The following is a 141,137-nucleotide window of genomic DNA, read 5'->3' on the forward strand; positions in this document are numbered from 1 at the left end:
GGCGATCGGCCCTGGAAGGCAGCACGCTGAGGCGAATGCTGGCGTCGCCCTCACTAACTGTGTTACCAGGGAGTTCTTGAACCTTCCGGGCCTGGGATCCTTCCCCTGCGAGGGGAGAGGAGGAACATCGCTGCACAGGCTGCTGTGGGGACTGTACGGGGGAAAACACGTGGGTGTTGCGCACGGGGACGGGTGCGTGCAAGCGACGACACAGGTGACTACTGCGTCCTTCTTTACGGGAGACGCCAAGAATGAGAGGGATGTTGCTTATGCATGGTGTCTTTTTTCTTTCTTTCTTTCTTTTTTTTAAATATATTTTATTGATTTTTTACAGAGAGGAAGGGAGAGGGATAGAGAGCTAGAAACATCGATGAGAGAGAAACATCGACCAGCTGCCTCCTGCACACCTCCTACCAGGGATGTGCCTGCAGCCAATGTACATGCTCTTGACCGGAATCGAACCTGGGACCTTGCAGTCCGCAGACCGACGCTCTATCCACTGAGCCACACCGGTTTCGGCTGCATGGTGTCTTTGATGCAGGCACTGCTCCCGTGGTGGGCGTGCTGGGGGGAGTACTGAGGCAGACCTGTTCATGGAGCCAGGGGCTCAGGCCATGCAGGCTTTGCTGCCCCCGCGTGGGCTCTACCCGTGTCTCGGGCCCTTCCGGGCAGCCGTCTCTGGCTCTCGTCTTTGCTTGAGTTTAGACTTGCAGGAGCCCGTGACTCCGTCTTCGCTGGCTCTGCCCACTTCCTCTCACACAGGCATTTCTCTCCAGGCGCACTGGCTTGTTCGATCCTGTCTGCTTCTTGGAGGAACTCACCGGAGATCCTGTCTGGTTCCCTCTGGTCCTCACGCCGATCCATCCAGGCTGCACGGCGCTGTTCCTGCCCCAGGTGGGCAACCATGACCCCCTGTTCTCCCTCAGGGTCTCGCCATTCTCCCAATGGCTCCTCTTTCTTCCTTCACGTATTAAATATATTTTATTGATTTCAGAGAGGAAGGGAAGGGGAGAGAGAGAGAAACATCAGTGATGAGAGAGAATCACGGATCGGCTGCCTCCTGCATGCCCCACACTGGGGATGGAGCCCACAACCCAGGCCTGTGTCCTGACCAGGAATCAAACCCTGACCTCCTGGCTCAGAGGTCGACGCTCAACCCCTGAGCCACACGGGCCGGGATCATGTAGCTTCCTGGAACTTAAATACTCATTCATTGTGACACTGGACAACGACATCACGTATTCGACCCTCAACTTCCTTATCACGAAACAGGACGGACGTGCACGCAGTTCTCCCCACTTTTCTAAAGTTCGTGTGAGGACACTTCACTTTTTAAAAAAATACTTTTTCTTGATTTCAGAGTGGAAGGAAAAGAGAGAGAGAAGCATCAATGATGAGAGAATCACGGATCGGCTGCCTCCTGCACGCCCCCCACTGGGAATGGAGCCTGCAGCCCAGGCATGTGCCCTGACGGGAATCGAACCCTGACCTCCTGGTTCATAGGTCGATGCTCAACCTCTGAGCCCCTCCAGCCGGCGAGGACACCGCACTTTTACGAAAGACCCACATTAGGATCTGCTTTCGCTACCAAACGAAGTCGGGGGCTTTGCTTTTTGGTTGTTGTTGCCGTTAATACTCACCGGAAGATATGTTCTTCCATTGATCTTTTTAGAGAGAGTGGAAGGGGGAAGGGGTGGGGGGAGGGGAAAGAGAGAAAGAGAGAGAGAGAGAGAGAGAGAGAGAGAGAGAGAGAGAGAGATGGATGTGAGAGAGGAACATCAATCCACTGCCTCCTACGTGCTCCCTGACTGGAGTGGGATCGAACCCACAACCTGGATAGGTAGAAAAAAATAAGAATTTATTTGTGCAGCATTACACTGAATGAGTATTTACATTCAGCTGGGGCTGAATCGGCCACGTTTTGACATGCGGGGTTATGTTCCCACCAGCGGAGCCCCACGGGCCAGGGCGAGACGATTTCTATTTTAACAGAGAAGCTGAGAGCAGGCAAAACCTCTGACCCCAGACATTGGTCTCCAGGTTTCAGGCGCCAAACAGAGAGCAATGGAGGCAACGCCTGACCTGCTGGGCGTGGCAGCCCCGTGTTCAGGTGGGTTTTCGTCACTTAAGTGACAGCAGCGCCTGTGCCCCCTTCTCCGCCCGCCCGGCCCCTCCTGCTGCTTGCCAGGTCCCCCCGTGTTCCGGGGACGCCGGGGCGCACAGTGAGTCGGAGACACGCCCCAGTGTCCTTCCTGGTTTATCCGAAGGGACGTAAGTGCTTTTTCCAACTGTATTTCTTCTGGAATCTTCTGGGAATCTTTTTTTTTTTTTTTTTTCCCAAGCCAGGTGGCCATTTTCTAGTGTTCTAATCATCTTAAATCGATGCCTTTAGAATCTGGAGCTGAATATTAATTCTAAAGCCTCTTTTTACTTCGGTAAAATCTGCAAATTTTTAGTATAAGAACACATTTCCTTTCACCAAAGAGAATCCCCCCTCTCCTCATTCCGATGGCTTCCCTGCTTAGACGCAGATTCCCCACTGTGGCCGCTTACAGCAGGTCTGCCTCTGTCGGTTCAGGCAATCTGTTAATTACGTGCAGGTTTTTACTATTCAGCTAGAAAATGCACAATAAAGGAGGGAGAACTTAAACGGCCAGAATAATTCCACGCTCCCCAATGTTTTTGCGGTGCTCACACCCATGAAGTTGTTTTGAGAGCTTTAAGCTTCCTCTCTCCCGTCTGGCAACGGTCCCATGTTTCAAAAGAACCGTTTCCTGGAATTTTATTGGAGTATTTTTAATGGGCTTATCTGCATCCCTGTTTTCTTATTTGTGACCTAGTTATGTCGAAGAGGAGATGGCAGCTCTCCATCATTTCATAAGAAGACCTGGTGTTTGGCCTCACACGCCCTCCGCAGGGTTATCCGCCGCCAGTCCTTTGCCAGCTGCAGGTCACATGTCGAGGTCGCGAATCTTCACAACAACCTGTTTGCTCCCACAGAACCGGCAGCCGATTCGGGGTCCCCAGCGCCCTGAGCTCGAGGAGGGGTGTCGGCTAAGGCGGCCCGTGGCTTCTGTACTCGAGACTCCGCGTCAGACGCGGAACCGGAGAGGTTTCTCTGTCTCTGGTACGAAAGGAGCTGAGCCCACAACCGGGGCTGCTCAGTCGCTCCAGGAGCCCCAGGAGCTGAGCGTCTTTGGGGCCCAGTCCTGCCCCGCTCCTGGGGGCGGCAGAGGGCACAGCCGAGCTGCTGGTTTGGTCTCTTGTTGTCGGGAGAGGAAGAGCTGCCTGCAAGTTCCATCGAGGGCGCATGGATCACATCTGGGGACCAGAGCGAGGGAAGGGGTCTGGGCGGTGTTTAGTGAGGAAGGAAGAGGGGGTGGGCACTGGGCAGCCAACCGCAGAGTCCCCCAACGAGGCCTCAGAGGAAGGGACGTGCCGGGAAGAAGGCGTCCCTGCTCTCACGGACTCGGCACCACTCGGACCTGCCACCGCGGGCTCCTCCTTGTCAAACCCGCCAGGACTCAGAGCTTGCAGGTCACACGTGGTGACCCGGCGGCCACAGGTGCACACAGCCCCGGAGCTGCGGAGGCAGGAGAGGGGAGGGAATGTGTCAGTTAACCAGGAGAATACTGCGGGCAGGCGTGCCAGACGCTGATGCTCCCCCCGCTCCCCCAAGGCCCTCTCACCGCCGCTGCAGACAGCGCACACCAGAGCCACGCAAAGGGAGATGGGAGGGAATGTGTCAGTTAACCAGGAGAATACTGCGGGCAGGCGTGCCAGACGCTGATGCTCCCCCCCCCCCCCCAAGGCCCTCTCACCGCCGCTGCAGACAGCGCACACCAGAGCCACGCAAAGGGAGGTGAAGGCGGCCCTCAGGGTGAATGTGGAGGAGCCAGCCCCCCGGGCCCTGCTCCCCTCCGCATCCTGCGTCCCCAGGTGCACGCCCTCACCCGGGGCGGCGCCTGGGTGCCGCCTGGTCGCTGCCTCGGGATCTCCTTCTGGGCTTCAGCTTTGAGAGGCCTCTTTCTGACAGTCCCAGGCTCCCCTCACGTCTGGTGACAGTTCACTTGGCCTGGTGCATCCGTCAGGGGCCGGGCAGGAAACAGGCACCAAACTCGAGGGTCAGGGCTCTCACCTGGGCTGGCCACGGTGAGGAGCCCCCCCCTGCCCCCCCGGAATGCTGTTGCTTTGGTTAAAGTCTCGGAGAAGGGGACCTGACAGGAGCTGGGCACTCGGTCCAGGGGGAATACAGCCACAGTCCACCTCTGGCCGGGTCGGGGACGGCGGTGGCCCTCTGACAGCTCCCTTGTTCAAATACAGCCGCCCCCGCCCGCCTGGAGGCCTGCTCCCCGCACTGCGCAGGGTGGAGGGCTGGCCAGGGGCTGTGGCTGCCCAGGGACGCTCCTCCCCTCTGGCAGTCTGTGCATCTCTCCTCCTCAGCTTTCACAGCTCAGGGGCCAGTCCTTGCACCCCGTTTCCAAAGCACTTCCTGTGTGTGGTGCCCAGGCCGGGGGCCGGCTGGTGCTGGGTCCAGGCCGCTGGGCACTTCCTCCTCTCCCTGGGCCCACCCAGCCCCACCCACCAGTTAGCTGTCACTCACGCAGCAGGTTCCCTTTGAACCCGGCTGCTGGGAACCTGCAGCTCCTCTTGGTGGAGGATCCGTGTTTGGTGACATGTCCCTTCAGCTTCTTCCTGGCTCCACTGCATTTCCTCTTATTCCTTCTTTTAATTTATGAACACGTTTCTCATATCGGAGCACGAGGACCCCTAGATCAGGTCTCCCACCCTTGGCACTATTGACACTCTGGGCCCAAGGGTCTCTGCTGTGAGTGGGGAATTAGTGTCTTTATCCACAGGTTGTATCTGTGGGGACGTCCTGTGCATCGTAGGGTGTTCAGCAGCGTCTCTGGCCTCTACCCACTGCATACCAGTCCCCCCCCCCCCACCCACATATCAATGCCAATGTCTCCTGGGGGCAGCCTCCGCTGAGAACCTTGCTACAGGCAAGGAGGTGAGAGGTGCCGGAGGGGGAGGAAATCTGAGCCCCAATATGGCACCTCTATGCATTGTGCCACCGCACTGGAAAATGGATTTGGAGAATGCTTTCTTCAAAATATATTTTTATCGATTTCAGAGAGGAAGGGAGAGGAAGAGAGAGAAACATCAACGATGAGAGGGTCACTGATCCGCTGCCTCCTGCACGCCCCACACTGGGGATCAAGCCCACAACCCAGGCATGTGCCCTGACCGGGAACTGAATCGTGACCTCCTGGTTCACAGGTTGACACTCAACCACTGGGCCACGCTGGCTGGCTGGGCGAGAATGCTTTTATTAAAGGAAGATGTGATTTGTAGAGTTTGGCCCTCGCAAGCGTTTTAAAGATGGAGAGCTGCAGGCACAGTCCTGGATGGGAGCCTCAAGGGCGCGCAGCAGAGCGTCAGGCGGGGTTTCCGTGCTTCGCCGTCGTGACTGTGGCTGAAGACGCCCATGTTTCTGACTCGGCGCCAAGCACAACGTCACCGGCTGGACAGTGAGCACGGGCACCGACCCGCCAGGAATCTCCCGCGGCGTCAGGACACCTCCAGGGGGCTCTGTGCACCTGTCCGTGTTCTGGCCCAACCCCCCCACCCCTTTCTTCCTCCCCCACCAGGTGCCGAGCACTCAGGCTGCACCCCAGATCCTCCGGTCTCACTTCCTACCGCCAAGCACTCATTACGAGGTCTGCGTATGCACAGAGCGTATGTGTCCGTATAGCGATAGGAAGTCCAATTTCCAGCACTGGCTTCTGGGAGAATAACCATTCCTCCACTTCAGCGTGTAAGTAAGTACATACCGCAGGAGGGAAGCTGAACTGAGGGCCGTCTCAAGGGTCGTCTCTGATCAAGGAGGTGGACACAGGTTTAAAGGGAAAGTCTCTTGGACGTGTTTTCTGTTTTATTTGTCTGACCTTTCCTCTAAGCCCTGATCCTTGTGGTTCTTCTTACAAATTTAACTGCATTTTCAAGCTCGATCCCATCATCAGATATTTTCTTTAACCAAAACACCCCAAACTTAGTGGCTTAAAACAATAATCATTTTATTATTATTATTATTTAATCCTCACCTGAGGATATTTTTAGAGAGAGTGGAAGAAGGGAGGAGAGACAGAGAAACATTGATGTGAGACACATTGATTGGGCAACCGAGGAACATGCCCTTGACCGGAATCGAACCCGGGACCCTTCAGCCTGCAGGCCAATGCTCTAGCCACTGAGCCATACCGGTGAGGGCCACAATCATTTTATTATCTCACTAGGAGCCCAGCACGCGATTCGAAATCGCACAGCGCCGCCCACCCTCAAGTCACCAGTCTGGCCCTGCCTCCCTCTCCGGCCCATGAAGCAGCCGTGGCCGCTGCTGATCAGGCCGTCCCCCAGAACAGGCACACGGAGGCCCCTGCCACCCCGCCCCTGACGCTTCCCATGCAACCTTCTCCTGTCCGGGCAACCTGTTGCAGCGTCCTGGTTAATTAGCATATTTCTCTATTTTATATAGACTAGTGGCCCGATGCACGAATGAAGATTCGTGCAAGAATGGGCCTTCGTTCCCCTGGCTGCCGGCACCGCCTCTGCTCTGGCCGGAGCAGCCTTTCCGCCTTCCCACGCTGCCCAGAGGCCCGCAGCGGCTGGGGTGGTGCTGAACGCCTGGGTCCTGCCCTGTCCCTGGCTGCTTGGCACCTGCATATGCAAATCAACCCGCCATCTTTGTTGGGTTAATTTGCATACTCACTCCTGATTGGCTGGTGGGTGTTAGGTAGATAGATGATTCTGTGAGTTGACGGGCTGGGCTGGAGGCTCTTCTGGCTGGGGCTGGAGTCAGGTGAGCTGGCTGGACCATGACAGGAAGGGGGTCACACACACCTGATGCTGCCGTAGGCGGGCTGCTGAGCGAGAGGCTGCTGAGCGAGAGGCCACAGTGCTCCTCGCTGGCTTCTCACAGCTGGGGGTGGGAGGTGGCTGTTGGAGAGGGGGAGCAGAGAGATGTTTGGGGGAAGTAGTAGAAGACGCCAGTTTTCCTTGAGACCTGCCCCAGCATCCCTCATGGGTGTTCCGTGGTCCACGCAGTTACAGGGCCTGCCCCATCCAACGGCCTGGAAATCAAACCTATAGGCCGCCAGGCTTCAACGGATTTTTGAAATGTTCCCCGCCTTGGGTCCCCTCTCCCCCTGAACTCCCAAGCTGAAGGCAAAATCCCTTTCAAAAGGCCTGCAGGCCGCGGGGTGGTGACGTCGGGTGGTGACGTCAGGTGGTGACGCGGGGTCGCACAGGCTTTGCCGCTTTGCACGCGCATCACCTCGTAGAGAGGCCACTTTACCTCGGGAGCCACTGGGCGCCTCTGCAGCTCAACTTTAAAACTGACGGGGCGACAGGACAGTGAAGACCTGGGGGTAGGGGTGGGGGCAGGGGGGAATGGGAGATATCTGTAATACTATCAATAAAAAATACATCCTAATATATAAAAACCCAAGGTCCATAACGGCCAAAACGACCGAAGGCTCGACCAAACACTGGAAGTCAGTCCTGCAGTCAGTGGTGAGTTGCCGTGGTGACCCAACATTGACTGCCACCGGTGCGGGCCAAGTGACCCAGCACTGACTGCCGAGGGGGCTGGGGATCAGGCCCAGAGAGAGGCCCAGAGAGAGAGGCAGGGTCTGATCCACAGCCCCATGGCAGCTGTTGATCAGCCATTGTCTCTCTCATTCTCTCCAGGCTTCGCCATCAGTCCCGCCTCTGTTTCTCTCTGGGCCTCCGTGGGGGCTGCTGATCAGCCCCGCCTCTCTGATCAGTTCCGAGATAGGCCGGGAGATGCTGATTGGCATGGAAACCAAACAGTCAGAACCAAATCCAGGTGAACTATGAGCAGCCAATGGCTGCCTAGGAAGCAGAGTTTTTGACGCTGACTGGCATAGAAACTGACCAATCAGAACCAAATTGGTTGGCAGGGGAGGGCATGTGGGGGGCGAGATAAGCAGGTGAGGGCAGTTAAGGGTGAGATAAGCCCAGCAGGGGAGGGCAGTAAGGGGCAATTAAGCAGGCAGAGGCTGTTAGGGGCGATCAGGCCGGCAGGGGAGAGCAATTAGGGGCGAGACCAGGCCGGCAGGAGAGAGCAGTTAGAGACTATCAGGCAGGCAGGCAGAGGCAGTTAGGGGTGATCAGGCCGGCAGGCAGGCAGGTGAGTGGTTAGGAACCAGTGGTCCCAGATTGTGTGAGGGATGTCCGACTGCTGGTTTACTTTTCTTGTTTAAAAATAAAAAAATAAAACTGAGGCTGGATAAAGACCAGCATAAGCAGCAGAGGACAAAAGCCTGAGCAGAGCTAGGCGGACCGCGGGCCCTGGGGATTCCTGGCAGCCGCAGCGCCAAGGGCACACCTGGGTCTCGGTGAGACGGAGGGGCTGCTGGGTGCTGCCTGGGTCCGGGGTGCTGCCTGGGCCGTGGGTGCTGCCTGGGCCCGGGGTGCTGCCTGGGCCCTGGGTGCTGCCTGGGTCCGGGGTGCTGCCTGGGCCGTGGGTGCTGTCTGGGTCCGGGGTGCTGCCTGGGCCGTGGGTGCTGCCTGGGCCGTGGGTGCTGCCTGGGCCGTGGGTGCTGCCTGGGCCCGGGGTGCTGCCTGGGCCCTGGGTGCTGCCTGGGCCCTGGGTGCTGTCTGGGCCCTGGGTGCTGTCTGGGTCCGGGGTGCACGAGGCGCTCTCCCGCCCGCCCGAGCTGCAGTTCCCAGCTTCCCCGGGCGCTGCCCACCTGCTGACCGGGGGCTGCGCGCTGCCCGGGCTCCCGCCAGCGACCCAAGAGGCTGGGGACCACGGTCCCCGCCCGTCCCGCCGCTCTGACCGCGGGAGTCCGGGCTCTCGGGGGGAGAGTGGCAGGGAAGAGGGGGCTTGGCCCATTTGGGGAAGCCGGGCAGCACCAGCGCCGAGGGCCCGACAGCCTCCTCCTCTCCGCCCCCAACAGCTGGCTGAGCGCACCCCGTCGCCGCCTCCCGAGCCCTGCCCTCCCCGTGCCCGCGCGCTCCCTCCGCGACCCCAGCGCGGGCTTCAGGCAGCGCGGACACAGCACCGGGAGCACCTTCGGCCGCGCGGGGACGCGGGACTCCCGGGCTGCGGGGCGGGGCCTCGCGAGGCGGGCCTGGGGGCGGGGCCTCCAGCGAGGGCGGTGCGAAACATCGCGAGGCGGGCATGGGGGCGGGGCTTAGGCGCCCCTGGAAGGGCGGGCCGGGGTCTCGCGAGGAGGGCCAAGGGGGCGGGACCTCGAGAGGGGGCGTGGCCTCGGCGCCCGGGGGCGGCGGCGGCGGCTGCTGAGGAGAAAGAAGGGGAGCGAGCGGCTGGCCGCGGGGAGGCGGTGAGTCACCTGACCGCTGCCCGCCCGCCGTCCGTCCGTCCGGCTCGCTTGCTGCCGTCCGTCGGGCCGCGCCGCGTCTCGGCTCCGGTGAGTGGCTCGGTCGCCCCACGCCCTTCCCCGGAGGGTTCCGGCGTCCGCGGTGCGGGCTGCGGGCCTGTGCGGGAGGCTGCCCGCGGGGCGGGGGCGGGGGCGGAGGCGGCCGGGGTTCCTGGAAGTGGCCGCGTCCGCCGGAAGGAGGACCCGCCGGCCTCTGCGGACCGGCCGTGCCGTCCTTCATCGGGCGGGTGGCGGGTACGTGCCGGGCCGCGGTCCGGGGGCCTCTGCCCAGCCCGCCCGCCGGTCCCTGGTCCCGCCCCAGCCTGCCCGGCTCCGCGCGGTCCTCCTGCCCCTCCGGCACCGCCGCCCCCGGGGGTACGCTCGGGTCTCCGGGAGGGCTCGGCCGGACGGCCCGGCGGCGGGGCGGGGGGTGGGGGCGCGGGCCGATGGACTGCGGTGACGGGGACGAGCGCGGGGAAGGGCCAGGCTGCGTTAGGGACGCCGACCCGGCAGAGGGGCCGGTGCCGGGCTGACCCCGGCGGTGCCTTCCGTCCGGGCTCTCGGGCGGAGCGAGCGCCGGGGCGCTTCGCCGGGCCGGGCGGGCCGTTTCCTCCGGGTGCGGGGCCGGGCGGGCGGGCGGCGCGGTGCTGGGACTGGAGCCTGAGCGGGGACCGCGGGGACAGCCCCGAGGAGGGCGCCCGGCGTGGGGCACCCACGGCCGTGTCCGGGGTTTACCGGGGTTCGGCGGTCGGCTGGACCAGGTGGGACGGGTCCTTAGAAAGTTGGGCTGCTGAGTCATGTGTCCCAGCCCGGGAGGTAATTGGGAACAGCTGGTGTGGGTGCTCGTCACGTGCCTCCACTCGCGAGGGGGTGCCCGCTGCCGGGGACCGGGCCGGGGTGTCCGGTGCGTCCGGTGCCGGTGAGCGGGGGAAGCGCGGGCTCAGCTCGGGAGCGGCCCGGCGGCCCCGGCGGGTGCAGCCCGAGCAGCCTCCTGCCCAGGCGGAGGGAGTGCCCTGCGGAGGGGCGAATGGACAGCAGGGGTAACCCAGTAGCTGTTGCAAAATATTTTCTCCTCGCATGCACTTAGCTTTTTGTTTCCCTTTTGTGGTTTTGTTGTTGTGAGGCTTATGCATTTCAAAAAGCGAACTTAATTTGTTCTTCTTAGAGGTTTGTGTATGAGAGCCAGGACTTCCTCCTGGTGTGCGTGGCCCGGCGGGGCTTGCTGCCTGGTGGGTCCGCTTGGGCCGGGCCTGGGCAGGGCTGTCCAGGAAAGCAGGCCTTTACCTGTCTCCTTCTCCGGTGTGACGTGTGTCTCCGCGAATCAGACCCCCCTGGGTGCTTTTCAGGTGACCCAGGCTTACGGCCCCCATTGCTGACCAAGTGTAGGAACTGGAAACCTGGAGGGGGATCTGCTCGGTACCTGTGGTCCAAAGATGACTCAGCCTTTGGTTTGTTTACAACATTTGTATTTGAGACAACAACAACCACCCTTTAATTTTGTTGTTCTAAGTTTGGGACTAGAGGAGATTAGAAATCATGATCTTTTATTTTTGGTTTCTGAGGTGAGGTGCAGAATGATTCATTTGGAAGAAAATAGGAAAACTTTGACATTGAAATTTTACTTTTCTGTAAGATAAGAAAGACATTAACTTCAAGACACAGATGAACAGAAGGACATGCATATGGTGTGGGTGCAGGGCCCACTTTTTCTTTGGGGACCTAAAGGGTTTATTAACCACTGCCAAAACATTCACCAACTGGAGTACTTTTTTAAAAAACACCACACACCTGATTTCCTGATTCTTTCAAAATGTTCTTAATATTCATTTAATTTTTATTTAAAATGCAGTTCTATTCTTTTTATATTTTAAAGATTAGAAGCTTGAGTGTAAATTTCTTACTACATTGTTGACGTCGGGGAAAGGAAATAAAAAAAGACAGATTTGCCCATTACATTTGATACCATGTGGTTTGAATTTGGAGACAAGCCAGGGGGTTGGTTTAGTGTATGTGACCTGAAGTGTGGAAACATGTGAAAGGATCCAGTGGGAACACCTGAAGATAATCTGTGCATTGGAGTGCGATTTAGATAAAATTAAAAAAAATTACTCTGTACCTGTGACTCCTTGTAAATCTGCATTTTGGGGCCATGTGTACACTCCTTGTAACAGTGATTGAGAAGACCACATATTTAGCAGGTCACTTGGCAAGTGGCATTTCCCTCTTTAGGAAAATGTGCTTGACTCAGAAAATCTACCTGATAGGCATGCTGGGATGAAGAGTATTTACCATTTGACTGACACCTGTTAAAGGGAGAATTGCTTCAGCTCTCAAACTTGCATTTCCTGAGGGTTCTACTAAATGGAGGGTGTATGTTATGTGGTGGAATTGATGATTTATGAAATTATTTTGATTAAAAACATGCCAAATAAGGTAATCTGCTGGGGCCCAAGATACGATAATTTGAGCATGATTTGCCAGATCCATGACCTTTGGAGAGTAAATATTTCAGGATTGCAGATAAAATATAGACTTTCACCAGCATGAAACCTGGGCTGGGGCCTGCTCAGTGCTTGGCATTAACCGAGCTGGCCGGGCTCCCTGTACCTGGGCAGACATGCAGGCAGCACAGGGGTTAAAAGTGGGTCTGGAGCCTTGGGAAGTTACTGCATTTAGTTGTGCCTCCATTTCTCATCTGTCAAATGGGGATGATGGTAATAGAATCCACATCACAGATAGTTTGCAAATTAAATGCGCTAACGTGTTAAGTGGTTGAATATCCATACATGTTAGGTGTTGTTATCTGTCTTCAAAATCAGGGAAGTGCCTGGTTGCACAGCCAGGCTTGGCAGCCTCCTTGTGCCGAGTTGCAGCTGCAGATTAGGAGGGAGGTGGAGGCGAGCACGTGTGTGAGCCACAGGTCTCTGCTGCTGGAGAACCAGCTGCTGGGAACGTGCTGATAGTCAGACCCCACTTCCCAGGGCCAGGAGTCCAGCAGCCGCGGGAAGTGCTCGAGGCAGCCCTTGCCAGCGACTTGGAATTGGCTGTGGAAGAAATAGAGGCACTTCCATCTGCACGTGGTCTCTTCTCCACGTGGAGGCTAAGACATTGTGGTTGGCAGGTTCAGGAGCCTGTCCACTCCCTCCCGCTCAGTCACGTAGGACAGAACTCATTTCTTTTTGTGTTTTTTTTTTTTTTTTACAGAGAGGAAGGGAGAGGGATAGAGAGTTAGAAACATCGATGAGAGAGAAACATCAATCAGCTGCCTCCTGCACACCCCCTACTGGGGATGTGCCCGCAACCAAGGTACATGCCCTTGACCGGAACCAAACCTGGGACCCTTCAGTCCGCAGGCCGACACTCTATCCACTGAGCCAAACCGGCTAGGACAGAACTCATTTCTTGATTCTTTTTCCTGGGCAGTTGGTTGGGAACATTTGGAATGTAAATTTACCTGCCCGTTACTTCTAAGTATTACATTTTCTTCAATGACATGCCTGTGCTAATATAGAAAAATTACCCACGATACACAGTGGTCGTTTTAGATGGGGCTTCTCGCACCTGTTAGTAATCGGAAAGGTTGGGAAGATGTTTTCTGGTTCATCTGTGGAGCGTTGGGGTGCCTTGGCCGAGTTTGTTCAGCAAACTTGGTTGCTGTGCTGGTTGTACAGTATGGATTCATTTTAGTTCTGTGGTTTTGAAACTTGGGCATTTAAAAAAGTGAGACCATTATGTATTGTATCTGTTAAGCTGTGTTAAATGGTTACCAAGTTGAAACTCTTGATCATTTAGAATTCTGCTTTCATTATTGTTGTAAATATTGAGGAAACAACTGGACTTAAATCATTCTTTTAGTTCATCTCCTGAGATAGAAAGAAAATTTGCTTTGTGGCTTTTTTTTTTCTTTACCTATAATTGACCTGGAATTGAATTGAACCAAATATCATTTGGATTGTCTAGGTGTTAAACCTCTGATGCATGTAATAGTTTTCCTTTAATATCATCATTCCTCTAGAACTGGCCCTGGTTGTTTTTTTGTTTAAACTATTTATTTTTTATTTTTTAATCTTTATTGTTCAGATTATTACAATTGTTCCTCTTTTTCCCCCCATAGCTCCCCTCCACCAGGTTCCCGCCCTACCCTCTGCCCTTACCTGCCCCCCCCCCACTGTTCTCATCCATAGGTGTACGATTTTTGTCCAGTCTCTTCCCGCACCCCCCACACCCTTTTCCCACCGGCCCTTGTTTTGTACAAAATCAGGGATAGTTTGGAGAACATGAATCCTATATAATATAAGGGTAATATGCACATTGACCGAACAGTGGGATGACCGGTCACTATGAGGTGCACTGATCACCAGGGGGCAGGCACTCAACGCAGGTGGTCAGAAGCAGGGCTTACGGCTGAGGAGGCAGTGGCGGTGGCGGGAGCCTCTCCCGCCTCTGCGGTAGTGCTAAGGATGTCCTACTGCCGGCTTAGGCAGGGAGCGGACCTAAGCTGTGAGTCAGACATTCCGAGGGCTCACCCCCACCCCCCAGTGCACAAATGTGCACCAGGCCTCTAGTAGGATAATAAAGTTGCCCCTAAGCAAACAAAAGGAGCAAAGAACTCGTGTTGCCAGTACCTTGCTGTTACTGACTGGGGAGGATGGCAGTGGACTGCGGCAGAGCTGGTGGGCTGCTGGCTCCTCTCAGGACTGGTGGTTTACAAAGGGTTACCTGACGCAGCTGAAGCTGTGCAAATCATGTTCCCTTGAAGCAAAGCTTTAAATCATTTTCTTGATTTCCTTGAAAACTCATTATTCAAGAGAATATTTTTGTAATAAAATTATTCCCAGCTTCTATCTGGTAAAGTTATTTTCACTTTTTTGTTTGTCATTTCTCAGATTGGATCAGTTATAGTGGACAGTTTTACTTCCCTATCCCCATTAAAGTGGAATTACTCTGAAAAGTGTTTCATATGGGGGTAATTTTCTCAATATCCACCTCCAAGGTTATAGACGGACTAGTTTAGTAAGGGAAACGCCCTGCTCCCCTCTCCTCCTTTCTCTCATGGGTTTCTTCTTTTTACTGACTTGTCCTCATCATCTTGGATTCCCAGCGTAGATGTTTGGACTTAAGGAGGTGAACTTACGAAGTGGGGAGACCCCTCGTATCCTCATATCCTTATGCCGCATTCCTCCTCTGAAGTGTGTGTGCCACCTGCTTTGAGAGCCAGAAAAAGTAGCGAAGGGATTCTCTGAATCATCCATCTCCATCGGAGAATTTGTTAGAAAGTGTGTAGCTTTAAACGACTTATCACTCTTTTAGTACATTTATTAGGTTGTACCTTTTGGTTGTCCTTCTGTAGTAAGTCTTTTTTGGTAAGATCGTAATTTCATTGGTGTGTATTTTGCACTTTAAGTATTATTTAAAAATGCCAAGAGCCTATCGAATCTTGGCCCAGGACACTTCATTCTCAGGATACCTAACGTCTCCTTATTTACTCTGTGTTTCTGAGACGTATTCCAAGAATGGCTCAGGGCTCCCCTCAAGACAGAATTTTTCACTTAAATTAGAAAGAGAAGTAAGAAAAAAAAGCCATTGGCCCTTTTAATCACCTTTTCCCAATTAGTAAAGACTTGAAGTAGAAACGCGTTTTTCCCAGATGACAGGGTTGCAAACCTTCATTCCCGTCTGTGACCCAGAGAACCCAAAGTCAATGCCAGTTAGGGATGAGGCTGTAGTTACTGTCATTCTGTCTACTTACCTGGCTCTTGGTGGGAAAGGACTGTCACAGATACTACTGAAACTCCAGATACATTTCTTTTTGTTTCAAAAGGAGTTTGGCCTCTGAGGGCATGCCATTGGCCTAGCTGCTTGTCTGTTCTGACCTCAGGAGCCTGGACCACTTCCTCTGTGGGCCAGGCTGGGGGGCTGCTCCCCGAGGCAGGAGCAGACACCAGCCCCTCCCTGCTGTTGCCCCACAGACCTCAGTGTGGAAGGCCCTCCCCCCGGCTGAGAGGACTTGGAGCAGCCCCCTAGTCCTGGAAAGTAAAGAAGAATCGTCTTTAAGGTGAAGGCACTTCCGTCTCTTCCGTGCCACTGCCCCCCAGCCTCACACACAGGCGCGTCCAGCTGTGGTGTGTGTAGATGGTGGGGTTGCCAACTTCATTTCAATGTTGGTGGTGTGCTTACATGCTTGCTGTCCGGCTTACATTTGTTTATGGATTGCCAGTATCTGCTTTATGAAGCACATGTGCCAGGAACTTGGGCAGATGCTGGCAACACTGGACTCTCCGGAAGTCCTAGTCTAGTAGACAAGAAGCGATCGTAGCGTGTTACTTGCGCAGTGGCAGCCTGTGAAGTGTGCCCTGGAACCTTAGGAGGTGAGAAGCCTAGGGTTTGGGAGACCAGGAAAGCAATAGGAATGTCAGTGATGAATGAAGCGAGAAAACAGCTTGTTTTGACAACTCTTTTGAGAAGCTTAGCAATGAAGAAGAATAGAGAGATGGATGTTAGTGGGGGGAGGTTGGGTAAGAACGGTTGTGTCGGTGTTTGTAGTATTTAAAAATAAGGTCAGTGGGAAAAGGTTGAAGATGTCTCTTTATCCGTGAGAAACCTTTCCCAGAAGCCTCATAGTAGATGCATCCCGGCCCCTCCTCTTGGAGGTTCCTGGGCCAACACTGCCCGTCAGCCAGGAGCTGAGTCCCCGGGGCCAGGCAACACTGGGATTGCCTGGAGTGGATCGCGATTCATTTGAGCTGGGACGAGTTTTCCCCAGAAACACATGCCTCAGTGGAGAGTGGTTTGTGAGCAGTCAGGGTGGGGTTAGGATGTGGGTGAGCGGTGCTGGGCGGTGGGTTTTCCCTGCCTGCTGCTGGCCCACCCCTGCCCACACACACTGCCCCGTGCAGAGAAGGTGTGCTTGCCTTTAGATTAGGAACTTTAGGTGACTTCCCCCTTCTACCGTTCCACATTTTCTACAACGACCAAGTATTGCTGTTACAATCACATCAATCAAATACATGTTTTATTTAAAAACTAGAGGCCCAGTGCATGAAATTCATGCACAGTAGGGTCCCTAGCAGCTTCTGGCTGCTGGCCGGGGCCTCCCTTCGTTCTGCGCCACCCCCTGGTGGTCAGCGCACGTCATAGCGAGCGATTGAACTCCCTGTTGGTCGAACTCCTGAGGGGACACTTTGCATATTAGGCTTTTATATGTATAGATTATTTAAAAATTAAAAATGCTCTTTCTACCCAAGCAAGTATATTACATATGGAAAGAATATACTTCTTTCAGTACTCAAAGCAGTCCTAAAGTTCTTTGCCTTCTCTGAATGCTTTCAGGGTAAGGAGAATAGATGCTATCTTGCCACCTCTCATTGTGTATATACCAGGTGAACCTCACTCTCTTAACCTGCGGGCATGCCCACCTGCGATGGCTGTGGCTGTCACCTGAATAGAGTGCTGGGTTCATTGACTGGATGGGGAGAATTTTGTGGAACTCAAGTCTTAGAAAAGACTTGTAATATGGCCAAAATATTTTTTTGTCTCAAGTAAAAAAACAGTATTTACCTATTCAGTTTCTCAAATAATGTCTGAACCGAGGAATATTTCACCTTTTACTTTTAACAGGCCTCGCATTATTATTTGATTAAATCTTGGGATGGTTATATTTTGGAAAGTAGCCATCGAGAGCTTAGGTGGAAAGTCTATGTTTTGGAGATGGCAGTTTGACTCCCAAGTTACTAGATGTACTGGTTAATAATGCAGATTTTGTAATCAAAGAAAACATGGTAATTTCAAGAGGAACATCAAAAGTGCTTTATTCAAAGTAATGTCCATCACTAGCTACACATTTCCCCATCTTTCAGGTAATTTGTGGATACCGTCCCAATAGAACTTCTCTTGTTTTGAGGCAAACCATTAAGAGACCCATTTTTCCACTTCGTACGTTTTAAAGTACTGCTCAGAAAGTGCGTGTGCCATGGATCAGAACAAGTGGTAATCTGAAGGAGCAAGGTCTGGTGAATACAGTGGGTGGGTTAATACTTCCCAGGCAAGATCTTTTAACGTGACTTTAACTGGTTTTGAAGTGTGTGATGGTGTGTCATCATGAAGCAAAATTACTTTGCTGTGTCTTCTGGCACATTCTGGTCGTTTCACGATCAAAGTGTGGTTCAAATTGATTATTTGTTGTCGGTAGCGATCAGTATTAATGGTTTCACCTGGTTTTAGACGTTGTTAATACACCACACCTTCCTGATCCCACCAAACGCAGAGCATTGTCTTCTTTCTGAAGCGATTTGGCCTTGCAGTCAATGTTGATGGTTGACCTGGATCAACCCATGATTTTGTGCATTTGGGATTCTCAAAATAAATCTACTTTTCATCGCCAGTCACAATTCGATGCAAAAAAGACTTTCTTTCATGCTGTTGAAGCAACATTTTATTGATGACTTTTCGGTTTTCCATTTGTTTTTCATTCAGTTGATGTGGCCCCCATTTTCCTTCCTTTAAAATCTTTCCCATTGCTTGTAAACGATTGGAAATTGTTTGCTGAGCAACGTTTAATCTTTCTGCAAGTTGTTTTTGAGTTTGACATGCATCTGCATCCAAAAATGCTTGTAATTGTTTGTCTTCAAACTTTTTCGGTTGACCTGGACGTTCTTTGTCTTTCACATCGAAGTCATCACTTTTGAAGTGTTTAAACCAGCGTTCACAAGTATCCTGAGATGGCGCATGTTCACCATAAGCTTCCCGAAGTATACGATAACTTTTTCTTCAAAATAAAGTAATGAGTTAAAACTTCCCGCAAATGCTCTTTTTTTTTTTGGCACGAAATTCGACATTTTTAAGCGTAAAAATATCTGTGATGTTAACACCTTCAGCAAATTTGACCTATGAAGTTTTGAAGCTTTTTGACAATACAACAAAATAGCACACATATCAAATCGCATCTATATCAACATATGTGTAACTCCCCATCTCTTGAAAAAAATCCGCATTATTAACTGGTACACCTGGTACCATAAATAAGGAACTGGACTTCAGCATTTTAGGTTTAGCTGTGGATATTAAGATACTGTAGGTCTGTGTACTGTCAGGGACTCGTGGATTAGGGGTGTTTTTTTTTTGGATTAGGTTTTTTAAAACAATATTTCTACCTAAATAAAAAAGTTTCAATTCTGTGATTCATGCAGTATTCTAATTGCTCACTGTAACTGCTGCCTTACTTAATTAAAATGTTACTTAATTGTTTTATTCTTTTTTTTTTTGTTTGTGTTTTTTTGAGTGGCTTAAACAGTAGCAATTTATTGTCTGCATAAATTCTGGAGGCCAGAGGTACCAAATCAAGGTCTTGGGAGGATTTGTTCCTTCGGAGGGCTGTGGGGGTGACTCTGTTCCACTCCTCTTCTCTAGCTTTATGTGAACTTTTTTTACTCTTAATCCTTTTTTTGTGACTCAAATTTATTATGAGTTGGAGCGAGGTGGTGTGTAAGGAATGGTTGGGCATTTGAAGGGCGCTTTTCAGATACTTAGCATATTTGTCAGCTCTTAGGGCTGACTCCATTCTGTTCTAGGGCTTCCGCTTCCTGAGTCTGGGCAATCAGAAATAAATAATTTGGATTATGGTTATAATCTTTACAGTTTGAAAACAAAAGGATATATGAAGCATCTTTAATATTTTAATTTAAATGTAGGGCATGGACATTAATGCTCTGGATTGAAAGTAACTTTTAGCGAAATATCTAGCATACTTCCCTCGAATTTTCCCTATGTAGTTGGGTATAACTATAGAATTTGATATAAGTTCAGCATAGTTCAGTCTCAGGTTCCTCTTAGCACTATGTGAGATTGTTTATGTAACCCAAGAAGTGTTAATAACAAATTAGTTAACCAGATATTGAGTAATAAGGGGAAATTTGGCATTTCTTAAATGCCCTTTTAATCTGCTTAACACAAATGAGGATACTTGTGGCATTTCCATCTATTCCTTGTTCTTCCACCTCTCTTTACTTTTATCTCCCCCGCCCCAACAACAACAGCAACCACACACACACACACACACACGTACATAGATTATGGAACATACTTGCAATGTAATATTTGGACCGGGGCAGAAGACCTTTTCACCATTGAAGTTACTGACCCTTCAAGGGCTTCAGTTTCTTCATCTGTAGCAAGTGGGGGAGTGGGTCAGACCAGTTGAATGTGCTCTTTTAACCAGGAAATATTGGCCTTGTGAAATTAGCAATCATCTTGAGCAGAATTGTGTAGTTCTAAAATTTTCTTTTCACCTTGTTGAGATCTTTAAATTTTTATTTTAAAACTAGAGGCCCGGTGCATGAAATTCGTGCACTTGGGGGGGGTTGTCCCTCAACCCAGCCTGCGCCCTCTCGCAGTACGGGAGTCCTTGGGGGATCTCTGACTGACTGGCAGTCGGACATCCTTAGTGCTGCCGTGGAGGCAGGAGAGGCTCCCGCCACCTTCGCTGCGCTCACCAGCCGTGAGCCCAGCTTCTGGCTGAGTGGCGCTCCCCCTGTGGGAGTGCACTGACCACCAGGGGACAACTCCTGCATTGAGCGTCTGCCTCTGGTGGTCAGTGTGCCTCATAGCAACCGGTTGTTCTGCCGTTTGGTCAATTTGCATATTAGTCTTTTATTATATAGGAAGTTTAGGAAGCCCTGCATTTTGTAACTTAATTCTTGTGTTTGTAGAGCCTTTTAAAATGCAATTTTTTTTTAAATAAAAATTTTATTAGTTTTAGAGACAGGAAGGGAGAGGGGAAAGGGGGGGGGAGGGAGAGAAACATTGATGTGAGAGAGGATCATCAACGATTGCTACTCTTTCACATGCACCCTGACCAGGGATCAAACCTGCCACCTTTTGGTGCATGGGATGACACTCAACCAACTGAGCCACACCAGCCAGGGCATAAAATGAAGTTTTATTTTGGTCACTTGCTTAATAATGGCAGTAATTGTGATAAAACGTTGATTCTGTGCCAAGCTTGGTGTTATTAAATGTGCCAAACCATCCAATCCTTAGAGTAAGTAGTGGTGCTTTTCTTAGGGGACCTGAGGGAGGAGTCCGTGTTTGACAGAAGATCACAGTTGGAAATACCGGCAAAGCCTTAGTTGTAGTCACGTACTCCTGCTCGTTCCCACACTGTCCTGCTGATAGTATTAAAAGGACCTAAACTTGGTTTTCTCTTGCATTTCATAATGCTGTGTATGTGTCCAGCACTTTATTGTCCTCAAAGGGCTTTGTGAGATGAGGGGGGAGCTGCCTGCAGATTGATGTGCACACTTGCCCTTGTTCCTAGGGCTGCACCTGACTCGATGTCTTTCCCCTTTTCTTTAACAGGGTTCTCCTCTTCCAGGTCAGATCACCGTCCTGTTTTAGCTTGCTATACAATTTAATTTTCTTTTGTGATTACTATGAAGGTATCAGTGGAGGCTACTGTATTTTAGAGGCACCCATGAATTTTCTACATAGTGACAAGCCACTATTCACTGATAATGGGAGGGAATAGTAATTGACTTGAGAACGTTCAGGACAATAAAAATAAATGTGAACTGCATTTTTAATGAAGGCACCTTTTTTGTTTATAGTTACTGCTTATTTTTAACATTTTTCTGATTACAAAGTAATGGGTGTTTATGGTTAAGCATTTAAATGCAGAAATAAATAAAAATTACCTAGGTGGAACCATTGTTACTGTTTTGATGTGTATCCTGACTAAAGGTGGAGGAACCAAGGTTTGTGGATATGTTAACTCTGAGGTGCCTTTGAGACACACAAGTCGTAATGGGAGTGCAGCTGGTCACGTGGAGTCCTGGCTGGACCACGTGTAGATGAGAGGGGACTGCAGTCCAGGAGTGAGCATGTTCCTGTGGCTCTGGGTGAGTTCACCCAGGGAGTGTGTGCAGAGGGGAGGAGAGCCTGGCAGGTGGCTCGCTTGGTTGGAGCGTGGTCCTGTGCACCGAGAGGTGGCGGGTTCGATTCCCCGTCAGGGCACATGCCTAGGTTGTAGGTTGTAGGTTTAGTTCTGGTCGGGGTGTGTGCAGGAGGCAACCAATTGATGTTTCTCTTTCACATGATGTTTCTCTGTCTCACTCTCTCTTCCTTAAATCAATAAACATATCCTTCAGGTGAGGATTTAAAAAAAGAGGGAGAAATGTAAGGATTAAGCCCTGGGCTCTCCAGCATTTAGAGGTTTGGAAGAGGAGGAGGATCCCCAAAGAAAGTTGGCAGGTGGTGCCCGTACGATACGTGTTGGCACTGGGGTACCTGGAAGCCGAGTGAGGGAAGGATGCAGGGAGGGGATGGCTCATCTGGACTCTGAAGGCTGTGAGAGAAACGGGGGGTTTGCCATTGGCGGAGGGGAGGCCATCGAGCCTCAGAGTGGTGTTCCTGGCGTGGAGGGAAAAGCCTGACGTGGGCTCATGACGCCAGGAAGACGGAAGTGGGGTGCTGTGAATATAAACGGCTCTTTTTGGGAGTTCGCCGAAGGGGACAGAGATTTTATTGTAGGTAGCAGGGTCTCGGAAAGGCCAAGACATTTTATTTTAAGAGAAGAGTCATTTCAAAAAGAAAAAGAAGAGTCATTGCAGTATGTTTTGTATGATAATGGGAATGCTGTTTGTTCATTTTCTTCTCATCTTGTCTTGGTGAGACTGTGCTGAAGTTTGTCCATTTGACTGGTCTTCTCAGAGAATTAGCTCGTGGTTTAATGAACAGTTCTACCAAAAGCAGACCCACAATTGCACTGTGTGAGGGGCTCTGTTGGTGAGCGCAGAGGTTCCCTCAGGTTCGGGAAGGTGGCCCCGAGCATCACAGCTCCTCCCTCCCAGGACACCCCACATGCTGTCAACATAAATATTGAATCCAAACAGGAGCGCTTACTCTGTTTTTCCTCCTCCTCCATCTCTTAGTGTCTATGTCAGATCTAAGATTTTAGGTAAAGGTTGTTTTTTTTTTCACTTATCAAATTCCTTTTCAGTTTGTAGAATCTTTAAAAAGTTGCATTAAGACTCGAACCAAGTTATCAACAATTTGGACTTAACCCAGATTTACTTTTTTGGTTTGCTGTCTATTTAAACATCTTTTTTAGTTTTTATCCTAAAACAGCCTCATCTGTTGCACCCCATCCCACCTCTAATTCTGCTTCATGGTTAATATTCATGTTTGTTTATTTTTGCTATTTACTTCTTTTGGTGCTTACTTACCTCTATGTCTCTAAGATGTTCATACTTCATTTATTTATGAACTTAAGACATTATCTGTTGGTTTCCTGTTATCCTGAATGGTGATTTTTGTTTGCTTCTACCATCCCTCCACCTGTATTTATAATTATTTTATTCCTGTTCTTGGTCACCTCTATAAATCAAAATTAATATATATCTTTTTTACTTTGGTCTCATTAATCTAAGTAAGTACCTTCTTGACTTTAGATATTGTAAGTCGTTAGACGTACCTCCTTTCCTTTCAGTTCTCTCTGGTTCCATCTCCCGACCTGTCAGGGTTACCGTTCCGTAGCGGTCATTAAGTCCTGTCTTACTGTCTGTTTTGAAAACCAGTTAGTGTTCATGTTTTGTCTGTGCTGCTGGGCAGGGAGGCTGAGCAGCATGTGTTCCCTCTCCCACAGCCTCACTGTCTCCTGTGCCACTCAAAGCCAGGTTAATATTTAAAAAGGCAACTTTATGTTTACAGAGTAGAAAACCAGAAAGTGAAGTTAAACAAGTCCGTTTATAGTAACTACACAAAAGATATTCTTTACTAGAGACGTTGGAATAATGCTGAGGGAAGTTAAAGAGACCTCAGTATATGGGAGGTAAACATGTTTGTGCATCAGAAAACCCATTTGTTAGGTGTTGGTTCTCCCTAAATGGGTGTATAGATTCATTGCAACCCTAATAAAATTCACCGGCTCTTACCGCTCAGTAGAAAGAAGAAAATAGCCCAGTTAAAAATAGACAGGAGACTTGAACAGACGTTTCACAAAAGAAGACACACAGCTGGCCAATAAACACACATAGATATGATGTTCAACATCACTAGCCATCAGGACCTGCAAACTAAACCACAGGGGGAGAGTGCTGTGCGCTGTTAGGGCAGCTGAGGCAAAAATGCCGGCAATGCCGGGGCAGGTGAAAGTGAGGAGCAGCCGGAACCTTCAGACACTGCTGGCAGCAATGTCAAAGGACACCATTGCTTTGGAAAACGGGTTAGCCATTTCTAAGAAGTTAAACACACATCTACTGTAGCACTCCGCTCTCTTCTCCTAGATATTTATTTGCACAAGAGAATGAAATGTATGTCCATTCAGATGGTCACTGAAGCTTTATCACAAAAATCCCAAACTGGAAACAGTGCAATTGTCCATGTTTATTACAGTTGTCCATCAATAGTGAATGGATAAACAAATGGTGGAATATCCATGTAATGGAATATTATTTAGCAATAAAAACCAACCAACTACTGATGTACACAGTATGATTGTCATAAGCTGAGTGAAAGAAACCTGAAACCAGAGAACACAGTGTGTGATTTCATTTATATCAAGATCAGAGAAAATGCATAAAGAAATTGTTGGTACCCAGAGCCAGGGAAGCAGGAAGGAGAGAGCTCCAGGGGCCTGTGGAATGTTGAGGAGTGATGGGTGTTCCTAGTCTTGATCGTGGTGGTCGTTTTGTACACATATACCAGTGTCAAAACTCACTGAACTGTACACTTTAAATAGTGCCGTTTGTTCTACGTAATCATAACTCAAAGTTGAGAAATAAAATACTGACCCTGAAACATCAATCAGAAAGAATATATGCACCCCTCTGTTCATAGCAGCGTTATTGACGGTAGCTAAGATCTGGGAAACAGCCCAAGTGCCCATCAGTAGCAGTGGATAAAAAAACTGGTGCATTTACACCGTGGAATACTATGCAGCTGTAAAAAAGAAGGATCTCTCACCCTTTGAGACAGCGTGGAGGGACCTAGAGAGCATTATGCTAAGTGAAATAAGTCAGTCAGAGAAAGACAAGTATCACATGATCTCATTTATACGTGGAATCTAATGAACAAAATGAACTGATGAGCAAAATAGATCCAGAGACACTGAAGCATAGACAGACTGAAGATCCTCATAGGGAAGGGGTGTGTGTGGGGGGCGGGGAGTGGGAAGATTAACCAAAGACCTTGTACGCATATGTGCTTACCCCATGGATACAGACAATAGTGGGGTGAAGGCTCTGGGAGGGGATGGGAGTGGGGAGGATGGGGCCAATAGGGGGAAAAAGGAGACATCTGTAATACTTTCAACAATAAAGATAGATTTAAAAAATAAAATAGTGACCAATACAAATATATATTCAGTAAATTTGCTTTATTGGTCTGGGCCAAGTGCACTTGCTACTTCTCATTTTCTTACCATAGTCATGTTCCATGGAGGTTTAATAATCTCTTTAGGGTCAAGTGGCTGCTAACTGTGTTCACTAATAAAAGACCTCGTTATTACGTTCTCTGTGGTAAGAAAGTGGAGTCAGTTATTCCTGTTTTGGTTCTGGAACTTGGCTTTCCTGTGTTCCTTCTCTTCTTTCCTCCCTTCCAGCTATTTTACACTTACTACCCAGAATCCTCAAAGCTGGGCTTGTTGACTTGGGAAGTAAAAAACCTACCTTTTGTTCCTGACCTCTCAGTAGGTGAGCCTGCAACAACTCCCCCAGACTCTAACCATTCAGACTGCTCCCTTCTAAATGTAACTGTAGCCTTACATTTTAGATACGGAATTGTTCCAATAAATATAGCAGAAGATCCATGATTACATAGTTTCTAATATTAGGAAGAGTAAATGGGAAAAAATCTAACTTTTCCTGTATGGAACCTCTCATAATGTTGTAATTATCATGAGCTTCAAAAACTGCATTATTCTCCGCTCCTCCATTAAAGAAATGTTGTGGCATCTCAGTGACATGGTTTTAACATGGATTGCCAGCCCACTTTCCCATATGTCACTGTACAGTTCTTCGTCGTTGTGCTGCTGGACGCCTTTCTGCTACTCAGCCTTGTTCAGACTTTGTTTTACATCTTCTTTTAGCCTTTTTTGATATATTCATCCATGCATCTTACCCAGTCATACTTAAGATTTTTCCATAAGACAGAGAGAAACAGATTTAGAAAATAAGATGATCAGATGTGATGTTTAAGCAAGTGTGATATTTAAGATCTGCCAAAGGTGAAAGAAAATAGCAAATCTTGGTCACAGAGTCCTTCTTCCTGGCTCGCTGGCAGGTGAGTCAGGTCTCAGAGCGTCGGGAAGAACGCCGACTTGAGTGATGTCTCTGACTTAAATTCCCCGGATGTTTGGATGTTAAGGCTCTTTCAGAATTGGGAATGGTGACAAGAAAAGCCATGTTTTAAAGAAATGCTTTCCTGTGCACGTCTCCATTTAAACTGCTTTTCTTATAAAGGCCCCTGGAGGAAAGACCAAGGGGCTGACACGGGGCTTTGCCGCCCACTGGACAACAGAGGAGAAGGTGCCCCTGGTGTCCAGAGCTGCTCCCTCCTGGGCACCTGGGTGCATCGTAACCGACTCGACCGAATTGGTGTAGGTCGGCAAACCGGCTCGCGAGCCACATGCGGCTCTTTGGCCCCTTGAGTGTTCTAACGCCACTTCTTCCAAATAGACTCGCCCAGGCCGAAAACCGACTTCTGCGTATGGGCCTTGAAGTTTCCATCGCACTGTACGTGCATGCCCGCATGTGGTATTTTGTGAAAGAGCCACACTCAAGGGGCCAAAGAGCCGCATGTGGCTCGTGAGCCGCGGTTTGCCGACCACTGGTGTAGGGGATGTCGAGGTGTCGGAGGGAGCCAGGAGGGAGGCGTGGTGAGGGGACTGAGCCATAGAGACCCTGCCTTGCGGCTGAGCTGAGGGAGGCAGAGCGATGGGCGGGCGCTGGAGGGGGAGGCAGGCAGAACAGTGAGGACGAAAGAAGGACCTCAGCCAGGCTGCCATGGAGGCACTGTGTCCGTGTACAGGCCAGGAGAGTGGCCTGTTGCACTGTTCCTGATATCTAGGGTCACTGGTCACTTATGGGCCCCCCTTCTTCCCCCAACCCTTGGTGAACAGGACTGTTTTGGAAATCATAGTTCTCTTTAGCTGAATATTACGGTTAAGTGAGACTTGACCAGGGAGTAGTTTCTGTCTGAAGACTTACTGCAAGTAAATATCTTCGGAAATGTTCCCCTTCCCGTGTCTCTGGATTATAACGATCACTGTTGTCTCCTTCACCCGGGCATCCTGTCCAGTCCGAGCATCTCTAGGTTATGTTCTGAATGTGGGCACTGTCTCTCGTTTTCACGGCACCTGCCCTGCTGTGTGGCAGGATAGACACCCGTAGGAATAATAGTTGTCATCGTTCAGTGAAGATAGAGGATGTTTGGATGGTTGTCTTTTTCTATTAAATGAGTCTTTGGTGTCAGGTAACTTTCTGTGCCTCCCACGTTGAGAACCTAAAAGGACCGCGCCGCCCCGTGAGACGTGAGGTGGGTGATGCGCCCGCTCTTTGCTGCCCGTGGACGTGACCCTCACACAGTGTCTGCTGAGTGTCTGCTTCAAAGCAGGCAGGCCTGGCTCCATGATCCGCCAGTTACCCAAGGTGTTTAAAAGCTTTTAAAAGTAAGTTATCCATAAAGTTACTTGTATTAAAATGTGATAAAGCCACAGCACCATTTTTCATTTTCTTCATGATTTTGAAAGAAAAACATCAAGTGATCACTGTTTTAAAACTCACATGTGTGTGTGGAGCAGAGAGCAGAAGTTATTTCCAAATGGAGGTACAGGAAGCGTGAAATGTCTGCTCATCCTTTGTCAGCATTACCGGGTGAGTCAGCAATTTGCTAAGGTCAGCAAACCTTTATTTTGAACTTTAACCATAGCGTATATAGGAAAAAATCATGTGTAACATAGGAATCTAAATTTGGTATTAATACATTAACAGAATTTTAGTTTTGGCAGGTTCCTTGGGGGTGTTATATCTTTTTAGGTTTGAGAAATATTAGGTGACTCTATGATATCCGAGGGATGTGTGCCATTCTTACCCGATTTAGTCATTGCTTAGTTACACTGCTGGGTGAAAATGGGTTACTGACCACGTAGAAGGTGTTCAGGATGAGGGAAGTTGATCTTCTGAACTTCCTGTTGTGCCCATGCAGCGAGGCCGGGCTGAGGAGCCTCCTTCCTACAGGCCAGTGAGGTGGCTGTGCTCAGAGTTGCCCAGCCTTGCTCTGCTTTGGCTGTTGTCTTGCAGGTGCATTTCCAGCTCCCAGAGCGATGAGCGAGGGCTCTCCCACTCCTCCTGGCTCTGGACAAGCCATCAAGGGTGTTCCTCTGAGTCCTGTCTCAGGGCGTATGTATGGCAATAGGCTGTGCTGTGTTTGGGAGAAGAAGTTGATGATCGAAGTTTTGGGTTTGTATTAAAAATATCAAGTCATTCATTCAGAAGCAAGTACCTGCATTGGACCAGATCCTGTGTTATATGCTTGAGGGCAGAAAACAAGTGTGGCCAGGTTTTGACATTTCAGCTGAGACCTAAACGGTGAGGAGGTGGCCAGTGAAGAGCAGAGGTCCAGGGAGCAGGTGCAGCAGCGGCTGCGGTAGGGAGGAGTTTGTGCCTGTGGGCAGGACGAACGGTGAGGCTGGGGAAGAGCGGGAGAGGGAGACAGGCTCGAGAAGACGCTGGGTTAATAGGTAGGAAGTCTGACCACGCAGGTCCAAGCTGAGGCTTTAAAGTTGGTCATCAGACACTTGGAGGGCACCAAGGGATTTTCAGCAAGGGAGGAGGACATTGCTGTGGGAGAAGAAACGAGAGGATCCGGAGGGCTTGAGGGGAGTGAAGCTGCTGCTGTTGTCTTGAAGAGCAGCTAATATTTGTTTGCTGTGGGCTAGGCAGTGTGCCAAACCCTTTTACTCTCGTCTCAGGGAAACCTCGTGATAGCCCCGTGGATGCTGCTGTTATCTGTGCCTCACAGGGGAGAAAGCAAGACCCGCGAGGGTCAGCAGCTGGCCCAGGCCATGTGTCAGGCAGTGGCCGAGCTGGGACTTGAGCCCAGACAGCGTGGGGCTCCAGACCCCGTGCTGTGAGCCGCTGGGCATGTGCTTTCAGGGCAAGAGGTGATGGTCTGCCAGTGGTTCTTGACTCTGAGTGGGTCACACTGGAAATTTTTATACAACAGAAGTTAGAGTACTTGGGACTAATAAAGGTAAAGTACTTGTATGTGAAACTTTGGTTCACTTCTAGTTTTGTACAGCTGTGCGTGCGCACGTGCGAGCTTGTAAGCCATTGCGGAAAGCAAGCAGATTGGTGTAGCCGAGAGCCGGCGAGTGGTGGCAGTGCTCATGGAGGGGAGTGGGTCTCAGGGTGAGGCTGATGTGCAGTCTCGGTGTGAGATTGCGTGCAGGGCCCCGTGTGGGGAGGTGCCAGGACGTGCCCTGCTCTCTGGTGGGAGAAGATGGGTCCAGGTGTGCGTGTGCGCAGTGCAGGCCTCCTGGGCTGTTTGCCCGCCTGGTTCTTGAGCTGCTCTCAGTGGTAGCTGATGGGCGGGGTTGGCATGTCACCCACATCTGCATCTTACAGCAGATCTGTGAGCTGGCTCTGTCTTGTGAGGTGAGCTGTCACCCCAAACTGCCTAAGCAGGGGGGTTGAGCCACCCAGTGGCAGTAGGCCTTGCAAGTAGTGTTGGGGTGAGGGTCTGGGAATGGTGGGCTGCAGTCAGTCCCCTTGGGATCCAAGGGCCCCAGGGTTCCAGGGGTGAAGGCCCAACAGAAAAGTAAGGCTACGATAGCTTTAGGAGGTTGCAAGGCAGACGCCAGCAAAGAGCACCGGCTGGGACCGGTGCGGGGACGCAGTGGCTGGAGGGTCAGCTGTCCAGTCCTGCTTGGCTGGGAGGTGGCCGTCTGGAGAAGGTGGAGGCACTGTCTGTGGAGCCACACATGCATGGGCGTGATGTCCTTGACCGACGGTTCTGCCCTGCTCTTCCCAACACGGATTCCTTGTTGGCAACTGAAGTATGAAGACCAGTTGCCGAAGGGAATTGACTGTTTGCTATGGGCACACCCCAAAGTCGAGGTAGTTCTGGGGGTAATTCTGGAGTTGCTCTGATTTCGTGTGGTGTGCTGAGTCAGTCAGCGACCTCGGGATCCCTCACGTCGGGTGGAGCTTGAGCACAGTCTGAGATGTTGTTTTCATGGGCTGCTGCCGAGGAACTCACATTTCAGCCACATGGAGCACTTTGAAGCAAGCGTAGAAGTAGGATAGAGTCTGAGGTGCATCCGTGTCTGAGTCTTGGCGGTGCAATGCCCTGGTCTGCTTGGTCTGTCTGAACGCTGCGGTCCTTGTCTCTCCTCATCTGTGTGGAGGAGAGTGAAGCTGAGGCAGGAACATTTCCTCAGTGGCTCAGCATTTGGGGACCTTCAGGCTTTAGGCAGTGAGTCAAGTGTCAGGGGGACAAGGGCCCAGGTCACAGGAGTGGTTCCTGAGGAGCTTCTCAGCCGCCGTCACGTGATCATACGCCGTGGGAGGTGCACACACCATGGGGGTGCACAAACGGGGGTGCTCACCACGGCATTGGGGTCTGGAAGGAAACACGAGAGCGAGTCACCTGCTTTCAGCTCGGTGTGCTTGGAAACGTACGTGAGGACGGCAGTACATGTCTGAGACACAGATACACATGGGCTGGCTTCCTTTCTTTGCAGGTGGTTGTATGTGATAAAAATGTATGGAGGCTGCTCTGTGTCTGCTCTGGAAAATGTATGGAGGCTGCTATGTGTTAGTTTAGATCTTAAAAACGCACATTGTTGATAACTTGTCTTAACGTTTTGAGAGAACCAGGAGCCTCTGTGCATGTGACCTGTGTTCCAGCGAGGAGGGAGCTGTGCTTGCGGCCTGCGCTAAGTCGTGTGGCGCAAGACTTGTTCTCAAAGAGGTCGTTTCCTCCTCCTGTTGGAGGAACTTGACCTTTTGTGGGACGTGTCCCATGTTAGGAAGCACCACGCCCTCCTGCCAGCTGTCAGGTTGGGGATGGGGCCTGGAGAGTGTGGGGCACATGTTCCCTCGCACTGGTCAGTCCTGTCCCAGTCGTACCCCTGGGGACCCACATGCCTAGTCACGTCTTAGAGCAACAGGAATGGGTGCCCCCCGCAAATGTCCTGGCCCTTCTGGTCTTCGTCGTGGTTTCTCAGTATGAAAGCCTCACTGTCAGAGCCCCCTGGAGCCCTTCCTCCCCACCCTGAGAACCTTGTCCTGAAGTTGGTTAGAGAAGTGCTCCCAGCCCTGCTTTCAGCGAGGGGATGGGTAAGGCTTCTAGGGCCACCGAGGCCTTTGTGTTCCTTTTGTTCAGGTGACACCTTGCCCGTCCGTGTCTTTCAGCTTGGACACGGGAGAATGCTTTCACGGCACGTCCCAGCCCCACTCGCAACTCAGGATGTCTCGGGGGGAGAGCGCGGTGTTTGCCTACGAGTCCTCGGTGCACAGCGCCAACGTCCTGCTCAGCCTCGACGACCAGCGCAGGAAGGATGAGCTGTGCGACGTCACCGTCCTCGTGGGGGGGCGGCCGTTCCGCGCCCACCGCGCCGTGCTGGCCGCCTGCAGCGCTTACTTCCACGCGAGGGTCCTGGGCCAGGCCGACCCGGAGCTCAGCATTTCTCTCCCAGAAGAGGTGAGCGGGTCCACCCTGGGGAGCCACCCCTTCAGTCTCTTAGGGTTCACGAGGTTAAAGCCAGAACATCTGTCTCCAGGACCAGGCACGGTTCCTGGGTTCTGCCACAGTACATTTCTTTAACTCTTTCACAGAATTATGACATTTTACATGTAAAGTTATTAATTTTGGATGTTAGTTAAAATATTTATTGAGCAGATGAATAATGTACGTTATTTATTTTTTAAATATATTTTATTGATTTTTTTTTACAGAGAGGAAGGGAGAGGGATAGAGAGTTAGAAACATCGTTGAGAGAGAAACATCCATCAGCTGCCTCCTGCACACTCACCACTGGGGATGTGCCCGCAACCTAGGTACATGCCCTTGACTGGAATCGAACCCGAGACCCTTCAGTGCACAGGCCGATGCTCTATCCACTGAGCCAAACCGGTTAGGGCTGTTATTTTTAATTTTAACTTTTAAAATATATTTGTATTGATTTCAGAGAGAGGCAGAGTTAGGGAGAGAAAGAGAAACACCAGCGAAGAGAGAGAATCATTGGTCGGCTGCCTCATGCACGCCCCCTACTGGGGATCGAGCCCACAACCCCAGGCATGTGCCCTGACCTCCTTTGCCCAGTTTCCTCCAATGAACATTTTGCAAAATTATTGTAGAATATCACCACCAGGATATTGACATGAATACAACCCATCATCTTACTGAGTTTTTGGTTTTACTTGCACTAAGTGTGTGTGTGGGGGGGCGGGGGAGGGGGGAAGTTCTGTGCAGTTCCATGTGTCCACCACAGTCAGATACTGAGTGGTTCCCACACCCAAGGAACCATTTGTAATTGCACCTCCATCCCTAACCCCTGGCAACCACTAATCTGCCCTCCTTTCTAAAGTTTTGTCGTTTCAGAAAGGTCATATAATTGGAATAACACAGAATGTGACCTTTTAGAATTGGCTTTTTCCCGCGTAATTTCCTCGAGATTCATCCAGGTTGCATGTATCAATAAATCTTTTTGATTGCCGAGTAGTATTCCACAGTATGGATGTACCAGTCTTTATTTCACTGTTCACCTATTAAAGGAAATTAGGCTCATTCCAGTTTTTGGCTAGTACAAATAACGTTGCTGTGGGCATTTGTGTCCAGGTCATTTCTCGGGGACAGAGGGCAGGATCCAGTTGCCAGGCTGAATGGGGGATGTGTTCTAGCTTTCCGGGAAGCCCTGGGCTGCTTTACCGAGCGGCTACGCGTTCCCATTCCTGGCCAGTGTGAGTGCCCTGCTCCTCCGTGTGTCAGCCGGGAGAGCTGCTTTTGTTTCCAATCCTTTGGAAGCCAGTGCAGCGCTCACAGCTCAGAATGTTTGTAAGACCTCAGTGTTGAAGAATCCGTTCTGTATTTTAACCCAGAACGAGGCTTTCCCTGCACTTCACCCTGTCAGTTCCGTGTAGAGGCATGTTTAGTGCAGATGTGCACGTTTCTGCTTAAAGCTTGTGTAGCTGGGAGCCCGTGGAGCTTTGCATGATTTTTAGAACTTCACTTTGTTCACTTTTAAGATCTGAATCTTTAAAAATTGTATTACAAGTTTTTGGAATGAGATAAAGGTAATAGTTACCGTTTATTGTGCATTTCCCTGGATCAGAACTCCTGGAAGTCCTTCAGCTGCCTTGTTCCTCACCGGTAAACGGCTCCCTCCGTGGCTGACAGCAGCTGGAGTTGTTCGCACATGACTGCCTGTGTGCTGGCGTGGACACCGTGGTTGACCGCATGTGTCAGGCTCCTCCTGCTGTAGTTATATTTATTGCAGCCCATTTGGAAAAAGTGTGGTGCTGTTTCTCTTTCTTCCCCCTGAGAGTGCATGGTAGTGCATGTGTAAGATAGAGTGGACTCTGAGCAGGGTGTGGTCCCTGTGATAGGTGTGTGTGATAGCGTGACCCCTCAGCTTTGTGCTCCCTGGGAATCGTTGTCTCGCCCAGTTACAGCACCTGCTTTATCGTTGTCACAGGTAAGGTACTCACCTCTAGTCCCGTCTGCTTTTGTATAATCAACCAGACAGCTGTCGAGTAATGCATTTGTTTCCATTTTGTACGTTAACAGGTGACAGTTAAAGGGTTCGAGCCTTTACTTCAGTTTGCCTACACTGCTAAGCTGTTCCTGAGTCAGGACAACGTGGACGAAGTGTGCAGGTGTGTGGAGTTTTTAGGCGTCCACGACATTGAGGAGTCCTGCTTTCAGTTCCTCAGATTTAAGTCCTCGGACTCCACTGCCAACCAGCAAGAATGCCCGAGAAAAACCTGCTTCCCCTCCCACTGTCAGAAAACAGGCCTCAAGTTTCCGCTTTTGGACCAGAGGGATTTAGAAGTTAATGAGGTGGAGGAATTTTTGGAAAATAAAAATGTTCAGACTCCTCAGTGTAAACTCCGTGGATATCAAGGAAATGCAAAACTGTCACCTCCCCTACAAGACAGTGCCAGTCAGACATGGGAGTCCATGTGCTTAGACAAGGGCGCTGCTCTGGCTCTGCCATCTCTGTGCCCCAAATACAGAAAATTTCAGAAAGCGTTTGGGACGGACAGAGTCCGCGCTGTGGAGTCGGGGTTCAAAGATGGTCACACTTCTGTTCCGCCCAGTGAGACGCCTGAAAGCGAGTGTCCGGGAGGAGCCCAGGACTGCGCAGACTTGCAGGTGGTTTTAAAATGTGAAGAAAGGAACACAGCAGCGGAGCCTGAAGACACCACGGAGGAGCCTGCCTCTCAGTGCCCGTTGGAGCAGACGGGGGCGCCGTTCCTCCACTCTCCCGCGGACCCGCCGGGCCTCTACTCGCTGTCCCTCCTGCACACCTACGACCAGTATGGTGACTTGAACTTGGCTGGTATGCAACCCACAGTGTTAACAGAAAAGCCGTTGTCAGGCCCAGATGTCGGAGAAGAGAAGACCTTGGCTGGAAGTGAGGATTTACTTTTGAAACCGGACTCCAGCCCCCGGGGAGAGGGCGGCCCCCCTCCTGGTGGTCGCAGCAGCGTGGAGCGGGAGGTGGCCGAGCACTTGGCCAAGGGCTTCTGGGGTGACCTCTGCAGCACAGACGCTCCTTGCCAAGTGCAGCTGTCACCTGCCGGGGCCAAAGATGGGGCAGAACAGAGCCCCTCTCAGAAGCGGTCCGAGTGTCCCTGGTTAGGGATCAGGATTAGCGAGAGCCCGGAGCCGGGCCAGAGGACTTTTGCAACGTTAAGTTCTGTCAACTGCCCTTTCATAAGCACTCTGAGCTCCGAAGGCCACGCGAGCAGCTTGGAGATGGGAGCTGACGGTTACGCCTCGGAGCCCCAGCAGGAACCCTGTCCGTACGCCTGTGTGATCAGCTTGGGGGACGACTCGGAGACGGACACCGAAGGGGACAGTGAGCCCTGCTCGGCCCGAGAGCAGGAGTGTGAGGTGAGGGCTCGGGGTGTTCAGTCAGGCTTTGCCACCACTGATGGGCATTCACTGTCAGCGCCTGGGGCCCAGCCGGGGGACCACACCGTGAGGTGTGAAACGGGTCTGCACCAAGCAGGTGCTTCTGTCAGCCATGGCCTGGAGGCCCCAGGGCTGTGTAAGTGCTTCCCTCAAATGCCAGGTCCCCGAGGAGGGGAGCAGGGGCGCTGGGTCCCTGCGTGTGACTCCTGAGTGGGCAGCAGGGACGGTCCACTCACTGCCCCGGGTCCTGCACCTGGGCAGCCCCTCGCAGGATTGCGGTGACCGTTGTAGGGATGCGGCTCCAGTGCGACCTGCCTTTCCTAGTACATGACTCTCATAGCCATTCTTTCCTGGTTTCCCTAAGCCTTTCAGCATTAACTGATGGTGTCTAAATAGTTTAGCAAGGGCTACATGCAGTGGAAGCGACGGCTGCTGTTTGTAAAACATGCCTATAATTCCAAGGGCTTCTTAGTTCTTTATCCTTTTCTTTGGTTTTATAGTTGTTGGATGGAAGAGTGTAAGAAGTTGTTTATTTCCTGGGCTTTGGGAGGAGGAGATTAGTGATTTAGTTTGAGAAATAAGATGTATGCCTGAGTTATATCTGTAGATTTTTGTATGCTATTTATAAATCCAGTGTTTGGAACTATGAAAATAATGTTAAAAATAAAACATTTAAGAAGTTTTAAAATATTTCATATATGTAACAAACTAAGTAGATTGCCAGAGAAACTGATCAATATTTTATTTGCATTTTTGGTCATTAATATAATTAAGTTGTTACACAATTTTGTTATTAGAACTTTCCCCCCCAAATTTATGTATCTTGAAAATGAATTTAGAATATTTACAACATTTTCCTTATTATTTCTACATTGGCAAGTAATATGTGTAGCTTTTAAAATGAGTTATGTGAAACTATCATTTCCTGACAGAAAAATACATTCTTTGAAATGCTTTAGAAATACTAGCTTAATATACTAGTATTAAATCAGAGCCAGAGAGTAATAGAGATCAAAGAATAAAATAGATATTTGGGGGGGGGGGGTGGTTGGATAAAAACACATTAAAAGCACTTTAGAGCCTGGCCAGCATGGCTTAGTGGCTGAGCTTCAACCCATGATCCAGGAGCTCTGGGTTCGATTCCCGGTCAGAGCACATGCCCGGGTTGCAGGCTCCATCCCCAGTGGGGGTATGCAGGAGGCAACCGATTCTCATCTTGATGTTTCTGTCTCTCTCTCCCCATCTCCCTTCCTCTCTGATATCAATAAAAATATATTAAAAAAACACTTTAGAAAGAGGCATAAAGATATCTGTGGATTATTAACATGTGCTAGTAGAATACATTGTTTTTTCATTTTAAATACATTAATATTTCTGTTGACGTAATTGATTTGCTTATAAAATACATGCTTCTCATTTTATTTGTCTTCTGAGCCCTCTTTAAAGGAGGCTAGGAACATCAAATAAATCACCAGTCTTTAAGGCATTGCCCAGGAACTGGGCATAGAGGTCTGTTTTCTAAGTCCGAGAGAAGGTCTCTGGAAAGCGAAGATGTGTGTGCCTTTGTCTCCAGGGTTGAGTGAGACTGGGAGCACTCACACAGCAGTGGTGACTGATGCTTGTCTCACGTCCTAGGTAAAACTGCCATTTAACGCACAGCGGATCATTTCCCTCTCCCGGAATGACTTCCAGTCCTTGCTGAGGATGCACAAGCTGACTCCAGAACAGCTGGACTGTATCCACGACATCCGGAGGAGGAGTAAGAACAGGATCGCCGCCCAGCGCTGCCGCAAGAGGAAACTCGACTGCATACAGAACCTGGAGTCGGAAATCGAGAAGCTGGTAAGGATGCCAGAGAGTTAAATTCCACCACATCCACCCATTCTCTTTTATTGTAGAGGAAACAGCTACTTTAATTCCTAAGTCAGATTATAATGTTCAATTATACATTAACTTTAAAATTTACCACATACCATTTTAAGAAAAGAAATATGACATTGGGAAATAAAAAGAGTATGTTTATAGACTACTTTACATATGTAAGTATTCTACATATTATAGCATCATTAATATTATCTATATTATAAAAGGCCTGTGGCCCTAACGCTGTAATGACCAAAGACCAGTGTGAGTGGGGCTGTGCGATTTCGTGCGCTGGGCTTTTAGTATGTTGTAAGTTGAGAACTATTTCTAGGTGCCTTTTTAATGATTTACAAATTAAAGGTAGTTTTACCATCTACCTAATTCTTAGGTTGAGTAAAGATGCAAGATGTTGTGAGGCACTTAAGTGTTTTGTGCCATGTATCTGTAACACTTAGTGGTTCAGTTGTTAGTTAAAATACACTGTAGACTTGAATACCTTGTTTTGGTTGATACCAAATCAAACCCACTTGGGTCTTTTATCTAAGGGAAAAAGTCAGATGCTGATAGGAAAGGAACTTTCTGAGAACTAAGGAGACCCTGAGTGTGAGGAATGCCTGCTTCGTTGAATCTTATTTTCTGTTCCAGCATCAAAACACAGGTTAACTGGAAAGTGATTACCTTGCACCCAGGTGTCTCTGTCCCCTAGTGGTGGCTGGAAGGAGCATTGTCTGAGCAGCAGAAGCTGGGACTGTGCAGACAGCATTTCTTCTGTGCTCAGTTTTGGGTGTTTGTTAATTACTGGTGAGAGTTTAACATTGTGATTGTAGCCAGTCTTCAAGCATGAACATTCTAGCTATGAATAGCAATTAAACAATTTAGAAAGAAAACCGTGCTTTTATATACCTTCAAAAAAGTGGAAAAATAAAAATTTATGTATTTTGTGTATACTTTAATTGTGCAAAAAGAGGAGGATATAGAACTATTTAAAAAGACGAGGCACAACTATAAAAAGGTTAACGAGTAACCGGATGTTTTACAAGTGAAGGCATGAGAGAGATGAAAACCTCTGTGATTTTGCTGCGTGATTAAAGTGGTTGGGAACACAGGAGAAAAGTTACAGATTTGGGCCCTGGCCAGTTGCGCTGAGTGGTTAGAGTACTGACTTGGGTCTGTGGGTTTGATTCCCAGTCAGGGGCATGTACCTCCTTTGTAGGTTCCCCAGAAACAAACAGAACAATTGTATAAAAATCTGAACAAATTGGAGGATACTTTGCAATATAAAAATTTAGTACTTTATTTTTTTTCAAAATATTATCTGCCATGAAATATTTAAAAACTAATTACCATGGTTAGATTTACAGTTTTTTAGAAAAACTTTTATATAAAACAATAATAGTATTTTTGTATAAAGCAGCTTTCCTTTTACCCTTATAGCTTTTTTGTTCCAGAAAAGAATCTATTTAGAGGATTATCACTGAAATCACCCAACTAGCAGTTAACCACAGCGTCAGCTCGACAGAACCTGCCTGTGAGCAGAAAACCAACAGCCCCGTCTAATCCCACAGGGGAGCCTTGGCCCTCTGCCAGCATGTGTTTCCTCCCCGCTGGTCACCCGGCTCCTGCTGGGTCAGAGCAGGTGTAGGGGCAGCAGGCAGGGGCGCGAGCGAGGGGGAAGCATGCTGCCAGCAGAGGGTGGTGGACGGGCTGCAGGAGCCAGCAAACCTGAGAACATTGTGTGAAGACTTGCCTGGAGAGAGAACAGTTCCAAATAATAATAATATGATTGACAAAACAGACCCTCTCTTCCCCCTCCCCCATACACCCCAGTTCTTCACACTCTCGTATTGGATTTCCGACTGTGGGCATTTTAGACGTTGAGTCCCACCTATAACATGGGTTAGTGTTACTTAAATCAGCAGTCGTGTGAATCACACAGCCAAGAGTGCGAATTCGAAGACATTTTGCACAATATTCGGCACAAAGTCAGTGCTCAAATGCCAGTCGCTATAGAACCGGGCGGTGATTTGAGTCGCCGGAGTTACAATGAGGGTGCTTGTGCTGCTTTTGGCTCTCTTCTGTCTAAAATGTAAGTCCACACTGTTCTTCTGCAATCTGCAAGTCCAGAGAGCTGAAAACCTACCAGAAAACAGTGCGAGAGTGTCACTACTGCTTTGGCCAAAAACTGATATAAATGACATCAGGCAATGTAGAACCTTTTTTCCTCTACTTTGCACATTGTTTGATATTTCACTGTGTTTTATTTAGAAGTGTAGAGATGTTTGACAGTGGGTGGCTGCCCCAGATCCCGCCAGAGGGAAGATGTGCATCCACATTATCTTCCTAAATCTGAAAATTCCTGAATCCCAAGATACGTCAGGCCTAGGAGTTTGGATGAGGGATTGTGGACCTGAGGTATTGAATACCTTTTTCAATTGAATTGAAAGGAAAATGTGGCCTTGTTTAATGAGATGGCACTGCCAACACAAATGGCTGCTAATGCCCCCAAGTCATTGCGTTCTCTCTGTGCCCACAGCAGAGTGAGAAGGAGAGCTTGCTGAGGGAGAGAGACCACATCCTGTCGACGCTGGGTGAGACCAAGCAGAACCTGACCGGACTTTGCCAGCAAGTCTGTAAAGAGGCGGCTCTGAGCCAGGAACAGATTCAGATACTCGCCAAGTACTCGGCCTCAGACTGCCCACTTTCGTTTTTAATTTCTGAAAAGGACAGAAGTACTTCTGATGGTGCTCTCGTGTTCCCACCAAGTCTGAGTTTACCGGAGGGGCCTCCCGCTGTGCCGCCTGCTGAGGGCCAAAGCCCCTGCTTCCCCGGCGGGAAGGGCAGTGGGTCAGGCTGTGTGCCGGCCCAGGAGTCTGGGCCGAGCCCCAGGGTGGCCGCGGAGCGCGAGGGGCCCTCGGAGCAGAGCCGGCAGAGCGCAGGCATCTCCGACTTCTGCCAGCAGATGACCGACAAATGCACTACTGACGAGTGAGCCTCACTCCCTCCTTCCAGCCCCGAGCCTCCTGCTGAAGCTCCGGCGTGTGTCCTGAGCCTCATCCAGCCATTGGTCTGCCGACAGGACTGTTTCCCCTCCGTGGCCGAGAGGGCTCCTCTGAGGCCCCTGATGCCTCGACTCCACAGAGATGCAGAGATGGCGGCTTCCTGGAGACAGAGTCCCATCGAACACGTAGTGAAACTTTTATTCTGTTTCAAAGAATAATAACTGTCAGTAGCAACTCTTCCCCTCATTCAGAATGCCAGAATGTGGACTAGCTTATCCAGCAGCAGTGTAACGGCAGGCGCCTACAGGGCTCCCTGAGGAAGGGCCCGGGAGTCAGGAGCCTGCCCTGCCTGCGTGTGCTAAGAGAGCCTGGCCCCAGGAGCTGATGGGCTGCACACAGTGGGGCAGCTGCTTGGGATGCCTGAAGCTCCTCAGCTCCTGCTAAAACCAGGGATGGGTGGCCTGCACTGTGACCCTAAGCTCCCGTGGCCTTGGGGAACCAGGGCAGGCGGGTGGCCCGAGGCAGAGGCTCTGCCCCTGTCGTGTGGACATTAGGGGCTGTGGTCATGGCAGCAGGTAATAGCCACAGCTCATCTCCTCTCATTCTACCCCGCTGGTCCTCGAGGTCTCTGCCTCCTGGCGTTCTGTCCCTTTGGGGGAAATGGGACTTGGATTCAGGCAATGTTGCCTTCGGCTCCCTGGACCCTGAGGGCTTGCCTGCTCCCCACAGCACAGCACCCTGCAGAGCCCGAAGTCTGGGGAGAGGGCCGCCCTCAGGACTAGGAGAGGCAGGCACTTCCATCTGGTTGTGAAATCCTATGGTTTACTTGTAAAAAGTGTTATTGTAGACTTAAAGATGCCTCTAGAACAATCACATAGGTTTGTGAAACAGGGTGACACTCAATCTTGTTTCATGTGCGTGTGAATTTGGAAATCAGAGTGACTGTTGCTCTGTTCCCGAATCTGGTGTCTCGGGGCCCGTGGTCCTGGTCCTCTTAGTCGTCCTTTGTCTGCCCGTCCTGTTCAATGCAGCTTTCGCCTCTGAGGCTCCTGTAGCACTGCCTGCTGGGTCTCGGCAGCCTGCTCTTACAGGCTTGTTGACAAGGAAAGCGAGACTCTCGACCTCCTACCATTAGAAAAGCACGTTCTCAGTCACAAACATTCGCAGAGCCCGTTTTAATGGGTACGAAGGAGTGAGTGAGGGTGTTTGGGTTAGACAGTACTTCACCAAGTCAGACACCTGAGGCTTCATACAGGGCGTTCTGAACCACGCGAAGGGCCCGTGGGTGCCGCTCCCGTGGGGACAGCCCTCGTCCGGGACAGCGAGCCTGAAGCTAGGCGGCCTTGGCTGAGAGCACAGGGACCACAGGATTTCGGACTCCTGGCCAGATGCGCCCCTTCCTGGTGGGCGGTGGCTGCAGGAGGCATTCCTAGTCTGTGTCTATCGGTTCATGTCTCTCTCTCATTGGCTTAGTGGTTGTGAGAAAACTAGTTGGGCTTGCTTATAGTCTAGAGGCTTTTACAAATACACTCAAGAATGTGTCGGGGAGAATGAGATTAGCTCTGTGCTAATGCACCCCCGCCTATAAAGTGTGTGGGCACAGACATCCCCATGTAGCTGTTTGATCCTTACAACTTCAAAATACGAAATAATATAAAAACGCTTCTGGTTTACAAATGTACAATCTAAGACAAGCCAACGGAATCCTTGATTTCCTACCTCAGCAGACACTCAGCCGTCTGTCATAGCAGTGCGTGCGGGCGTGTGTGTGTGTGTGTGTGTGTGCAGGTGTCACGTGACCTGCTTAATTGCCCCTGTAAATAACTGCTTTGAAAGCTTCCTCTCTCTGAATGATAAAACCTAGTTGTCTCCAGAGTTTGTATATGATTTTTAAGGCATTTGGTTTAAATTGAGCTCCACATATAAACAGCTTAGCATTAAGGGTTTATGGTAATGATGCTCGGTTATTGGCCAGCTGTAAAGCACAGCATTGTGTTACCAGCCAGCGTGGAATACAGGAACTACACTACCTCACACCTCCGTGTTTTCAGGTTGTAACAGAGGGACAGGAAGATAAAACAGATTTTATCTTTGTCTTTTGGCTGTAATTTCCTACAGATTGCATAGGATTACACACTTATGCATATTTTAAAGTTAACTTCTCAAGAGGTTTTTCCTAAAAATTGGTTGAAGTTGATTTTCCTGAGGGTGCGGGTTTGCGCACTGTGCACCGTTGTCTCCGGCAGAAGCTGGGAAGGCGGTTTTCCGTGTCGGCTGCATAGTCACACGGTCCCGGCCCCTGGTGTATGAATCGGCTTTCTCAATGCTTGATGGTTTTTAAAAAGCTATTGCCTGACTCAGCAAAATAACATTATCTTAAATTTTGTTATTTCATTTCACCTATAGCAAATGATTTGTTAAATTGTTATGCTCAAAGCAAATATGGATATAAATCTTGGTCCTCCATTTGTAACTTTTCTAACATAATTTACTGTAGCTTAATGTTTCGCCAGTTTTGAATAAGGAATTTAAATAGATATATATTTTAAATATATTTTTATTAATTTCAGAGCGAGGGAGAGAGAGAAACATCAATGATGAGAGAATCATTGATCGGCTGCCTCCTGCACACCTCCTACTGGGGATTGAGCCCGAAACCTGGGCATGTGCCCTGACCAGGAATCGAACTGTGACCTCCTGGTTCGTAGATTGATGTTCAACCACTGAGCCACGCTGGCCGGGCGGAAATTAAATATATCTGATGTGGTAGACGATACAGGTTGCATGTGGACACTCGGCCCCCTTCACCACTTGGAAAAACCCCAAACAGCAATGTTATAATGAATTCTCAGGTGAACTTGTTTCCGTATAAAACATCTGTTTTGAATTTGTAAATATTTTAAGTGTTTTATTAAGGCATGTAATAAACTATTCTTTGAAACCTGTTGGGTAAATGAAAATTTAAAGCCGTAATGGCATACTAATTGTAAATAAACATCTATTGATTTTTTTGTATCTTTCTTAATATAATTTTCTAACAATGCAATAAAACCACTAAATTTATATATTCATAGCCAATTAAGGTCATATTTCATTATAAGAAAACTTTCATAGTATTTAATTTATATTTTCTCCCTAATGTGCTTATCCAAATGTAGCAAAACGATAGATGTTAGATGATGGTAATAAATTGACAGTTAAATAAAATTCCCTAAAATTGCTTCTAATTGAATAGAGTTGTATATTCCATTTCCATTTTCCACCTCTGAGGTGACTTTCCTAATCTCAGTCTTTGGTCAGGAAGTACTTGTCTGAGGGAGGACTTCATATGTGATGATGGTGTCTGAATACTGTTCCCAGACACGGGGCTTAAGGGGCACAGCTGCTACCTTGCTCCTGACGGACTGCAGTTCAGGCTTCGGATGGAGAGGTGGGGCTTCTTGAGGGGATGCTGTCTCTAGTCCCCGGGTTTTACAGACTCGCCTGCTCAGGCACCCTCCCAGGTGACAGCCTACGTCTGGCCAGGCCCTGTTCCAGGCTGGCCGCCCGGAGCCTGCACGCCCCGTGTGCGCCTCTCCGGGAAACATGACTCAGCAGCGTGGGGGGGGGGGGGGGGGCTCTTACATCCTAGTGTTTGGCAGTCTCCAGAGTAGCAGGGGCAGGACCTAGGACAGGGCAGGGGGGCGGGGGCGGGTGGCTGCCAAGTGTCTTGGAGGCGCACAGCGACCCTCCCTGGCAAAGCACCAACCACCCGGAGGCCACACCCTCACCCGGCCCGCCTGGGGCAGGCTGCTGGGCGGTGCTGCTGTGAGACCAGTCGGGGTGCGAAATGGAGTGTCAGAGGCTGGGGATCTCGGCGTGGGCCACGCGCCGGAAGAGGGGGTACCCGTCAGCCTGGCATGCGTGGGCACCGAGGCAGCGTCACAGTGGGAGAGGCCAAGGGCCTGGCAGCCCCAGGATGCCACCCTGTGGTCACCATGGTTACCAGGAGGTCAGATGCAGGGGCTTTGAGGACTTAAGTGCGAGGGGTGGATGTCGCAGTCTCTGAGGGGGCCAGGAAGTAGCACCCGCGCCCTCTGCCCCCGCACCCCACCTGGCTCAGTTTGGGGCCATTTGAGAAAGAAGGTGGGCGTGGCATACACATTGCAGATGGAGGCCCCTGGGAGGGCGCGGCTGCGCAGGTGAGCCCGGTGGGTTTGCTAAACGTGGGCGAACCCCAGCCAGTAGCCCAGCTTACCCGGGACAGCGCCCCCGGAGGGCAGGTCCCAGCGCTTGGGGCCGGCCGGCCACCTGCTCCAATGGACTGGCTAGAACCTAGGGCCTCCCTGGGCGGTGGGAGGAGAGGGCTGCAGGGGCAGGGGGTAGGGCATGGGGGCAGGGGCTGTGGGGCCGTGGGGGCAGGGGTTTAGGAAAGACCCAGAAGCTGGATGAGGGAGGGGTGTCCCCTTCATACTTCTCCCCTGGAAACGCCGGGTCCCCATCCCCAGCGGCATCGGCCAGGCCTGTCCCCGTGGCTGTGGCAGCGCCGGGCACGGCCCTGCTGTTCCGGACAGGCCTGCCCACGAGGGGCCCCTCCATCCCGAGGGGTAACCCCAGAAACTCCAGATGCGCCAAGATGCCCATCGCGGCAGCGTCCAAGCCCTCAGCGAGGGAGGGACCAGGTGACTCCTGTCCGTGACTCTGCGCCGGGAACACCGAGGGCGGCCGGGCGCTCTGCTTGGCTCTCCGTGACCTTGTTCGCTGACTTCACAGCCGCCTCGGCCGTGGGCCTGTGCGCCCTCCTCCTGGCGCGTATCCAGGTGCGAACTGCCGGACAGACGCGGAAACAGGCTGACCACAGAGTCCACGCTTGTGTGTCCAGAGCGACGACCGCCAGGCGTGTTAGGTCTCTGTGACCAACACCCTGCAGAGATGTCCGCCACAGAGGACCGGTTCTTGTGCGTCCCATTCGCCTTCACCGGTGCATGTGGGTCCCGGACAGGGGCCACCGCAACCGGAAACGGTCAAACGTGGTTTTAAGAAGCAAAAGCTACGGGCATGTCAGCCATAAACCTAAAGGTAGGAAGTTTTCTCACCAAGAACCGAAAGCAGGGCCTCCGGGATGGGCCCCACTCTCCCTGCGTCCCCGCCCTGCCCCACGCACCAGGCCTTGCTGCTGTGACGTCCCTCCCCTGTGACGTCGCTGCCGCTGTGATGTCACAAGGCCTGGTCTGCTTGAAAGCATCAGGGTCTCACATGATGTTAACCTGGGGAAGGCCCGTAGCCGAGCACTTTGGAACGTATTTTGCCTTATTTTCTTCTGTTCCTGGAACTTCTCACATCCTGGCCTGGTCAGAACTCGCTGCGTGTGATTTTTCTTTCCACCCATAGATGGCAGCGCAGCCCCGCCGGCAACCTTACCCAGCCGTGGGTCAGGCTTGGTCAGGAGCAGGCGGAACAGACAGACCACAGACGGTGGCGGGCTCCTGTCCTCAGGCAGGACGCTCCCCACTGCCGTTGGGGACGAGGGCAGAGTGTTTCTAACCCACGTCTCCCACAGCAGATCCACCCGTGTGGGCGTGACCCGCTGCGGGTCACCATCTCTCTTGTGGAGGTGCCCGTCTCCCGGGAGCCGCCCGGCTCAGGCAGAGGAAGCAGCCTTGGGGAGGTCGCCACCCTGTTCACAGCCAGGCCACCCCGGAGCAGGTGAGGTCGCCCGGGTCCCCGGCTCTGAGGGTTCCAGGTGAGGCCAGGCAGTCTCCTGCGATGCAGCCGGCGGAGGGCAGGGTCAGGGGCCCAGGTGTGTGCTGAGAAAGTGAGTCCCAGTTACCTGTGCAAGGGCCACCTGGGTTCCCGCCCAGCACCTCCCACTGCCCGGCCTTCGGCTCAGCCCATCCTGTCTCCTCCCACGGAGGGTGGAGGGTGGGCCCACGTTCCCCTCCCGGGCGGGGCCAGAGACAGTGCTGCAGGCTCTGTGCGTGGGGAGCCCGGGAGGTACCTTTCTCTTCGAGCACCACCCTCCCTAAAGGTGGAAACCACTCAGCACACGAGCAGCTGGGCCCTGAGCCTGTGGCTTGGGTGCGGGGACCCCCAGCTGAGCACGTGTAGGCACCTCTCTCTCCTGAGCCCAGAAACTTGCTCCAATATTCCCAGTCTGCCTCCCCCCCCCCCCCCCCCCCCCCCGCCCCGCGCACGCTCATCGTTTCTTCTGCTGACATCCCTTCTGCTAATGTTTCCCTCACCACTTCCAGATCTCCGTTTTCCAGGATCTCCGTTCTCCAGGATCTCCGTTCTCCAGGATATCCGTTCTCCAGGATAACCTTTCTCCAGGATACCCATTCTCCAGGATCTCCGTTCTCCAGGATCCCCGTTCTCCAGGATCCCCATTCTCTAGGATCCCCGTTCTCCAGGATCTCCGTTCTCCAGGACATCCATTCTCCAGGATAACCTTTCTCCAGGATCTCCGTTCTCCAGGATCTCCGTTCTCCAGGATATCCGTTCTCCAGGATAACCTTTCTTCAGGATCTCCGTTCTCCAGGATCTCCGTTCTCCAGGACATCCGTTCTCCAGGATAACCTTTCTCCAGGATATCTGTTCTCCAGGATAACCTTTCTCCAGGACAACCGTTCTCCAGGATAACCTTTCTCCAGGATCTCCGTTCTCTGTAACCAGGACCAGGGAGAGTGAGGAGTGGCAGGAAGCAGGTCAGAGCCTGGAATCCTCTTTTGTTTCAGACGCGAGATGAAGGATCCTCTGAGTTTTGATGAAGGGTGTCCAGGCACCAGATGAAACATCAGTGAGCCTAAGGAGAAAGGTTTAACCCAATCTCGGAATTCATCCCAGGGCCCCCCACCCCCTACGCTCAGCTGCTTTACCACACGGACTAGAGCCAATCGCCTGAGGCTACAGGTCCCGGCTCCTGGCTCTAGTCCTGCTCCTGCTCAGCCTCCTCCTCCTCCTCCAGGTCACAGGCGATTCTCTGGTCGGTCCAGCCCTGCCTCTGGAACTTTGCCCTCCCCACCTCCCTGAGCCAGAAAGTGGCCACTGCACAGGGTGAACTCCTTCGAAGGTAAGAGGTGTGTGAACGAGGAGAGGAGCTCTATGCTGGGACGTCAAGTAGGGAGAACACTTTCCACGGTGTGGGCCTGACACAGGCCCCTCAGAAGGACCAGAGCAGGTGAATTTCCCCGTGAGTGTTTCAGCATGTGGTGGATGAGGCAAACAACGGTTAAAGGACGTCTATTCAATACAGGATGTTGGGACAAGTAGTCATCTGTTTACAAGTGGTACCTTGGATTTTATCTCATTTCATGCACCAGAAATAAATTCTACAAAGCTAACGGAATTCATGCAGAAGAAGGCATAGTATCAGGTGGTGCAGCACAGAACAGGGCAGGGCAGGCAGCACGCAGGGATAGAGGGCAGGGCTCGGAGCCAAGGGACTCAGATTCTTCTTGTGCTTAATGATTTGGACAAATCCCTTTACTTACCTGGACATTGCTGTCTTCATCTGTGAAATGATGGTGATGGTGGTGATGGTGATGGTGATAGTGATGATGATGGTGGTGATGGTGATGGTGATGGTGATGGTGATGGTGATGGTGGTGATGGTGATGGTGATGATGATGGTGGTGATGATGGTGATTATGGTGATGATGGTGATGGTGATGATGATGATGGTGATGGTGATGGTGATTATGATGGTGGTGATGGTGATGATGATGGTGATGGTGATGGTGGTGGTGATGATGGTGATGGTGATGGTGATAGTGATGATGATGGTGATTATGATGGTGGTGATGGTGATGGTGATGGTGGTGATGGTGATGATGGTGGTGATGATGGTGATTATGGTGATGATGATGATGGTGATGATGGTGATGGTGATGATGATGGTGATGATGATGATGGTGATGGTGTTGGTGATGGTGGTGGTGATGATGATGGTGTTGGTGATGGTGGTGATGATGATGATGGTGATAATGGTGATGGTGGTGATGGTGGTGATGATGGTGATGATGATGGTGATGATGGTGGTGATGGTGATGATGGTGATGATGATGGTGGTGATGATGGTGATGGTGATGATGGTGGTGATGGTGGTGATGATGATGATGATGATGATGATGATTAAATGAAAGGGACTCACCCTTTGTAAGGTTTTAATTAAGGCATCAAAGTCAAACTGGTTTACAGAGCCTAGTGAGAGCTTGTGTGTTCTTCCAAGCAAGGTGTTCAGCTTTACATCTTTTATTGCCTTTGCAGCTCAGGAGAGAATTCAGACTAGCTTAAAGGATATATCAAATGCTGAACGGTTACACACAGTGGGAAAGAATGGAGAAATGGGCTACAGAACAGGTTGGAGACATGATGGACTGGCTGTCAGTCAACAGGCCCCATCTGGGCTCTTACCTGTTAGAACACACATTGCGATCCACACAATTTATATTCCGTTAAAGGTTTAACAATTCCTAATACTAGCTAACATGCACTGGGTGCTGACTCTGTTACATCTCTTTACAGGAGTGGAGAGGTGTTCTCCTACTGTGTGTTCATTGCTGCCCTACTATGTGTTCATTTGCAATGTAGTCTGGAGACTTAATCGCTAGTCATAACATTACTAGCTTGGCAGAGGTGACGTCAGAGGCAACTAAATCTCTGGGCAGGAGCAGTGCTGGACTTGAATGATCTTCAAGGCTCTTTCCAACCATGGCCTCTATGACTGTGTGGATATGTGTATGCTCTAGACTGTAAACAAGTGATTTCCAAATGAATGCAAGTCAACGGTTGAGCGAGAGCTCGCCTGTGACATACCAAGTTCTGGTTCCTTCTTTTCCTCCTCATTCTAAGTTTTCACCTATACATTATTCTCTGATTTTTTTCCCTACTCTTCTGCACAGGATTCTTCCTCACTCCCAAATTGCTGCTTTTTGATTATAAGCAGTTCTGAATCATTATTGGCTGTTTCATTCAGTGAAATAAACATATCCCCCATGAGGTGGAACATACTTGCAAATGAATGGCAAGGGGATATAGCATTAATTTGCTTCAAAGTCTTTGCAATCATGTATATTAAAAGGTTTAACTGATTTTTTCCTTCAATGGAATGAGAAATGGTTGTTAATTTTTTTATCACCTCCCTGAATAGACCGCGCCGTCCCTAACGGGTGCATAACCCGAATCAATCTCCGACAGGCGTCGTCAGTTAGGTGTGTGGTAACGAGGATCTCGTGGATTCCTCCCGGCATCTGAGCAGGAGGCACGTTTTCCTGGACAGCTTGCATTTGTCTTCAGTTGCTTTCATACTTTCTGTTGCACATTTTGATTCTTAAGAAAAAAGAAACTTGTATATGACTGGGACACAATAACGTTGGATAGAATTAGACTCACAGAGGCCATTAACGCTCCCTGTTCCCTTCCCAGTAAATGAGAATTCACTGTGAAATGTCACCCACGCCAAGCTAGGACCTTCACAGCCTCCGTCGGCAACTAATTTTAACCAACACTTTCTGTCAGGATTTTGCCCACAAACAATGGAACTGAAATGCCTCTTGTCATTTTTCACTTTTCAAACCTTAAGGAAAAAGGCAAAACAATGGATTACGATTCTTCACAAGGTCACGAGTTGGTAATATAATCATGAGTTTAGAGTCTCTTATTAGACTCATCAAACGAAGGTTGCCTATTGTTCGTTTCTTATTGATAGGAGATTGTTGACACTGGTGTTAAAGGTGGGGGTGGGTGAGTCATTGGCTCAGGGGGAGAACTAGACAGCTTTTTATCCACTCGTCTGCTGATGGGCACTTGGGCTGTTTCCAGATCTTAGCTATTGTAAACTGTGCTGCTATGAACGTAAGGTTCATATAGTCTTTCTGATGGGTGCTTTGGGTTTCTTAGGATATAGTCCTAGAATAACTGGATCAAATCCATATTTATTTTTTCGAGGGAACTCCATACCGTTCTCCACAGTGGCTGCACCAGTCTGCATTCCCACCAGCAGTGCACCAGGGTCCTTTTTCTCCACATCCTCCCCAGCACTTGTCGTTTGTTGATTTGTTGATGGCAGCCATTCTGACAGGTGTGAGGTGGTACCTCGTTGTGGTTTAAATGCGCATCTCTCGGATGATTGGTGCCTTTGAGCATCTTTGGAGGGCGGGTGAGAGACAGAGGAGTGAGAAGAAAGTGCAGCTGCCTCAGGGCTGGTCTCTGCCCTTCCGCCTTAGGACAGAATGCAGAGCTTTCTCATGGACCGACCCCGTGTTTGCTCAGACCCAGGGCTTTGGCTGGAGCTGTGTCCCCTCCAGATGCATCTTAGCCCCAGTAGGATGCGAGTTTGATTGGATGATGAGAAGTCCCGGACGGGATCTCTAGATTGGAGAATTTTCTCAGGTGATTTTTATTTTTGAGGGGGTCGGGGGAGACCTTTGAAATGACTTAAAGCAGCTGTAATTCCCAACAGTGGCCGCATGGTGGCAGCCGTCCGTGGCAGCAGCGTCCTGCTGGCGCCCTGGAATCCCAGGCCTGCGTTTCCTGGAAAGGATGCCGGGTCCTTGCACACCAGGAGGCGAGTCCCGTCCTCGCCCGCGTCCTTCTTTTTAAAGTTAAAAACCAGCTTTGCTTTCTCTCCCTTTTCAGGGTTGTATCTAAACCTGCTCGCCGAAACCGGTGTGGCTCAGTGGATAGAGCGTCAGCCTGCGGACTCAAGGGTCCCAGGTTCGATTCCGGTCAAGGGCATGTACCTTGGCTGCGGGCACATCCCCAGTAGGGGGTGTGCAAGAGGCAGCTGATCGATGTTTCTCTCTCATCGGTGTTTCTAACTCTCTATCCCCCTCCCTTCCTCTCTGTAAAAAATCAATAAAATATATTAAAACAAATAAACAAAACAAAACAAAAAACCTGCTCCCGTTTGGCTGTAGAAAGCCTCACACTCCTGCCTTGAGGATCTCGACGACTTCACAGGATTCTTGGGGAGAATTGGCCCACTTTTTGGTTTAACAGAGCAATTGACTCGTCGTGTGATTGTGGGCAAGTGACTTAACGGCCCTTCGTGTCAGTGTCTTCATGTGGAAAGCAGGCCGATAACCTGGCGGTGGAGTGACGGTGCCTTTGCAGCGGGTTGTCTGAGGGTTCAATCAGTTAAAAAGGCGTGAAGTGCGCTGTGAGCCGTTACTATTGGCTGTGACTGTGCAGCCGGGTGGTAGCCCAGGTGTGAATGTCCCACAGCTGTTCGTCCGTTTGCCTACGGCCCCGGGGGCTGTTCCAGGTCTTGGCTATTGTGAATTGTGCTGCTGTGAACACAGGGACGCACCTTCTTCCGAATCAGTGCTTCCTGTTTCTTCGGATAAGTTCCCGGAAGTGGGATCACTGGGTCAATGGGAGTTCCCTATTTAATTTTTTGAGGAAACTCCACACCGTCTCCCACAGTGGCTGCCCCGGCCTGCACCCCCACCAGCAGTGCACGGGCTCCCTTTCCTCCGCATCCTCGCCCGCAGTGGCGTTTGTTGATGGGTTGATGGCAGCCGTTCTGACAGGCGTGAGGTGGTACCTCGTTGTGGTTTAAGTTGCATCTCGGATGGTCAGTGCTTTGAGCATCTTTCCTCTGCCCCTTGGCCTCTGTCTGCCCGCTTTGGAGCCGGGTCTAGGCAGGACCCTGCCCACTTTTTAACCCATCGTTTGCCTTCTCGGTGTTGGGCTGTGTGAGCTCTGTGTGTGTTTTGGAAGTTAACCCTCGATCAGATGTATCATTGGCGAATGCGTCCTCCGGTTCGGTGGCTCCCTTTTGAGTTTGCCGTCGTCCCATTGGGTTATTTTCCCGCTGTTCCTCCGGCCCCAGGGGACACCCCGGCACCCCTGTGGCTGCGAGAGGCCTCCGAGGCGTCACTGCCTGTGCTTCCTAAGAAAGGACTCGTGGTCGTGAGAGACCCGCTCACCTGGCCGGGGAGAAGTCTCCGAATCGTAAGGCCACGTCCCAATGACTCGGAGAAGGCTTTCCCGGGAAGGCGGCTCCCAGCATGTGGGGGGGGGGGGCTCGCTGAGGCACCGAGGATGCGCTTCCCCCAGGGCGGCCTCCCTCCGCTGAGGCGTCTGCAGGTGTCACGGGTGGGACCGGAGCGAGAGCCGTTGCTGTGGTAACGGGTGGGAAAGTTGGCCCAGGAAACACCCAGGAGATGCTGTGCTGATGTCGGACGAAGCGGTTAAAAACGTGGCCGTGGGCCTGGGGGGTCCCCGCGTGGGGGCCGCCGAGCGTGAAGGGCAGGAAGTTAAGGGCTCAGCGGCGCGCCCAGAGCCTCGGAGCTGCTTTAGCGTCCGATGCCAGGAGGCGACTCTACATTAAACGTCAGGATCACTTTGTGTTTTAACCGCCCGACGCTCTCGGCATTGTAGGAAGCCCTCCTTCCTTAAAAGCCAAAGACACACAATCTGTACAAACCCGCTCGGCCCGCCTCTCCCTTCACGTGGTCTGCACACGCTCACGGGAAGCAAGGGGCCGAGGTGGGACGCCACCAGCTCCCAGGAAGGGCCGCCAGCCTGGCGCCTCCACACGAGCGGGGCTGCGTGGACGTCACGCTGAGGGCACGGGGCCCCCTTGGGTGGCTGCGTGCAGAGGGGCCTGGGGGAGCCGACGCCTGCCGGGGGGTCTGCGGGGCGGTGGGTGCATTTGTGACTCGCCTGTTGGTGACCAGGTCTGCTGTCCCAATTAAAAAACAATATATATATGTTTGTATTTTATTTGTTTCTTTATTGATTAAGGTATTACATATGTGTCCTTATTGCCCCGTTGTCTCTCCCCCCCCCCCACTCATGCCCTCACCCCCCTGGTGTCTGTGTCCGTTGGTTAGGCTTATATATGCATGCATACAAGTCCTTTGATCTCTCCCCCTTCCCCCCACCCTCCCCTACCTTCCCTCTGAGGTTTGACGGTCTGATTGATGCTTCTCTGTCTCTGGATCTGTTTTTGTTCATCAGTTTATATTGTTCATTAGATTCCACAAATGAGTGAGATCATGTGATATTTATCTTTCTCCAACTGCTTATTTCGCTCAGCATGATGCTCCCCAGGTCCCTCCAGGCGGTTGCAAATGCTGATTTCAGAGAGGTGACTGTGTCCCATTCTGGGAGCCTCACCCACTCCCTCCCTGCACATCCCCCCCCCCAACCCCCAACCCACCCAGCACTGCCCTCTGACCTGACGCCTGACAGTTCTTCCCGGCAGGCGGGCTCCAGAGGAACAAGTCCTGTTTTACTGACGGGGTCAGAGCCTCTTGGGGTCAGAGCCTCTTCGGCTGGTAACTGCCCCCTCAGCAGAGCGGGAGGCTTGTTGTCGAGGGTGAGTGCACAGGAGAGTTCCAGAGGCTGACGACCCCTCGGCCCCCTCCTACCCCCCCCACCCCCGTTCCCTTCCCTAGAGCACAGAGCCTCCGTGTAAATTAGGAATCTAATCAGAGAGGCTTCTCGGCTGGAACAGGCTTAATTAGGAAATGCACTCAATCAGGGCGTCATCGGGGCTGATGGAGGGAGAGCACACGGACTGATTGTGGTTAAAGCGGCTGGTGATCCTCTTAATTGTGACACTTTCAGGGAATTGGGTGTGAGTATGTGTGTGCACGAGTGTATGTGCGAGTGTGTGTGTATGTGCATGTGTACGTGTGATTGTGCATGTGTGTGCATGCGTGCGTATGTGTGAGTGTGCATGTGTGTATGTATGAGCGTGTAGTGTATATGTGTGTGTGTATGTGTGTACGTGTGCGTGCATGCATACGTATGTGTGTGTGCATGTGTGTATGTATGAGCGTGTAGTGTATATGTGTGTGAGTGTGTGTATGTGTGAGTGTATGTGTATGTGTGTGTGTGAGTGAGTGTATGTGTGTGTGTGTGTGTATGTGTGAGTGAGTGTGCGTGCTCATGGCCCCCGGTTCTGCGTGCTTCTCTCCACAGCGAGGTGTGCAGGGTGGTTCACCATGAACCGGTCTGCGCTGCCCCAGCCGCTTGTCCCCACGCACAGCCCGAAGGAGGCCAGAGTCCTGAGCAGGCCCCAGGCACCGCCTCAGTGACAGGACCTGGGACGTCAGCCCATTTATTATTACCGGTTAATCCTCACCACGGACATTTCCCCATTGATTTTAGAGAGAGAGGAAGAGAGAGGGAGAGACAGAGAAACATCCACCTGAGAGAAACACATCAATTGGTCGCCTCCTGCACACGTCTCGACCAGGGAGGAGCCTGCAGCCCAGGTACATGCCTTCGACTGGAATTGAACCCAGGACCCTTCAGTCCACAGGCCGACGCTCTGTCCACGGAGCCACACCGGCCAGGGTGACCTTAGCCCATTTAAAGGAGCGTGTGGGCTGGGGTCTCTCCCTGTACCTGGCCCAGAGAAGTCGGCTCAGACAGCAGGAGAGATGTGGCTCCGGGAGCCTTCCCGCCGGAACCTTAAGTCCCGTAGGTGACCTGACGCCCACAGGGTCGAGCCGAACTGCAGGATAATCGGCTGCGGGAGGCTATGGCCTGATCGTGTCCCCGGAATCGGGAGGCTGAAGTCTGACCCCCGTGGGGCAGCGTGGGAGGTGGGGCCGTTAGGAGGCCCCTAGGGTTAGATAAGGCGGGGCCCTCACCACGGAGCCCTGGGGCCTTTGTGAGACGGGGCTCAGGTGTGAGGTCAGCATTACCGCTCGTGCTGACATCACAGAGCCATCCTCCCCCCAGCAACTCCCCCCACCACGGACCACAGCGGCCTGTGGGGCTGGGCCCAGAACCGGACGCCGAGGGGCCAGGGGGTTCCATACGTTTCCGGAGAGAAGAGTTTTTATCGATGAGACAGCGCACGGCCGTGCTGGAGACAAGGAAGGTTAGAACAAACCATCTGGGGTCTGGAGCGGATTCATTCCATTGACACGATTTCTAATGGGAAACAATGATTCGGATTTTGAACAAATCGCTTCGTGAACAGCCTTCTGGACGCGTGGAGTTTGAGAACCAGGGGTCCCCTGTCCTGACTTCAGGAAGAGAGAGCAGTGCAGCGCGTGCGTGGTGTGCGTGGACTCCGTGGCTGACACAGGTGTTACTGTCGGGAGCAGGAGTATTTCCTAAGACCAGGCCCAGGAAAGCAGCTCTCCGCGAATCCCCGTCTTCTATCTTCCATCTCTCGCCACACAAAGCGATGTTTTTCTTTTCTGGGCTCGTAGGTAAGCAGTGTTTGCTCTTTAAAACACTAGGACTCAGTTTTTAAAAAATTGCTTTAGCCCGGCCGGTGTGGCTCAGTGGTTGAGTGTTGACCTATGAACCAGGAAGTCAGGGCTCGATTCCCGGTCTGGGCACAGGCCCGGGCTGCGGGCTTGATCCCCGGTGTGGGGCGTGCAGGAGGCAGCTGGTCCGTGATTCTCTCTCATCATTGATGTTTGTCTCTCCCCGCTCCCTTCCTCTCTGAGATCAGTAAATATGTATATTTTTTAAAAAGTTGCTTTATTTTTTTATTCTTGACTCTCAGAAATTCCCGGAAATGTGGGGAATGAAGGTGAGAAGCAGTCCCTTACTCGGAACAGGAGCGCCGCCCGTTCGGGGGCCGCTGGCTCTGGCTCAGGGACACCGGCCACACCGCTCCCAGCGCTGATTTCTGGGGAAGCGAGAGGAGGTCACCCCGGAAACCCGGATGAGGCCACCCGCCTTCGGGGAGAGAGGCCCTCGCCCTGATTTCATTGCGACCCCGTGCTGCTGGGCTGTCAGCCAAGGCCAGAGCGAGCCGCATGTTCGTGATGACCCGGACGCGAGCTGCCGCTTGCTGCCTTGGTTCCTTAGAGACGCGGTCGGCTCGGTCCCGTCCCCCGCGGAGGCTTCGTAAAGCTTCCATGGAAATGTGTTTTTCTTCTCTATACTGTGGTTTATTATGCTTAATGCCACTAAGTTACTTTCAGATCTCGGCATGGCTATTGAAAACGGTCTCATTTTAATCTGCTGCTCTGGGTGCAGAGTTCGGGAAGCCGAGGCCGGCCGGCCGGCCTCCCCGAGGGTCCGGGAGCCCCTTAATGACAGACCGACCCACAGGCCCCAAGACATCAGAGCACAGTTAGGTCTCTCTCTCTCTCTCTCTCTCCTCACCCAAGGATATTTCTCCATTGATTTTAGAGAGAGGGGAAGAGAGAGGGGAAGACAGAGAAACATGGATGTGAGAGACACACATTGACCGGTTGCCTCCTGCCGCGCCCCGACCAGGGCCCGAGCCGGGGAGGAGCTTGCGACCGAGGTCCATGCCCTTGACCGGAATCGAACCCGGGGCCCTTCTGTCCACAGGCCGATGCTCTATCCACTGAGCAACACCAGCCAGAGCAAAAGCTTTTTTTTTTTTTAAAGCAAAATCGCCCATAGAAAGCATTATGCACCTTGAATGAGAACTCGGTTACCCCTGAGGGAAGAGGAACGTGGTCTGTGGGCCTGGAATGACCCGTCGGCCAGGCTGACACACAATATATTTTAGAAATAACAGTAGCTCCTGCCCGCACGTTCCTGGGACAGGATGTGGAAATACGCAGCAATATATCTGAACGAGACAGCGGCTTCGTCCCGTTCCTGTGAGAGCGCTGAGTGTGAGCATCCGAGTGCGTTTCCGTGACCGGCACGGCCTGCGGTGCTGCCGGTGAAACCCTGACCACCGCCGCCTGAGGGTTCGTTACGTCACAGGAAATACCTGCCATCGTCCGTCACCGACACGACAGGCGGTTTCTTCTTCTTTTCACGTCTGGAGACACCTTTGTACTTAAGCTGTGAAGGGACTAGACTGAAGGTTCCTCGTTACAGAGCCATCCTCCCGAAACCAGTGGGTTACTGTACGGAGGACGCCTGCGTCCGCGCCTTTCCCTCCGATCCCGGCACAACGAGCGGCTCCTCACCCCGTTACCTCCCTCCCACCCCCACCCCCCCCCCCCGCGCCGCTTTAACCTCCCAGGGCTGTTCCCCCCTCGGCTGTGTCACCCCCACCCCCAGGCTGGTCCCCCCTCCCGGGCTGTTACCCCCTCCCGGGGGCTGTGTCACCCCCGCCCTGGGGGCTGTGCTTTCTTCTCGCTGGTGGTGGGAGAGCCTTCCAGGTGACCCCCACTTTCCCCTCAGGCTTCTTTCCTTCAATTCTTTCTCGCCTCTTGCCCATCCATCCCCTCGGGAGTTGTTAGCCACTGAGAGGGCCCTCTCTCTGTCGGTGCCTTTGACGATGTGACTCCCTCCGCCTGGACCCCTCACCTCCCACCTCCGGCCCCCCTGCTCCTGATGACGCCTCCTCCAGGGAGCCCTCCGGGCCTCCCTCCCGGGTTGACACTTCTCTGTGCCTCCGCTCTGACTCCTGCTTTGGGTGACGGAATGTTCTTTCCCCTTTCGCTATAACCGCGCGAGGGCAGGGGCCACGGCAGGCCAGACCCGGAGCGGCACCCAGAACGGGGCGGGCACGTACTCTGAGCGCCTTTCCCTTCCTAGTGTCCTTCCGTCTTATCCTCACGATGTTCCCAGTGCCATCGGAACCATTTCTGAAGTTAAAATGTAAGACATAAAGATGAGTGGTTTCACTTCACTACGATAAGAAGGTCTTTGGAGTAAATGGAAAGCATTGTCTATATCTCGGCCAGAAACGACTGTCTGAACAGGTGAGCGGACTCACCAACAGCAAACCTGGAGCTGAAAACCGTGGGCAGCCAGACCCGGAGCGGGAGCGAGTCGGGGACAGACCGACCCAGACGCGTTCTAGAAAACACCCTGCGTTTATTAACAGTTAGAAAGCACACACAGCGGTGCATTGGGAAGGAAGAGACGGGCCAGATCCGTGAGCACGATTCATTTCCAAAGAAACGTGCCCCTTTCCGGGACCAGCGGGTCGTGAGCTTTCTAAACGCCGGCGTGTCTTGTCTCTGTCCACAGTCCGCCCTGCGTGCCGGTGGCCGCGTGCGGGTGGCCGGACGCCGTCACGCGCTCGTCAGAAGCCCTTTCTCCAGGAACCGGGGGTGCGAGCCCCCGTCCACCCGGCAGCTGCCCGCGGGCGCCGTCCTGGGGGGTCCCGCCGGCTCCCTCCGCGGAGTCCGTCTCGGGTGACAAGCGAGGGGGCTTGTGCAGGCAGATTTCCCCTTAGTTCTCGACTTTCTCTTTAACTTTTTCTGGTTCTGGAGTGGGAGGCCCAGTTCTTCCATGATGGCGTTGAAGGAGAGGCACTGAGAACAGAGGACAGAGGTCAGTTAAGCGGCTCCCGTCCCCCTGCCCACGGCACGTCCGACACCAGGACGCGCCTGCCAGGGCCTACGCCTCCGCCAGCCCCGGCCGCCCGCCTCTCCCACGTGGGGAAACCGAGGCAGCGGGGTAGCGGGCAAACGTCGGGGCTTCGTTCGCAAACGCAGTGACACACGCCCCCGGCGGCCCCCAGGCGGACAGCGTGCCTGGCCGAGACCGAGAGGACGGCGAAGCCGCTGCCCACGGGGGTGACCCAGGCGCGGAGGGCCGGGCGCTCGGACCTTGGGGGACGCCGGGGAGAGCGGGCACCCGGGCTGTGCTTTTTCTCCCATGAAACTCTGTTCCCGATATACAACCTGATTCTTGATGACTTTCCTTTCTGGTCCAGAAAAAGAAGAAAAACACCATTCACAATTGTGTATTTCCTGCGGAAAACCATGGAGACCGGCCAGCAGCAGGGATGGGTGGAGGGTGGGAGGAAAGCGAATGTGGGAGCTGCGACACGGGGACAGCGGTGATCACAGACGCACACGGATGCAGAGGGCGTGTCTGTGGGTTTCACCACGCCGCTCGCATGCACGGTGGGCAGAGGACAGACGGACAGGACCCCGGTCCTCACCCCCAGCCAGGAGGTCTCTGGCACATTCCTGCCTGAGGGGTTTCATTAAGGTGGGATTGTTTTGCTGACATTACTCTTTGTTTTAAATATATTTTTATTGATTTCAGAGAGGAAGGGAGAGGGGGAGAGAGAGAAAATCAAGGATGAGAGAGAATCGTGGATCGGCTGCCTCCTGCACGCCCCACACTGGGGATCGGGCCCACAACCCAGGCCTGTGCCCTGACCGGGAATCGAACCCTGACCTCCCGGTTCCTAGGTCGACGCTCAACCCCGGAGCCACGCCGGCTGGGCTGTTTTCGCTGACATTCCTCTGGAAAGGTCAAAGCCTTGCTCCTGTCCCACAGACGCACCGTGTGGATCTGGCCGGAAGTCAGTGGCAGCCTGCACCCCAATGTAGAGGGCCCCCTGGGAAGGCACATGGGCATTTCTTTAATTGTTGTCAGCTGAACTCAGGGCGACAGGCAGAGCCAGGCCCTGGGAACATGCTTCCCCAAAAAGGCGGCCGTTATCAGTACTGACTCTTCCCTTTGCCCAGGTGTCGGGTAGTGGGACTTGGATGTGTAAATCCGGTCAAGCACCAGGAATGCTTGGGCCTAGTCAAGAATGCAAATCTCCTTTGATCCTAAGTTCTGGTGAAACCCCTTGCCAGTCCTCTCTTGCACCAGAGAAGAGAGAAGCTCCAGAGAGATTGCCCACCCCCCACTCCCCTGACTAGCAGCTCTGTCCTGGGAGCAGCTCTGTCCTGGGAGCGGGAGGGAGCACACAGCATCTCCCAGAAGGATGTCTGTCAGTGCAGGTGAGGCGGCCGGGGGCCTGGGGGCCGGGGGGCCGGGGGCTGGGCATCCCCCTGAGCTCAGGGCTGTGCATGGGGAAGCTCTCAAGAAGTAACACACAGCTTGGGGGGGGGGGCGGTCACCATTTCTGAGGGACGCAGGGCACACGCCTTTTTAAAAATTTTTATTATTTTTTTAATCCTCACCCAGGGTATGTTCCCATTGATTTTTAGAGAGAGTGGGAGAGAGAGGGAAGGACAGAGAGACATCAAAGTGAGAGAAACACATGGATGTGTTGCCTCCTGCACGAGGCCGACCAGGGCCTGGGCCGGGGAGGAGCCTGCGACCGAGGTACGTGTCCTTGACTGGACTCGAACCCGGACCCTTTGGTCCGCAGGCCGCCGCTCTACCCACTGAGCCACACCGGCCAGGGCTGGGCACACTGCCTTCCGACCGACAGGGAACGGTTAGGCTCTCCCGCGACGGTCCCTGGGGCGGCGGATGTGAGTGGGTGTCCCTGGGGCCGCGCTGACCGAGCCCTGCTGTCCCGGGGAAGGGCGACCAGCCGGCTGCCCCGTGACCCAGAGGCTCCGTCTCGTCCTCAGGGTCACAGTTCTGAACCCTTAAAACCTGAGCCGCCTGTGAGTCTCTGTCCAGATCATTCCACGGAGTGAAGCCGGTTGGAATGAGAAAGGACCGTTGTCCTGGGGTGTGGAAGGTGGGACTCGCAGGACGTCAGGGAGAGGGAGGAGGGAGTGAGAGGGGGGGAGAGAGAGGAAACGCCCACAGAACCAGCCTGCTGTTGTCGCGCTCTGAACAGCTGAACGTCTGAACCTCCTTTCTCACCAGGAAACAGCTGCTTCATTTTAAGGCGTGAAGACAGCACTGAGAGAAGCGGGTGGGAGAGCGGGTTCCTGTGACCACGCGCCCACGGAGCCCCCACCCCTCAGGCCATGTCCACGGCCGCGCCCTCGGCCTCCAGGCGTTGAGCAGAGCGCGTGAGCCTCGCTCTCCTGGGGACGGGACAGGAAGTTACGGTCCCTTACGCTTCGCGGACACAGCGCATCGGGACCCGATCTGGAGAGCAATTCCACGAGCACCTTCCTTTGTTAACCGATCACACAGTGTGAGCGAGGGCTGTGTCCACATCCTCTCGCCTCCGCTCATCTGCCACCTTCTACCCCCTGGACGAGGGGTCCCCGACGCGAGCAAATGCGCAAATGAAGTCACACCCAGCGAGGCGGGCACGTGCGAGCCACACACACAGCGCCAGTGGCTCCCACAAACAGGACACCCCCCGAGGGAGCGAAGGGTACACCGAAGCCGGTCCCCCTTTTACTGAAAGGGTTTCCCCAACGAGGCCCGGGAGGGGCTCCGTGCTCCCGCAGCCGCCTGGAGATTTGGGGCGCGTTTTCCTGACGAAGCCCCGTTCTCCCCAACCACCCGGCGGGGAGCTCCGGCGAAAGGGAAGTGAGACAGAAACTGGCCACCAGAGCCGGGGCCACGTGGGGGCTGGAGCCCCGTTCAGAATCATTAAGGACTCGAAGGCGGGACCGCTGAGCGTCAAGCCAGCCCTGCAATTAACAGCTCCGTCTCCACGTTCCAACCGTAGCTTTAAATCCCGCGGCGGCCCAGACCCTGCGAGGCCGTGAGCTCGCTTGGTCTGTTTGTGAAGGAGTCACCTGAACCCCAACCATCTTATCCAGAGGCCTGTGAGCCCCCGTGTGATTTCCATCTAAAATAAAAGGGCCAGGCCACCACGCTGACGGCTGACATCAACCACCACTCCAACTGCAACTTGGAAAAGTGTCTCGTACGTGGTATCGGCACTTTGGGTGTTTGCCGAGCTCCTGGCCCGAATAACAAAAGGCGCTCTTTTCCGAACAGCCCTCGATGGAGGTCCACGCTGTCTGGAGACACGACGTTGTATCTTTACGTAAACCGCTTTGCGTGAAGGCGTGGGCTCCGCGTGGACACACGAGGGCGGTACCGTTTCTCTCCACGCCCCGCTTCCGTCTCCTCCACGTTCGGTTTATTCCGTCCTCGCTCGTCGAGGAGCAGGTCTCCGCTGAGAAGCGACTGAGCCTCCCTGTCGCCCGGGAAGCGCTGCCTGGCTGCCACCTGCACGGCCGCCCTCGTCCCCTCGTCCCCTCGTCTGCGACAGAGGGTCAGCCCGGCCCGGGGCTCGAACTCCCCGACGGCTCTCTGGGCATCGACGTCCACAGGCCGTCACGAAAGGGCAGGGCCCCCGGGCCCCCAAACGCGACGTTCACACAGACGCACCGCCCGGCCGCCCGGGGCTCACCTGCCGGACGCCGCTGCCCCTGCGGGACGCGTACAGGAGCTCGCCCACGGCCACGCACACCGCCAGCACCAGACCGGCCGCCAGCACCACGAAGATGCCGCCGACGCTGTCCACGCCCAGGGCGCTGGCCTCCCTGCCGGCCTCCTTGGGGCAGCCGCTGCCACGCCACCACTTCTCCTTCATGGTGTGCAGCTTCCCCTCCTCCTGCAGCTGCAGGAGGGCAATGGTGACCCTGTCCCGGAGCGGGGAGCCTGGGGGGACACGGGGGAGGCAGTGAGGGACCCTGTCCCGGAGCGGGGAGCCTGGGGGGACACGGGGAGGGAGTGAGGGACCCTGTCCCGGAGCGGGGAGCCTGGGGGGACACAGGGAGGGCCATGGTGACCCTGTCCCGGAGCGGGGAGCCTGGGGGGACACGGGGAGGGAGTGAGGGACCCTGTCCCGGAGCGGGGAGCCTGGGGGGACACGGGGAGGGAGTGAGGGACCCTGTCCCGGAGCGGGGAGCCTGGGGGGACACGGGGGAGGCAGTGAGGGACCCTGTCCCGGAGCGGGGAGCCTGGGGGGACACGGGGAGGGAGTGAGGGACACTGTCCCGGAGCGGGGAGCCTGGGGGGACACGGGGAGGGAGTGAGGGACCCTGTCCCGGAGCGGGGAGAGAAGGGGGTCTCAGAGGGACCGACACTGACTGGCCAAGGGCATGGGTGCTCGAGCCTGAGGTGAACCCGTCCACTCTGTCCCTTTTATTTATTTTTAAAAAATTTTATTATATTGTAAAACATTTTTATTGATCTCAGAGAGGAAGGGAGAGGGAGAGAGAAACATCCATGATGAGAGAGAATCACTGATCGGCTGCCTCCTGCACACCCCCCACTCGGGATGGAACCCACAACCCGGGTATGTGCCCCTGACCAGAATGGAACCTGGGACCCTTCAGTCTGCAGACTGACGCTCTACCCACTGACCCACACCAGCCAGGGCTGCTGTTTTCCTTTCTACCCAGACTCCCTAGAGCCATTGCTGCCCTCAAAACCCAGCTGCAAAGGAGAGCAGAGTGCTTTGGAGTTAGACTCTGGTTTCTCCACTAAGAGGATGGATTTTTTGGTGAGAAAATGGCTCTGGAAGGTGAAATGCCAGCCACGCTCCCTGCCACGCTCCCCGCCACGCTCCCAGCCACGCTCCCAGCCACGCTCCCCGCCATGCTCCCAGCCACGCTCCCTGCCACGCCTTACATGCCCGCGCCCTCCTCAGCCTTGGCTGACGCTCGGCCTCTTACCCATTGGGGTCCCCACGCCGTAGCCCTTGGAGTCGATGAGGCCCCCGATCTGGGTGAGACTGCAGTTCCTCTGGGTCACGTACTCGATGCTGGTCGACTCCATGAGCAGCGCGTAGTCGGCGGTGAGCACGCGCTGGATGCCGTCCTCGCTGCTCCCCACCAGGGCCGTCTGCTGCCTGCTGCCCATGAAGGCCCACATCTTCTCGTAGGTGGAGATCTTGGACTTCTGCGGGGAGAGCCGGGGCGGGGGGGGGGAGGGGGGCGCTGAGCGCATGGTCCCAAGGCCGTGCAGAGCCCGGGGGTCAAACTGCGGGGGAGGCCCTTCGTCCTCGGGAGGGAAACAGTGGGCAGGGCCCTGGGCCTGCAGCGGGGTCACGGGAAGAACCCAGCTCCCTGCAGGCCTGGCGGGAGGCACGGAGGGGCTGCTTGGCCATCGGTGCTTCTGTGGGTCTCAGGGAAGTGATGGGGGACTTACCGTCTGACAGACAGGGCACCGGACTGACCTGACAGTGTAAGCTTAGAGCCCGTTCACTGTGTGCAAAGGGTACGTTTCTCATACGTGAATAGGGGGTATGTTTTCCTTAAGTTTCCTTTCAAGGCCTGTGCGGAGCGATGGCGGAGGTGACTCAGCTGTGACTCCAGCAAGCAGAACCCATAGCCCGCCCCAGGAGGGGTCAAACCACCATCTCCTCACCACCATCTCCTCACCACCATCGCATCACCACCATCGCATCACCACCATCTCATCACCACCATCTCATCACCACCATCTCATCACCATCATCTCATCACCACCATCTCATCACCATCATCTCATCACCATCATCTCCTCACCACCATCTCCTCACCACCATCTCATCCACCACCATCTCCTCGCCATCATCTCATCGCCATCATCTCATCACCACCATCTCATCACCATCATCTCATCACCACCATCTCATCACCATCATCTCATCACCACCATCTCATCACCATCATCTCATCACCATCATCTCCTCACCACCATCTCCTCGCCACCATCTCCTCGCCACCATCTCATCGCCATCATCTCATCGCCACCATCTCATCGCCACCATCTCATCACCATAATCTCATCGCCATCATCTCATCGCCATCATCTCATCGCCATCATCTCGTCGCCATCATCTCGTCACCTGGTGACTAAGGACAACAGCTGATGTCCGAGGACCCCGGCCTGCCCGTAGCTGCATCCCGTCCCCAGCCTCACCCGCCCTTCCCCTTACAGCCCTGTGCCCCGCACCTGCTGGAAGACAGGGGTCGATGCCTGTAAGCGCCCGTCTTCTGGGTGGGCTGGCCTTCTCAGTAAACGCCGGATAGGATGCAGCCCTGCCTCCGTGATTGGACACAGAGGCGGCCGAGCCCCCGGGGTCTCCCGGTAACAGAAGGAAGACCGTGGAATCAGGGAAAGGGTGAGCTGACGAGCTGTGGGCGTTACAGCGAGTCCTCGAGGCCCCGGGCTCACCCAGGACGGGACTCCCCGACCCCCTGCCCCCAGCTGGCCCCTTCAGCAGCATCACGGACAGCACTGCTTCCTGGCTAACACCTGCCCGCCGGCCGGTGTGGGAGCAGCCAGCACAAGTCACAGCCTTCTCCACTCCATTTCTGAAAGTCCTGATTCTCCCATCTTTTCTAGAAAACTCCGAATACACATGCTCTTTGCAAACTGAAATTCAGGTCAGGAAACTGTCATACATGTATTTATATGCCTCTTACATAGACATTCAATCTATAATCAGATTTTAGGTAAAGAAGACCGAGCGTTCTATTTCAAAGCGCTCTATGCTTTTGCCTTTTCCCTTATTCTTTATTTTTTGGGATAAATTTAATCACATATATGATATATTATATGAACACCTATCTATTCCTCTATCCACCACCTTCTTTCTTTGTTAGAATGTGCTGCCTACGTTGTCATGCTGCTCAGATGTGGGCTTTCTGTTCCTTTGAATGGTGGTCTGTGACGCCATGTTACATTTCACTCCGTGATTTCCACAGCGTCCCCCCGCCCCCCATCTGTCTTCCTTTGTATCAGCACTCCCTCCGCTTCTTTGCGAGCTGAGGGGCTGATGGGGTCACTGGTAATTCCACGCTGACTCCACTGCCCCCCGCGAACTGGGGCCCACCCACCAGCCGGCGCCTTGGCGGGCTCAGGGCCACTGAGCTCGGAGGGCAGATCGGCTGAGAAGAGGGCATGGGGCCACGAGCGGAGGAATGGCTGCGGAATCCACGCCGCGTGGCCACGTTCGTGCTCGATCACCCCGGGCTCGCTGCGCTCCTGGCTCTGGTTGAGACGGAGGTCGACGCTGTGGCTCCAGGAGCCAGGAGAGGCCACGGCCCTGTCTGGAGGGCCTGCAGGAAGGTCTTTGAGACAAACGACACACAGGCCACACAGACACCGTGTCTCATGGAAGCCGAGTCCTCCGCCCGGAGACGCTGCCAATCGATCCCCGTCGCCAGGACCCGGGGGCCGGGGGTCGGGGCCGCGCTTCCTGCTGTGACTCAGCGGATGCTGCTGAGGTGCCAGGGCCGAGGCGGGAGCCGTGCCAGGGCCGAGGCGGGAGCCGTGCCAGGGCCGAGGCGGGAGCCGTGCCAGGGCGGCTGGCAAAGCCGGGCACATTATTCTCCGTCAGGAAACTACCTTCAGGGAAAATCGTTTTCTTAGAAGCACGAAACGTTAACGCTGCCAACGGCTTTAGAAATGGGCTCATTCACACAAACGGCCGTTTTTACAGAGGACGGGGGGTTTGCGACAGAAGGTGGGGGTCAGGAAGGCGCACACTCGTTCGCGGAGGCCGAGAAGGACGTGTGGACATCGTTGCTGTCTCTCTACTGAGCAGCGACTGGCGTCCCTCAGGCCCCGCGGTTGGCAGGTGCCGGGTACCAGGTGTGACATCAAACTATCTGTGAACTCAGGAGAGCGAGACGGTCTTGAGTCTGAGAGCACCTCCATTTCATAGGCTCACCCCGCTAACCTGCGCTGTTAACCGACGGGCACCTTTCATCCCGTTGTTTCTTCGCCAGGTCATGTGGCGTCGACACGGAAGTTGTATGATCCTGTTAGCAGCGTGAATAACTACACCGTTCCCCTTCAATGTGCCTGACGATTGTACATATCGATCCATGTTCATCTACACGGAAGTTGTATGATCCTGTTAGCAGCGTGAATAACTATTCCATTCCCCTTCAATGTGCCTGATGATTGTATATATCGATCCATGTTCATCTACACGGAAGTTGTATGATCATCAGTCAGCAGCGTGAATAACTATACCATTCCCCTTCAATGTGCCTGACGATTGTACATAGCGATCCATGTTCATCTCCATTTACTGTACACATCTCCTCACCCCCCCCTAACATACACACTGGGAAAATTATTGATATTTGATCTTTGTCATTTTATCCAAAGTGTTCTTATAAATGGGGTAGATATATCCATACTGAACAAATAAAATACCCCAAACATTTACATTTTAAAATCTCCAATATGCTTTTACTTGAAGTAAATCCTGATTTAAGAAAACCTTAAAAATCAACCAAACACCTGGCTGGTGTGGCTCAGTGGTTGAGCATCAACCCATGAACCAGGAGGTCATGGTTCGATACCCAGTCAGGGCACATGCCTGGATCCCCAGTGTGGGGCGTACAGGAGGCAGCCGATCCATGATTCTCTCTCATCATTGATGTTTCTATCTCTCTCTCTCCCTCTCCCTTCCTCTTTGAAATCAATAAAAACATATTAAAAAACATCCACCAGACACGGAGATCAGCTATGTAGAAATCCAAGCTTGTGACATAGACCAGGGGCGAGTGCTGCCTTACAAACAGCCATCTCCTCCAACGCACGACTAAATGTGTATTTCACTGAACACGTAAGAATTTCGTTGTGTCTCCAAAACATGACTTAATACAGGAAAACCACTTGGAAGGAGGGACGGCTGTCGGGGGACACAGTCACCGGCCAGGAGGCTCTGTCTCCGTCTGTGAGGTGACCACTGCGTCCGGGGTGCCTGGGGCTCGGGGTGCCTGGAGCTCGGGGTGCCTGGATCTCGGGGTGCCTGGAGCTCGGGGTGCCTGGGGCTCGGGGTGCCTGGATCTCGGGGTGCCTGGAGCTCGGGGTGCCTGGAGCTCGGGTGCCTGGAGTTCGGGGTGCCTGGAGCTTGAGTTGACAGGAAGCAATGCCCGTGGCAGAACCTCCACGGCTGTAGACATTTGCATGTCCCTTTAAGCACGCCCTCGGCGGGACGTAGCCTCCTTGGCTAAGACGTTTTTCACGTTTTCCTTCTGCCTGGAGGTGGAGATGGGCCCATCACGGGCAATGCCGTCGGCTCTGAGAAAGGTTAACTCGAACTGACCTCATGGATTTCCTCCCCACACACATTCTTAACCTGCAGGGGCTCCCATTTCCGACGCCGAGGGTGACCTTAGCTCCCAGGTCTGCGGTGACGGCTGCCTCGCCCCAGACACGGAGCCACGTCCCCCGTCGCGTGCTCCCTGGAGTAGCTGCTTCTGTTGGAAACGCCCCACCCGCGCGGCTCCGGCTTCCGGCCCAGGGGGCCGTGCTCAGCCTTATGAGGGGGCCAGGCCGCACCTCGCCACTCCGGGAGGAGGGGACAGAGGTCGGGAGCCCGTGCCCACAGCCGGCCGAAGCCCCCGCCCCGAGAGGCAGAAAGGACAGTCTGTTACGACTCTTTAAATCCTCCCCTGAGGTTATCTCCCATTGATTCTCAGAGGGAGTGGAAGGGAGAGGGAGAGACAGAGACAGAGAGAGACACATCGATGGGTTGCCTCCACCGTGCACCCCAACCAGGACTGGGCACCTGCCACTGAGGTACGTGCCCCTGACCGGAATCGAACCCGGGACCCTTCAGTCCCCAGGCCGACGCTCTATCCACGGAGCCACACCAGCCAGGGCTTTTTTTCTTAAAAAAATATTTTTGTTGGTTTCAGAGAGGAAGAGAGAGGGAGAGGGAGAGAAACATCGACGAGGAGAGGAAATCACTAGTCGGCTGCCTCCTGCACGCCCCCCTGGGGAACGAGCCGCGGCCCAGGATGAACTGTGAGCTCCTGGGTCATAGGTCAATGCTCAACCCCGAGCGGCCAACTGACTGCCCTTCGTGTCTCCAAGGTGCTGTGGTGGCCCGGCCGCGCGGCTCCGTGGCTGAGCGTCGACCTATGAACTGGGAGGTCACCGGCTCGATTCCCATCAGGGCACCGGCCCGGGTTGTGGGCTCGATCCCCAGTGTGGGGCGTGCAGGAGGCAGCCGGTCCATGACTCTCTCTCATCATGGATGTTCCTATCTGTCCCTCCCTCTCCCTGCCTTTTTCTCTAAAAATCAATAAATGCATATTAAAAAAATAGAGAGTCCGGTAACTAATTAACGGCGTGACGAGGAGGAAGAAGGGGCCTGGTATAGGGAGAACTTCCTTAACTGGTTGGAACGCTCTGCCTCCCCTCGTCCTTCCTGCTGGTCGGGGGTGGGGACCCTCCGCCTCTGACCCAATAGCTGTGGCTCAGCCACTGCGTCTCCTGCGTCTCCGCGGGCGCCTGGGGGTCCCTCCTGAGCGACGCTGGCCTTCGTCACGCCGTTCTTTACGGACGACACCGCCGGCCCCGGCTGTCCCTCCACAGCCCCGTGGGCGCGCGTGGGACCGGGTTTACGATTCACCCCGGCTCTCGACTGTGAACGTGGTCCCTGGGGATCAGGGTGGTCGTTCCACTGGCAAACGACCCCCCAGGGGGACGGCGAGGCCCCCTCGTCCCAGACCCAGCCCGGCCCCTCCCCAGGTCACGCGGGGAGAGTGGCCGTCACTGGAGCGGAATTAGAAAAAGCACAACTACACTGTGAGTTTGTTTCACGTTGAAAATAAAATACCGCAGCTCTGAGCTCCCCGGGCACCCAGCCTGCAAGAACGGCAGGTTCACAGAGAAAAGTCGATGGATTCTGATGGGAACTTCAGCGCGTTTTCTGGCCGTTTTTCAAGGAGAAACTTCGTTAAGAGCATCGCGGCCGGTGGAGGGGATCCGTGGTTTCTTTGCTCACGGATTTTGGTAATTTCTATTCTTCCCTCCTGGCGGCTGCCGGCTTTTTATTCATTTGTTTTTTAAAGCCGTGAAACGATGTAGAATCAACGTGAAAACAAAGGGCTGTACATAGAGGGTGTCCCCAGAAGGTACACACTCTGAATAGTTACCACGGCAGCGTTTGATCAGTCACTCAGCCGGTCCATGGTTCTCTCATCACTGATGTTTCTCTCTCTCTCCCTCTCCTTTCCTCCCTGAAATCAATAAAAATATATTGAAAAATTCCTTTCCTTCTCAGTGTGGAGCTGTCGGCTGTCCAGGTGTGTGTACATTCTGGGGGGACAGCCGGTGTGTGTGTGTTTCCCCGAGTGTGAGGAGCAATGCCACCTGCGATGAGCTGCCTGTGCCCGGGGGGGGGGGGGGGCTGGGAGGTGGGGGGGCCGGTGAGACGCAGCTTTTCTCCTTCCTTCAGCCGCTGGGGGAGGGGCGTGGTCCGTGACCCAGAGAGAAGGGGGGGCAACGTTGATGTGGAGTCAGGTCGGCCTGGCCGCCGTGGCCGTGGCTGCGTCACTCAGGGATTCGGGGTGCGCGGGGGGCAGGAGGGGTACCCTGGGACCCTTGGTTCCCTCCTGGAATAGCCCGTTTAGCCCGGAGCGGTGACCCCGACGCTCTGACCGCGCACCTCCCTCCGGGTGGAACTAGATCGGATTCGGCCCCTGCTCCTTTTTTATAAATAAATTCCTTCCTGGTAAACCGGGCTGCCGGCTACACGCTGCCTGTGCCTCGAGGGACTGGCCGCAGCGTCTCTCCCGGCCTGGACTCTGTGTCCCCCAGATCCACACGTGAGAACTCTAACTCCCGGGGGGTGGGGGGCGGGCGCGGGAGCGGGGGGGCACCGGGAGGCCGGGGTCCGGAGGTGCTGACGGCACGAGCGGAATCCGCGCCCCGACGGCCAAGGGACCACGGACGCTGCTTCTGTCCCGTGAGGACACGTCGCGGACGTTCTTATTCTCCAAAAACATGGCCCAATGTCTCGTCTCCCAGGGAGACTCTCAGCCACACCCCGCCCCTCCCCCCGCAGCCGGGCAACCGCGGCCTCTCACCTTGAAGAAGGCCACGGTGGCGCCGTCCCGGACCGCCCCGTACTCGATCCTGGTCTGCCTGGCCAGGTCGTCCGCCGAGCCGATGGGGGCCTCCATCCTCTCCACGGTCAGGAAGGCGGCCAGGTTGGCCGTGTAGGACGAGACGACGATGAGGGTGAAACACCACCAGCTCGCGGCCAGGATCCTGGTGGACAGCGCCCTGGGCACGAGCTCCGACCCTGGGGGCACAGAGTGGGCGTCAAACAGCGTGGGAGGGAGACGGGGCTGGGCGGGCCCAGGGGTGAATGAATGCGTTTTTGTGGCATAAAAGCCGTAAATTCACCGAGCACGCACCCTCAGGGGCAGGGGCAATTACTGCATTTTTAAAAAAAAGAAAATGGCGTGAAATTTAAGCACTGCTGCTGCGTGAAGTGTGGTTTGTGGCCTTTGATCACGAAGCGGTTCCCCCGGGGTAATCTCCCTGACAAGGCACAGGGTTCAGGGTTCGAGTAGCTGCTTTGTTCCGAGTCGTTTGCTTGTCTTGGTTGAAAGGTCACCCCAGACCTGGCCTCTCCCTGGCCTGATGGACGTCTCTCTGCACGAGATAACGGTTCTAGTCTCTGTGCAGCCGGGAACACTTCGGAATGCAACGTGTTTCTATTTCAGGTCAAAGAATTCGAGATCCTCTCGAAAGAGCGACGTGTCCGGCCGCCCATCGCCTGAGCGTGAATGGAGCCCTGGGGTTTCCCGAACCGAGTTGGAGCAGGGGCACCGGACCCGAGAGGGGAGGAACCCCGTTTGTCGTACATTCTGTTCGAGTTGAAACTACCTTCCTGATGGAGAGACGTATTTGCCCGGAAAGAACACATTCACGGAAAAGCGTGATGTTTGTCCTTGAACTAAATGCCTTTTCTCAATGACACTGCAAAGACCGGCTGTTTCCCGGGGAGAGGGGCCCTTCCCGGTGAAAACACACATTTTAGGGTCATCGGAGGACTCCCCGCGGTGTGTGAGGTCACTCAGAGGCACGTCACCTGCTTACCCAGCATGCCTTGCTCTCTAAAAGGCAGGGCGTGCGGACCAAGTTCACTTACAAAGAGGACACACGTCTGTGGGAATTCTCCGGCTCAGGCCGGCATGGCTCAGGGGTTGAGCGTCGACCTATGAACCTTGAGGTCAGGGTTCGATTCTGGTCAGGGCACAGGCCCGGGTTGTGGGCTCCATCCCCAGTGGGGGGCGTGCAGGAGGCAGTGGATCCATGGTTCTCTCTCGTCATCGATGTTTCTCTCTCCCCCCCCCGCCTCCCCGCAGGGCTCACCCAGCACCCGGCTCCTGGCTGGGTCTGCTGACCGGCTCGCCTACATTCCCCGTCGGTCTGGGCTTCACGATTCCTCCAAGACTCCGAGGTGTCACCCAGCGCACGCAACCATGGAAACCCCCAGAGTCCATCCGAGAGGGTTCGCCGCTCGGCAGGCGGGGCCTCTGGTTGGAGACTGCTCGCCCGGGGCTGCGTGGTCCCGTCGGGCAGCCGGCGGCGGGAGAGAGTGCGGCCGGCCTCCTCAGGCGCACACACCGCTCACCGGGCCCGAAGCTCAGCGGTCACAGGCTGAGTGACAGAGGCCCTGCCTGAGCGACGTGTCCTCCCCGCGGCCGCGTGGCACCTGACGTGTCCTCCCCCCGCAGCCGCGTGGCACCTGACACTGTCAGCTTCTCGGAGAACAAGCAGAATCGAGGTGGTGGTGGTGGTGGGGGGGCTGATGGTCATGGACGCGGGGTCGTGGTGAGCGGTTTGCTGCGGGTGATGGTGCCCTCCCCGGGTAGCAGCAGGGAGTGTCGGGAGGACGGGGCCCCGCCTTCCCTGGAGCGTTGGGACATCCAACTCCAACCACAGAAACGCCGCGTAAGTCACCCACCCACGAAGGAGCCGGCCGCCTCCGGGGTTCAAGCCCCTCCCTCCTCCCCCGACCCCATTCACACGTGACACGGACTGTGTTTCTGTGGTTGGCGTGGACGCCCCACCCGCTCAGGGACTGCTGCTGCGGTTCCCGGTGAGGAGCTGGCCGAGGGTCACCGGGAGCTGAGATGGATCCACAGGGCTTGTCGATGGCAGTCGGGATGGTTTTAGGAAGAAGGTAAGTCGTCGTGTCTGTCAGCCTCCAGGTCCCTCTCACGCCTCCGACGGGCGAGTGACGGGTGAAAGGGAGGAGGCCTGCCCCACCTGTGTAAACCATTTCCACGCACTTCGTTCCCTCCCGATGGAGGGTCTGTCCTGGTCGCTGGGTAGGAGTCTTACTTCAGACGCAGCAGAGAGGCCCCGGGAGCCACGTCTCGGCTCTGCTTCTGGTCCTGGTTCTGGGCCCTGTCCCAGCCCTGCCCGCCGGACCTCTGCTCTGGGGGTTACCAGCGTGGACGCCCCAGACTGAGGGTGTGTGAGGGGCGTCTCGGGGGGGTTACCAGCGTGGACGCCCCAGACTGAGGGTGTGTAAGGGGCGTCTCGGGGTTACCAGTGTGGACGCCCCAGACTGAGGTGCGTGAGGGGCGTCTCGGGGGGGTTACCAGTGTGGGCGCCCCAGACTGAGGTGCGTGAGGGGCGTCTCGGGGTTACCAGCGTGGACGCCCCAGACTGAGGTGCGTGAGGGGCGTCTCGGGGTTACCAGCGTGGACGCCCCAGACTGAGGTGCGTGAGGGGCGTCTCGGGGTTACCAGCGTGGACGCCCCAGACTGTGGTGTGTGAGAAGCGTCTCGGGGTTACCAGCGTGGACGCCCCAGACTGAGGGTGCGTGAGGGGCCTCTCAGGGTTACCAGCGTGGACACCCCAGACTGAGGTGCGTGAGGGGCGTCTCGGGGTTACCAGCGTGGACACCCCAGACTGAGGTGCATGAGGGGCGTCTCGGGGTTACCAGCGTGGACGCCCCAGACTGAGGTGCATGAGGGGCGTCTCGGGGTTACCAGCGTGGACGCCCCAGACTGAGGTGCGTGAGGGGCGTCTCGGGGTTACCAGCGTGGACGCCCCAGACTGAGGTGTGTGAGGGGCGTCTCGGGGTTACCAGCGTGGACACCCCAGACTGAGGTGTGTGAGGGGCGTCTCGGGGGTTACCAGTGTGGACGCCCCAGACTGAGGTGCGTGAGGGGCCTCTCAGGGTTACCAGAGTGGACGCCCCAGACTGAGGTGTGTGAGGGGCGTCTCGGGGGGTTACCAGCGTGGACGCCCCAGACTGAGGGTGTGTGGGAGGTGTCTCGGGGTTACCAGCGTGGACGCCCCAGACTGAGGGTGTGTGGGAGGTGTCTCGGGGGGGTTACCAGCGTGGACGCCCCAGACTGAGGGTGTGTGGGAGGTGTCTCGGGGGGGTTACCAGCGTGGACGCGCAGGCTGAGGTGCGTGAGAGGCATCTCGGGGGGGTTACCAGCGTGGACGCCCCAGACTGAGGTGCGTGAGGGGCGTCTCGGGGTTACCAGCGTGGACGCCCCAGACTGAGGTGCGTGAGGGGCGTCTCAGGGGGTTACCAGCGTGGGCGCCCCAGACTGAGGTGCGTGAGGGGCGTCTCGGGGGGGTTACCAGCGTGGACGCCCCAGACTGAGGTGCGTGAGGGGCGTCTCGGGGCTACCAGCGTGGACGCCCCAGACTGAGGGTGTGTGAGGGGCGTCTCGGGGTTACCAGCGTGGACGCCCCAGACTGAGGTGCGTGAGGGGCGTCTCGGGGTTACCAGCGTGGACGCCCCAGACTGAGGGTGTGTGAGGGGCGTCTCGGGGTTACCAGCGTGGACGCCCCAGACTGAGGTGCGTGAGGCGCGTCTCGGGGTTACCAGCGTGGACGCCCCAGACTGAGGTGCGTGAGGGGCGTCTCGGGGGGTTACCAGCGTGGACGCCCCAGACTGAGGTGCGTGAGGGGCGTCTCGGGGTTACCAGCGTGGACGCCCCAGACTGAGGGTGTGTGGGAGGTGTCTCGGGGGGGTTACCAGCGTGGACACCCCAGACTGAGGGTGTGTGGGAGGTGTCTCGGGGGGGTTACCAGCGTGGGCGCGCAGGCTGAGGTGCGTGAGGGGCGTCTCGGGGCTACCAGCGTGGACGCCCCAGACTGAGGTGCGTGGGGCGCGTCTCGGGGTTACCAGCGTGGGCGCGCAGGCTGAGGTGCGTGGGGCGGCCCGCGAGTACCTTGCTGCACGAGGGCTCCGACTCCGAACCAGACGCTGTCCAGCAGAGTGAAGCTGTTCACCTCGCCCGGGTCGGGGCTGCACGGGTCGGGGCTGTGCCACTCGTAGGGCGTGAACCTGTGCAGTCGACAGAGACGGCGTCAGCGCCAGGGAAGCAGGCACACCTGCCCAAGGAGGCGCACGCCCAGCAGTTAACGAATTAACGACGGCAGCGTCACCCCGAGCAGCGGCCACATCACAGACGCACAGCTTTGGGGCCACCTGCAGAGGGGCCTTCAGACCCCCTACTCACCACACTGGCTCCCGGCTGAGCCGACCTCTGAGCCAGGAGGTCGCGGTTGGATTCCCGGTCAGGGCACAGGCCCGGGTTGCAGGCTGGATCCCCACGGTGGGGCCTGCAGGAGGCAGCCGACTCATTATTCTCTCTCTTCATTGATGTTTCTCTCCCTCTCCCTCTCCCATCCTTTCTTTCTTTATAAAAATATTTTATTGATTTTTTTACAGAGAGGAAGGGAGAGGGATAGAGAGTTAGAAACACGATGAGAGAGAAACATCGATCAGCTGCCTCCTGCACACCCCCCACTGGGGATGTGCCCGCAACCAAGGTACATGCCCTTGACCGGAATCGAACCCGGGACCCTTCAGTCCGCAGGCCGACGCTCTATCCAAACCGGTTTCGGCCCATTCTTTCTTAAATCAATAAAAAATATTTTAAAAAGTTTTATTGAAAGAAAGGTTCACTCATCCCAAGAATTTGCCCCACGGAGAGCGAAGCGTGCCACACACCTGGTCGCACCAGCTACGATGTGGAGGCGCCGCGTGTGGGGGAGACACGAGGACCAGGGACCTGCCTTCGCGGGCGTCCGTGGACAGAAGCCTCAAAGGGACCCACATGGTCTAGCGAGCTGAGCGTGCACCAGAGAGGCTGCGAGGGGAACTCGGGAAGCCAACAGAAGGCAGGCCTGGGTCTGGGCTGTATTACGTGCTTGTGGGTAGTCATGGAAACGGTCACACCCTTAACCGGAGAGGCAACGTTGAAACTTTCTGCGCCCACCCCCCACCTGGGAGGGGTCCTTAGTCCCAGCCCCCTCGGCGCGTGGGGCTCAGGACCGCCTCCTCTGCTGTTTCTAATGTAACTGTTTCTAATGTAACTGTTTCTATTGTAACTGTTTCTAATGTAACTGTTTCTAATGTAACTGTTTCTATTGTAACTGTTTCTATTGTAACTGTTTCTAATGTAACTGTTTCTATTGTAACTGTTGCTAATGTAACTGTTTCTATTGTAACTGTTTCTATTGTAACTGTTTCTATTGTAACTGTTTCTAATGTAACTGTTTCTATTGTAACTGTTTCTATTGTAACTGTTTCTATTGTAACTATTTCTAATGTAACTGTTTCTATTGTAACTGTTTCTATTGTAACTGTTTCTATTGTAACTGTTTCTAATGTAACTGTTTCTAATGTAACTGTTTCTATTGTAACTGTTTCTATTGTAACTGTTTCTAATGTAACTGTTTCTAATGTAACTGTTTCTATTGTAACTGTTTCTATTGTAACTGTTTCTAATGTAACTGTTTCTATTGTAACTGTTTCTATTGTAACTGTTTCTAATGTAACTGTTTCTAATGTAACTGTTTCTAATGTAACTGTTTCTAATGTAACTGTTTCTATTGTAACTGTTTCTAATGTAACTGTTTCTATTGTAACTGTTTCTAATGTAACTGTTTCTAATGTAACTGTTTCTAATGTAACTGTTTCTAATGTAACTGTTTCTAATGTAACTGTTTCTATTGTAACTGTTTCTAATGTAACTGTTGCTAATGTAACTGTTGCTAATGTAACTGTTTCTATTGTAACTGTTTCTAATGTAACTGTTGCTAATGTAGCTGTTTCCAGCACGAAGGACTTAGTCACCAGATCGCCAACCCCTGTGAGGAAGCCGACCCTGCACACGTCACTTCACATCTCTGGCCTCAGTTTCCTCATCTGCAAGGAAGGGAAGGACAGGGTATTTCTGAAATGTCACCATAAAAACCTGGGGAACTTCCTAGGTTTTCCTCGATTTTCTAAACCTCTGTCTGACTGCTAGAGCCCCAAGGAAGTCCTGCTCTGTGGTTATTTTGGGGTCATCTCGCCAGGAGGCACTTATTCTTCTGGAGGCATTAGCAGGTGCTGCACAGAGTGATGGGGCAGGGATTGACACGTGGCCGTTCTTAGCAGGGGGTGGAGAGGTTAGGGGGGCTCTGCCTCGTGCCGGGGCGCCCTGCAATGCGAGAAGGAGCCCTGGAAGGCCATCCCGCCGAGGGGGGCGCACGGAGGGCCACAGCCACGAGCTCAGCCACGGCGGGTGGGACCCGGGCGCAGGGTTCGGTGAATCCGTTACCGGCGGCCACAGGCAGGGCACCGTGGTTCAGGCACCGGGAGCCGGGCAGGCGGCCTCCTCAGAAAAGGATCCTCGGAGCCCAGACCCCTTTGGAAAGTGCGGTGCCTGCTCCCCAGGAGTGGGGGTGACGGGGAAGCCTCACGGGTTACCCCGCGGTAACGGCACCGGCCCCCCCTGCGCCTTCCCCACGCCGCGCCTGGTACGGCCCCACGCAGCTCGGAGCCACGATGGCAGGCGATACATTTTAATTAGCGTCAGCAACATGATCACGTTTTGAATTTACACACTCTTCTAACGGGGCAGTCGGCTGAGTGAAGAAACGAACACCGTGTTAACGAACCCGCTAATGGAAGCAAATGCGAGGAGAGATGCCGTTGCTGTAACAATACCACTGCCGCCGGTACCGTGATTTAAAAACATTAATTGCAAGACGGGAGCAGGCTGTGCCCTCGGCAGGAGGAGTTTTCTAATCAGACCGTGACGCCCGGCAGCCGGCGCGGGGACCGCCTTCCCCACCGCAGCTCGGAGGGCGAGCCGCCACTCCCGCTCTGGATCCAGCTGGCCCTGCCTCAGGACTTCGGACTTTGCCGTTATAAGTGAGTAACTAATATAATTTTCTTTTTTAAAAATATATTTTTATTGATTTCAGAGAGGAAGGGAGAGAGAGAGAGAGAAACATCTATGATGAGAGAGAACCACGGATCAGCTGCCTCCTGCACGCCCCCTACTGGGGGTTGAGCCTGCAACCCGGGCCTGTGCCCTGACCGGGAATTGAACCCTGACCTCCTGGTTCATAGGTCGATGCTCAACCACTGAGCCACGCTGGCTGGCCTAGGAGGAAGCTCTATTGGAACTGTAATAGGACTGTTGGGTTTGTGCAATAACCTCAGCATTACAGTCAAAGATTTTCTTGATTTTTTTGGGGGGCTAGATACCAACTTAAAAAAAAAAAACTTTATATTTAAGAAGGACAAACATATCATAAAATATAAGCAGACATGATATCTGGATTGCTGATCTATTTAAATTGTGTGTTCATGATAACAGACATAATTTCTCAGGTTAAATATTTCTCAAAAAATAATATGAAAAAATGTCAACCACAAAATCAAAACCCCGACGTGCCCACCTGTGCCCGGCCAGGGTGATGGGGGCTTTGCGTTGTTCTCCTTAGCGTGTGCACTGATGTGTGACTTCATACGTGCAGCTCAGTTCGGCCAACGCTTCCCAAGCGTCTCTCTAGTGAGCGCATTAGCCTAAAAGCGCGACCAGCTTTACCTCTCCCTTTGGAAGGACATGAGATTTACCCAAAACACCACACGCCTCCCGGAGAGGAAGACGCGGACAAGAGTCACTGTCCGTTTCCCCGTCACTGACGGATGCAAACGGCTAAGGAGCCGGCAGAGCCATCTCACACCTGAGCCTCCGGGGGCGGAGCCACCAAGTTCAGGCTTCGCTGAGACCCAGGCGCCGCCTTCACCCTGCTCAGCGCCCCTGAGGAGAAGCACTGGGGTCAGGGTGGGGTCAGGCGTGTGGAGAAGGGGACGCAGCTGAGAGCAGACACCAGACAGGACACCTGCCGGGGCAGGGCCACCCTCTGGGTCCACCCCGCTGTCTAAGTCTGCGTCGGATGCCGACACTCACCCCCCTGGACCAGAGAGAGACAGCGATGAGTGTGAGCAGGAGAGAGACAGTGATGAGTGTGAGCAGAGAGGAGACAGCGATGAGTGTGACCAGGAGAGAGAGACAGCGATGAGTGTGAGCAGAGAGGAGACAGCGATGAGTGTGAGCAGAGAGGAGGCAGCGATGAGTGTGAGCAGGAGAGAGACAGCGATGAGTGTGAGCAGAGAGAGACAGCGATGAGTGTGAGCAGAGAGGAGACAGCGATGAGTGTGACCAGAGAGGAGACAGCGATGAGTGTGAGCAGGAGAGAGATGAGCTCAGGAGAGCTGGTGTACAATGGACACGGTCGGTTCATCCAGCGGCCGTTCCAGGGCGGCCGCGACTTCATTCAGACGTCAGCCCTGAGACGCGCTCCTCCAAGATGAGTGACTAACCCTGAGCCCTTGTTATCAGCCCGGCCGGGTGGCTCCGGGGCTGAGCATCAGCCTATGAACCAGGAGGTCAGGGTTCGGTTCCCGGTCAGGGCACAGGCCCGGGGAGTGGGCTCGATCCCCAGTGGGGAGTGTGCAGGAGGCAGCCGATCAATGACTCTCTCTCGTCATTGATGTTTCTATCTCTCTCTTTAAAATCAATAAAAATATATTTAAAACAAAAACAAAACTTGACATCTAAAACATCTCTAACTACTCTCAGCGTGGCCGCCCAGCCTCGGAGCTGCGGACCCTGGGGGTGGTGCCTGGTGGTGGGTGCTGCCCCAGGATTTATGGGATGTTCAGCAGCATCTCTGGACCCCCCCCCCCCACTAGGGTCCAGTCCCACCCGCACCCCCAGTTGTGACAACCAGAGAATGTTTCCAGAACATTCTCAGCTGTTTCTATGGGAGACAAAACCTCTCCCGGCTGAGGACCAATGATTCACTGTATCCTATATAATAAAGGGGTAATATGCAAATCGAAGGAACGGTGGAACAACTGGTCGCTCTGACGTGCACTGACCACCAGGGGGCAGATGCTCAATGCAGGAGCAGTGCACTCCCACAGGGGGAGCGCCGCTCAGCCAGAAGCCGGGCTCGCGGCTGGCGGGCGCAGCGGCGGTGGTGGGAGCCTCTCCCCGCGCCGAGCAGTGGTAAGGATGTCCGACTGCCGGCTTAGGCCTGAGCGGGCCTCGTCTGCCAGTCAGACTCCCCTGAGGGCTCCCAAACTGTGAGAAGGCGCAGGCCGGGCGGAGGGACCCCCTCGAGTGCACACATCTTGTGCACCAGGCCTCTAGCTAAACCATAAAGGGGAATATCTATATTATAAAGAGGTGATATGCAAATTAGGCCAGGACTCCGCAACGGGTCATGACCAGGCAGAAGGAGGTTGCGTGCGCAGGTGAGGCCCGGAGCGGAGACGGAGACAGAGGCGGGGGGGCCTGACCAAGCCGGGGCGGTGGCTCGGAGCGGACACAGGCAGGGGGGCCGGGGGACGCTGTGAGTCAGGCGGGGGTCCCGGCCCCTCGTGCTATTTCAATCGCTCGCTGGGCCTCTAGTTATTATATGTTTTGTCAACATGTGATCTTCTGAGATGAGGCCGATGGAGGAGCGCTTTGGTCACTATTGAAAAGTAGTTTAATATTTGGCCGAAATGCGGGCACCAGCCTGGGGGTTGGGAGCGTCCCCTGTGATGGGCGTGAGAAGACTCGTTCCCTGCGGGGTGCGTGAACCCCTCCTCAGGTGGCTGTGTCTGCTTCGCGGATCTCAGACCTCGCCCGCCGGCAGGGCGCGTTTTCTGCCTTCGCTGTGAGCGCACCCGGGGAAGGGCTCCCGGGCGCGCACCAAACCCTGCAGGGAACAGCGGCAGCGACAAGCGTGAAGACGTCTTCTCTTAGACATTCGGGGAGGGGTGGGGCAAGAACCGATTAGGGAACCAGACCCCCGGCTTCTGCTGGAAGACGGAGGAGATGGGGACGAGGGGACACGGAGAGCAGCTGTGGTTTCGCACGGCTTGTCCAGGGGCAGAGCTGCTGGTGTCAGCAGGAGGAGGGAGTCGCTGCTGTAAATCAGCACCAAAGGCATTTAGGACATGCAGTGCGCGGAGAGGCACGGAGGGCCCTGGAGAACGGGGTGGAGAGAATGGCCGGGTGCAGGGTCACCTCAGCCTCCCCGCGTCCTCGGCCGCAGCACACACTCCGGCCTGCAGACCGACTCAGTCACGCTTCCTTTCCGAGTTATTTCTAGGATCCTCTCATCTCCCTGATGTTTTTGTAAAAATAAATTTTACAAACACTTTAAGTATTTGTCTTTATTCCTGAGAATGCCACGGTCTGGTTTTAGTCCCGTGTTTCTCATTTGCTACAACAGCTCCCGGCTAACGGCTCTCTGCCTTGCCTACGGACGATCCCGGGGGCCACGTCTCTGGAAGGAAAAACGTTCCTGTTGACACAGTGCAGGTTTGCCAGCCGAGCCGCCGCTTTGGCTGTAACACAGTCCCAGGGACACGTGTGCCTAACTGTCTCGCTTGAAACACCGATCACATTAGATGGACATAAAATTATTTTCTTTTAAAAAGTTTTTAGTTGTGGACATGAAGTTTAGGAAGAAGTAAAATAATCATGTAGATTTATAAACTTAAAAATACTCTGCAAAATAATCTGCTCAAAGAATAAAAAGAGAAGCCGCACTCTGGGAGAAAATCTTGGCAAAACACGGATCTGATACAAGATTTCTGCTCAAAACACATCCAGGATATAAAACAAACAACCTGCAAAACACAGGTAAGGACCCACACCGCTGGCCAAGGAGCATGTGCAGTGCGGACGGACCAAGAGGGGTTCTGGGGAACCACCTCTAGGTGACCTGACCAGCACCCCTAATTGAGCCGGTCATGGTGGAAACTCCCACCCCCCACAGGCCCTCCCCCCTATGTCTGTGTCCACGGGTTAGGCTCATACGCCTGCACACAAGTCCTTCGGTTGATCTCCCCCGCACACACACACCCTCCCCGCCTTCCCTCTGAGGTTTGACGGTCTGTTTGATGCTTCTATGTCTCTGGATCTATTTCTGTTCATCAAACCGTGGCCCATCGACGCCGTGGAATACTACGCTGCCGTGAAAAAGAAGGAACTACCATTTGCAACAGCCTGGAGGGACCTGGGGCGCAGGAGCTGAGCGGTCAGCCAGTCAGAGAGGGGGAGTCTCTCAGGCTCTCACTCACGTGTGGGATCTGATGAGCAGCTCGGCACCCCTTCAGCAAAAAGGCGTATCTAACCGCGGCCCCTGGCTTCTGGGCACCCACGTGAACCCACCTTACTGACTTTAAAAGGCCCTTCCTATGCATCGGACGGCGGTCGTTACAGCGCGGCCGTGATGAGGGAGAACCTGACAGAGGGAACGCGAGGAAAAACCGAAACCCCCGAAACCCCCCTTTAGGGTTCCTCCCCCCCGGGTCCCCCCGGAGCCTGGCCCGGCCGGCGGCGGCGGCGGCTGGTCCTGGGACTCACCTGGCGATCACAAAGAGCACGCAGCTGACGCCCAGGCAGGACAGGAGCACCCAGGCCCAGACGCCGGGCGCCAGCGGGCGGAGGAAGGAGAAGACGCCGGGGCTGGCGCCGCGGGGCTTGCGGTAGAGGATGCCGATGCCCAGGGTCATGAAGGGCTTGGAGAAGTCGATGACGGTCTCGCGCACGTAGGTGATGGTGAGCGGGGCCACGGCCAGGTCCGCCCTCTGCAACGGCAAGTCCGGTCGCCTGGTGGGCCCAGCCGCGGGCAGGCGCCCCCTTCCCGGTGCTCCCGACCCGTATCCCCCGGCCACCAGCTCTGCGAGGCCACAGGGCGGCTCACGCGGCTGCGGTGACGGAAGAGTGTTCTCTCCGGAGACAGACACCAGAAGGCGGGACGTACACACAGACACGGCGGGACGTACACACAGACACGGCGGGACGTACACACAGACACGGTGGGACGTACACACAGACACGGCGGGACGTACACACAGACACGGCAGGACGTACACACAGACACGGCGGGATGTACACACAGACACGGCGAGATGTACACACAGACACGGCGGGATGTACACACAGACACGGCAGGCAGGCCCAGACACACAGACACGATAAGGCGGGACGTACACACAGACACGGCAGGATGTACACACAGACACGGCGGGACGTACACACAGACACGGCGGGACGTACACACAGACACGGCAGGACGTACACACAGACACGGCAGGATGTACACACAGACACGGCAGGATGTACACACAGACACGGCAGGCAGGCCCAGACACACAGACACGATAAGGCGGGACGTACACACAGACACGGCAGGATGTACACACAGACACGGCGGGACGTACACACAGACACGGCGGGACGTACACACAGACACGGCGGGACGTACACACAGACACGGCGGGATGTACACACAGACACGGCGGGATGTACACACGGACACGGCGGGACGTACACACAGACACGGCAGGCAGGCCCAGACACACAGACACGATAAGGCGGGACGTACACACAGACACGGCAGGATGTACACACAGACACGGCGGGACGTACACACAGACACGGCGGGACGTACACACAGACACGGCGGGACGTACACACAGACACGGCAGGAGGTACACACAGACACGGCGGGACGTACACACAGACACGGCGGGACGTACACACAGACACGGCAGGCAGGCCCAGACACACAGACATCCGGGAGCGAAATGAGCGAAAGAGCTGCAGAACGATGATTGAACGTCAGCCTCTGGGCCAGGAGGGCACAGGCCCGGGTTGCGGGCTCGATCCCCAGTAGGGGGCGTGCAGGAGGCAGCCAACCCATGATTCCCTCTCCACATGGATGTTTGTCTCTCTCTCTCTCCCTCTCCCTTCCTCTCTGAAATCAATAAAAAATATATTAAAAAATAAAAATAAAATAAAAATAACAAGAGCACGCGAGAAAAGCACAGAATGAGCAGCTTGGGCCTAAGATGAGGTGACGAGATGAGGCGAGACTCGGAGCTGCAAACGTTGGAACTCTCGTTGGGTGGCAGTCGCCCAGGTTTATTCTTCAGGTGGAGGGCCCCAGACACTCCCACCTTCCACGTTTATCCTCGCCTCCTTCCGAGGGAGCAGACACGATTGCCAGGCTCTCCTACGTTTAAACCATTTTACTGACGAAGAAGAGGGACCTATTCCTCCGGACCCGACTCCACCGTCTCCCTCTCCTTCACGCTCACTGCCTTCCCCGGCGGCGGCGGCGCCCGACGGGGGAGCGGCGGGGGCTTACGTGGTCCATCAGCTCCCGGACCATCCCGTTCCACTCGCCCCTGTCGTTCTGGGCTCCGTATTTGCCGTCAGGGACGAGTCTGACGTCGTAAAGGAAACCCAGGATGCTGGACAGCTCCTTCAGCAGATCGAGGCAGTACCCTTCGAACCTGTCGTTGCCGACCAGGGGCCTGTCCGACTTCCTGTACATCACGTAGGGCTCCTCCTGCGGACAGACCAGACGCGGCGCCCGTTACAGCGGAGGCAGAGTCACGCCCAGCGCCACCCCGGCCGGCCAGAGGCTACGAGGCCTCTCACAGCGACTTGGAGATTTGGGCGTGCCGACATCCACCACCACCTCCCGCCTCCCTGAACTTTCTCCCCGTACTCTGCAAATTCGGGAACCTCACGTGTTATGTCTCTCCCTCCCCTCTCTTTATTTATTTTATTTTTATCTATACTTTTATTGATTCCAGAGAGGAAGGGAGAAGGAGAGGGAGACAGAAACATCCATGATGAGAGGGAATCATGGATCGGCTGCCTCCTGCATGCCCCACACTGGGGATCGAGCCTGCAACCCAGGCCTGTGCCCTGACCGGGAATCGAACCCTGACCTCCTGGTTCTTAGGTCGACGCTCAACCCCTGAGCCACGCCGGCCAGGCCCCCTCCTCTCTCTCTCTCTCTCTCTCTCTCTTTTTTTTAATTTGGGTAAATGGGGGGCCAGGCGGGAGTCCACCTCTAGGCCTCCTCTCTCTTTAAATGACATTTGAGTCAAAGGTGTGAGGGGGTCCTGAGTGTCACGCCCACTCGGGTCGGGCAGGGGACAGACTGTACCCACCCCGGCTTCCTGGGCTCGACCCGCCCGCCCTCCTCGCTGTCATCGAAGAGCCGCCCGCCTGCAAGGCGAGTCTGAGTCAGCTGAGACGTCTCCTTTCTCCAAACTTCCTGACTGGTCCCGCCTCCTTCTCTGGGCTCCGCTCCATCTCAGGGTCCCCCCCCCCCCCGCCCCCCATCATCTGGGCATCTGCTTGGCTTCCTTCCGGCTTCGTATTCAGAGCCTTTCTGTCTTTTTCTAAATCACCAGCTTCGTCCTCTTCATTGAACTCTCCTGAAGTCTTACACCCGCCAAGTCCTTGCTTCCATGGTTAACGACAAAGCCCCTATTCTAGGAATAATGGGCCTTTTCTTAATTATTGATAATCCTCCCGAATCCTCATTTGACTGATCAAAATTTCACTTTATTTTATACATTTCCATTAGCTCCTGTGCCCCTGACACGTCCTTTTTCTTATGGATATTATGTCTCAGCTGCGTGGGGCCACTTAGGTTCACCCTCGGCCGCGGATGGACACAGAGCTCGGTGTCCCGGAGACGGCGGAGCCACAGCAGCCACATCGGCCTGTCCCTCTCCCTCTGGATGCCGAGCCTCAGCCAGCGGCTTTAGAACTGCACCGTCTGCATCAGGGACGATCCACTAGGCGGGAATGTCTGCAGGTGACGGTTCTAGACGTGGCGGCTCCTGCCCTGTATCCGGGGGTCAGGGCTGGGAAAGGGGGGTCACCTGGCAGGTACAATGGTGGACAGGTGGGCGGCCGGCGCTCCATCAGGAAGCGGGCGGTGCCCTCACCTGGGCTTTGAAGAGGGAACATACAGGGCTACCACCCAGGGGTGGGCAGGGCAGGAGCCCCAGATGGAGGGGCGAGGGGGTGCGGAGCCCTGGGACCCGCCTAACCAGGAGGTGGTGCCACTCAGGCTGAGGGGGCGGGGCAAGCCTGTGCCTGGGGTCCAGGTGGGCGGGGCCTGGTGTCCAGGTGGGCGGGGCCTGTGGCCTGGGTCACCGAGGGGTGGGGCAGAGCGGGTGGAGGACAGATGGTGGAGGACAGATGGTGGGGGACAGATGGTGGAGGACAGATGGTGGGGGACAGATGGGGGAGGACAGATGGGGGAGGACAGATGGTGGGGGACAGATGGTGGAGGACAGGTGGTGGAGGACAGATGGTGGAGGACAGGTGGTGGGGGACAGATGGGGGAGGACAGATGGGGGAGGACAGGTGGTGGAGGACAGATGGTGGAGGACAGATGGTGGGAGGACAGATGGGGGAGGACAGATGGGGGAGGACAGGTGGTGGGGGACAGATGGTGGAGGACAGATGGTGGAGGACAGATGGTGGGGGACAGATGGGGGAGGACAGATGGGGGAGGACAGGTGGTGGGGGACAGGTGGTGGAGGACAGATGGTGGAGGACAGGTGGTGGGGGACAGATGGTGGGGGACAGATGGGGGAGGACAGATGGGGGAGGACAGGTGGTGGGGGACAGGTGGTGGGGGACAGATGGTGGGGGACAGATGGTGGGGGACAGGTGATGGGGGACGGATGGTGGAGGACAGGTGGTGGAGGACAGATGGTGGGGGACAGATGGTGGGGGACAGGTGATGGAGGACAGATGGTGGGGGACAGATGGTGGAGGACAGATGGGGGACAGATGGTGGGGGACAGGTGGGGGACGGATGGTGGGGGACAGATTGCTGACCAAGCGGGAGGCAGGGGAAGGTTCCCACGCGGCTCCCCCGCCCCTGGCTTCTGGCCACAGTCTCGCTGGTTGAAGCTGATCAGAGAGCGCGGCCCCACTGGGCGGGAGGGCGGACGGTGCAGCTGACAACTCCTCCCACACAGGGACCCCCTGTGCCCGGAGTGTCCCCTCAAAACTAGACATCCGCCCGGCGGGTGGCTCAGGGGTTGAGCTTCCACCGAGGAGCCGGGAGGTCAGGGCACAGGCCCGGGTTGCGGGCTCGGTCCCCGTGGGGGGTGCAGGAGGCAGGATCCGCGATTCTCATCACTGATGCTCCTCTCTCCCGCTCCCCTCCCTTCCTCTGACATCAATAACATACAGTAAAGCAAACAAACCCAGAATCTGCAGGCAGAGTTGTTGGCATGGCAGGGACGCAGGGGAGACCCTGGAGGTGGGGGGGGGGTCTGGGTGAGACCCGGATGGACGCCCCAGCTCACCAGGATGGTGGTGACGATGAGCGTGCGGTTGGCCATCGCGGCGCCGAGGCCGGGGTCCCGCTCTCTGCTCGCGTCCCGCAGGCGGAGGCCGCGGCGGGGGTTCCAGGCGCCGATCTGCAGAGAACAGGGAGGCCGAGCTGGGGGGCCCCCGGGCAGAGGAGCGCCCCGCGACTGGACCCTGAGCTCCGCGTCCCGCCCGCAGGGTCACAGCGCAGGGAGCGGCTGACGGGGAAGCGAAGCCACGGACGGATGGACGGACGGACAGACGGACAGACGGACGGACGGACGGACGGACGGACAAGCAGGGGCGGAACCGGGAAGCCTGTGCTGCTGGGCGGAGGCCGGGAGGTCGTTTTGTTTTCATTTATTAACCTCGTTATTGTTATCGACATGTTTTTATCGGTTTCAGAGAGGACGGGAGAGGGAGAGGGAACCACCAATGAGGAGGGAATCACGGACCGGCTGCTCCTGCACGCCCCCCACTGGGGTCCAGCCCGCAGCCCCGCCTGTGCCCCACGGGGATCGGACTCGACCCTCAGCCCCTGAGCCACCCGCCGCCTGGACTTAGTGCTTTTAAGTGAAGAATTCCTTCTTCCAGGAGCATCAGAGTTTCCCCAACATGTGATCACCAACCTCCCTGCCGGGCGCCGGTGGAGGCGCTGGAGGCCACAGTGTGAACAGAGAGAGGGAGAGAGAGGGAGGGGGAGGGGGAGAGAGAGGGAGGGGAAGGAGGAGGAATAGGAGGCGGCGACTTCGGAAGGACACCCGCACGGACAATGTGCAGCTCTCAATTACCTTCCTCGAAGGCGTGGCCGCCGGGTCACCGGGTGTTACCTGCAGGCGAGCCACCCTGTTCGTTTCAGTTAAGCTCTTTGGGGGGTGGGTGGGGGGCATCGATCACCAGCGTCCCCGTGGGGGAGTGACACTGACTTCTGGGTCACGGGGACACCCCTCCAAATGTAAACCGGCACAGCCTCTGACTTTTTAAGTCTAAACTCAACTTTTAACCCTGTGAGGAGCCAATGACACCACGTCGGGTTGTAAAGCCCCGACGTGAGCACGCGGCTCCGTGACCACGGGACCTGGGAAAGCCCTCGGCCTCTGTCTGCGACGGCGGGAGGCCTGGGAAACGCCCAGACGGACGGACGGACGCCTGGCGAGAACCAGCGTCCCCCCCGCCCCCAATCGTACTGGCCACGTCGCCATGGAAACGCGTGAGCCGTGCTTCCCTTTCCTGCTGTGACCTCATTATCGGGGTTACCTTCTCCGTGCCTTCCTCCCCGAGACTCAGGATGTCCAGGTCGAAGTCCTTCCTCGAGCCGTCGGTTTTGTTGAAGGCGATCCGCCCGGTCAGGCCGTCCCACTGGGCCTGCGGGGAGGAAGGCAGGTTACACCCTTCAGGCCAGACCCCGTCACCCTGAAGTCCCCAGCCACCGGCTCCGGCTCCATCTCGGCCACCGCGCGGCCGCCAGCTGAGCCGTAGCTGGCACTCGGGGTGTCACAGCCCCCCGACCTGTCGCTCTCACGTGCTAACTTCAGTCTGTAACGGCGCCCACCCCACCGCCCGCCCCGGTGACCCCGACAGTGCCCACAGCCAGCCAGCGCGTCTGGGGTCACAGGACCCGCTTCCCAACGCAGGGCTCCAGGCACCGCGTCACCCCTCCTCTCTCGCTCCCTCCCTGCCCATCCCAGGGGCAAAGGCCTTCATTTCATTTCATTTCCAAGCTCCCTCCCGGCCTGGGAAAGCTCCAGACTCCCGTCTGTCCGCATCCTTATTGAACTCAGATACCCTTTGACCTTCAAGCCAGGTCTCCCTTCCCGTGTTCCCTCCACGGAGCACGGCGCTGTGTTCCCGCCCACGCCGGAGCCGCCCGCTGTGAGCTTCCCCCCCCCCGAGTGAGGCCGCCTCAGCGTCAGGAGCAGAGACGTGGTCGTCGGTCATGTGCTTTCTCTGCTCTCCAACCCCTTCCCAGCCGCGCTACATGCATGGCCATGCTTAGTGCACGACAAGGAACATGGGTTTCTGGGTAAAATCGTCCATAGGAACGTGGAGTCCGCGCTGTCGCTCGGGAAGATGCAAACGCGACCTCACCGGGGGGGGAGACCGTTCTGAAGAAAGACGAGCCCTTCTGGTTAACTCCAGGAGGAGACGGCCCGGGGCCGCCTGGGAGACGGCCTGTTCGCCCCCGGTCCCTGGGCAGCGCCCCCTGCACGTCGCAGCCCCCCCGCCCCCGTGGTCCGGGGGCACCCGTCCACCTCACCGGCCGCCACAGCTCCTCCCAGACGAGAAGGTGCTGAGTGAACATCTGAGCACCGCTGTCTGTCCCTCCCTCTGTCTGGTGGGAGACGTGCCTGTATCCCCGCAGGTGCTTGCACGGCCCCAATGCCTCGGCGCCCACCCCTCACTGGGCGCCCACACTCACTCCCGGGAGCGAGCCAGACGGGCCCTGAGACAGCGGGGAGGGGCCTGCAGTGCGACGCTGAGCCGAACGAGCCCGTCAGCAAGACAAGCATCGCACGTGCTCACCGTACGCGGAATCTAGTGAACATGGCCAACTGACGAACAACATAGATCCAGAGACATCGAGATACGCCACAGACGGACGCATCTCAGAGGGAAGCGGGGAGATTAGCCAAGACCTGTGTGCATATAGGCTTAACCCACGGACACAGACAACAGTGAGGGGCGGCCTGGGGTGGGCGAGAGTGGGGAGGAGGGTCAATGTGGGGGGGGAGGGAGACACGTGTAGTAATGTCAACAATAAAGGTAAACTGACACTCACATCTGGATGATGCAAACAGGAGGGAGACAGAGCACCTGCATAATTCAGCTGGGAGGCTGGGCCTGCGTGGGAGTCAGCACGCTGCCCTCTCCTGTCTGAAACGTGAACCCTGTCAGGCTACACATGGGTCTAGAACAGCTGTCCAACCGCAGCTGACCTTTCCCAGAGAGAACTTCGTTTATTGTCTTTATTTTCAAAACTAGAGGCCTGGTGCATGAAATTCATGCACGGGGAGGGGCCCCCTCAGCCCAGCCTGCACCCTCTCCAATCCGGGACCCCTCGGGGGATGTCCAGCTGCCGGTTTAGGCCCGATCCTGGGGGAGGCCCTGTCATAGGAAAGGGGCCTAAACCAGCAGTCGGACATCCCTCTCACAATCTGGGACCACTGGATCCTAACTGCTCACCTGCCTGCCTGCCTGATTGCCCCTAACTGCCCCCCCCTGCTGGCCTGGTCACCCCTAATTGCCCCCCTGCTGACCTAGTTGCCCCCATCTGACCCCCTCCCCCGCCATCCTGGTCACCCCATGCTGCCTGCTGCTCAGTTGTTTGGTCGCCCCTCACTAACCCCCCTGCCGGCCTGGTCGCCCCACGCAGCCTGTTCGGTCGTCCGTTCGGTTGTGATGGTCGCTCAGGCTTTTCTATAGATAGATGTGTCACTGACAAACCCTGTGGATAGAGTGGGAGCACGTGAGGGTAACTGAATCCGTGACAGGACGTGTGGCCTGGTGCAAACCGCTGTTTCCATTTCTAATAATAGCCAGATGCAAAGAAGACACGGAACTCATCACACGGAGCCAACGTAATCCAGGCTCCAAATTAGGTCAGCAGCGAGCACACTCCAGTCTCCATCGTCCCTTTAAAACGAAATCCCTTGCAGTAGCCGACAGTGACCACCCAGGTATGTAAACGTTGGACAGCGGCCACACTCACCTCCTCTACTGACGCAGAAACTGCTCATTTCTCAACTCTCCGCCTCCAAGAATTTCAATCCCAGACCCGATGGGCCAGATACTGCGGCTGCCAGCGTCCTGGACGTGGCTCAGAAAATCCACTTGCAAAGGGCAGACTGTTTAGAAAGGATTTAAAAAGAGGCTTCCTTAAGGGACACTGCCCTTCCTCCTGTCCGTCCTGACACGTAAACTTTAAAGCTCTCCTCACCACGGACCAACAAGAGAACGAGTAGAAGACACACAACATTTAGATCCAGAAGGCCACGGTGCCTACGTTGAAGGGGGTGGGGGGGCGTCAGACTTAGTGCGTTTGCACCCCAAGATCAGCTCTTATTCCTCAGTCCAAGGCCAGGGAAATTTTTCTTTGAATTTTGAAGGCTTTCCAAGGTCAGAAACTCCCTCTCCAAGGTCAGAACATGCATGGAAGGAAAGGCCGTCAAGCACTTGAGTCCTTCATGAACAGCCATTCATCCATTTAGCTAATTTTCATTCTGCCGACACTTTATCAGGGAATTACTAACAGACAGACCAAGAGGTGAGGGTTCCGTGGGGAAGACGGTGCGGAGCAAAGCAAACAGAGCAAGAATTTTATGGATCTTAAAAGTCTGACCACACGTGGCTCTGTGCCCGGAAAGAAAGTTAACAAGTGCAGCTCACCGTGGTGTCAAATCGTTGCTTTTTGTTTTGTTGTTGTTAATCCTCATCCGAGGATATTTCCCCATTGATTTTTAGAGCAGATGGAAGGGAGGGGGAGAGACAGAGAGAAACATCATTGTGAGGGAGACACATGATTGGTTGCCTCCTGCATGCCAGGACCGGGGCCGGGGGTGGAGCCTGCAACCCGGGCCTGTGCCCTTGACCGGAACTGGTCCTCCGGCCGATGCTCTATCCACTGAGCCAAACCGACTAGGACTATTTTACTTGTTTTTAAATATATTTTTATTATTGATTTCAGAGAGGGAGGGAGAGAGGGATAGAAACATCCATGAGAGAGAATCATGGATCGGCTGCCTCCTGCAGAGCCCACCAATCGGGCCTGTGCCCTGACTGGGAATGGAACCGTGACCTCCTGGTTCCTAGGTCGACGCTCAACCACTGAGCCACACCGGCCGGGGCTGTTTCACTTGTTTTTGATTAACGGCGGCTCGTCCTGTGGCTGTTGTGTAAGCGGACGTCCTCACAGCTACTGTCTCGCGTCCCCAGAGTGAGGTCCAGCGACACACACCTGAGACTCACCCTCCGTGGAAGCGATGTGGTCGCTGGCCAGTCACCGCCGGCTTAGGACAGTTCTCAGGGAAGCTGGTTCAAAACGAGGCTAAAGTGCCGGAAGCCAGATCCAGCATCATAACTGCAGGAGTTTCATCGAAAGGTGGATGGAACTTGGGGACTCAACAAGGGCTGAGTCACATATGTTATTGCCTGTTGGAAATGGCTAAAGGCATTTCCCCAAACCTGAAAAGGATGATTGTTTGCTGCCAGACAGCTCAGGGCATCTTAATCTACAGATTATTGCCTCCTGCTGGCCAAACACCTGAACAGCCGAAGGCTATTCCCCAATCTGACAATGCTTCTGTAGAAACCCTACCCTTTGAAGTGTATTATCTCCACCTCGCCTTAGGACAATGTGTGTTAATAAAAAGCAAGGGGTCCCGAGACAAGGAGAACTTATCTCCTTTAGCCAGGCTCCTCTGACCCCCAATGCCTTTCAAAACTATCTTTCGTCTCTGGACTCTCATTTAATCTATGCACAGCCTTTCTCCGGATTCCTGAACCCTTCTAGATGCCGGATCAGGACCATTGGTGTTGAATGTCGCCCAACATCCGGCGTTACTAAAGTGTTCATCATAATGGGGTGAAAATAAACATTAAGCAAAGGAAGGAACGATAAACACAACCTTTAGGTCACACCACTTCCTTGGAGGTCAGCTATTTCGGGAGCTGAAAGGATGCATTTATCATACTCTCAGCTGTTCAACCTATAATTATTTTAACTCTCACGTGTGCTGTTTATAACCCATTATCTTGCAATAACAGCTTGCATGGATCACTGCATAATTTGAAGATATAATAGCTTTTCTTGCCAATATTTGATTTCCAGCTCTACGTCTGCGGGCTGTGTTTCATTTTTTTACATCTGCCGACTTTAACCCCATCATGCCGAGCGCACTGGGCACACGAGCTACTTCCTCAGGATTCGTCTCAGACGATGCACCTGGCTGCGCTTGTGCACAAACCCTTTTGCTTTTGTGCTGGTTCGTGGGGTGACCTGTGTGTCCAGATATAATAAATTGGGTTCGGAATTTGCAAGTCAACTACGTGGGCGAGAACACCCACCTGAGAGCCAGAGGGTGGGAAAGGGTGGAGATGATGTGAGCGATGAAGCCTGGAAATCACATCACCCAGTCTGGAATGGCTCAAGCTACGGCGGTCGTATTAATCAGATTATTGCCTTTATAGCTGATCAATATGTTCCTTGTCCACGAAGATAAACATTTGGATCCCACGTGGGTTTAATTTATATCTTTCTCTAGTTAGCCTGGTTGGATGGGGGTGGAGGGATAGTACTTATTTATTTATAAAATATATTTTTATTGATTTCAGAGAGGAAGGAAGAGGAATAGATAGAAACATCAATGATGAGAGAGAATCATTGATCGGCTGCCTCCTGCACGCCCCACACTGGGGAGCGAGCCCATAACCTGGGCATGTGCCCTGATTGGGAATCGAACCCTGACCTCCTGGTTCATAGGTCAGTGCTCCACCCCTGAGCCACGCTGGCCGGGTGGGAGACTCTATATTTACTTAGTCACCAGGATTCACCAAGCACATGGCGAGGCCAAAGTGAGTGCTAAAAGCTTAAGATGCAAACTGGATTTAAGAAGCCTGTCCTGAAAATAAAATAACAATTTCATAATAAAGGACACATTAAAATGACATTATAGTGATCTGTTGGGGTAAAGGACATTCATCATTAAAATTATTCCACCTGTGGGTTTTCATGTTTTAATGTGGCTGCTGGAGAGCCCAGTCGCGATGCGGCTCATGCGATTCCAGCCAGACATGCGAGGCGTTTCCTCACCTCTTCATGGAACACAGGGGTGCCCACTCTCCTGTGGAGGGCCCACGGCCACTGAGGCCACGTGGATCATGGAGGGCCCACGGCCGCTGAGGCCACGTGGAGCGTGTGGAGGGCCCACGGCCGCTGAGTCCACGTGGATCATGGAGGGCCCACAGCTGCTGAGGCCACGTGGATCATGGAGGGCCCACGGCCGCTGAGTCCACGTGGATCATGGAGGGCCCACAGCTGCTGAGGCCACGTGGATCATGGAGGGCCCTCAGCCGCTGAGGCCACGTGGAGCGTGTGGAGGGCCCACGGCCGCTGAGGCCACATGGAGTGTGTGAAGGGCCCGTGGCTGCTGAGGCCACGTGGAGCGTGCGGAGGGCCTGTGGCCGCGGAGGCCACGTGGAACGCAGGAGGATGAGTGTTCGATCAGGTAGCGCCTCTGGACATCTCAGCGTCACATGGGTCACCTCCTGGTGGCCCTGGAAGTCCCTGACCCGTGACATCCCCGCGGAGCGCTGGCCCGTGGGAGGGACCCCCCCACCGCGGACCCTGAGCTGCGGGAGGAACGGCACTTGCCTCTCTGATCAGGTTCATGAATCGGGGTCCGAGGCGCCAGGGCTGGTGTCGGTGGCACTGCAGGGAGCTGACGGCCAGCTGGGCGGCCCGGTGGGCGGCGACGGCCACCACGTGCACGGCGTCGTACATCAGCGCCGCTGCCGTCTGCGGAGACACAGCACGTGCTCAGTCCCACTGCACAACTCCCTTCCCGCAGGACCCGCGCTGGGTGGGGGGTGGTGGTGAGGGAGCAAGGGTGGGAGGGGGAGTGTCCTGAGCAGCAGGGGGGGAGCACCCCCCACACGGGGGGGTAGGCAGCACAGACATCCCCGTCCTCACAGCCCACACGCCAGGAACGGGCCAGCAGCAGTGGGTGAGGCTCCCTGAGGCCGGCCTAGTGTGAGTCTCAGCGAGGATCTGCCCGCTTCTGAGGGAGATCAGGGTGGGAAAGGGCTGTGTGTGGAGGAAAACACACCTGGGGTCCCCGTTGGACAGGGTCCCCAGTTCACGGTGAGGCCCACCCTGGTCCCCACGTGGAGCCGAGCCTCGTGTCTCTTTAAACACGGGATTCTGCCTCCGCGTCTCCAATGCCGTTTTTCTTCTCTCATTGACGACGAGCTGGCAAACAGGTGCCGTGACTGGAGTGGATCGTGTGCCTGAGGCTCTGCGTGGCGCTGGTCTGACCGGAGGCGGCACCGGAGTGTTTAGATTGACAGGAGCCCGAGGGCCGAGGGGTGAAGGCAGGCGGTTCGGGGACACGGCCAGGACTTAGAACTGGGCTTCCTTATCCCGAAGGCCTTGCTGTTTCCACGGAATCCCGATGACCACGGGGCTTCGTCCCAGGATGAGCGGGGGCCCTCGAAGGCGGCTTCGCTGGGGGCCAGGACCCCTGCAGGGCGCTGACAGCTTCCCATTCGGACGACCTGACGGGCCGGAGGCAGGGCCAGCTGAGGGGCGGGCGTCCACGGCCCCACGCGGCATCGGTCAGACAGGACGTGGTTCCCAGCCAGAGGACGATCCGGCGGAGAACGGGCCCTCCATCCCCGTCCGTCCGAAGCCAATGGACCGAGCCGGCCCAAGTGCCGAGAGAAACTCCCACGTCTGGGAAGGGACAATGGAGATTCTAACCGCCCCCCAGGCCCTACTGCATCATGAGCATTTCAGAACAAAACACTCTCTTTCTCACCTCAGACGTTTTTAAGTCACGAGTTTGACTATTTTTGAACTCTGCTGACTCAGTGACAGTTTTCTGACTTCACTCAGTTTAACCCTAGTTTTTAAAGTTCCTGTTTTTCTTTAATGAAGTCTCTGGGTCTTAAGTCCGGCGTCCAGCTGTTCGAACTGGGACTGGGCTCTTATTTTCAGATTTGAATGCGGTGACACACGTGACAATACTCTTTGCAGGTATTTTTATCACCTGGAATTGTAACAAGTGCTTCATAGTCAAACATGTTAACGAGGAAGAGAGGTGAGTAGATGGGGAGTGAGAACACATGGGTTTTCAATGTTTAAAAATCGTATATATGCATATGGGCACCCGTACACGTGTGTGTGACACGTAAAAATGCCGATCACGGCTCCAGGGACGTTCACCCTGCGGAACAGTGGGACATGCATGTAACTCGGGGGATGGCAATTCTATTACAACGATGGCATTCCCTCAGTATTGATCGTGATTAGTCTGTGGGGCTTTTTTGAAATAATGCAATTACTTTAGCATAATCTCCGTCTCCACGAATCACGCCCGTTTCTTACTTACACGCCCATTTCCTTCTTTAAACGTGTGCGAAGCGATCCCAGGGCGACAGGAAGGTCTCTCAGTTGGCATCGCGAGTCGCAGCAGGAGCTCACCCCGGGTCTGCTCAGTCAGCGACCCCTTTATGAGACGCACGTTGTTGACGCGCTGCTTCGGGCCAGCGCTCCCAGCATCACGGACCGCGAGCCTGCCTTCGCCCCGTTGTGAGTTCCTGCCTCGTTTGTCAGAGGCATTGTCCATGTCAGCGAGGGTTTCCTTCCGGGCTGTCTCTCTCTGTCCCACTGATCTGTGTTTATGCCGGCACCGTGCTGTTCATTTAGCTCATTACACGCGTGTAGGACAGTTTGAAGTCAGGGAGCATGATGCCTCCAGCTTTTTTTTTTTTTTTCCAAGATTGCTTTTGCCGTTCAGGGTCTTTTGTAAAATTTGTAATTATTTCTTTCTGGTTCTGTGAAAAAAATGCCACTGGTATTTTGGTAGGGATTGCATTGCATCTGTAGATTGCTTTGAACATTTCAGATACAATGTTCAGATTCATAACATGTTAATGCTATGGATTCTTTCAATCCATGAGTATGGTATACCCTTCCATTTACTTATGACTTTTTCCACTTCTTTCACTAATGTCCTCGAGTTTTGAGCGTACAGGTCTTTCACCTTCTTGGTTAAATTTATTCTAGGTATCTTATTCTTTCTGATGCACTGGTAAATGGAATTTCTTCATTTCTCTTTCTGGCAATTTGCTGTCAGTGTATAACAATGCAACGTATTTCTGAACATTGATTTTGTATCCTGCAATTTTACCGAATTTATTCGTTCTAGTAGCTTTTTGGTGGAATCTTTGGGGTTTAGTAGATTTAGTATCATGTTCCCTGCAAACAATGACGGTTTTACTTTTTCCTTCCCAATGTGGGTGCTTGTACTTCTTTCTATTGTCTGACGCTGTGGCCAGGACTTCCAGGTCTGTGTTGAGTAGTAATGGCCACAGTGGGCATCCTTGTCCTGTCTTTGACCTCAGAGAAGAAGAGCTCAGTTGTTCTCCACCGAGGATGATAGTAGCTCTGGGTTGTCACATGTGACCTTCATTGTGCTGAGGTACGTTCCCTCTAGACCCACGTTGTTGAGAGTTTTTGTCATAAAAGGATGTTGAATTTTGTCAAAAAATTTTTTCTGCATCTATTAAGAGGATCGTATGATTTCTATTCCTTCTCTCTCGGGTGAGGTGGCGGGAACAAGCTCTAGGCGGACTGGGCCCGTCCACCCCCCGGGCCTGGGACCGGCTCTGCCCTGCACCCCCTGCAGGACAGCGTCTGCCCAGGTCACCACCAGGAGGCCCCAGGGGCCTCACCCCCGACCTGCTTCCCGTGGGGCCTGCGTGGCGCAGCCTCTCTCGCTGTGGCTGTCCGCGTCGCTGTGGACACACTGTTCGTGGCTCACGGGAGGTCAGTCAGGCCACACACCCCTCCCGTGGTCAGTCAGGCCACGCCAAATGTGAAACCTGCACCTGCCTTTGCTCTTAGTGGTGCACCGGAGTGCAGGTGACAATGATGGGAGCGCTTGCCTTGTGACGGAGGGGACGGGGGGGGGGGGGGGGCAGAAGGTGGGGAAGGTGGTGGGGGTGGGGGTGAGGAGACGGGGTGTGTGGAGGGGGTGGCAGGGGGTGTGGGGATGGGGGGCGGGGGTGTGGAGGGGGTGACGGGGGCAGGGGAAAGGGGGGCGTGCACAGAGGATCTTAAAACCTATTTGAACTCCTTGGAATTAGAAACGGAGAGAAGAGAAAAGCAATGGTCGCCTCCCTCTCCCACGCCACCCCCCGCAGAGCCCAGTCCTCCCCGACGCTCCCCCATCCCCCCCCACCCCCTGCAGAGCCCAGTCCTCCCTGACGCTCCCCCGTCCTCCCCCCCCCCCCCCCGGGTCCCCGCAGCCTCACACCCAGGCGCCCGCAGCAAAGGGCTCGCGGGTCTCCCTCGGGCCCCTCTCGTCGGGAAGGCTGGTTGAGGAACAGCCAGGGACCACCCAGAACCAGCCGCTCCTCATTTCTCCTTTTAATTGGTTCCTCATTTTTAAAAAATATTTTATTTTATTTATTTTATTTTTTTAATTAAGGTATTATATGTGTACATAATTGGTTCCTCATTAAAACAAGAAGAAGAAAAGCATCCAAGTTAGTGCGCTGTGCGATGATGTCTTCAGTTGCCGGTAAATTGCGTCTTAGAGGCAAGCGTGTTTGTCCGACGACGGGACGGAGAATGAGACACTCGCCGGTTTAGAACGCGATGACCTGCCCGGTCCCCTCTCATCTTCCCCCCGAGATGAAATGCTCCCACCCAGGAGGCTTTTCCACAAGACGTCCTGCCATTTCCGCCGTCTCGGTCCCGAGGGGAGTCTCGTTAGGGGCCTCGCCGAGGCTGGTGACAACGAAAGACAAATGATGTCAGAGCTCCGGACACGCCGCTCCGATTTCTCTGCTCAGCAGAGGGCGCTCCGTGCCGGGCGGGCGGTGCCTGCTGCTCCGAGGGCGCCATAGGGCAGATTGGAGTGACGGCGGGGGTGGGGGGGGGGAGGGGAGGGTGCTGTCGGCATGTGCCACGCTGAGCCTCAGGCACGGGGCGGGGAGGGTGTGCACACGGCCACCACGTGGGAACCCCGCACCGCCCACTGAGCACCCCTCGCCGAGATGGGGAGGGGGTGGAGGCCAGGAGGCAGCGGGTCTGCTCCCCCTTCCCAGGGGGCTCCCCACCCGCTTCTCCAGGTCACACTCCAGCGGCGACCGCTCCCAGCCGGGCTGGGCGTCTGCTTGGTCCCCATTTGGCCTACAGTGGCCAATGGTGGCAATTCTTTTAGCTGCTTTTTTTTCTTTTTTATCCAAGACAACTTCAGTCAGAAAACCCCCAACAGCAGTTACTTATTCATTTATTTATGAACCCTCATCCGAGGACATGTTTCCATTGATTTTTAGGGAGAAAGAGAGAGTCCGAGACAGAGACAAACATTGATGTGAGAGAGACACATGGATGGGCTGCCTCCTGCATGCGCCCTGACCATTGCCCGGCCCGGGAGGAGCCTGCAACTGAGGCAATCGAACCCGGGACCCTTCCGTCCGCAGGCCCACGCTCTATCCACTGACCCACACCAGCCAGTGTTTGACACACTGGGCCAGGCTTTCCCAAAACCTACAAAGCGGCTCCTTCTTCTCCCTCCCATGAGCCAGGATGCCCACCGGCCGTCCCACCCGCTGTCCCACTGTCTCACGCGGCCGAAGGCACGGGGACTCCCCGCCGAGCCCCTCGGGAGCTCAGACGGGCGCCCAGGGCCGACGGCGGCTCCTTACCGTCATCGCGCCATCCAGGAGGCCGGGCCCGGGCGGGGCCTGCAGCCTGTCCGTGGCCCACTTCTCCAGGACGGACGCCACGTGGGGGCTGTCGACGTGGAGCAGCCGGAAGCCGGTCATGTTGGCGCCGCTGTGTCTGTACGGCCCCAGGTCCAGGGCGGCCATGTCCTGCGGGCGGGGGACGGGGTCAGTGTGACCGGGCCGGGGCTCTGCGTCTGGGATCCTCACCGGGACCGGCAGGGCCTTTGTGTCCGTTTGGTTCAGTGCCTTTATTATTTTATATTTTATTTTATTTATTAAAAAGATTTAAAAATGTTTTTATTGATCTCAGAGAGGAAGGGAGAGGGAGAGGGAGAGAGAAAGAGAAACATCAATGATGAGAGAGAGTCATTGATCAGCTGCCTCCTGCACGCCCCCCACTGGGGATCAAGCCCACCACCCGGGCCTGTGCCCTGACCGGAATCGAACCCTGACCTCCTGGGTCATAGGTTGATGCTCAGCCCTGAGCCACCCGGCCGGGCGGAGCCTTTATTTCATAAGGAAGCGGAGGTCTGAGGAGACGTGGACCCCAGGAAAGACCATCTTAGCCCCACGCCCTGCAAAGGAGGGAGATTTGGAAATTGCACAGCGTTTGACAGGAAGTTCCCTCAGCAGGAAACGGCACCACCCCCCCCCCCCCGCTCGACAAAAGCAACCCCATCCCCGGCGAGGGCGGGAAGCGGGCTCACAGCTCAGCTGGAGGAACAAAAGGTCCTCTTCGGGGAGAACAGAAGCTCCCGCATCTGCTGGGCCCCTGCCTGTGGGGGGGCGGGGAGGGGAGGGGGTGTCTTCACAGGAGAACCTGCTCCGCCCCCCCCCCCCCCATGTTTTCCATCGCAGACGAGGCTGAGCCAAACCAGACGTGCAAGAGCGGATTCACGTTTAAAATAGATGTGATACCTTCACCTCTTCTATAAAAAGGCCAGGCTGCGAACTGTGTGATTAAAATATATAACCCATTTAAGGCTAAACCAAACTTCCAAAGCATCATGTAACAGAAAAGAAACTTCCACAGAACATCCTGACAACGCTCCAGCTGGTGAGGCTCAGTGGTTGAGCGTCGGCCTGCAGACTGAAGGGTCCCGGGTTCGATTCCCGTCAGGGCACAGGCCCGGTGCGGGTTCGATCCCCACTGGGGGGCTCGCAGGAGGCAGCTGATCAGTGATTCTCTCTCCTCACGGGTGTTTCTCCCTCTCCCTTCCTCTCTGAGATCAATAAAAAAGTCTGTTTAAGAAAAGCCCTGATATGACGTCACTGGGCTAGGAAGGCCGTCGTTGTCGTTCCCCTTGGTGAAGGGGCCTCGGGCAGGAGGTGGGAGCCCTGAGGCCGCGTCTGCAGAGGCCGCACCGGAGGGTGTCTGAGGGGCCCTCCCCTCGCTGCCCTTCCCCGGAGAGCTCGGAGCAGAGGCAGAGCTCTGAGAGCTCCGAGCTGCGAGCCCAGCCCAGGTCAGAACAGGTGCTGGCCCTCAGCGGCCCTCTTCCCTCCCAGGCACGGCGCCGTTCCTTCCCTAAGTTCCCTGAACGCTCCGGGGAAGAACGGCAAGAGCAGAGCCGGCAGAACTCAGATAAACCGAAGGAAGGTGCTGAAATCAGCAAAGTTAAAGAATAAATCCCAAGAATGAGCAATCCCTTTATCACATTCAACACACCGAAGGAGAGTTACTTCAGCCAGAGGAGGTCAGACGGCAACTTCCAGAACGCCTACGGGACCCCTCACGGGTGCAGCCGCACACGGATGCAGGGAGCCAAGCTGAATACATCTTACGAAATGTGGGCGCAATCCAGCTGCCTGCGGGCCGAGCCTTCCACACCGAGCGCGGAGAGTGCGGGAATCCCACGTCCCCTGTGAGCGCGGACCACCTGCTCACCCCTCCAGGGCCTCCCGGAGACCTGTCCCTTCTCAAGTTTCAGCAGAACCTCCGCCCGCGTCCGCTCCCTCGCCCAAGCCCAGAGCAGCCACGTGACATCTCTCCCGACGCCCTCCGCACCCGCCGGCCTCCGTCACACCTGAGCCAGGACCTGGGTGTGACGGACGGCTGCCTGGTCCCGGCCCAATCCCTCATTGCCCTCGCCCTCCAGCCCACCGTGCCAGGTGCATTGGGCAGATGGCACCCTCACCGACCCTCCCAGAGCCCGAGTAGATCCCAGTCGGCACATCCTATGGATTAGACACCGAGGCTGGGCTATGTTTAAAAAATTCCTCAGTCTTAGGGTCATGCTCTTTCTTAGTGCCAAGTGTTCAGTGTGCAAACATCTCCCAAGATGCTCTTCTGAATGGCCCCACAACACCGCCAGGCGACCCCTCGAACCCGCTCTCCTGGACACGCGGGGCCGGGCCGGGTCACAGGACAGGACACAGTGCGCCTTCCGCGCACACGGAAATGGGGCGATGGTTCTCGACGAGGCGTTTGCACGTCGACGTTCCTACGCGATGGGAGTTTAATCCCTTCCCGGGTGCACGTGCATGGCAGCCGTTTTCAACAAAGGAGAGAAGCCTGCTTCTCAGCGTGTCTGGAAGGAGAGGGTTCTCAGAAGAGCGAGTCCCTGCTCCACGACGAGGGCTGCCTCGGACGGCGGGCGGCCTCCGAAACACGGGGGATGCTGCAGTCACGGATGCGTGTCTGCGGTCACGGACATGTGTCTGCGGTCACGGACGTGTGTCTGCGGTCACGGACACGTGTCTGCGGTCACGGACGTGTGTCTGCGGTCACGGACACAGGTCTGTGGTCACGGACACGGGTCTGCGTCACGGACACGGGTCTGCGGTCACGGACGTGAGTCTGCGGTCACGGACGTGTGTCTGGGGTCACGGACACGTGTCTGCGGTCACGTACATGTGTCTGCGGTCACGGACGTGTGTCTGCGGTCACGGACACGTGTCTGCGGTCACGGACGTGTGTCTGCGGTCACGGACACAGGTCTGTGGTCACAGACACGGGTCTGCGTCACGGACACGGGTCTGCGGTCACAGACATGTGTCTGGGGTCATGGACACGGGTCTGCGGTCACAGACGCGGGTCTGGGGTCACGGATGTGGGTCTGCGGTCACAGACATGTGTCTGTGGTCACAGACTCGGGTCTGCGGTCACGGATGTGGGTCTGCGGTCATGGACGTGTGTCTGGGGTCACGGACGCGTGTCTGCGGTCACGGACGTGTGTCTGCGGTCACGGACACAGGTCTGTGGTCACGGACACGGGTCTGCGTCACGGACACGGGTCTGCGGTCACGGACGTGAGTCTGCGGTCATGGACGTGTGTCTGGGGTCACGGACACGTGTCTGCGGTCACAGACATGTGTCTGGGGTCATGGACACGGGTCTGCGGTCACAGACGCGGGTCTGGGGTCACGGATGTGGGTCTGCGGTCACAGACATGTGTCTGTGGTCACGGACTCGGGTCTGGGGTCACGGACGCGTGTCTGCGGTCACGGACGTGTGCCTGCGGTCACGGACACAGGTCTGTGGTCATGGACACGGGTCTGCGTCACGGACTCGGGTCTGCGGTCACGGACGTGAGTCTGCGGTCACAGACATGTGTCTGTGGTCACGGACTCGGGTCTGCCATCACGGATGTGGGTCTGCGGTCACGGACGCGGGTCGGGGCGTGCTTACCAGGGTGGTGAAGAGGTAGTGGTAGCGCTCGGTCATCATGCCCAGGAGCAGGATCTGCGAAGGGAAGCGGAGGGTCAGACACAGGTGGTCACGAGGCACAGAGACTGAAATGAAAGGCGGAGACTCAGAAATCCCCCCCCCCCCCCCCCACACACACGGCAGTTCCCCACAACTCGGATGCGTTCCGGACGCCAGTGAGACTCGGCCCTCAGCTTTGCCATCAGAGGCTCTTAGACTCCATCCCAGAGAACCTGTGTCACCAGGATTCCTGAGGGCGGAGCCTGGGGCTGGTGGACAGCCCGGCTCTGAGGACACACGGATGTTTGGTGAAAGAACAGAGACCGTCGTGACTTCAGTGAAAGATGCATCAACAGGTCTGGGCAGAGGCCACCTCCCCACGGAGTCCCGGGAGGAGCCTGAGATAGATCAGAGTGGTTCCGCGGGAGAGGGGGGGACGAATGAAGAGGGGGTTAGCGACAGCACGGAATGTACCCGCCCGCCACTGCTCACGCCCTCGGCTGCCGCGGAAACCGGCGGGGTACCGCTGAAGGTAACGCCAGGAAGATAAGACAAATGACAGGAAACTCGCCCGGAGCCATGAGCCGCGGCGGGGAGGCGGCGGGGAGTCGCTCCTGCGGTGATAACGAGCCCGGCTCACGAGGCTTCAAAGGGCAGAGCTGCTCCGGGGCCATCGATCACCCCAGCGCCACGCGCGGCGAGGCCTCGTCAGCCGGTCCCTGATCGCGGCGGAGCATAAAGAGCCGGCCTGCTGGGCCAGCCAGGAACCCCATTTTTCACTTCAGTCATTAGGCCGTGCGATTGCCGCCAAGTCCAGCTCTTGAAAGGGAAACGGACACGTTTTATGTTAAGAGATAGAGCTGGGCTCGGAGGTTTGAAATATTCTTCCTGGAATTAAAAGCGAGACACCGAGGCAGCCGAGCTTTCGGCTCTACACCAGGGCTGGCGTTTCTCCCTTCACTTCATTTTGGAGGCGTCTAATCACCAATGGAGGGCCTGGGGTTTTCTAAAAAATTGATATTGTGGCCCTGGCCGGTGTGGCTCAGTGGATAGAGCGTCAGCCTGCGGACCAAAGGGTCCTGGGTTCGATTCCGGTCAAGGGCATGGACCTTGGTTGCAGGGTCCTCCCCGGCCTGGGCCCTGGTCGGGGCTCGTGCAGGAGGCAGCCCGTCGATGTGTTTCTCTCACATCGGTGTTTCTCTCTGTCTCTCCCTCTCTCTTCCACTCTCCCTAAAAGTCAGTGGGAAAACATCCTGGGGTCAGGTTCAACAACAAATCGGTATCGTCATAGTGATACACAAAACAAGAGGATCTAAAATACGACATCACAAACGTAACGCGTGGGAGGGAGTGAAGGCGTAGTCCTTGTAGGATGTAGTGGGCACGTGCATGCCCGTCGACCGCACACGGGCTGCCGGGGACACGGAGTGGCAGACATGAGCCTGTCAGAGCCCCACACCAAAGCCCCACAAAAGACACACGGAGAAGGAAGAGAAAGGAACCCACAAAACACGGAGCAAAACCAGCAAACGGCAGAGGCAGTCAGCAGAGGAAAGAAATAGAGAAAAACTACAAAACAGTGAGCAAAATGGCAACAAGCACAGACGTGGCAGGAGCCACTTTAAATATAAAGGAATTAAACGCCCCCATGAAAGGACGAGGGGCGGGTGAACGGATCAAGGAACGGGACGCGTCTGTGTGCCTCTTTAAAGACACTCACCTCACGTCTAAGGACGCACGCAGGCGGGAAGGGAAGGGACGGACAGAGACACTGCACGCAGATCGACATGAAGAGAAAGCTGGCGTCGCAATCCTCAGATCAGACAAAGTAGACTTTAAACAAAGAATGCAAAATAAAACACACACACACAAAGGCATTCCGTAACGACAAAGGGGGCAGCCCCATCGTAAATATCTGCGCACCCAATAACGGGCACCCCAATATAAGGAGTAATTATTAATAGACGCAATTGCAGACGTCGACAGTCATCCGATAACAGGAGGGGTCGTCGCCATCCGCTCACGTCAGTGGATACATCATCCAGACAGGAAACGAATAATAAGATCAAGGCTTTAAACGTCAGATCAGACATGTATAGAACATTTCATTCAAACACTGGAGAAAGTTCTATTTCAGGCGCACAAGCCGCCATACATTCAAGGAGGTTGAACCCCTATCAAGCGTCCTGTCTGACCACATGGAACTAGGAATCAGCAGCGGGAAGAAAACGGAAAGACACACACACGTGCAGACCAACACCATGAGAGGAAGCCACCAACACGTCAGGCGGGAAATCAAACAGGAAAGAAACAATGACCTGGAGGCAAACAGTGAAAAACACAACTTCCCCACATGGAGGGGCTGCAGTGAAATCAGTTCTAAGAGGAAGCTCGTGCTCAGCATCCAATCATGAAACAATAAAAATCTCAAATAAACAATCCGCCTTCCCACCTAAAGGAACCGGAAAGAGCAGAACGAACAGCAGGGAGGACTCACACGGATCAGAGCGGCTGTAAACGCAGCGGAGATGAAAGAGCAGACCAGTGGAACAGGTAACGAAACGGGGTTCGGCCTTGGAAAAGATAAACAGGACGGATCAGCCTTCAGGCAAGCTCTGAAGAAAGAAAGAGCTCGAGTAAACGGAGTCATACGTGAACGCGGTTACAGCTGACGCCAGAGAAATACGCAGGGTCATTAAGGAATGCCGTCCATGGCGCCACCCCCACCGAGGGGACAGCCTGGGGGTACGGACACATTTCCTGCAGCTCAAGCCTCCCAGGACCGGACAGGAAGAAGCAGCAAATGTAGATGGACCAGTTCCTAGCAATGACGCGGAAGCAGGAATCAAAACTCTCACCGCGAGCAAAAGCCAGGTGGTGTCACAGGTGAATAAAACGTGAAATGCTTTTTTGTTTTTTAAGCAACCATTCAACTTACTGTTTTTATGACTATTTTATTGTCATACCTGGAGGCAAATATTCCTTTGACACGCCCCTTATTCAATGTTAAGAAAGAGCTATGAAGATGCATGAATAAGCAGCTAATAGGTGTACTGCTTTTTGAAAAATGTACACTGAGTGGCCAGATTATGATGATCTCTGAACGCATAATAATCTGGCCACTCAGTGTATATATGTGTGTGTATGTATGTGTGTATATATATATATATATATATATATATATATACACACACACACACACATATATATATACTGCCTCATCTATATATATTGGAGTCCCAGTGCATGAATTCGTGCATGGGTGGGGTCCAACCAACCTGGCCAGGGGGAGGGCACATGGGCGGTTGGCTGGCCTGCCTGCTGATTGAACTCCTGGTCGAGGGGACAATTTGCATATTAGCCTTTTATTATATAGGATATACGCTGAGTGGCCAGATTATTATGCGTTCAGAGATCATCATCATCTGGCCACTCAGTGTATATTTTTATTGACTTCAGAGAGGAAGGGAGAAGGAGAGAGAGAGAAACATCAGTGATGAGAGAGAATCATGGATCAGCTGCCTCCTGCACCCCGCCCCCCACTGGGGATTGAGCCTGAAACCCGGGCCTGTGCCCTGACCGGAGTCGATGCTCAACCCCGGAGCCACGCCGGCCGGGCTGAGAGAGTGTCTGTTAGTGGCCTGTCCTCCAGAGCAGAGCACGTACAGAGGGAGCTGCTGCCGTCGCACAGGGTGTTCCCTCTGGAGGCGGGTGTTTCAGCTGGAAGTCACTCAGGGAGCAAGGAGGTGTCCTCTCAGGATAAACGTCCGTCTTCAGATAAAAGCACAATCAGGACACAGGGCGTTTCCTCTCGGTTCTTTGCAGAACTGATGTTCTCCTCGGAGATGCGGCCTCTCCGAACGTCCACGCTGTGCCTGTCTGTGGCCTGCTGGGGGCGCTGACCCAGCCCCGCACACGTTCAGGGCAGTGCTCTCAGCTAGCAGCCCTGGCTCCATTCAGACCTTTTTTTTTTTTTTTTTAAATCCTCACCCGAGGATATTTTCCTATTGATTTTAGAGAGAGTGGAAGAGAGAGGGAGAGACAGAGAGAAACATCGATGTGAGAGAAACACATCGATGGGTTGCCTCATGCACGAGCCACGACCAGGGCCCGGATCAGGGAGGAGCCTGCAACCGAGGGGCGTGCCCTTGACCGGAATCAAACCCCGGACCGCTCTATCCACTGAGCCACACCAGCCAGGGCCTATTCAGACTGTTTTATTGGCACCCAGCACATCACATCACACACTGTGTGGAGTAACGTGGCTGCCAACACTGCCTGTATTGAGGCCCACAAACCCCCGTGTGTATTTAATAACGTACTCACACCTATGAACCACGCCTCGAGCCAACCCCGGGGCTCAGGAAATGTGAATCAATGTGAACATCAGCCGGAGAGAAATCTAATTACAGTGAGAATGTGCCGACAAAGTAATGCTATAATACGCGACAGATTACCGCCCAGCAGTGTAAGTAGGGATTCATCATCATTACGTTGTCAGAATTTATCCTAAGTAATGAGCGTATCACCAGCCAACCGCCTCCAAGGCTACCAGAGGGCCCTGGGAGTTTACAGAAGGAACGAACTGCTCCCCCATCTCCCCGTTTATTTGGGAGTCTGCTAAGGATGAGGCAACGAGAGCTTTTTTAAAATTAATCCTCACCCGAGGATAGTTTCCCGTCGATTTTTAGAGGGAAAGAGAGAGAAAGAGCAACGTGAGAGAAACACATCGATTAGCTGCCTCCTGCACGTGCCCTGACCAGAATCCAGGGAGGAGCCTGCAACCGAGGTACGTGTCCTTGACCGGAATCGAACCCGGGACCCTTCAGTCCGAGGGCCGGTGCTCTATCCACGGAGCCACACCGGCCAGGGCGGTGTGAGTTCTTTGTGTCTGGACCGGTCAGGGTTCTCGACCGCTGTGAGCCTGGAAACTCGGAGCTGAAGGGACCTCGGCAAGATTAGTGCCCACGGCCCTTTCCCAGAGGAGGGCCCGGCTCAGGGCAGCTCATTCAGGGGGTCCCGGCAGCCAGGCCGTGGGCACGTGGGGTCCGGTTTGAAATTGGTGGTGGGACCAGGATCCTCGTGCTTCTCGTCTGAAGCCTGGGATACTTTGAGAGGATAAAAACCATCACCCCCGGCAAATGCGCAGCGTATTTTGACATAGAAAATGTAATGGTAACTAGTTTATTCTATCGAGGAAAACGCCGAGTTTGCAACTGGGTCTTCCAACGTCCCACCCGAGACCCTAGTCCCTCTTCCTTGGGGCTTCAGACATCCGCTCGATGGTCTCCCACCGACTGCAGACCCCGGAGAGCCGCAGCCGCCCGCCCTTCCGGGTCTCCTTGGCTGCGGGGGCAGAGGCTGGGATGGTTGTGCTGTGCTGTCTCTTACTGTGTCTGTGTCCCCACCCATCGGGCTCCACACGTGCGCGCTGAGCCAAAGAACGGATTTCTGTGCCGCGCGCCCCCCGCACCCTCTCCGGGGCCGCGGGACTGTCGGTCCATCGGCATTTCTCCGGGGCTGATGGACGAGACACGACTGGGTGCTGAGAGTGAAGTGGAGCGTCTGGAACGGGAGGAGTGTGAAGGTCAGCTGGGACGCGTTCCGGGCTCCAGCACGGCGCGTGGACGTCGTGGGGTACAGGGCGGGAGCAGGATGGGGGGGCTTCCTTTACTCTAAACCCCGAGGGGAGTTTCAATCCCAGACCAGCCACCTGCTGGCCTGGGGACCGCGGGGAGGTGAGGAAATCGCTCTGCGCTCCGCCCGTTTCTCGAATGGAGCTTTCTCCTCAGGTAAATGATGGCGCGGTCCACCCCCATGGCCAGGGCCGCCCCGTCTGACTGATGATTAGAAACCTCGTTGGCGCAGGTTCCACACACGGCTCGGTGTCCCGGTCCGAGGGGCGAGGACTGAGGGGTAACAGGAGACCCACCTCCGCTCCGCTCGCCCCGCCCACAGCCGCGAGGCACCACTCGGGCGAGGACGGAACCGCGCACACAGCTGCGCGATTCATCCACGGCCCATCGCTTCCCACGGCGGGAAGCCGGGCGTTAGCGTGCACCTTCTCTCGGCCTGTTTGTCTTTAGTCCTCACCGAGGACATTTTCCCACTGACTTCGAGAGAGAGGGAGAGACGGAGAGAAACAGCGGTGTGAGCGGGAAAGAATGTTCCAGGCGCTGGAGACGCAGGGGAGAGGCGGGCAGTGGGGAAGGTGGGCGCCTGGGGGCAGCCGAGCTGCTGTCGGAGGCCGGGCTGGCACCGAGCGAGAGAGGCCGGGTCAGGTCCTGCCGGCATTGAGAGCAGGCTCCATCCGCCCTGGCCGGTGTGGCTCAGTGGATAGAACTTCGGCCTGTGGTCTGCGGACTGAAGGGTCCCGGGTTCGGTTCCGATCAAGGGCCCATGCCCGGGTTGCAGGCTCGATCCCCAGCAGAGAGTGTGCAGGAGGCAGCTGATCCATGATTCTCCCTCTCTCTCCCTCTCCCTTCCTCTCTGGAATCAATAAAAAATACATATTAAATATATAAAGAGCAGGCTCCGTCCATGACCATGGCGGATGAAATTATTATAACTCTGAGCTTCGCATTTCCTTTGCAGAATAAGGGTGATACCAATGACATCCAGGCTACTGTGTGATTGAGGGGGTGCTGCTAGCCACCCACAGGGCGGCGTCCTAGGCTTGCCTTGGCCTTGGGGGGCGGAGGGGGATGGTGCTCCTAGGAGCCAGCGAGGGGCCGTGGGGGGAGGGGCAGGAGCCGGGGCTCCCACCTGAGGGGGGAGAAGAGGGAGCAGGCCAGGTGCAGGGCGGGTGGGCCGGGAGGGACGGGGACCCCAGGCTGGGGGGGGGGGTTCCACCCTCAAACCGCAGAGGCTGAGGAGGCACGTGGTCCCCGCGAAGCCCCCCGTCTCTGCAGCTGAATCGAGTCTTGACATTTGAATTTCTGACTGGTTTTGGGAACTGACTGCGGATTCCATCACACAGCACTGCTCCCTGGGAACGGAAGCGATTGCCTCGCGGGGTGCTCGGCTCGCCCCCAAAAGCTACGCAGCCCCCCCCCACCTCCCGCCCGGACAAACGTCAGACACGCCCCGAAAGTGCGCGTGAGGCCTCTTCCGCGGGTCGTTAAGAAGGGGCCCAAGGGGTGAGGGTGGCGGGAGAAAGCCCGCTCCCGCGGGCGAGGGGACGTCCGGGCGGCCTCGGCCGAGAAGAGAAGCTGTTGATACGGATTCACCTGAGCGGCGGCGGCGTTTCTCCCGGAATCCGGGAGCCCACGGGGAGGACGTGCTCACCCACGGCGGGCGCGGGCCTCCCAGGCGGGACCGGGCGCTGGGACGGGGGGCGGAGACCGCAGGGCGGCTGGCGGCTCAGAGGGACCCGTGTGGGCACCGGCCTGCCCCACCCCAGCTCCCGGCTCCGTGTGAGGAAACCACGGTCTCCACAGGGGCTGAGGCCCGGCTGCGGCACGGGACCCCGGAGCCCTCAGGTCGCTGGTGAGGTCGGAGGTCGGGGACCCCGGGAGCCCTCAGGGCCTGGCACCAGCGGGCACGTGGGGAGGACGTGCGTCTCCTCTCCCCTCCTCCTCAGGGAGGGGCTGGGTGGGCGGCGGCTGCGATCAGGACCCTCCCCTCCTCCCCCTCCTCCCCCTCCTCCCAGAGGCGCTGGCACACCCGTGGGCGGGGCTCACGTGGTTCCTCCCGGCGCCTGCACGGGGCTCGTGGGGCAGGTGCGACCACATCACACGGAGCACGTGGCCTCGTTTTGACCAGAACAGACGTCCCGGGTTTTCCCATCAACACCCGCTCCTGGGGGGGGGGGTCCATGGGGGCCGCCGAGCCCGCCTGGTCGCCACAGGACAACCCCTGTCAGTCACCGCACCCTCACCCGCACCCGCACCCGCACCCACACCCTCACCCCCACCCCCACCCGCACCCTCACCCCCACCCACACCCACATCCCCACCCACACCCGCACCCTCACCATCACCCACACCCCCACCCGCACCCGCACCCGCACCCCCCCACCCCCCCACCCCCACCCGCACCCCCCCACACCCTCACCATCACCCGCACCTGCACCCACACCCGCACCCCCCCACACCCACACCCGCACCCTCACCCGCACCCCCACCCGCACCCACACCCGCACCCCCCCACACCCTCACCATCACCCGCACCCGCACCCCCACCTGCACCCTCACTGGCCTTAAACCAGGAGGACCCTGGCTCCCTAAAGGGTCTGAAGGGCAACCTCCCGCCTCGGGGCGGCCGGACGTGATCCCGGGAGAGAGAAACGCGTGCCCCCCCCCCCCCACGCCCCCTCACCTGCTTCAGGACCCGGGCGGCCGTCTCCAGGGAGCAGTCGAAGATCACGTGGACCTCGCGGGCGCGCTTCATCTCCTGGAGCAGCGGCTTGGCGTCCCGGGTCCCGGGGGGCAGCTGCCGCACCCTGAGCCGGAGGTCGTGCCGGGAGGGGGCCTGGATGAGCTCCTGCAGGCGGATCAGACCTGCGAGGACAGAGGACGGGGTTCCTTCCAGCCACGCGCACCGTCCCCCAGGCAGCCAGAGCCGGCCGGTGACCGCTGACGGCTCGCCTGTGGTCCCCCTGCCCGTGCGGATACACCGCGTGCCCACGGGTGGGGGCCGTGTGGCTGCGTGTGGGGGCCGTGTGGCTGCGTGTGGGGCCTGCATGGCCGTGTGTGGGGGCCGTGTGGCCGCGTGTGGGGGCCGCATGGGGGGCCGTGTGGCTGCGTGTGGGGCCTGCGTGTGGGGCCTGCGTGGCCGCGTGTGGGGGCCGCATGGGGGGCCGTGTGGCTGCGTGTGGGGCCTGCGTGGCCGCGTGTGGGGGCCGTGTGGCTGCGTGTGGGGGCCGTGTGGCTGCGTGTGGGGGCCGTGTGGAGGGGTGCATGGCCGTGTGTGGGGGCCGCATGGGGGGCCGTGTGGCTGCGTGTGGGGGCCTGCGTGGCCGCGTGTGGGGGCCGTGTGGCTGCGTGTGGGGGCCGTGTGGCTGCATGTGGGGGCCGTGTGGTGGGAGGCGCACTCTTCCCAGCGCACCAGGAATGCGTTGGGGTGCAATCATCCCCCCCAGTCTGCAGCCGACACCCCACACCTCTAACAAGTGACGTCTGTGCCCCCCACACGGGTGTGAACAGGAAGTTGCCGTGGGACAGGGAACACCTGCCCCCAACAAGCCCGGGGGCGGGACCTCTCGGGCCGTGAACCCGCGGCCCCCAGGGTCTCGGTGACGGGTTTGCGCCGAGGCGTCGGCGGCCCTAAGTGATGGAGTCCTCGCCCCAGAACCTCCGCTCGGACAGGGCGGCGCGTGGACGTGGGGAGCCCGCTCTCGGCCGCGTCAGGACGACGTGATGAAAGCGGACGGCAGCCAGCGCCCGCTCCTGTGCGGGTGGGAGGGGCGCGGCCACCGGCGGCGGGAAGGCCTGCTCTCCCTCGAGGGGGACGGCGGGCGGCGCGGTCTTTTGTTTGTTTGTTTTTTAAAATATGTTTTTATTGATTCCAGGGAGGAGGGGAGAGGGAGGGAGGCAGAGAAACATCAGTGATGAGAGAGAATCATGGGCCGGCCGCCTCCCGCCCGCCCCCACTGGGGATGGAGCCCACGACCCGGGCCTGTGCCCTGACCGGGAATCGAACCCTGACCTCCTGGTTCATAGGTCGATGCTCAGCCCTGAGCCACGGGGGCGGGGGGGGGGGTGTTGCGTGTTCTGCGTTTGGTGACTGTCGTGCGGCTACAGCGGCCGGTCCTCTCTCAGGACGCACGCTGTGAGCTCAGGGGTCACCGTGTCGTCAGATCTTTCTCGTGGGGACAACTTGCTGCGCGTCGTCCGAGTCCTGGCAGCTGTTTCCATGACGAGAGAACCACCGAGCATGGGGCCGCGGGGCCGCGAGGGAGCCCGGGTCTAGGGGGCGGGGGTGCAGGACCTCCTGGCCCATCGTCACAGCCCCCCCCAAGTTCCCATCTTTCTAAAGAAAAGGCCGCCTGCCCGGCGTGGCCCAGGGCATAGAGCGCCGGCCCTCGGGCTGCAGGGTCCCGGGTTCGATTCTGGTCAAGGGCACCGTCCTTGATTGCAGGCTCGATGCCCGGTGGGGGCCGTACAGGAGGCAGCCGATCCGCGATGCTCCTCTCTCATCGATGTTTCCGTCTCTCTGTCCCTCTCCCTCCCTCTCTCTCTAAGAAATAAAAAACATTAGAAAACAAAGAATAAGGCAAACCTGTGGCTGTGCGATCACACAGGCGCCCCCCCCGCCCCCCCCGCCCCCGCGCTGGGAAGAGCCGGAGCCGCGCCGCCGATCGGGCGGTGGAAGACACGTGAGGAAGGAAACGCGGCTGCAGGCCAGAGCCGCCCTCGGTGGGCGTCTGAACCCCCTCGGCCTTCCTTAGGGGACGGGGTCCCGGGCCCAGGCCGAACCATTGGGCATATGGAGCGACATCTTTAATATTCTGACTAGATAACGTCTGTATCAAAGGTGGTATTTCCTTCTAAAGACCCTCCTGAGGTTGACGATGAAGAGATCACTCCCCACAGGGACTGGTCTCCTCGCCGGCGCATCCCCACGTCAGAGCACCCAGCCTCCGGGGAGAGACGCTCGTGCCGCCCGCCGGGGCGAGGCCCAGAGGCCCAGTGCCGTCCGCGTGCGCGGGAGCTACCTGTGCCGTCCTCGTACACCAGGGTCACGGCCCGCCAGGCGAAGTGGAGGACCAGGTCCAGCACGGCCCTGCCCACGGCCGCCGGGTCGGGGTGCAGGTTGACGTGGAACGCGTCTCGGGCGTCCGCCGAGCGGGGCTGCCAGCGGGTCTGGATGTGGGGGACCTGCAGGGCCTGGCAGATGGACTGCACGGCGCTGACCGAGGGGCTGTGCGCGGGGCCGAAGAGCGCGGCCACGCCCAGGGCCAGCTGGTCGCAGGCTGGGGGGGGGGGGGCGGGAGAGGGAGAGAGAGAGGGAGAGGGAGAGTGAGGGAGAGAGAGAGCTGTGAATTCCTGTGAATTCCCTCTCACACACACCCAACCCCCCTCCAGCTTCCCCGCCACCTGCAGGCTCACACCAGCCCCCAGAGTCCCAGACCCTGAGCCCCGAGGTCAGGGACGGATCGCAGGGCTGGCGAGGAGCACCACAGGGCAGCGCCTGCAGGTCACCTGACCCTGGCCTCGCGTCCTCACCGCTCATCAGGTGGAGTCTGTCTTTTAAAAAAATATTTTTAATGATTTCAGAGAGGAAGGGAGAGAGGAGAGAGAGAGAGAGAGAGAGAGACATCAGTGATGAGAGAGAATCATGCACCGGCTGCCTCCTGCACACCCCACACTGGGGATGGAGCCCACAACCCGGGCCTGTGCCCTGACCGGGAATCGAACCCTGACCGCCTGGTTCACAGGTCAATGCACAACCACTGAGCCCCGCGGGCCGGGCATAGGTGGAGTCTAAACCCCTGGCCTGGTTTGGGGCCACCAGGAGCCTCCAGCTGGTCCACAGCCCTTCGCGGAGCGAACGCCAGGTGAGTGGGGAGTCACCTGCAGTGGCAGCGACGGTGGCCGCGTGGCCACAGGAGCGGCTGCAGCGCTTTAGCTCCTTCAGGAAACGGCCGAGAGCACCGCGCGGTGCCGACCCCCCACGAGTCACCGGATAAGGAGCGGCACCGCCTACAGGGCGTCGGGGACGCTGCGCCCGCCCGCGGACGTCAGAACGGAGACGCCAGGGCCCGGCTCGGCCAGGCCTCTCCGCGCCACACCAGCCAGGGTGCAGCCTGAAACCAAGTCGACGTGTGTTTACAAATTAACTTATGGCCCGGCCGGCGTGGCTCAGGGGCTGAGCGCCGACCTGTGAACCAGGAGGTCCGGGTTCGATTCCCGGTCAGGGCACGTGCCCGGGTTGTGGGTTCGATCCCCGGTGTGGGGTGTGCAGGAGGCAGCTGATCCACGATTCTCTCTCGTCATGGATGCGTCTCTCTCTCCCGCTCCCTTCCTCTCTGACATCAATAAAAACACTTAAAAATGTGACCGTGTTTCCGAGTCCCCTCTGGTGTCAGCCGACCCCGAAACAGGCCCCCCCGGCTCTTCCCGGGAGGGAAACCTTGGCGTCTGGTAGGAAGTAGGTTCCGTTTTACAGACGTTTCTGTCCGAAGGCAGAAGAGAATGAAGTGAGCAGACGCAGAGGGTGTCCTCACGGGTTTCATCTTCTATTCATTTAATTCCAATCCTGACTGATTCCCGTGTTTGTGTGTGGCTCCGTGTTCCACACTGGGGCACGCGGAGAGCACGCCAACTTCTGTGACCCCAGGTTCTCCGCTTTGTGTATTTGTTCGTGTCTCCCCGACTTGACCGTTTGTGTGGAGATTGGGATCTGACCTGACAGGGGTCACAGGGAGTTGGGGGGTGCTGGGGAGCCCCGGGGTCTGCAGCCCGTGAGATGGAGGCGGGGACCTGTCGTGGGCGTCGCCGCTCGGGGAGGGCCTGCCACGCGCCTCCTCTGCCGGCACCGCCCGTGTTCACACGGGGCCTCGGCTTCGGGCGGAGAGGCAGGGCCAGCCTGACGTGTCCACTCACGGCCGAGCCGGCTCCTCACGGGCCGGGGGCGAGGGGCGAGCTGAGCGGAGGGCCGCGCAGCCGGGCACCCCCCTCAGGAGGGTGACCCCGCACCCCGGGACCCCCGCGGGCCCTCCGCACACGATGGCCACGGTGGCACGGAGGGACCTGAGCAGACCCCTCACCCGGCGGCGTTCAGACGGGTGAGCGCGGTACCTCTCTGCGAGGCGTCGAAGCTGTCGAAGGGGGCGGGCCTCTGGAGGTCGTAGGTGAGGGTGGTGGCGGGCGTCAGGCTGCGGTTCCTGTTGATGCTGCCGACGGCGAACTTGAAGGCTAGTTCCTCCACGTTGGCAGGCTCGTTCTCCGCCGCTTCGAAAACGCCGCCTGCGGGAGGAAGGAGGTGGGTGAGCCCCCGTGTCCACGGCTTTTTAAACACGTTTTTATTGATCTCAGAGCGGAAGGGAGAGGGCGAGAGAGAGACATCAACGAGGAGCGAGGACCACGGATCCGCTGCCTCCGGCACACCCCACACTGGGGATCGAGCCGGCAACCCGGGCCTGTGCCCCGACCGGGAATCGGACCCAGAACCCTCTGGTCCGCAGGCCGGCGCTCTACCCACTGAGCCACCTGGCTGGGGCCACGTGTGTTTTTCAAAGAGAAGAATACAAACGATTCGAACAAAGAGGAAAGGCAGGCGTGCTCAGGCCGGTCCCAGGCCCGTGTTCACGCCGAGCAGCACGTGTGCTGGGCGGGTCCACGGCCCACCCCCCGGTGTGTGCTCACGACTTCACGTCCCGGATGGCCAATGTGGGCCGTGTAGTTCATCCTGTGGGATGGGCGCCGGGGGATGGAGACGGCGATTCTGCCGTTCGCACCTGCATCTCGCTGCGGTCACCTGAGCACGACCTGAGCCGTCTCCTGAGAGCCAAGCTCCTGCACTCGGAGGCAGACCTGCTGGATCCGGGGGACGGGCAGGGGACGGGGAGGTGCAGAGAGCCGAGGGGCCCCGTGAGCCCCACACGGAGGGTTTCAGAATGGCGGCTCGGAACTCCGGGGTCTGATGCTAACACCTCCCGAAGGGCCCGGGCCGCTCGGAGCGCCGCCTGCTTTTGCTTATGTCTGGTTTCTGGAGACCCTTCAGTCCTGCTCCGAAGCACCCCGTCTCCGGTGAAATACGTCCCTCCACTGAGCAGGATCAGGAGCCGCTCTCCTGCCTTGGACACAGGCTCGTCACAGGCAGACACAGAACGCCGTTTCAATGTCAACGCACACTCCCTGGAGCACCTGCTGGTGTGTGCTGCCTGCCTTGGCCTCAGGCTGAGGAACGCTAAATAAAGTGCGTGCTGTCCGCGGCTCCGGTAACACTTGTCACACATCTGGAGGGTGTGCCGAGTCCCCTTACGTGTTGAAAACTCGATTCTGCGCGTTTCAACTCTAAGACCTAAGACCGAGCGGATTTAGAAACGGTTTAGGAAACCAGGAGGCAGTGAAAATAAAGGTTATGAATCCAGGGCCTCCTCAGATTCCCCGATTTTACCCCCAATGGCACTTGGCAGCTCGTAAGCGGAACGAGAAGCTTCCGGTGGGAAAAAGGAGGCAGACAGACAGACAGACAAGTCCTCGCACACGTGCTGCTGAGGGCACAGCTCGGCTCGCGGCTTTCATAGCGTGATCCACGCGCCGGCAGCACAGCCCCACGTGGGACGGGCGGCAGTCACAGCTCAGAGACGATCCCCACAGGCTTCCTTGTGCGTTTCAGGCCTGAGTTGTGCCCTGGCCGGTTCGCTCAGTGGTTAGAGCGCCAGCCTGTGGAGCGAAGGGTTGCGGGTTCGATTCCCAGTCAAGGGCATGGACCTCGGCTGCAGGTTCCCAGCCTGGTCGGGGCGCCTGAGGGAGGCAGCTGATGGATGTGTTTCTCTCTCTCCCTCTTCCCTCCCTCCCACTCTCCCTAGAAATCAATGGGAAAAAACCCTCAGGTGAGGATTGAAGAAAAGAAGTGTGATTGCATTTGTTACACTTTCCCCTAAAAGGTGTCGGGGGCTCAACCCTTTTGTGACCAGAGGCCGCCCCCCTCCTTCCAACAGAAGCAACGGCTTTAAGGGCTGAGACTCAGCTCTGAGGCTGTTTTCACTTTTAAACGCACCTCCTTCTGTGTCCTTTCATTTCGCTGCCGAGGGGTCACACCCCTGGCGGAGCCCCCAGCCCTGTGGCTGCAGGTGCCGGGAGCCCCTCCCAGTCCAGTGAGACCCCTTCCTACCGAGGGCCCTCCGGCCCCCCATTCCTGCGGTTTGCCGCTCTGTTGACTAATGAGTTTGCCGACCACTGGCCTAGACTGTCCCCCGCTGACCGAACCCGGCCGCTCCCCCAGGCCCCTGCCGCCCAGCCTGCACGCAGCGCCCCCACAGCCAAACCCCCATCTCACCCGGACCGTGAGCCCGATCCCCCGGGTCTGAGAGATTCATGCACAGAAATCACCCCCCTCACCCCGAACCCCGGGACAAAAGTGCCTCCAGAGGCATCAGTGGAGGCCTGGCCTGGCTTCGAGGAAGGACACCCTCACACCCTCACACCCTCACACCTCACACCCTCACACCCTCACACCCTCACACCCAGACACAAGCGCATTCCCTGGCTCCGGACCCGCTCTCTGCAGCCGCCGAGCCAACGTCAATGCCTCGTGCCTCCTCCTGAGCGAAGGGGTGAGGCCTCCCGACCGGTTAAATCCCACTTTCACATGCGTGTTTACGACGCCGTCGCTCCAGCAGGCACTTTAAAGGCCGTCCCACAGCGCAGCCGGCCGGCCCGGCTCAGACGCCTCGCCGGATGATCTCGTTAATTCGGGGCCTCGCGGCGCTCGTTAGTCCGAGGGCGTGGGCGCGTCCGTCCTGGCAGGTGCAGCCGGGGAACGGAATGAGCCTGAATCCTCGCCGGCCCGCTCTTTCCAAAGGTGTCAGCACTCCAGGGACTTGGGGTGCAAGGAGCGGGGTTACTCGTCTTACGCAAATGCCGCCGATTTCCAAAGGGCCCAGCCCGTGGGCTCCCTGGGGGAGCGACTCCTGTTTGCTTATCGATCTCCGTGACGCTCTCTCGCAGGTGTAGCCGCTAATGGACACGCACCGGCCAGTCCCGAGAGGAGCCGTGACGGTGGGTGGCCCAGCCGTGGGGGTAGGGACACGGGTCTGCATTCCTCCTCACAACAGAATTAATCCGTCCTTCCTTTGGCTTTGCAGTGTGGTCAGCGACTTGCTCACGCTCGCCTCCTTAGCCCGCGGCTCTCACCCCCCCTCGGCCGGCCCATCCCGGGGGGGGGGTGCAGGGCGGGGGAGGGGCTCAGGGGCTCCATCGGTTCGGTGGCCGGTCACTGAGATGCTCACACACACGTGTGCTTTGGGGACTTCCGGGGCTCGGGCTGCCCCACGGGCCTACAGCCTCTCTCTGCAGGGCCCGCGCCTTCGGGAGGGCCCGGGGGACGGCCCTTCCTTCGCGTCAGCGATCGCTCAGCAGGTCCCGGGGACGCGTGAGGTCAGCGTGTGCCCTCGCCGCTCCCTCGTCCACGGAACCGCTGGCAGCTCCTCCGCCCCCGAGGAACACGGGTCGGTAACGACACGGCAGTGAGCACCCGAGAGCAGTCCCTGCCCTTTTGTGTTTGCGTGTAGTGAGCGTTTACGTGTAGTGAGCGTTTGCGTGTAGTGAACCTTTACGTGTAGTGAGCGTTTACGTGTAGTGAGCGTTTACATGTAGTGAGTGTTTACATGTAGTGAGCCTTTGCGTGTAGTGAGCATTTACGTGTAGTGAGCGTTTGCGTGTAGTGAGCCTTTGCGTGTAGTGAGCATTTACGTGTAGTGAGCGTTTGCGTGTAGTGAGCCTTTGCGTGTAGTGAGCATTTACGTGTAGTGAGCGTTTGCGTGTAGTGAGCGTTAATGTGTAGTGAGTGTTTGCGTGTAGTGAGCGTTTGCGTGTAGTGAGCGTTAATGTGTAGTGAGCGTTAATGTGTAGTGAGCGTTAATGTGTAGTGAGCGTTTGCGTGTAGTGAACCTTTACGTGTAGTGAGTGTTTACGTGTAGTGAGCGTTTACGTGTAGTGAGCGTTTGCGTGTAGTGAACCTTTACGTGTAGTGAGCGTTTACGTGTAGTGAGCGTTTACATGTAGTGAGTGTTTACATGTAGTGAGCCTTTGCGTGTAGTGAGGGGGACAGGCCGAGCCTCTGTGTGTAGGAGCGGGAGCGAGCGGAGCAGGCGCGGCGCGGGGAGGGGCTGTCCCTCGGGAAGAGGGTTCTCGTTGGATCATGTGCCGTGGTCTCATCCCAGGTGGAAAGGCCACACGTGTGGAGACACCTGCGGGCAATGGAGGAGGAAGCCGGCAGACACCTTGGAGAGGGGCATGCTGGGAAGAGAAGGAGCGGGCTTCAGTCTGTGGGTGGAAGCACGCCGGCCTGGGGCCTGGGAGGCTGTGAGCGCGGGGGAGACGGGGTGCAGGTGAGGGGTGCAGGTGGGAGGGTGCAGGTGAGGGGGTGCAGGTGAGGGGTGCAGGTGCTCAGAGCCGGGGAGCCCTCCCGGAGGCCGAGGGAGCAATGAAAAGACTGCCTTCCACTTCCACGTGGACGGGGTGCACAGCCGCTGGGAGGGACGTGGACACGAGGCCTGAGCCCCGGCTCCTGGAAGCAGCTGAGCTGCGGTTAGAGAACCCACAGCCTCGAGTCCGGGAAACGACTGGCTCAGAGCCCCCTCCCCCAGGGGTCACCCCCTCCCCCAGCTCAGGGAAGGCCAGGGGTGGTGACAGGTGCGCTGGGCAGAGCAGACCCCCCCGCCCCCCCTTCTTGCTCTTCGTCTCCTGAACGAGGGGCTGAGCGTTTGCCCCACTGACCGCTCAGAACAAAACGCCTGTCCATCTCACTCGGTCAATTTCAGTCACGTTTCTCTCTTCCTCGGGGCCTACCTCCACTCCCCCTGGGCTAAACCTCGGGATGCGGACCCCCTCCCTGAGGCCCCCCCCCCCCGGGTGTCTCCCCCTCTTTACGAGGCAGAGACGCGGCCGAGGCAGACAAAGGGAGGGAAGCCGCTGAAGGAAGAGCCGGAGCCACGTCGGTAAACAGCTCGGTTTCCGGAAAGGACACACATTTACACCATCAGCGCCGGCCCAGACCGCCTCGCCCTCAAACCGGGCATTTCCTCTTGTGCTGACGCGTCAGGAGTGTTTCCTTTTTCATTCCTGTTCAGCGCACTTTCCGGAGTGGGAGCTGGAGAGAAACCGCAGACGAGCATCGCCCTCCATCTGGTCACCAGACGCCGTTTCCCCGCGGCCACGGCAGCGAGTCCCCACGGCGCGCTCGCGGCTCCCACTCTCCTCCTGTGAGGTCGGTGTCTCCACGGGCTGTGCTGGGCGTGTCGGCCTGGGATCCACGCACCTCACTCCTGTGGGAGTCGTCCCTCCCCCGCCGGCGAGTGGCCAGGAGTCAGACACACAGACACACAGACACACAGACGGAGTCCCGGCAGGAGCGTGGCTCCGTGGGAGAGCGGGAGACGCCCCCCGGGACTCGGATGCGGCTGCGCTCACCAGTGCCCACGAGGACGCCCCCGGCCCGGCCCGGCAGACGCTCCGCGGTGACAGGGCAGCGGGAACGAGAGCCCAAGGGGCCCCACGGTGATAAGTGGCCGCGGTAAAAGGGACGAGGTCTCGGACCCACCACGGTGCCCCCGGAGACTGGCAGGCGATTCCGGCGTTTATTTCCACTCGGCTCCCAGGAGGACGCCATCACCAGCCTGAGCAGGTTGGTGTTTGCGGGAGCTGCTAATGGTTAAAGAGCTCATTGTCCTTGAGCTGTGGGATCGCAGGGGCTGATAGAGGGCTGGTGGCCACGGCTTTGTTCCCTTTTCTTCAGCTGCAGATTAAAAATATACATTTTTATCGATTTCAGAGAGGAAGGGAGAGGGGGAGAGAGACATCCATGATGAGAGAGAATCATGGATCGGCTGCCTCCTGCACGCCCCACCCTGGGGATCGAGCCCTCAACCCGGGCCTGTGCCCTTGACCAGAATCGAACCCGGGACCCTTCAGTCTGTAGGCCGACGCTCTAGCCACTGAGCCACACTGGCCAGGGCTCTTCTTTCTGTTTTTATTGCTGGACATTGGAGTTCACTGTTGAGTGATTTCCAATCAGGTTGCGTTAAACTCTATGGCAACTTGGAGGCTGCGGGCAGGGACCCCAGTGGGACATGGACCACAGACCCTCCAGGTTTAAACGGTGGACGTAAGACCCGCGTCCGTGAGGTCAGCATCGCCCCTCCGCCCCAGGAGGAAAACCGAGCGTGGTTTTGAGGACACAGCTCAGCCGTGAGCCGCGGGCCGGGCCCTCAGCCCATTGTTAATTTGGATGTGATCTCTCTGGGGTTGAGTTGCTCGCGTCCTTTCTATGTTTTGGAAAACAACGCCTTGTCCGGTGTCTCACTGGGAGAGACGGGGACGTCTGTAATAGTGTAAAAACACAAACGGAGTTTTAGAAAAGACAAATCGATGGAAGCTGAAGGCCGATGCCGACACGATCGAGACGTTCGTAAGTCGTCGGCGAGGTTCCGAGACGGGTTTGCTGGCCTTGGCAGTGCAGGGCAGACTTCCGGATTACACCGAGCGGGACATGATCTGCCTCGTTACGTAACGTGCATGCGGCACTGGTATGGCTCCTGGCACGGGGCAGGTGACACGTCACTCGTGGGTGAGTGAGGGTGTGAGTGAGCACGCGTCACAGATCTCCCCGCCACGTGCTGCTCCGTGCCGCGCTTCCCCAGGCACGCGTCTTCCTGTGGTTATAAGGTCTGACGTCCTCTCCAGGGAAGAAGACAGTGTGTTTCCTGGGGCTCCCTGGCACCGCGCCTGCTGCCAGGCCCTCGGAGAGCAACGCCTGTTTGCGAATCAGATTTCCAGAACAAGATCAAGGCATTGCCAGGACCCCACAGATGGCGAACGGCAGCCTCTCCTGGTACCGCGTCCGAGGCTGACGAGGAGATGAGATCAGTCCGGCGCCCGTCGTGGCAAAGCTGCGAACCACGAAATCCTGCCTCCAAATCACGGTGTTGTCCTGTTCGTCACGTTAAAGCTCTTCGTGCCGCGGCCGCTCCTCGGAGCATGGAGCCCGGTTCTCGGGTGTCTCCCGGGGAAGGCAGGTGCGGGCGGAGCCGGAAGGAAAGGCCAGTAGAATCGCTGTTTGTTCCTGGCTCCCTCCCCCTGCGGGACCTCCCGGCCGGCTGCTCAGCCCACCTCCATGGAGAGAAGAGAACGTGCCTTCAATTCGATGAGCGCCAAGGGCAGTCCCTCTCAGGTGCCTCAGGTGCGCTCAGAGCCCCCAGGTCCTGCAGGGTGACCCAGGGGGAGCCACAGGGCAGCCCTGGGCCCGGCGCCCTCTCGCGCCCCCTGGTGTCTGCCCGAGGGACTGCAGGGCCGAAGACCAGGCTGCCCAGCTGATGTTCTACCCACACACCTGGGCCAAGAGGCACCAGCGGCCCCGCGGACACACGCGTGTTTAGTGGCAGGAACCCGTGTAAGTCCCAGGACAGCAGATGCCCACGGAGTCTGTGCTCGGCTGACCTTTCACCGTCACTGACCTTGAGAAGGGCCGTCGCAGTTTCCTCACTTCATTAACTTTTGCCGATAGAAAATGCTCAGAAACGACCTCAGTTATTTGAATATTCTCTTTCATAATCAAAATCTTCTTTGTCGTGCCCTGGCCGGTGTGGCTCAGTGGATAGAGCGTCGGCCTGCAGACTGAAGGGTCCCGGGTTCGATGCCGGTCACGGGCACGTACCTCAGTTGCAGGTTCCCAGGCCCTGGGCTGGGTGCGTGCAGGAGGCAACCAATCGATGCGTCTCTCTCACATCGATGTTCCTCTCTGTCTCTCCCTCTCCCTTCCACTCTCCCTAAAAATCCAGGGGAGACTATGCTCAGGAGAGGATTAACAAAAAATAACAACAATAATCTTGCCATAAAGCTGGGTATTCGCACGGGTCTCGAGGTAGTCTCTGAGTTCCTGCCGACGTAAACGGAATGCAGCAGGTGCGAGCTTTTCCTGTCGGGACGCAAACGAGGCAGCTCGGGTTTAGACGTCTGTCCGGAAGCTGCGTGGCTGCGTGGCTGCGTGTGCGGCTCGCTCTAAGGGGCTCAGGTGGAGGCGGCGGCGGCTGCAGGTGGAGGCTTGAATCACAGGCACCTGGACCCGGCTCCGGCGTCTTCCTCCTCGGCTCCTGGTGTCAGGGCCCAGGACCGTCTCCTGGGAGAGAAATCTGGGGCTGCGAGAGGACTGGGACCCTTTCTCTCCGGTTTCGCTGTGTTCAGAGCTCCTCCCAGACTCCCGAGCCGCCGACGTGTCTCTGCAAACAAATCCTTCACGGATCTGTGTTTTTCTCGATGCCCATGACCATGGAGCCCAGGTTGTGTACGTCGACTCTTCCTCCTCCTCTCCCCGCTCCTCCCCCTCCTCCTCCTCCTCCCCCTCCTCCTCTCCCTCCTCCCCCTCCTTCCCCTCCCCCTCCTCCTCCCATAGGAAATAATTAGGCTGAATGTCTGCAGAAGGCACTGCTTGGACTAAGTCATTTCATGTGTAAAACAGTGCAAACACTGACCCCCCAGGACTGTGGAGCCGTCTCCGGAGCCGCTCATGGAAAGGACTCCGTGTGGACCCAGCGGACCCCGGGCCTCAGCAGCTGGCCTGGCCCTTCCTTCCCTTTTCTTCACACAAACACCTTCTCCCCCAGACGCCGCAGCCACATCGCGCCCCGTGGGCCCGGGTCGGTGCTGCGATTGGTGCGACTCCAGAGGCTCTGACATGTGAGAACCCACCCCAACCAGGCTCTGCAACTCATTCTGGTTTTGAAAATCACCTTCAGGGTGTGTGCTTTTCATGCTCCTTTTAAAATACATTTGTATATCTCTGTCATCTACCTACCTACCTATTTATCTATATTTATTGATTTCAGAGCGGAAGGGAGAGGGAGAAAGAGAGAGAAACATCCGTGATGAGAGAGAACCATGGATCGGCTGCCTCCTGCACGCCCCCTACTTGGGGTTGAGCCCACAGCCCGGGCCTGTGCCCTGACGGGGAATCCAACTGCGACCTCCTGGTTCCTAGGTCGACGCTCAACCCCTGAGCCACACAGCCGGCCATGCTGCTTTCATGCCTACCTTGCTGGTGCCCACACCTTGTGGAGGCTGCATTGCCCTGGGGAGGGCTGTCTGTGGGGGAGACCCAGGGGTACCCCAGTGTTACTAAACGGGATGTGTGCGTCCCCACACTCCGCCTGCGATCTCCTTTGGGGTTCGTTCGGAATCGAGGTAAAAGCTCGGGTAAGCAGGATTCCTTTGTTGAGAGCTGTGTCACCTTTTGGGAAAGTCTCCACTTGACCACCTCCATGCACAGAAGAGCTGAAGTTTGATCATTCTTTCAATTTCTGGAAAATAATTACGGCTCATCAGCTGTGCTTCCTGGAGGAATCATTAAGCCAAGGATGTGCTCGGCACGATGAACTACAATCTACTTAATAACCTGCATATTAAGGAGCGCTAGCTCCGAGGAAGGCAGATAAACAGGCTCCCAGAATAAAACCAGTTAACTCGAAATGAGGCCTCCCCAGAGGACACCCCGCCCAGGTCTGCTCCCCGTCACGTTCAGGATAAAAACCCGCTGACACCGCGCCGAAGCACAGCTTAGAGATCGGCATCTCCCTACGCCACGGCCAAGGTCAGCATTTGTTTGCGCATTTTTTTTTAATGACTTTAAAGTTTCATTGACGCTCGCTGGGGCCTAGGCCGGCCCGCGGTCTCCTCGGCCAAGTTTTCATCCTTAATCATTTCTGCACGTCTCCTGTGGGAGGGTCTTCGAGGATTCACGAGGAAATATTTCAAAGCCTGTTCTCATTAATCCTCGAAATCGTAGAGAACAGGCACTCGATACAGCAAGGGGGGGGATCCTATTGCTATTATTCGCAACAAGAAGGCCAGCGAGTCGAGGAACTTCTTAACTAAACGTTGTATTGTAGGATGGGATCTATAAATCCCCCTGCGAGGGATGAAGACTAAGGGGCGTCCGGCCCCAAAGTGGTACCTCCTACTGGCCTGTGGGCTGTGCGTCAGGGCTCGTCCCGGCTTCCCCGTCCATCCCGTGGGCAGTCCTGGCGGGCGGTGCATCTACTGTCGCGTTCCGTGGCCGGCGTCGGTCCGCGTGCCACGGCGGCACCCTGACAGGATCGCGGGGTGAGCCGCCGGACCAGCCTCAACGGCGCTGCGTCTCTGGGGTGCGTCCACGTTGGTTGAGGATCATGAGCTCCAGCTGGAGAGCCGCTTACTGGAGCGAGAGCCCTTGGGACGTGGGAGGCGGAGGAGAGGCCGAGGTGAGAGCAGCTTTTGTGCGTCCACCGCCGGTGAGAAGACCGGGGCTGGCCTCGCAGCCGGAACACAAGAGCCCTCGAAGGCGTAACAAGAGGAGGAGGAAGAATGCTTCTGAGCTCAGCGCTGGAGTGAGGGGAGCGCTGTGGGGTCATTATTATTATTGATAATAATATAATGAAATAATGTAATATAATGAAAATGTATATATTTCATTATATTATATTCATTATTAATTATTTTCACATAATTAATTATAATTATTATTATTAGCATGATAATATGCTAATTATGCTCCCGGAGGCCTGGATCACCCGTGGGAGGAGCGTGGGACGCAGAGCAGGCGCTTCTGGAGAAGGCGTGGCCTGAGGGCTTGTCCGTGGACAGGCAGCGGAGGCGGGGAGGACACCCCAGGAGACACGTGTGCAAAGGGGGGGGAGTTACTCGGCTGCGAACCTGGAGTGTCTGCAGCGGCCTCGCGGCTGAGGGCGTCTTCTCCCTGAAGGTGAAGCCGGTGGAACCGAGAGCCGTCCCAGCGCTCCATCGGGAGACGTGTTAGCGAGAAGAGTCGCTCAGGAAAGAGCGATTTTGTTCCAAAGGAACCAGGTAACAAAGCCCCGCGATGCTGCCGCGCCTTCACCTCGTCTCCCCCGGCGGCCCCTCTGCACGCGGCCCTGCGGCGCGCACGTCTCAGAAACACACGCCCGACGCCACGGAGGCGAAGGCCCCTCCGGCAAACAGCCCGTTCGCACGTCCAACAGCAGCCACCCCCCGAAGCGCGGGGCCTGCCCACGACAGGGGAGCCACGGCTCCGCACTGCGACCCGTCAGGAAACAGACCTACGCGCGGGCCGCGGTGTTTTACTCACTCACCGCCGCCCCTCGAACGCAGCCAACCATCGGGGCGTTAGACACGACTGTAAACTCTAACTCCATATTGTCAAGTGTGCGCTGATGTCCGTGAGCACCGACGAGGAGTGAATGTTTAACGTTCCTCTGCTCGGGGAAAGCTCGGGCCAGTTCCATTGTCAGAGAAATCTTCACGTATTTCCTGTGACGTTGACTTGGGATGATTATATTTCTCTGCCGAGAAGACGATGCCACCTTTAGCTGGGCATTAAGAAGAATGGTCCAGCCAAAACCGGTGTGGCTCAGTGGATAGAGCGTCGGCCTGCGGACTGAAGGGTCCCGGGTTCGATTCCGGTCAAGGGCATGTACCTTGGTTGTGGGCACATCCCCAGTAGGGGGTGTGCAGGAGGCAGCTGGTCGATGTTTCTCTCTCATCGATGTTTCTAGCTCTCTACCCCTCTCCCTTCCTCTCTGTAAAAATCAATAAAATATATAAAAAAAAGAAAAATGGTCCAGCGCCCTGGCCGGTTGGCCCAATGGATAGAGCGTTGGCCTGTGCACTGAAGGGCCCTGGGTTCGATTCCCGGTCAGGGCACAGGCCCGGGTTGCGGGCTCGATCCCCAGTGTGGGGCGTGCAGGAGGCAGCTGGTCCATGATTCTCTCTCATCATGGATGCTTCTCTCTCTCTCGCTCTCCCCTCCTCCCTGAAATCAATAAAACATATTTAAATAAAAAAACATAAAAACGCCGTGGGCGTGTGTCAGTGTGTGACCGTTGAGAGGATTGAGTTAATTTGTCTAAATGGTCTTTCCTTTCCTAGGGACCCACACGGCAGCAGCGAGGATGGGGGACGCCGCGGCGCAGAGACCTGTGTCCGGAGGGAGCATTCAGATCCGAGACGGTAAGTGGCTTATTCCACGTGAGGGCCAGGCTCCTCTGACGCATCAGAAACGCTGCTGAAGGGTCACATGCAAAATCCTCGCGTAGCAGCCGTGAGCTCCTCACGTATGGCCTAGGAGACCCGTGTCTGAGGCTCACGGTCAGAGGGCGGCTGTCCCCACGGGACGTGAACCTGGGACATAAGCAGGCCCCCTGGCCCCTCCCCCATTCTCCTTCGACGGCAGCGTCTCCCTGGGGTAGAGGAGGCTCAAGCCTCCTGCGTGGGCGTTAAGTCCTCCCTTGACCGGAAGGACGACAGGTGTGCATTCGCTTTAGCCGTCAGCTGTGTCCCAACCTGGTCTTCAAACATCTACGCATTTTTAAAAAGGTATATTTTTATTGATCTCAGAAGAAGGGAGAGGGAGATAGAAACATCCATGATGAGAGAGAATCACTTAAAAATGAGCTGCTGTATTTGGTCAAATATTCAGGTAACTCGCCCCCAATGCCTGGCAGGGCCAGACCCCCACGGCCCCCCCAGCCGGATGCCCCCCACGCTGTGCTAGGTGCATCCAGGTTGTCGCAAAGGCTAAGACCTCATCCCTGTTCATCGCTGGGTGACATTCCATGTGTTGTGTTGCCACGTAACATTCCACGTATTGTATGTGCCACGTAACACTCCACGTGTTGTATGTGCCACGTAACATTCCACGTGTTGTATGTGCCACGTAACATTCCACGTATTGTATGTGCCACGTAACACTCCACGTGTTGTATGTGCCACGTAACATTCCACGTGTTGTATGTGCCACATAACATTCCACGTGTTGTGTGTGCCACGTAAGTGCTGGCGAGATTCGGAACCTGCACCTGGAGCGTGCGTTGTGCCGCGGGGTGGGGGGCGCGGTGTGGCTGACCCGGGTGGCGTGAGCGTTGCTGGCAAAGGACGGGCAGGCGGGCCCCACGGGACGAGCCGTGGACGGAGCCACGGCCGAGAGGAGCTGCAGGGCCCGGCCCACAGGGGACCCCGGTCCCGGCCCGGCCGCCCTGGAAAGCCCTCACGCTGTCTCTCCCTCCCGACGCCGTGCGTCAGCGTCCTCCTGGTTCGTGGAATCCGTCCACGACCTGGAACACAGTGGTTTTGTCTCGGAGGCGCCTCCAGAGCGGACACGCCGCAGCCCGGGGTGATGTGAAGCCTGAAACGCCAGGACGTGCTGCTGGGACCGGTGCGGAACGCCGACACGCCCGTCCAGCTGCCGCTTTTCTGTGTCTGACGAGGACATTGCTCTCGGACGGCGATCGCGGCCCCTCGTCCACGAGTCAGGCTCGGCGTGAATCTGAAGTCCCGGCGTCTTCATCGACAAAACAGTTACAATCAGAAGGAAACGCTCCCTTTCAAGGCACGGAAGCAGGGCCGTGACCCCTGCCCGCAGCCCGAGCCTCAGAAGCGACCGGTTTGTCCCTCGCCTGCCTCCTGGTGCCCGGGTCCCGTGGGACGCGCACCAGACGCCGCCTGGGACGGCGGCACGGCAGGCACGCCCCCGAGCTGCGGCTGCCGCACCCTCACAGGTGCCGGTGAGCACCCGGGTGCTGGGCGCGGCGTTTGGGGGAGAGAGCAGGCCGGGGGCCGGAACGGAATGTCGGGGGCCAGCTGGGACCGTGAGGAACACGACTGCTGCTCTGTGAACCGGGACGTGCTGCTCTGAGGGGAGAAGGCGCGTCCCCCCGGCTGGCGGCTGCACTCGGGACCTGGGGGCTCACCGGGAGCGCGGCCCGTCCGCCCCGTCGGGAGCTGCCTGTGGTCCTGGGAAGACTGACAACCTCGGCAGAGACCGCAGCCGCCAGCCCTGACGCCCGGCCCCGTGCACACCCACAGGCCTTGGCAAGTCTCCCGCCGCCTCACCTGTAACGGCCCACTGGCACCCTATGGCCTCCTTCCCGGGTAACCGCGTCCTGCTACCCACACAAGCAGCCGGCTCAGGGGGGGCAGAGCAGATTTTGTGGGCGACCCGCTGCGCTCCCGTGCCGCCGGCGGGACTGGAATAAACGCTCCTGTAGGACCCACCCTGTCCCCTGGGCGGTCCGGCTACAAGCACACACGGGGAGACAGCTCCGCCCCTCGAGCTGCGGGAACCCCGAGTCACCAGCACTGCAACCCAGTGACGTGCCACATGGTCCCCTCCGCCTTCCCGGGGCCTGAGGTCTGGGGGTTCAGGGACAAGGGGGGCCATTGAGGTGAGGGGTGAGGGGTGAGGGGTGAGGGGTGAGGGGTGAGGGGTGAGGGGTGAGGGGTGAGAGGTGAGGGGTGAGGGGTGAGAGGTGAAGGGTGAGGGGTGAGGGGTGGGGGGTGAGGGGTGAGGGGTGAGGGGTGAGAGGTGAGAGGTGAGGGGTGAGGGGTGAGGGGTGAGAGGTGAGGGGTGAGAGGTGAGGGGTGAGGGGTGAGGGGTGAGAGGTGAGGGGTGAGGGGTGAGGGGTGAGAGGTGAGAGGTGAGAGGTGAGAGGTGAGGGGTGAGTGGCTGTGGTGGGCCGTGGCGTGAGGCGAAGGGAGGCCTCGTGGTGGGGAGCCAGGGGTCAGAACAGGTCAGTGGCACAGAAGCACCCGCGTGAGGAAGCCCAGGGGACCGTCCGTCCGGGTGTCCGCAGGCTGCTCCGGGAGAGTGGGAGGTGGGGTGAAAGGTCGCAGTGGCGTCACGAACAGGAGCCTGTTGAATGCCCTGTGGGTGTCACACTCCGCCTCCCGCAGGCGGCGAGGGGCAGGGACGGCGGTTAGAGCCTCCGTTACACACGGACGGCGCCCTGGCCCCCGAGCACATGGACCCCGCACACCTTCCCCTGCGGGCGGGCTGGCTCTGCCCCTGCTGATCGAGTTCCTCAGGACCAGGACCTGCCCTGCTATTCCCGGCAGGCGTGAGTGATGAATGAATGAATGAATGAGTGAGTGAGTGAATGAGCGAATGAGTGAGTGAGTGAGTGAGTGAATGAGTGAATGGATGAATGAATGAGTGAATGGATGAATGAATGAGTGAATGGATGAATGAATGAGTGAATGAGTGAATAAGTGAATGAATGAATGGATGAATGAATGAGTGAATGAGTGAATGAATGAATGAGTGAGTGAATAAGTGAATGAGTGAATGGATGAATGAATGAGTGAATGGATGAATGAGTGAATGGATGAATGAATGAGTGAATGAGTGAGTGAATGAGTGAATGAGTGATTGAATGAGTGAATGAATAAGTGAATGAGTGAATGAGTGAATGAATGAGTGAATGGATGAGTGAATGAGTGAATGGATGAATGAATGAGTGAATGGATGAATGAATGAGTGAATGAGTGAGTGAATGAGTGAGTGAATAAGTGAATGAGTGAATGGATGAATGAATGAGTGAATGGATGAATGAATGAGTGAATGGATGAATGAATGAGTGAATGCATGAATGAATGAGTGAATGAGTGAGTGAATGAGTGAGTGAATAAGTGAATGAGTGAATGAATGAATGAATGAATGAGTGAATAGATGAATGAATGAGTGAATGGATGAATGAATGAGTGAATGGATGAATGAATGGGTGAATGGATGAATGAATGAGTGAATGAGTGAGTGAATGAGTGAGTGAATAAGTGAATGAGTGAATGGATGAATGAATGAGTGAATGGATGAATGAATGAGTGAATGAGTGAATGAATGAGTGAATGAGTGAGTGAATGAGTGAGTGAATAAGTGAATGAGTGAATGGATGAATGAATGAGTGAATGGATGAATGAATGAGTGAATGGATGAATGAGTGAATGAATGAATGAGTGAGTGAGTGAATGAATGAGTGAATGAATGAATGAATGAGTGAGTGAGTGAATAAGTGAATGAGTGAATGGATGAATGAATGAGTGAATGAATGAATGAGTGAATGAGTGAGTGAATAAGTGAATGAATGGATGAATGAGTGAATGGAGGAATGAATGAGTGAATGGATGAATGAATGAGTGAATGAGTGAATAAGTGAATGGATGAATGAGTGAGTGAGTGAATGAGTGAATGAGTGAGTGAATGAGTGAATGAATGAATGAATGAGTGAATGAATGAGTGAATAGATGAATGAATGGATGACTAAGACTAAGCAAAAATTCAGTTGAGGCTTTTTCCTCCTCGATGCACGTGGCTTGTTAGGGATCTGATGGCGTCAGGGGCGGAGGCCCAGGGCAGGGGGAGGGCGTCAGGGGTGGAGGCCCAGGGCAGGGGGAGGGCGTCAGGGGCGGAGGCCCAGGGCAGGGGGAGGGGGTCACAGGTGGAGGCCCAGGGCAGGGGGAGGGGGTCAGGGGCGGAGGCCCAGGGCAGGGGGAGGGGGTCAGGGGCGGAGGCCCAGGGCAGGAGGAGGGGGTCAGGGGTGGAGGCCCAGGGCAGGGGGAGGGCGTCAGGGGCGGAGGCCCAGGGCAGGGGGAGGGGGTCACAGGCGGAGGCCCAGGGCAGGGGGAGGCGGGAGGGAGCTGCCTGGGAAGCCGGCCAGCGTTGGCGTGGAGACGGGAGTGGAGGCAGCAAGGAGGAAGCTGGAATGACCTGCAGATGGAGAGTCGCCCACGGGGCGGGCGGGGGGGAGGATCTCAGGTTTCGGTGAGGAGGTTACACTGGGCCGGTCCCTCGGGAGCCGGCGGGTCGGGGCGGACGTCCAGGAGCACGCGGTGGACGGGGCGTCTCCGCTCGGAGCCCCGGCGCTTCCCGTGGGCGACGACTGTTTCCCAACGCACACCGGGCGAACCCTCCGACGTCGGGCCGACGTGTGCGTGTGCGTGTGTGTGTGTGTGCGTGTGCATGTGTGTGTATGATGTGTGTGTGCGTGTGTGCGCATGTGTGTGTGCATGTGTGAGTGAGTGTGTGTGTGTGTGTGTGCATGTGTGCGTGTGCGTGTGTGTGACCTGCTCTCCCGGCGAAGTGGCCGTGTCTCCCGCTGCCTGACTCGTGCCCTCGCCGTGCTGTTCCCGAGAGGACGCTGTCCTGGGACCCTCGCTGTGGCCGTGGCGCCCGCCCCGGGTCTGAGGGACCCACGGAGCTCTGTCCTCCACCCTCCGCTCCTGGTCAGGCCCGTGGCTGTGGCAGAGGCGCACGCTGCACCGACGGGGGGGACCGGCCGGGAGGACATCGCGTGGAGGGAGGTGTGTGTCCCGCGCCCCTTCCCCTCGGCCCCGCGCCGGGGCTCTGGCATTCGGAACGCAGTGACGAGCCGGTTTCTCACGGGAAGAGCTGGGTCTTCACGGACGTTCCGGCCGCACCAGGCCTCCTGCCTCCCTCTGCGTTCCTGCCCTCTCCTCGGGGCGTGCTGAAATGTCACCGCGCCATCCCCCGAGCCCAGGAGATTTAATTGTCGGCAGCAGTAAGGCTCACAGATGTTCTTAAAGGCGCGGAGCACAAATTAAATTGCTTAGCATGGCATCCGGCCGTCCACGCCCTCCTGAAATACAGCGGTTACTGTTGTGAATTCTGCTGATATTTCACAACATCTTTGGAAGTCACAAAAGACACTGTATTCCTTATCTTTATATAGATAGATAGATGATAGATAGATAGATAGATAGATAGGTGATAGATAGATATTGATTTCAAAGAGGAAGGGAGAATCAATGATTGGTTTCTCAGCATGCCCCACACTGGGGGTTGAATCTGCAACCTGGGCCTGTGCCCTGACTGGGAATCGAACCCAGGACCCTTCAGTCCACAGGCCGACGCTCTATCCACTGAGCTAAACCAGCTAGGGGTGTGTCCTTGTCTTATTACTCTAGTCAGTGGATCCTCAATGGACGAATGAATGAATGAACCCACCAATCGAAGGTAACCGCTGGCTACCTGGGTCTCAACGGGGACGGGCTGTGGTCCCCAGAGAAGAGACGCTGGAACGCCAGGGCTTAGCCGAGTGACCCTGCACACCTGGCCAGCCCCCCACGTCACCCCACGCCCCCTCCTCACCCCCACCCCCCCGTTTCTAATGAGGACATTTCTATCAAGGGACTCTGAGTCCCTGGGTCCCAGAAGCAGAGGCAAAAGGTAAAACTTTTATCTCTTTAACTTCATTTTAAAACAAAAAATCGCCTTAAAAATCGATTGCCTTCGTGGAGGAGACATACAGCCCCGGGCGGGGAGGCCCTGCCTCTGGCCGGACACGCACACTCAGCCGAGACCGGTCCGTTTCCATCTCTGCTGCCGCCCCGGCTCAGCGGCCGGCGAGCATGGAGCTGTCCCCGAAGTGTCATTAGGGACGCGGAACGTGCGAGCGTCTGTCAGAACCCAGCTCCGCGGGCGGCGGGCGGCGGGCGCCCCGAAGCCGAGGGACGGGGTTTAAATTACAGAGAGCCGTTTGTCCTGATGGCGCGGCCGGGACTGGAATTGACATGGAATGAATCTGACAGTGAAATATTGTCTTCGCGTCTCGAGAAGCAGGAGAGGGAATTCAGTCGTGTCAGCGAAGGGAGCGGAGAAAATGGGCCATCGATCGGTACCGATCCGTCCTTCAGACACGGCTTCCCACGTGGGTCACGCTCGTTCTGCACGTAATTAGCTACCCTGGTTTCTCACGTGTTCCCTCAATCAGTGATCAATCTCGGTAATGATTTAGCCTAATAATTAGGAAGTTTTAATTCGTGTGAAAGCCAGAGCCAATCAGAAAGTTGCAGAAGTGATTCGAGCCCCCGTGGCACCGAAGAACGCGGAGGGAATTCGCACGGCGCCTTCGAAATCCCGGCGCTGGACAGAGCCAGGGGCCACGGGCTGGCTCCCGAGTCTCTGCCTCGGGTTCCCTGGCTGTAAGCCCTGGGCCTGCCCACCCTCTCCTCATTGTTCTGAGGCACAAATAAGACGCGAGGGAGGGGGCGTGAGAGGTGCCCGAGTCAGACACACAGAGGAAGATGGATAGGACTCACTCTGACTTACCTATATACGTATGTGTGTGTCATATACACACATATATATAAATATATATATATATCAGTGTGTTATAAGTGCATTTTCTATCTATACATATAAAAGCCTAAGCGACCGTCTGACCATCTGACTGGTAGCTATGACGCGCACTGACCACCAGGGGGCAGACGCTCAACGCAGGAGCTGCCGAGCTGCAGTGACTTGGCAGCTATGGTTCCCGGGTGACACACCCGGAACCAGAGAGGAGGGAGCCCGATTCTGGGGTGTGTCACCCGAGAACCGCCCCCTCTCAATCAGGGACCCCTCGGGGGGTGTCAGGGAGCTGGTTTCGGCCTGATCCCCACAGGCCAGGCCAAGGGACCCCACTGGTGGACAAATCCGTGCACTGGGCCTGGGTCAGGAGGTCACCCGGGAGCCGGAGACCCTGTGGTCACTGCCCGGAAAGCAGCACACGCTGGCGTACCGACCGGGAGTTTCCTGAGACAATTTGCTTCTTAACGAAGGGAAATGAACGGATGTCCACACGGCGCTTTCGTGTCCGGGAATCACCACGGAGGGGGCCGAGCATGTGCGTCTCCAAATCCACACGTGGCAGCCTGCACCCCGGATGGCACGGGGTGGGGTCTGGGCCGGTGACCGGCGTCAGGGCAGGGAGGGGCGGTGCCTGATGAGAAGGGGCAGCCAGCCCCGGGCGCGGTGGCTCAGGTGGTCGGCGCCGTCCTGTGCACCAAAGGCTGACGGTTCGATTCCCGGCCGGGCACACGCCGGGTGCGGCTCCATCGCCGGCCGGGGCATGCAGGAGGCGGCCGCTCCATGCTTCTCTCATCGGTGTTTCTGTCGCTCTCTCCCTCTCCCTTCCTTCCGAACGCGAAGCTCCGAGCGCCGTGATGGGGGCACCAGGAGGAGTCGCCCGAGCAGGACACTGGGGTCCTGAGCTTCGTTCTCAGACGCACACGTGTCGCTCGGACCTGTGTTCCGGCTCCTGCGCTGCAGGGACGCCGCCGGGAACCGTCTGAGGGGCCCAGTGCCTCCCACCCAGCCACGTGGCCACACGGGGTCACCCACAGGCGGTGACCCGGGTCCCAGCGGTCACCCTGGAGCCGCTGCGGCCACATGCCGGCTCCCGCGGTCGCCTCCACCAGCAGCCCTGGGGCCCGGGACGGGAGACCCTGGGGATCAGAGGCAGGCAGGACCCGCTTACAGCAGCTCCTTTACGCCTGGACCGGCGCCGGGCCCGGCCAGCAGGACACGGTCACGGCGTCCTGAGCGGGCGACAGGGCGGCTCTCCCTCCCACTCGGACAGCGTTTGGGATTCCAACCTGGAGTCACCGTGTCCTTTCTCGTGGGGCGGCCTCTGTGCGTCGGCCTGTGTCTGGGGTTAAAACAATCACACGTGTAAGAAGTAAAGCGACCTGGAGGAATGTCCCGGAAACAGGCTCAACAGAGAAGAAAGCAGACGACATTCACCCACGACACGGAGAACCGCGGGGAGGACGCAGGGCAGGGCGTGGCCTCAGCGAGTGCTGCGCCTGTCAGGGCCCTGCGTGTGCCGCTGGGGCCACCCCCCAGGCCGGTCCCGGTGCAGTGACCCCGAGGGCGGGGAGCGAGAGCGGAGAAATGCACACATTTTATATATTTTATTGATTTTTTACAGAGAGGAAGGAGAGGGATAGAGAGTTAGGAACATCGATGAGAGAGAAACATCGACCAGCTGCCTCCTGCACACCCCCCACTGGGGATGTGCCCGCAACCAAGGTACATGCCCTTGACCGGAATCGAACCCGGGACCCTTGAGTCTGCAGGCCGATGCTCTATCCACTGAGCCAAACCGGTCTCGGCAACGCACACATTTTACATGGACACATGGACACGTGCAGTGACGTGTCAGGAAACAACCTCATAAAGGGCTTCCAATGTGCGTTCCATGTGACGTAGCGCTTCAGATCTATGACTTAGATCATAAAATGATTTATTTCAAAACGTTTCATAAGCTGGTTCATTTTCTGTTACGGATAGTATTTAATTATGTAGTTTTTTCCAAAAAATTTTGGGTAGATGAACAGCTATTTTTTTCTGTTGACTAAGTTACATATGATTCCTTATTTACCTGTATTTCATGTTGCTTTTTAAAAAAATATTATATTTTCATTGATTTCAGAGAGGAAGGGAGAGTGAGAGACATCCATGATGAGAGGATCATGGACCGGCTGCCCCCTGCACGCCTCACACTGGGATGGAGCCCGCCACCCGGGCCTGTGTCCTGACTGGGAATCGAACCCTGACCTCCTGGTTCCTAGGTCGACGCCGGCCGCGCTCCATGCCGTGCCTGGTCACATGGGCTCCAAGCGATAGGCTTACGAGGTTTACAAATGGTGAGAGGTGACGAGGACGAAGACGATTTAAAAGGGAAAGTGAAAGACCCAAAGGTTGAAACGATGTTGGAGGACGTGTCCTGTGCACAGGAATTCCTCTCCGGAGGTCAAGCCTGGGAGGCGTGTGTCCCTCCATCACCTGGGGGAGCGTCTCCCCGGCGGCCGTCTGAGCAGCTGTCACTTCCCACGGACGTGCCCTCAGGACCGGCGGCCACAGGGAGAGCTCGAGCGGACGGCGGCGCCCACTGCCGTCACAACTGAGCAGAGTGAGGTCGGCAACTTACTGCAGATTTAAAAATCGTTTGCTTCTCCTCGGGAAGAATCAAGGATGAAACGAACTAAAGTAAAACCCAAGCAAAACAAAAATATCACCCTGAATTCCAGCAAAGCACAAGCACCCACGCTTTTTAAACAATCCACCGGCTGTAAGTTTGCATCCTTGCGATTCGGTGATCTCTGATACTTTTTATTTAACTAGCGTTCCCGTTGCAGGAAAAATCCTGCAATAGGATTTCCTGCTGCACTCTACCCCGCCTCCGTTCCTCCCTTGTCGCCCGCCCCGCCTTCTCGGCCAGCCCGCCTGCGTTTCCCTTCGCCCCCGGCCCCGCCTCCGCTCCGCCCTTGTCACCCGCCCCGCCTTCTCCTCCAGCCCGCCTGCGTTTCCCTTCGCCCCCGGCCCTGACTTCGCTCCTCCCTTCTCCTCCCCGCCGGCTTGCTTGCTTCTTCGAAGCTTTACTCCCTTCTGCAGCTCTTGGCTTCTTTCTACGCTGTCTTGATATGCAAATTAGCCACCATCTTTGTTGGGGTAATTTGCATACTCGTCCTGATTGGTTGGTGGGCGTGGCTTGGCTGGTGGGCGTGGCTTAGGTGTAGCGAAGGTGCGGTCAATTTGCATATTTGTCTATTATTAGATTAGATTCCTACTTCTATGCAGAAATTACTCACCGTCACTCACATGAGTGAAGGACTGAGAGTCGAAAATAAAATTCAGAGTTCTGTAAAAGTTTCACTGCTCTTACCTCCTATTTTGTGTTAATTAATGAACCATGAAAACTCAAGTGTGTCCCACCCTAAGAAGGTCCCCAGTAACATTTCTCCGTTTTATAACAGAATCGAAGGGGTAGAGTCTACAACAGTATTCAGCTGATTACATGATAATTAGATGCTTATCCTATTAAAGGAAGTAGCTGGATGTGCTATAAATGATAATCCGAGGCACACTTGATGCCTCTAATAAAAATTACTTTTAGTCGCTCTAAATATATATTTAAATTATATTATAATTAGGAGCAATTGAGAATTGAAGCTAATGCATTTTAAAGCAATTAGACCGTTACCATAAATTTTAAAAATTCATTATGTAGAAAATAAATGATGAGATGCATTGGACATGGATGAGAGTGAGAGCTAGGCTGACAGGCAGGGAGCTGAAGGGTAGACCCATCCCCACGGCCATGGCCATGGCCACGTGCCACAGCCACAGCCACGTGCCACGGGCTCCGAACCTGCTGCTGAGTTCAAGAACGCAGCTTCCAAGGAGAATGGCAGGTTAGTGTAGAACAGTGGCCATTTCTCAGTTCTTCTTCTTCTTTTTTTAAAAAATATATTTTTATTGATTATTTTACAGAGAAGAAGGGAGAGGGATAGAGAGTTAGAAACATCGATGAGAGGAAACATCGATCAGCTGCCTCCTGCACACCCCCCACTGGGGATGTGCCCGCAACCAAGGTACATGCCCTTGACCGGAATCGAACCTGGGACCCTTCAGTCGGCAGGCCGATGCTCTATCCACTGAGCCACACCCGTTAGGACTTCTTTTTTTTTAATCCTCACCCAAGGATATTTTTCCATTGATTTTTAGAGAGTGGAAGAGAGAAGGAAAGACAGTGAGAGAAACACATCAATTGGTTGCCTCCTACACGCGCCCCAACCAGGGCCCAGGCTGGGGAGGAACCTGCAACCGAGGTGCGTGCCCTTGAACCAATCGAACCCGGGACCTGCAGGCCGTCGCTCTACCCACTGAGCCAAACTGGCCAGGGCTATTTTTCAGTTCTTACTTCAATGTTAGAAACTGGCCTGTCCATTCTGTGTTGAAAACCAATCCTATATAATAAAAGCCTAATGTGCTAAGTGTCTGGTCATCCAGTCGGCTGTTCAACCAATCAAAACATAGTATGCTAATGATATGCTAAGGCCACTCAACCGCTCGCTATGACGTGCACTGACCACCAGGGAAGACTCTCTGACCAGTAGGTTAGCTTGCTGCTGGGGTCCAGCTGATCAGGACTGAGTGAGACGGGCCGGACACACCCTGGAGCCCTCCCGCGGTCCCTCCCCAGCTGGCCAACCTCCTGTGTCCCTCCCTGGCCCCAATTGTGCACCAGTGGGGTCCCTCAGCCTGGCCTGCACCCTCTCGCAATCTGGGACCCCTTGGGGGATGTCAGAGAGTCAGATTCGGCCCAATGGTGGAACAACTGGTCACTATGATGTTCACTGACCACCAGGGGGCAGACGCTCAATGCAAAAGCTGCCCCCTGGTGGTCAGAACGCTCCCACAGGGGTAGTGCTGCTCAGCCAGAAGCCCTGAGCCGGCCTCACGGCAGGCGAGCGCAGCGGCGGTGGCGGGAGCCTCTCCCGCCTTGTGGCAGCGCTAAGGATGTCCGACTGACGGCTTAGGCCCACTCCCTGTCAGTTGGACATCCCCTGAGGGCTCCCAGACTGCGAGAGGGCGCAGGCTGTGCTGAGGGTCCCCCCCCCCCCGCCGAGTGCACGAATTTTGTGCACTGGGCCTCTAGTAAAATATAACCAAATAGATATACAATTATATTTAGGGTTTATAGTTTTGGTAAAAAACTGACCCCTTTTCACCTAAAACACCTTTCGGGGATGTAGAATCCTCGTCTGCACGTGAAGCGAGTTGAAGCAGCGGTCCCTGCGGCCCAGTCTGTCCCATGAGGGTCCCCTCTGCTGGGCACTGACACCCCCGCAGCCCTGCCCGAGGGGGTGGCTTGGATTTAAAGAGCACGGACATCTGTCAGTCAAGTCACACAGACCAAGAGAAGACCAGGAAAACAAAACCGCTCTGTTTCATGGGTTTATGCAGATTTCCTTCATCTATAATTTGATTAATTAAAAGCATGTAATCAAAATCATCACTTATTATCGCCCTAATTCTCAAATACCTCCATTTCCCAGACACCAACCCGCCTTTCCACTGTCTTCCACTTCCTATTGTGACCTATTTCTCCCCTCTCCCCCCCCCCCCCGCCGCCTCCTCAATCTGCTTCCTGCTCCCCCAGCCCCACCCTCTTTCCCTCTGGGTGGGCCAAATCCCCAACATGGCGGGAAGGAAGCGGAAAGCCGAGTTTAGCTTCAGGAACGTCCCACCTACTCCTTCCCCCGAAGGCACGTTAGAAACCAGAGGATATTCCTCACCATAAGCTCCCAGGAGGCGTTTTTAAAATCATGTCACTCGCCAGCTGGCCTGTAAGGCTCCTGCATCGTAGGGTGTTCACTCAACGCGATTCATTAGAACATAAAGTTCACACATTTCCAGGGCCTTACAGCTGAACTGGCGACGAGTGTTATTTACCCATCCTATCTAATAAAAGAGTAATATGCAAATTGACCATCACTCCAACACACAAGATGGCCGTCCCCATGTGGACACAAGATGGCCACCACAAGATGGCCAGCAGGGGAGGGCAGTTAGGGGTGACTGGGCTGGCAGGGGAGGGCAGTTGGGGGCAATCAGGCCTGCAGGGGAGGGCAGTTAGGGGTGACCAGGCCTGCAGAGGAGGGCAGTTAGGGGCAATTGGGCTGGCAGGGGAGCAGTTAGGCATCTTTCAGGCTGGCAGGGGAGTGGTTAGGGGTTGATCAGGCTGGCAGGCAGAAGTGGTTAGGGGCAATCAGGCAGGCAGGCAGGCAAGCAGTTGGGAGCCAGCAGTCCTGGATTGTGAGAGGGATGTCCGACTGCCCGTTTAGGCTCCATCCCATCAGGATCCCTCGAGGGGTCCCAGATTGGAGAGGGTGCAGGCTGGGCTGAGGGACACCCCCCTGCCTCCGCCCCCCATGCACGAATTTTGTGCACCGGGCCCCTGGTTTATGCAATAAAGGTGAACAGTTCTATCAGCTTTCCCATCGTCCAGGGAACAGGGAACCTGAGGCCCTGAGTACGATTCCCTGGTGCCAGTGACCTTCTCTGCAGGTGTGACCTCTGCTCACAGGTTATTCAACGAAGTGGTAAAAGCTCTTCAAGGTTTTTCTCCACAAAGTAGCATTGGTAGATGAATTTCCCCCCTAGATATCTTGTAAACTTTCAGTGTTTGGTACAGAAAACCTTTATAAAAATACGTTAAAAACCCTTACTTAAAAAAATAAAATAAAATTTCATTTACTTATTTATTTGTTTTTTAAATATGTTTTTATTGATTTCAGAGAGGGAGAGAGATGGAGAGAGAGAGATAGGAACATCAATGATGAGAGAGAACCATGGATCGGCTGCCTCCTGCACGCCTCCCACAGGGGATGGAGCCCACAACCCGGGCATGTGCCCTGACCTGGAATCGATCCATGACCTCCTGGTTCATAGGTTGATGCTCAGCCACTGAGCCAGGCCGGCCGGGTTTAAATTTCATTAAAAATCCTCTTGTCTGAGTCTGTACCCATTTCCAGAGAAATGCTTGTCGAACAAACAGCCCCATTTAAAAAAGGATTTGTGTCTACTCTAATGTACGAAGCTACCCATTTTGTTAATCAAACTTTCCTAAAGTGGCAAATACAATATTTAGTAGTGCTCTTTAAGAGTTGCAAAGATATTTAAAGGCTCCAAGATTATGACAAATGACTCTACTGGCTGTGTCGCCTCATGTTTTATTAGTTTATACAATATTAATCAAATTATCAGCTATTCCGTTAGGGTTTATAATGGCTATTGCAACAAAAACAAGTGAATTTTCTGAGCGAGCTTGACAGTCATTAGTACATGATTACGTGACTAACACATGACTGTGAGGAGGAACCAGACTATGAGAAAGACA

General features: G+C 55.8%; 2 protein-coding genes and 2 long non-coding RNA genes across 5 annotated transcripts; 2 read left to right on the forward strand and 2 right to left on the reverse strand.

Annotated features, from left to right (window-relative positions):
• Positions 1-6,059: 6,059 nt before the first annotated feature.
• On the reverse strand, positions 6,060-9,442 carry LOC129148348 (uncharacterized). Of its 2 annotated transcripts, XR_008555418.1 has the most exons (3): positions 9,384-9,442; positions 7,358-7,424; positions 6,060-6,999 (listed from the first exon to the last, which is right to left on the reverse strand). It is a non-coding gene; the product is annotated as an uncharacterized LOC129148348 (long non-coding RNA). The 2 variants fall into 2 exon arrangements; XR_008555419.1 differs by having other exon boundaries at positions 6,060-7,424.
• Positions 9,405-42,627, forward strand: BACH1 (BTB domain and CNC homolog 1). The gene is made up of 5 exons (XM_054713305.1): positions 9,405-9,461; positions 30,818-31,106; positions 33,192-34,523; positions 36,180-36,386; positions 38,941-42,627. Exons 2-5 carry the CDS (start codon positions 30,873-30,875, stop codon positions 39,394-39,396), a joined length of 2,229 nt encoding a protein of 742 aa, XP_054569280.1. The 5' UTR covers positions 9,405-9,461; positions 30,818-30,872; the 3' UTR covers positions 39,397-42,627.
• An 11,467-nt stretch (positions 42,628-54,094) lies between these two features.
• LOC114229242 (uncharacterized) lies at positions 54,095-55,249 on the forward strand. The gene is made up of 2 exons (XR_003615325.2): positions 54,095-54,567; positions 54,870-55,249. It is a non-coding gene; the product is annotated as an uncharacterized LOC114229242 (long non-coding RNA).
• Positions 55,250-57,321: 2,072 nt separating this feature from the next.
• On the reverse strand, positions 57,322-115,604 carry GRIK1 (glutamate ionotropic receptor kainate type subunit 1). Its single transcript, XM_054712726.1, has 16 exons — positions 115,599-115,604; positions 114,940-115,171; positions 112,854-113,111; positions 110,516-110,697; positions 102,179-102,232; positions 98,530-98,697; positions 93,464-93,607; positions 87,352-87,459; positions 86,091-86,204; positions 83,105-83,308; positions 81,316-81,539; positions 73,831-73,946; positions 69,700-69,917; positions 62,548-62,773; positions 61,278-61,528; positions 57,322-57,564 (listed from the first exon to the last, which is right to left on the reverse strand). The coding sequence occupies exons 1-16, from the start codon at positions 115,602-115,604 to the stop codon at positions 57,322-57,324; spliced, it is 2,748 nt and encodes a 915-aa protein (XP_054568701.1).
• Positions 115,605-141,137: the final 25,533 nt, after the last annotated feature.

Source organism: Eptesicus fuscus, chromosome 3 (genome assembly GCF_027574615.1).
Source record: "Eptesicus fuscus isolate TK198812 chromosome 3, DD_ASM_mEF_20220401, whole genome shotgun sequence".
In the NCBI taxonomy this organism is placed as follows: domain Eukaryota; kingdom Metazoa; phylum Chordata; class Mammalia; order Chiroptera; family Vespertilionidae; genus Eptesicus; species Eptesicus fuscus.

Excerpts from the sequence above, each read along its gene's own strand:
- BACH1 (XM_054713305.1), top strand. The coding sequence starts at position 30,873 with ATGTCTCGGGGGGAGAGCGCGGTGTTTGCCTACGAGTCCTCGGTGCAC. Across the intron at positions 31,107-33,191 it reads GCATTTCTCTCCCAGAAGAG|GTGACAGTTAAAGGGTTCGA; the intron begins GTGAGCGGGTCC and ends GTACGTTAACAG. Across the intron at positions 34,524-36,179 it reads CCCGAGAGCAGGAGTGTGAG|GTAAAACTGCCATTTAACGC; the intron begins GTGAGGGCTCGG and ends CTCACGTCCTAG.
- GRIK1 (XM_054712726.1), bottom strand. Across the intron at positions 113,112-114,939 it reads CTTCGACGCCTCGCAGAGAG|CCTGCGACCAGCTGGCCCTG; the intron begins GTACCGCGCTCA and ends CCCCCCCCCCAG. Across the intron at positions 73,947-81,315 it reads GTGCTCTTTGTGATCGCCAG|GTTCACGCCCTACGAGTGGC; the intron begins GTGAGTCCCAGG and ends TCGACTGCACAG.